The sequence below is a fragment of the Megalobrama amblycephala genome, linkage group LG22 (assembly GCF_018812025.1).
Source record: "Megalobrama amblycephala isolate DHTTF-2021 linkage group LG22, ASM1881202v1, whole genome shotgun sequence".
In the NCBI taxonomy this organism is placed as follows: domain Eukaryota; kingdom Metazoa; phylum Chordata; class Actinopteri; order Cypriniformes; family Xenocyprididae; genus Megalobrama; species Megalobrama amblycephala.
Genome location: NC_063065.1, coordinates 15384097 through 15528275, shown reverse-complemented (window position 1 = coordinate 15528275; position 144179 = coordinate 15384097). Strand labels below are relative to the sequence as shown.

At 37.7% G+C, this 144179-nt stretch overlaps 3 protein-coding genes across 4 annotated transcripts in view; 2 read left to right on the top strand and 1 right to left on the bottom strand.

Annotated features, from left to right (window-relative positions):
- Positions 1–50746, top strand: part of bcl2a (BCL2 apoptosis regulator a) — a 62468-nt gene extending 11722 nt beyond the window's left edge. The window contains exon 2 of one of the 2 annotated variants that reach the window (XM_048175542.1): positions 45436–50746. In XM_048175542.1, coding sequence (XP_048031499.1) covers positions 45436–45567 — 132 coding nt within the window. In that variant the 3' untranslated portion in view covers positions 45568–50746. Of the gene's footprint in view, positions 1–3; positions 10462–45435 lie in introns of those variants that run through there. The other variant, XM_048175543.1, reaches the window with a different exon arrangement.
- A 15618-nt stretch (positions 50747–66364) lies between these two features.
- Positions 66365–68957, bottom strand: LOC125257521. The gene is made up of 2 exons (XM_048173899.1): positions 68131–68957; positions 66365–66691 (listed from the first exon to the last, which is right to left on the bottom strand). The coding sequence occupies exons 1-2, from the start codon at positions 68950–68952 to the stop codon at positions 66365–66367; spliced, it is 1149 nt and encodes a 382-aa protein (XP_048029856.1). The 5' UTR covers positions 68953–68957.
- Positions 68958–71530: 2573 nt separating this feature from the next.
- Positions 71531–115086, top strand: LOC125257714. The gene is made up of 5 exons (XM_048174368.1): positions 71531–71541; positions 78220–78380; positions 80217–80288; positions 80818–80850; positions 114578–115086. The coding sequence occupies exons 1-5, from the start codon at positions 71531–71533 to the stop codon at positions 114958–114960; spliced, it is 660 nt and encodes a 219-aa protein (XP_048030325.1). The 3' UTR covers positions 114961–115086.
- Positions 115087–144179: the final 29093 nt, after the last annotated feature.

The following is a 144179-nucleotide window of genomic DNA, read 5'->3' as shown; positions in this document are numbered from 1 at the left end:
CAGACCTTTTTACTTTGCACCTGGGCACTGTGGAATATAGAAACAAAGACAAAGGAGGAGGGCAACACATGCTCATGGATGTTTGCCAGCATATATGGTCCTAATTCCTGGGTTAGGGCATCTGTCTAGTGGACTCAGTGGCCCCTCACCCCCAATGCATTAGATGAATGGCCGGATCATTATCTCCTCAGAGATCTGTATACCCCAAAATGCAGAAACACTGTAGGAGAGCTCACTTGCTAATGTACATCAACAAATACTCACTGTTTGGTGTGCGAATTGCACTGATCAAGCTCATTGATTAGTGAAAATGTCATTGTGAGTTTACTTGCAGTACTGCAGTCAGGACCTGTGGTGCCTCCTCTGGCTATCAGATCGAGGGTAAAAATTGTCACTTGCTTGTTTACAAGAAGCTTTCTTCCTTCTGTAGATTTGGAATACTCTACCGGGCACACAAATCGGATTTATTTTTCAGAGGAAAACAACTCGTTCCCCTCTCGATCGCAACTGATTCAACCTCCCACACAAAAGTTGTCAGCTATGACAGTTGGCTCATAGAAGCCCTTTGCAGTAAATCCACATCTGTGTGTCTGCCCCCTGAAAGAAGCCATACACTCTCACAAACATGTGACATACGCTGTGCAATAAAACACAGACAAAGGATCAAGAATGATTAACAAAATGGACTGCTCGCAATGAGTTGTAGATGCTGCAAACACAGATTGAAATCTTATTGATGAGACAGGTTTGTTTACCACAGAGCTTTTGCTGCTGGGGTCTTAAGAGTGTATGTATGCAGGTTAGAGTTTTGTTAATGGAATTATAACAAGCTCAGAGTATGTTAAGGGTTTCTTTCTTTCATTCATTCTGTCATGCCTCTGGTGATTTCAGTTTTCTGTAGTTTGTTTTTCGAGTTGACTTTAGAGGGTATCCATCGTTAAACCAAAGCCTTTATTTATTTATCCATTTTGTTAGATTCACCCTCTCCTCAGGCTGCAGTTTTGAAGAATTCACCCTGATCTTCCTCACTGAACTGCAGGAGTTTTTTTAGCTCAGGGACTTGATGTTGGACTAAAGACTTTGTTGGGGCACTCTTTTGTCTCTGTGCTTGTTTGGCATAAGCGTGGCTCAGCATGTCCAACAATGCACTGCTCTTGTCTCCTCTTTTGTCTGGAGGGAACAAAATTCTTGGTGGCTTTTAAGCTGTTCAGGGTTGAAGCCAAGTATTTCCCCCTCTTGGTACCTCGGGGTCAGCCCTGTCCGTCGCTTGCCATCTGCTTCTCGGTTTGCTTCAGGCATTGCAGGCCCTGTTGATCTCCTCCTTATTCCCCAAAAACCATTCCTACAACTCATCCAGCACGAGCCATCATAAGTTTCAACATGCTTTTCTTGTACAGTATGTGTCCTCACTTAACTGCTCTCCCAGGGCATTAAAATGAGAATGGCAGATCTCTCACCTATGTACTAGGGGTGGGACAATAAATTGATTCATCTCGATTTGTGGATTGATTCCGATGAGATGAGATTTTCAGAATACGTTGCGATTCTCTCTTGAATCGATTCTGAGCTTAGTTTTTAACAGCAGATGGCACTCTAGGCGCTCTAGTTTTTAACCGCACACTCAAATGCTCACGAAGAGGAGCGTACGCGTGTTCGGCTATGTACTTGCAACTCAAACACCCTTGTAATTCGCTTCAACCTTTTCGAACTTTATGAATGATTATTTTAAAGAAGGTTCAAGTGGTGCGTCTAAGGAATTGGAAGCAAGCAGAGTACGGCTGCTTCTAAAAACACGCAGTGCCATCTGCTGTTAAAAACTAAGCTCTGAGTCAATCCAAGAGAGAATCGCTATGCATTCGGAAAATCTCAGGATCGATCCAGAATCATTTCTCGATACACGATGCAACGATTTATTGTCCCAGCCCAGTGTAACACTTGTTTTTCTCTCCTGACAATTAAAATGTCATAATTGGATCTTCCAGTGAAAAGTGAAAAGAAACTTCTCAACGTCACAATGTGGAAGAAAGTATCTGCTGCTTCTTTAGTTTTATTGTGACTTTTTTCACACAAATGTCCTCTTATTTCTGGTTTACAGAATTGGGAGACATTCACACAATGCATTTCCAAGGAACCCCTGCTGAATGCTAATAAGATGTTATTTCAAGATAGCCCAAAGTTTGAGCAGTGCTGTTTCCAGATATGGCAGAATCAAAGCTAAGATAACTCAAACAGTAATTATGTATTTTAGGTTCATCTGACGCAGCTTGAATTATTCATGTAAATTGGGAAAGAGGCAGTCTTTGCCTGTTAACGTTATACACAGCCTGCCTTTAAGTTTAAGACTCTCATTAAGGCATGTTGATCTAGATCTAGCTTGTTAAATGCAGAGAATTCTTTGTCCAGTGAGACTTTATCCCCTGAGTTTGACTTTCTGTGGATCTGGTTTGAAAACCCCTTTCCTATTTCATTCAGCAGAATGGAAGTGAGGTCCCCATGTAGTGTTATTGCTTGAACATGTGACTGTGAGCTGCAGCTCTGAAAGGCATTAGCGCTGCCTCTCTCCACACTTGTCAGCAGAGAACCTGTGCTCATTCATTTTTGATAGGGCGGGTAACCTCAACACTAAATGTTCTTCCCTCACAACACACCCTAACATAGATTCATTACAGTCCAGTCAGATGTCAGGCAAGAGATGAGGCATCCTCTCTAGTCGTGCAATGACAAAACAGACTTGCTGGGAAAAAATATGCAGAAATTTACACATATAAAGACTTGTTTCCTAAGATTATTGTTCTACTGGCCTGCATGATTTATCTTGCCAGCGGCTAGATAATATTTATTGCTGATATCTAAAATCAAACAAACAAATACCATTTTTCACAGCAAAAATGGATATGCAATTAAAAGAGTTGTTGCACTGTTTCTAGTAGTGAATCATTCTGAGGTCTGAAATCATGCTGATTTTGATGCTCAAGAAACATTTCATTAATGTTGAAAGATTTTTTTTCAGGATGCTTTGATGGATACAGAATTCAAAAGAACATCATTTGAAGAACAGAAATGTAAATCTTTGTTATAAATGTCTGTAGTGTCACTTTTGATCAATTTAATGTGCCTTGTTGAATAAAAGTATGAAAAATCTAATTGACCCCAAACATTTAAATGGTACTTTTGACATCTCTACTATCAGCATAATTCTATTACAGTGGAGAAAATTACACTGAGAGTACTCAATGGTAATTTAATACACTGTAGTGAATAACAACACTGATACATCCTCTTTGCATTCATACTCTTTTTACTGTCCCATCTGTTCCATTGAGCCTGGTCATCCTGCTGCTGGGGGAATTCCCTTGCTGACAGAGTGATGTTTACTAGAATTAGGGATAGAACCAATACAAAAAGACATCAGTTTTCCACTTTGTCTTGCACACAACATCAGTCCAGCCATTCAAAAACTGTACTGTTAGTGGCAAAGATCAGAACAGGAAGTGTGAGATACAACCTAATGGCTTGGATGAGGATGGGGTGTGTGTGGGTTAGTTATGAGGAAGCCAAAAGCACATTCCCAGCAGGCTGAACACAGCTGGGGAGCTGAATGCTTGAACAGCAGAGCTTCGAGAGCCAACCAGCCATCAGACGCATGTTGTAATTCCAGCCTTGTGATTTCCCTGCATGTTGACCACATGTGGCTACATTTCAATATGAGTTACATCACTGTAACGATTACTGGAATTGATTCCAAAGTCTGCATGTGTTTATTGTCAGCAACAGTGCAAAAATGAATCTACAAGTTTAAAATTATCTTTCTGTGGCCAAGGTGGGGAAGAAGACCCAAGAAGTCATTCTAAAACAAGTAGCAAGAACATCGAAATCTGACTCTTCAGAGTTCTGAGATGAGAAAGAATGCCTTACTTTTTTACTCAAACTATTCTCAGGTGGAAGTATCAGAAGGGCTTTCAAAGTGTGTTCAGGTCTTGCTGAATTAATGAAGCAAGCCTTCTGGTGCGTTCGAGTTATGAGTTGAGCCCTGAGTTTCTGATGTAGGATCTATATTAATAGTAGATTTGTTCAAATGAATTAGTTCTTCATTCACAATGACACCATCTAAGTCAAAACACCATTGTGTTATACAATTACAATTTACTGCACCTTCATAAATGAAATAAAAACAAAAACCAATGCAAAAACCCCAGATGCTCATTCTTTATGCATCATTATGCATCACAAATCTGGTTGAATTTTATGTAGAAAAGGTTGCTTCAACCAAAGTGATTTGAAAGCACCTGATAAAGTCATAATTATGACTTTAAATACAAACTTTCCAGGAAGAGTTGAATGCACCAGTAGTTTAGTGTGGCCAGATAAGGATTTGAAATGTAATGTTAGAGGCAGAGAGTTTGGTTTTGGGGCGGAGGAAGATTCTAGCTTCTCTCACGGGTTGGGTCGGTCCTTTGATGATGGCAGATGGGGACTGAAGCACCTTTCTGATGGCGTAGATGAAAGCGAGGAGATCTGTCACTTTCCAGTGTAATGGGGTGTAGTGGGAAGTCATGTAGAAAACTCTCACACTCTCTATACAGACTCTCACGTGGCTCACATACTTTTCTCACGTTTTGTCCAAATGGGAACATGTGCACATATGTATCTCAAACACACTGAGATTCATTGCACTTTGAATGTAGCATACTTAACCTGTAACTTTAAAACCATTCCACTAGGGTTGAATGCATTGAATCTACACAAGCCTTAGGTTTTAAGTATGCCAAACATGTAGGTGAATGCTGCTGAGCTCAAATGTGCCAGATTTATTGGCACCAGTGTGTTTTGAGAGGGTGTTCGGCACACAGTCAATACTGAAGCAATTTTCCCCATTTTCTCACTGATGGGAGAAATTAGATGTCTAGACATGGTTCATGGCTGCAATAATCAACTTGCGCAAACAGTGCAGGAAATCCACCAAGCAGCTACATCTTGTCACCCTCTGCTGAAACTGAATGGTTCTCATGCTTGTGCAATTTCTGAAATTTTTAAGGGGTTTATTAAAATCTGCTTTAAGAAAAAGAAGAAAAGACAAGCATGCTGTTGGTTGCTAGGTAACATAACAGCATCGACTACAACGTTTATGGTCGATTTATTTACAGCAGTTGAGGACTTCTTTGGTTCTTCCACTGTTAGCCCGAAGGCACAACTTCAATTTATACTTCAGTGATTTGACTGGTTCAGTGGTGAGTCTAAACAGTGTTATTGTTTTAAATACTGTGTGAAAAAGAAGAGGATGTGCGTCACAATATGGAAGAAATGATAATTAAATAACCATCTGATCATGGACCAAAAGAAATAGACAAGCATCGATTAAGTTTTCGTGCACTATATTCAAAGTCATCTGAAGCCATTCCTTAGCTTAATGTGAGGGACAGAAGAATATTTACATCGTTAAATTAAAGTTCACGGAAACTCGTCTTCCCTCCGCTGTGGCTGTCAATCATTCAAACAGTGTGTCGCATTCGGTTACAACAGTCAGCACGGTAAAACTTTCTCCGATATGATATATTCCCATTATAATACTTGATCTGTAGATAAAGAGCTGTGGATTTGCTTAAAATGTCTTCATCTTGCTGGAGATTATTGCTGTTTCTAAATGAGATCGTACTCGCTACCGGGTGTCTGTCATGTCAATACATGTTTATTACATTATTAATACATGTCGCTTTATTTCAGAGCATTCACCACAGAAAAAATAGACTTGTGCAGAAACGATCGCTGCACTGCTGCATACGCATGGAACGCATTGCCGGACATGTTAACATGGGCATGGAAAACATGTCCCAAAGCTTGCCTACTCTTCTAAACACTCAAAAGTGTGCACTTTTTCTTCACAAAAACAGTACATACTTTTAGGGCATAGTATAAGTAGGCGAATTGGGACGCAGCATGTGTGAACCTGCCGTTAATGCTCCAGTGGGTCTGTACCCAACATTATTGCCTATGATTGGATTATTTGAAACATTCATATTCTATATAGAGTTTTCTTCTTCTCTAAAACATTGTTAATGCTTTGTTAAAGACAACATGGTAAAACATCATATCAAAGAGCCGTCTGGAAGACCACGCAAATACACAGAAGTAAAGTCATTCACACACATACACCAACAGCGCTCCAATGGAAGAATGGGGGTTGGCACCAGGGACAGAGGTGGCAGATGGGTGATTTAGCATGCAGGCAGCCTGCAGGGGGACCCTCCATCTCCCCTTCTTCTGCATGCTGATCAGGAGGAGGAGCAGGAGGGCAAAGACTTGGGAACAGAGGGAGACGCATAGCAACACACTCAAAGGCTCGACTGCCCCATATGACTGTTTGTCTACCAGCTCCTTTCTTCCTTCAGTCTTCTCGGAGGCTCGCGCTGTTGTTTGCTTTCTCACACAGCTGTTTGATATTTAGGGGTGAGACCCTGCGGGCCCGATCTGTCGCGGCGCTGTGTGGTTTTCTTACTCTTGGGTTTCTTTAGAGACAGTTACAAAGTGTTAACAGAGATAGCTAATTGATGACTGAAGTTCAGTGTTTCTTGCCTTGTTTATATGCCTATGACTAATGATCTGGTGTCCTGTAAACAGTGATGTCCTGCAGGCTGACTAGACAAAAGAACGATGCTCGCTCATTAACTAGGGATCCATGACGAGACACGAGGCTTCTAAAGCTGGCACTCGTGTGATCCCGAAAGAGGAAACCACAGAGCGCAGACTCTGCCATGAAAATTTTGACCTCTGTCATGTGGCTTCCATTTTCAGACAGGATTCACACACCCGCCTGACCGATGCTGTATTTCCTTCCATTCAGCTCAATAGTGGGATCGTTGTCGCCGAATGTGGGACTTTTGCCAGCTGATTCAGTTTGGCCTCTGTCACGTTCTAAAGCACAATGCCCTGGACGTATCCGAGACCCACTCCAGTTCCTGTTCTGAATAGGTCTCGTATGATGTAATGCATGCAGCAGGGCTGATGTGTCAGTGGTGGGAAAGGAAGTCACTTGGGCTAATGTAATTATTAACGGTATGCTATTTTAAAGTGACACTTCGTTAAAGTTAACCTGAATGGAACACTTGTCCTGTTTAAGGATGGAAAGCTTTTCCATTTTATCATTAACCACAACAAGTTGTTGTGATCAAAGTTTTACCCTTTTTTCCGTTCGAAATCTTTGAGGTGCTCATCACTCATTATGAAAGCAAGAGCGAACTCCCACAGCGTCTGTTCGGCAATTTCAGTGTACATTTCTATGGTTTCAAAACTCGATTTTTAGCCAAATGAAAAAAGGACCAAAATACTGTTTTGACGCGAATGCAAATGAATGCAAAAGTACAAAATCCCCCTTTCTGCAGCGCTCTCTCTGTTCTGTTTACCTAGTAGCTGAACATTGAGAGATTGAAAGTCCCCTTTTGGTATTCCCCTGCAAAAGGAGAACAAAATCAGATATCCAAACTAACTGTCAGGGTCTCAGCGGGGCACATTTGAGCACTAAAAACAGTAAATGAACGACTTCAGTCACGTTCAGTTTAACCTGCTTTTGTGTTGGATGCTTTTATTTTTAAAATATCCACGGAATGATCATGTTTTGACTGATAAAAGCAGTAACATGCTGGAAACAAAGTTTCATTTGTTTTAAATATTGGGTTTTAAATGATCTAATAAATGTTAAATTAACAACACAGCTTCACCAAAAACCAGACATTAAAGAGTGTTAAATTATGACTCTTAGATACGCGAGTAATGTTTTCTCAGATCTTAGGAGTGTGGAAAAATTGCCTGTATAAATACGTCTCCGCTTGTTAAGGAAAATAGTTTGTTCCGTACCTTTATCTTTGATGTGGTCACCAGGCTTTTTGTGTTGGCGTAAAAACATCTTTATCAAGGATTGCACTAACCATCTCTATCCGCACAACACCCAGAAACAGGGACTTTGTGTCAGAAAGTGTAAGTAAACACCTCCTTGTTCGGTTTGGTCTGAGAACTTTCTTGCTAATTAGGCTTTCTGGCACCTGCATATCTCCAGAGAGAATTGTATCAAAGTTAGGGTGACACAATTTTGTCAATGTTTTGATACGGTCCACAGGTGGGCCATGGTGGCCTGATTCCAACAGGGTCAGAACAGTGTCAATGTAGTGACCTTAAAGTGCCCCTATTATAGATTTCTAAAAAAAATGACCTTTTACGCAGTGTGTAATGTAGCTGTACGTGAATGTAAACAGTCTGCAAAGTTGTAAAGCTGAAAGTGCATCATAAATAAAGTTATTGTCTCTCAAAAGAGTCGACTCCAAACCGCTTAAACGAGTCGTTTGTAATTCGAATCACATTTTTGCGAAGTTCACACGTCACAAGTTAAAACATTTGCATAATGACCGCCTACGTTCTGTGTGGACATCCTGCGAAAACTTGAACCCCTCTCAAACGCTGTAGCTTGTTCGTGTGGATAACATGTCGACAAGACGCTGTGCTCTGCGCTGTGAAAGGAAATTCGGTTTATTTTCACTGCCAAAGGATGAGGCTGTACAGAATCAGTGGTTAAAGAAGGGGCAGTACCTATTTGGACCAACTTGCTTCTCAGAATCACAACTTGTTAGTATGATTAATTATTAATGTATATATTTTATACCAAGTGTTCAAAATACATAGTTTTGTGTTTTAGCTATATTGTTTATGTCTCTGGCTAACTCACGTTATTACTGTCTTGCTGAAATACTTCAGCTGAGGGACACTATTATCTAAAAATGTGTCCATTATTGCAGATTGTCTTTCGTTCTTTGAGTAATGATAAAGGATGGAGAAAGATTTGTTTTATAAACTTTAATGTTACGTCAGTCATTCACGTTAGTGCTCAGCTAATGTTAGCGCTGTTATTGATACTGTTAATAATACAGTTCCCACATGTGCACCACAATAAATTAGAAATATACACATCGGTCTGTTGATGGACAATCACTTGTTAATGCTGATGGTGAGGGATTACAGTTGCAACATCTCATAATGTACGTCAAACTGAGTAGCGTATCACTGAGAAAAGTCCTGCTCAAGTCGTCCATGCAATGGAGGTTTGGGTTGAATAACTAGTTCTTCCAATATTTCATCATCGGACTCGCGCTTGGATTGATATGGTAAAATCAACGCCATCGTTTCTGTCTTTACAGTGTGTACATCCGCTGAGCTTTAGGAAGCCCCCTTAGCTGTAAGCGGTAGATTAATCAGAACAGACTGGGCTGTCTGGCCAATCAGAGCAGAGCAGGCTTGCGGAAAGGAGGGATTTAGAGAGACTAATTTATCCGCCGAGTCGTTTAAGAATCATTGAAAATGTGGTAATATATATTATGAGAAAATAAAAGTGTTTTTTGACCTTTGATGCATATAAACCTGTTGTCGGAGACCTCCTAAACAGAATTAGGAATCTTTCAAATAGCATAATAGGGGCACTTTAAAAGTGACTTTAACTTGTTTTAAAGTTGTGCAGTCTAAACGTCTCTCCTTCTAAGGAGGATTTTTAAGCTCCTCTGCCCCTAAAATGTTCCCCTACGTGATTTCCACAATAACAAAGCCAGATTGTCTTACACCCACATCAATGCATTCCTTTCATTCCTGTCTTGGAGGCCAGGCTAAGATCAGCTGATAGAGAAAAAGAGAGGTTGTTGAACCTTTCCAACAGAGGACTAGGGGAAAAAGGGGTGGGAGGCGTCCGCGTGGGTGGTAGATCTGTGTTGGAGGGGGTGTGGGTGTCGAGGGAAGCGGGTGGCAGAGGAAGAGAGAGCTGATTAGAGAGCAAGTGGGGTAGAAGAAAGGGGGAGACGGAAAAGCACTTCCAGAAGGCCTCCAGCCCATGAGCTAATGCTGTAAAAATCTTTCCTTTTTTCTGCTGTTTGCAGGACTGAGGTTGGGGGCGGGCTTTGCATCTGAACCTCCCACGGTCATCACCCACACTGTCTCTGTGGGCAGATATTTGACTTTCTCTGGTGTATTGCTTCTCGTTCTTTAACGGTATTTCTTTTTTACTGACTCTGTCTATCCCAGAAGAACATTTTATTGGTTAATAAGGCTGCTCTGTCATAGCATAAGAATTTTTCTGCTCCGACAATGTTTTCACTAGCAATGAACTCAAATATTATGCAATTTTTGAATTTGCATGATTTAATATTTTTATATTTCACATTTTAAAAGGTTAATTTTTATATGTTATCATTTTATATTTATTTTAAATATATTTACATTTTCATTAGATTTAAAGTTTTCTTTACAAAGAAATTTTGCAATAGCTAGAATTTTTTTTACTGTAAATAATGGCATATGTTACCCACCAAAATTTTGGGGTATTTTTTTTTTCTTTTTAAAGAAATTAATACTTTATTCGGCAAGGACGCATTAAATTTTATCAAAAAGTGACAGTAAAGACTGTTTCAACATTGATAAGAATAAAAAATGTTTCTTAAGAACCAAATCAGCATATTTCTGAAGGATCATGTCATGTGACACTGTAGACTGGAGTAATGATACTGAAAATTCAGCTTTGCCAGCGCAGAAACATTTTAAAATATATTAAAATAAAAAAATTAAACAAATTGTAATAATATTTCACAATGTGTTGTTGATCAAATTAAAGCAGCCTCGGTTAGCATAAGAGACTTTCAGAAACATTACAAAAACTTACCAACCCTTAATTTTTGAATGGTAGTGTACACTTATTTTAGTAGTACCATTGTCTCCCTAACTTCTTTTGAATAAAAGGAATAAAATTGGATATAAATAAGTCAATTTCTGGCTAACTAGAGGTATAAAAGCATTGGGATGGCATAGCTCAGATAATTCAATCCTGGAAGAATTTGATGAGAAATGTTTGAGATCATATTGAAATCTAACTTATGCAGATGTCGGACATGAGTGCAGTTTGTGGACTCTAGAGTAGACACATAAGATTACTGAGGTCTTTTTTACGAGAACAATCTGAAAAACAGGAGACCTAAGCAGAAGTCTCCATTTGTCTACATTTAACCTCATTGCAGTCTATAAAAAAACATCTCGTTTAAATTGAGATCCTTTGTATTTTCTTGCCTATGAAAAGTTTCTGTATTTTTCTCTTTTCACTCAGTGGCTTTTTTGGCCTCTTACAGAGATTATGTCTGTGGAAGAGTCAGACGGTCTCCCTTTTTCCTGTACGCTCCTTTCTGGAAGTGTGTCGGAAAGCTCAGATGAAAGAATGTAACCCTGCCGGGGTTGGTGGTTGGAGGGGGGGGAAGTTTCCCTTCGACTACAGCAGAGGCCTGCACTCTCTCTGAACTTTCTCTCTATTTTCATGCCACTGTCCTTTGTGACGTTGGGCATCGATTTTTATTCCTGTGCCCACAGTTTTTATCACATTCATTTTGTCTCTCACTCTGGTTCCTGTACAAACAATGATTACCGCCGCTGTTGCTGAGCAGAATTCAAATTATACCCATGCGCTAATGCACCAACCAGATGCAAACACATGGCAGACTTGTTAAGGTCTTCATATCTTCCAGTTGAAGCTAAATGGCCTCAGCTTACACGCTTTGCTTAGCTGCCTGTCTACTCGTCAGATCATATCAAAACCCATTCGTATAATCCCCTTTTCCAGAGAACAGGAGGCTGAATTGCATTGGTTAATAAGAGTTCATGGAGGTCATTGCACTTATATAAATCTGTAGGAAATGAAAATGGCACAGTGAAAACATTTTAAGCTGTCTAGGACACAAATTATGTAATGCTCTTGGAGAATCTGTGTGCATGAAGGATTCTGCACACATTTGTTTGCATCATGACATCTGCACAAAAAAGCTGTTTTTGATGAACTGCTCACTAGAGATGGCGCAATACCACAATTTTGGCTTCAGTATGGTACCCCAATCTAATACTGTAGTATCAATATTAAATCGATACCATATAGGGTCTAAATTTTGGTGCGACTATTGCGCATAATTTCTCGTAGGTTAATTACTGCAAATGTTTATTAGCAAATTATTCAACACAGATTCACATCAAATCAGTAATTTGAGAACTTTTTTAGTGAGAAGTAATTTCAACAATACTGTGTCTCCAACCTTTTATCTCTCAAAATGAGCAAGTTGCTTGCATCAAAAGACATCTCGTCTGCAATATATAAGCGAGCGACGCAATGCGATACAACACGTTTGCCTGCGTTTCGGGACGGCTGATGGAAATCACTTGCCCACATCTTTTTAAACCTAGTTTTGGGCGTGTTGAGTGAGATTCAAATGCATTATCCATTTTGTATGTTGTCACATTTGCCGGTTTCGCGTCAGTTTGGGTAGCACACTGCCACCAAGTGGTCAACCTCAGAACAGCAGCATAAGTACTAGGGCTGGACGATTATGGCCTAAAATCAAAACCTCGATTAATTGAACATTTTACCTTGATTACGATTAATGAACAATTATTTATTTATTTATTTTTTTTTTTGCCCTATAGTTCAAGGTTTGTACTGTAAATATGACTATTAAAGGTGGGATATTTTTTCCTATTGAAAGAGCGATCTGACACAGCTCACTTTCAGCAGTTATTTTATCTATGGTTTGTAACATTTCTTACATATTTCTGCTCGTTGTAAATCAGATAAAGATAAATTAGTACAGTAGGCTACCAGTACGAGTGATTGTGTATGAATTAATCATACGTCTCTCTTTTAATTGTGAAGCTGTGGGTTGCAAATAGTTCCTTCAAAAGTAGAAAAACATATGCTATAATAACTTTTGAGTTTCTAAGCTACTTTTGTCATAAATCACTGGACAGCGCTAACAACTAGTTTCTGTGTTCCTCTCAGTGCGCGCGATCTTCACACATTGCGCAGCTACTGTTTGTATGAGTGTTCGTGCCACAAAGCAGCTGTGCGAGCGCGTTAGCTCGATATAATAATACACATCTGATCGTCTAATCGCTTGAATGTCCAAAGCATAAAACATACAACTGACAAAGTTTAGTGAAGACGCAAGTCTCACCGCTCGCGCGCCATCACTATGTGTTGAACTGGCCGGTTGAACCTCCGTGTTTTGCTTTTTTGCCACTGACTGGACGGGACGGAGTCATGTGGCTACATACGCTGTACTATGTTTTTAAGTCGGAAGTATTAACAGTATTAAAAAAACGAAATAACCAACATGGGAAAATTACGTCAGTTAGAGGTTCTGAATTTCGGTTTCGATTACTTTTCGATTAATCGTCCAGCCCTAATAAGTACCAAAATGAGCAAAATCATGATATCATACCGTTTGAAATGACATATATATATCAGTATTTTCCCAGTACCGGTATACAGCACAACCCTACTGCTCACATGAACTCTCAAAAATAAGGGTTCTTTATTGACCTCTATGATTCCATGAAGAACCATCCAAGAAACATCCATTGAACTTTTTCCTTGTGCAAAAAAATTTTCTTTAGATTATTTATTATGTTCTTCACACAGAAAAACATGTTTGTTTTTTTTTTTGTTTTTTTTTTAAGAACTTTTCAATGAAATTCTCTTTTGAGAACCAAAAATCGTTCTTCTATAGCATTGCTGCAAAAACACCTATTTGGAACCGTTATTTTTAAGAATGTATGATGTAATCAGCAGGGATTTTGAGAACAAGGATGTGTAACTGGAGCAGAAAGTGTTAACATTTTTTAAATGCATGACCGAAGATTCATTTGTGATACAAAAATAACACAAGTCTTTCAAAAAAATGTCCCTCTGCACTGAGGCCACAGAGGGACGTTTCCCTCATTTGCACAGACTGACTCATACAGATGTGTGGGGCCGAACCATGGGCGCTAGAATAGGTCCTGTTTGAAGCATTGCTTAAATGAGGACAGAAAAAAAAGAAAAAAACGTATGTTTTCACGAGCCATTGTTTTGTTCTGTGCGGTCGTACGGTATGTGCACACAGGTATCCGAATTACTCACTGCTGTCAACTGTCAATGTGAAACACCTATTCTGATGGTAAAATTCTTATGTTTGATCAATTTCCCCTTGCTGGGTGTTACTTGCATATTTAAATATGAAGCGATGCATTCAGAGGCTGGTTTGCTGATATCAAAAAGCAGAAGTGCAGACAGTGCTCTGCCTCTGGAAATGCAGATGCTGCAGAAATACAAAGATGTGAGTTTGATGTCATCACGGAGTGATGGTCATCAAGAGAGCACATGATTTGTTTCAGTCCTGAAACCACTTTTTTTTTCTTTTTTTTTTTTTGTTCCTGTTGGATGAAGTTTTAATTGATTGTAGTTGAGGGGGAAAATATGTATAACTATTGTAGCTGAATACATTCTCACTTGGAAATGTATTGTTTTATCATTGTGGCTGGGACATGCACTTCTTTTTGATCCATGCATTTCTTTATGATCCAAAGCATGGGTTTTTAGTATGCTTTTTATATAGATGTCGGACATGAGTGCCGTTCATGGCATTGAGATCTCTTCTGAAACTCTAGAGTAGTCAGATGAGATTACTGGGGTCTTTTTTTTAGGAGAACATTCTGAGAAACAAGCCTAAATTAAATCTGTTCATCATATAAAGTGATTGAGTCTCTTCAGAAAATTTGGACTAAACCGCTCAATTCAAATGGATTAGTTTTATGATCTCTTTATGAACTTTTTGAAGCTCTCAGATCTCATCAAAAAGATCTTCATTTGTGTTCCATGAAGGTGAGTATTTAATGACAGAATTTTCATTTATGGGTGAACTACCCCTTAAAATTAAATATAAAAATCTTATTTCAGTTAACGTTTATTTCTCTTGATCTTTGAAATCCAATTTTTAAAAAATCCTCTGCGAAAGTTTTGTTGCTGTGTTGACGAGGTATACTGCATTGGCTCTCTTGTTTTATGAAACCAAAGGGATAGTTCACCCAAAAATGAAAATTATCCCATGATTTACTCACCCCCAAGCCATCCTAGGTGTATATGATCTTCTTTCAGGCGAACACAATCAGAGATACATTTCAAAATATCCCGGCTCCTCCAAGTTTTATAATGGTAGTGAACGTAGGGCGTGTTTTGAAGCCCGAAAAAAATGCATCCATCGATCATAAAAAAAGATCCATGGGTTCTTCTGCAATGGGTTTGTAACAAAAATATCTGTATTTAAAACTATATTAAGTAAAATAACTAGCTTCCGGCAGATGGCCGTACGCATTGTTTTTGCAGCGGAAGAATGACCTCTGAACCAACGCAATGACGAACATGAAAGCACAGAGGATAGAGCAAAACAAAACATTGGTCACAAATTAGAAGTCTAAAATGATAAATTTTAAGAGAAATATCTGAGGATTTCGATATAAGAGAAGAGAAATTTGAGTTTGTTGCCCAGCCCTATTTGTTTGAACTAAGCTTAAGTACTCCTACGCCTGATTTGGCGTAAGTCAACTTGCTGGTGGAAGCTAGTTATTTTACTTTATAAAGTTTTAAATATGGATATTTTTTATACAAAAACTCATGGATTATATTTATGATGGATGGATGCATTTATTTTGGGCTTCAAAACAGCCCCTAGGTTCACTACCATTAATAAAGCTTGGTAGAGCCAGGATATTGTTATATATATCTCCGATTGTGTTTGTCTGAAAGAAGATAGTCATATACACCTAGAATGGCTTGAGGGTGAGTAAATCATTGGATAATTTTCATTTTTGGATGAACTATTCTTTTAAAGCGGTTAAAATAGAAATAGGTTCCTTGATCTCATTATATATTCTGGGTGTATTGCGCTGCATTATATTAAGCAGAATGAATCAGTAAAGTCATATGTGGCATGTATCTAAATATACATGCTCTGTACTCTATAGATATGCATGTCAGGCAACTTTTGCTTTCATTCTTTTTTTGGGTTTAGCGGTTCAGCATCCCTTTTATCTGGCATTTAATTAGAACTGTAGGCTTTTGTACGAAGAAAAGCCTTTCCAAGTACTAGCTGAGGTCGGCTTCCTGCCCAAGTCAGCTGATTCGAGATGTGTCTCTTTAAACCTTCGATCACTTTTCTTTTAAGCCACAGTGAAGCAGTTCTTGAGAAGCTCAAATATAAACCTAATTCGTTCAACAGGAAATCATTACCTCAGCTGTGAAATTCAGTTTTGCCCAATGACTAAGACAACATGCGTTTTGCATCAGAGGTCCGATTGTTGTTTATTGAACGGTCATTTGAATGAAACGACTCTCCATTGATGAAGTTTGAGCATGCAGAAGTAAGAATGCCTGTGTCAGCTTAGTGAAAACGGAATTTGGGAAGTTAGGGGTGGGGGTGTGCACGAGGGGGTGTGTGCACAAGCGCAAACACACAGATGACATCATGCACAGATTAAAAAAAAAAAATGGAACTTGACAGAGTGAAGTTTAACTGAGAGATGTAATGATTTCAAATGCAAATTTGTGTTTGTGTGTTTAGTGTTTTTTTTTTTTTTTTTTTTTTTTTTTTTGGGCAGGCACGTGTGAGTTCCTTGGTATGTGATAAAGTCCTCCATTGTTATAGTGTTAAACCAACCCCTGATGATCTTCTTTAGAAATGATTACGCCATACCACCAGTTTTATCACATTGATGGTTTATTGTAGAGCTACTCTCCTGTCATATGCACGCATGTTGCCAAAGCTGAAATGTATTTTTAGCTATAAAAATTACTCTTATGCAGTTTTTTCTCTTTCTTTTCTTTGCTTTAGAGAGAGCTAGAATCACTTAGATCTTTTGTGTTTGGTTTGTTTAAATGTAACATTTCCAAGTCAAATCAGAAATTAGACCTGTCAGTACAGAAATTTGCATTATTTTATCATAGGAATTCCAAAACCAAGCTTTTTATGACCTTGTCAGGTTATAATTGTCCTCAAATCTAAATTAAACTGACATATAGTGGAAAGGAAAGTGTAAAAGGTCTTGAAATGTCAATTTGCACTTGGTCTTTTTGGTGAAAATATTTTAAACAGCCCTGACATGAGTCCTTGACTCTAAGAATACCGGTTGTGGTGAGACATTCTAAGAACTAGGCTGAGGTTTCCAGTGGTACAACATTCAGTAGATTAAAAAGAAATCAAAAGCAAACTCGGAGAGCGTGTTATCATAGAGGAGCAAAGGAGAAGCTAGTGTAAAATCAACCTCAGACTCTAAAAACAAACCTTAAAGAAAAGGCATGTGCATTTGTTAATTTGAAAATCTTATTGAAAACTCAACAATGCAACTGGTATTATCAATAGCCAAGATAAAGTGTTTTGAATATCTGTTGAAAGCTTAGGTTCCTCTTGAGTTTGGTTGTAAACTTTCAGGTGTGTTGTGCGGTGTGCGCTTGGAAATGTAGAGCATTCATCTTTGGGACTACACTCTGAGCAGAGAATGGGTGCTTCTGTGTGCCCACATGTGACCTTGTTTCTCTCCGCTTAGAATTATGCACAGGGCTGTATTATTAAGCTCTACAGTGTTGCAATAATTGTGTCGCAATGGCAGGTCCGCAGGGACATAGATGCTGACGCCTCACAGCTTTCTTTAGAGTAGTAAGCATTGTTTACATAAATAATGCAGCCTGACTAGCAGAAATATCACATTCTTTCTTCAGTCTTCACAGCTTTCTTATCAGTTGTAAGAAAACTTTGTCACAATATTTGTGTGCTAAACTCTCCAGTCTTTCCATTGTGATTTGATACATTCTCTTTTTCTTCCACAGAACTTTAAGTATAAGCCCACACAGAATCTGCACCTTTAGAATTCCACAGAAATTCCGCAGGTTCTCTCGAATTGGAACGCCCGTAATTCAGAAGTTCTACTCAATTCCCGCCCCTTGCATGTTCGTTTATTAAATAATTTAGCTAATTTCATTGTTACTTCTAAGAATCTGCTCTTAGCACTGATTTAACATGTTCAAAATATGTTCCACAGATATTTTCCTCAAAATCAATGAAGAAAATGTCTGCAGATTCCGTCTGGGCCAACAGGTCAAAAACTCTTAGGTCTAAGAAAACACACAGGAAGTGTCAGGTAATAGGAGTATTGCAGAGTCTCCCTGCACAGATCCACCTGTAATCATTAGTGCATGAGTAACAACGTTCATTTATCTTTCCATTGGCTTGTTTTTCCATGCTTTTTGTAGGCTGTCAGTTAGTCTGGGGACTTAAACATGGGGAACCACCTAAAAACATCCTGACAATACTGCAATTACCACTGTGTGATATAAACTTTCCAACACCTCACTCTTTCATAAATGCCGAAAAACACAACAGAAACCTGCAGCAACTCATTTGTAGCATTTATGGAGATGAAAGAGTGCTGAATGCAGGTTGACATGAAAAGGCAAACTCTCAGTGGTGCTGGGGAAAACTGTATGTATCTACATATTTATATATTTCAGGTCTTTTCTAGTGAACTCTTACCCCACTGAGACAAAACAGCTCTTAGATGCTTGCCATTGCACAAGAATCATTATACTGATTCACTGGAATAGACTGGAAAAGACATGATAAATTGCACTCCAGATCACATGAATGGTGGAAAACGGCGAACGCCAGTGATAACTGGTGCACATGGTGCTGACCCACACAGCAAGTGGCTGGAATCTAATGAGCTCTTTCTGAAGACATGGCTCACATGGAATTGTTTTGATCTGTGCCTATGTGTGGGCCTGTGCCTTATTCTACCCATGATATCTTTAATGTGGAACCAAAAGGAATGGCGCATGAGATCAGTGTATTGGTTATTAACCATGAAGCCATTAGACAGTTTGACTTGTGTTGAAGACACTTTGATTTGGAAGTTTTTCAAATGGAAATTGTTTTTCAGATTGTTGAATATGTTAGACCGTTTGCGGATATATAGTTAATAGCTTACGATGTAGTTTTAGACTTCAGAGGATTCAGAGGTCAGAGCCCCACCCAATCCCAACATGGCCACATTTGCTATTTCAGCAGCTGCAAGAGCATCTCAACAAAGAGGCCCAGAAAAAGACTCCTTGTGCTCTTTCGGGTGAAAAGCACCTAATCGAATCCCCCTAAGCAAAGCCTGAAGATTCCCTTCAGAGTACGATTTTGAAGTAGGACCAATAGCGCTTTGTAAAACAGTTGTTCTCTTGCTTCTCTTCACCATAGATTATCCTTAGGGCTTGTGATACTTGGCAATTTGCTCAACCCACAACAACACTTTGCAACCATGGTGCAATGGCTCACTCCCTTTAGAAATATGCTAGAATTTTTGCTGTTCTTTTTCAAACCTCAGTTCGTTTGGATTTGGTCTACTTTGCCACTATTTGGCACAATTATGTATATTTATATTTTATGTATATTAAATATATTATTTTTAATTTTATATTTTTATAAATTGTATATGTATTTGTTTTTATTTATGCATTTTTAGATTTTATGTTTTATAGACCATTTAATTGTTAAATATATGTTTAATTAACAATTAATTTAGCCTATATTTAATAAATTATTACTTGAATAAATGTACTGATGTTTAATGGGTCATTGACAAATGAGGTTTTTAAAAGTGTAAAAAAACATAATGGAGATATAATTAATTTTAAAGTTTTATTAAGTGTTAAAAATGAGATTAAGTGGTTTTTATAATCAATTAACACTGTTTTTGTCATTTTTTTTGTTTTACAAGATAGACAAAATTTGTCACCAAAAAAGTCATTCGGTTTAAACAAAATTTCAGTTTTACCGAATGACACTTTTGGTTATACCGAATGACGATATTTTCAAACAATGCTAACAGTCTGATATCTAGCTAGCTAGCTAACAAAAGGACAATCAAATTTTATATTTAGTACAAGTTTTTAAAATATTACATTTTCCATGTTTTATAGCGGTTGTACCGAATGACCTGATGTTTCAGGACATGCGTACGAGCAAGTGAAAACGTGAATTTTTCAAATAGTTAGGAGAGAGTTAGTTACTTTGCTTCATGACCATGTGGTCCTTTGTAGACATCTGAATGATGTCACATCCTGTCACATGATAATGACCGCATGACTTAATCCAAAACGGTCACTTTATATTGGTTTCTCCGAATGACATAAATGAAATTCATTTTTTCGGACATTCTTTCTTATAACAAAGCAATGACTTCTACACATAATTTTAATACCATTTTGTTGATATATGATGTTATAAAATCATGGCAGAATGAAAAATATATACATTTATTACATTTTAAGATATTTTAATCACAAATTAAATGGCTGTATTGGCCTTTGTAAGGTTAAACCGAATGACCTTTTGACACTTCAAAATCTTTAAAATACCTTTATATGTAGCAAAATATAATTAATATCTTTTGGATTCAATAAAAAAGAGACCTAATTTTACTCCCTTACATACTTTGGATGTCATATCTTTGTTTTTTATTATAATTAAGGCCTTTGGACAAAAAAAAAAAGACCCGTCACGTCATTGACCCATATACCAGTTATTAATAAATTTAAAATATATAATTTATTATATATTTATTAATTGAACAAAATGTTATTTAGTTCAATTATTAAATAAAATAAAATTAATAAAAGAATTAATTCAATTTAAATAAAAAATTTATTTGATGTATTAATTAACTAATTAATTAATAACTAAATGTATTGTTTATATGTAACTAATGTAATATTTCTAATATTTATTAACTTTTTTCCTAATTATATTTAATGTTTAATGTATGTTTATAAAGATTAATTCTTTGGCACAATGATATGAAAATGATATGAATGTGGAGGGCTGGACTTGACCTGAAATTCGAGGTCAGTGGCGTCACTCCAATTAGCCATTACATGACAGTTTCAGTTATCAGGCAGTTTGTGACCTTGCTGGTGAGTTGATCAAAAAGCTGCATAAATTGGAATAGTTAGACTGTCTAATTTTCTCCCATCACCCCAAGACAAGCCTACATGCACAAATGGCTCTTGCACAAAGACCTTTTTCCTACCAGAAGTGTAGGAATAGGTTGGAATTTCATTAAACAAGAAAGAATGAGCGCAGACATGGTGACTTATCCGTGATCCTGCGGGGGGAGGGATGTGTTTGACAGGGTGCGTGGTGTCTATCGTGGGAAGCAGCGCCGCAAGCTCTTTGATGCCTCAATGTACAAGATCTGTAAGGGGGCCAATCCTATTCTCCGTCCTTGCAGCACCTAAGCCAAGTTCGCCCCCTCTCTCTTCCCACAGTCGTCTAGAGCATCACATTCTCTCCCACCACACACTCCTCTCCAAAAACACACACTGCGAATGCCATTCTTGAGGTGTCCCGCTGTTTTCCACAAACCCAGGAATGGAGCCATAGTTCGCCAATGCTGTAAATACTCTGTTGCTGTTGGATTCCTTTTTGATGGCATGTCAGAATTCAACTGAGGCCATTTGTTGGATTATGTACCCGGTTGAAATGTAAGATGTGAAACGAGAAACATAAGCAGAGGATAAGACAAACAAAAATCAGCGGAGCAGCATACATCAATCACCAGGCGACTGTTGGTGTCACATAAGTTGGGATACACAAATTGGATCTGGGAGGAGTGCTTTTTCCCTTTGTACATAGATGATTTAGACTACCAAAAAGATATCAACTTTGAGAATGATTGAACTTGAGCATGGATTGCACAACAGTAGACTGGGAAAACAACATGAAATATACACACATTACATTATTTTCCTGAAAAACAGCACCAGCTCTGCGGGTCTGTTCCAGGATTGTGTGTCATGTACACCAGCTGCTGCTGTTTTTCTGTGTGTGTTCTTGTCCGTTTGGTTGGTACGAGAGAGAGAGAGGTCAATCATGGGCAACAGGCCACTGTGAAGTGATCAGTGTGTGTGTGTGTGTGTGTGTGTTTACGGTCAGCTTGTTTTTCCAGTAATACACTCTCTGAACCCCTCGTCCACCCTCCATTTCTGGGTAGTCTACAAAAGCTATCATGATCATCATTACACTGAATCATCAGTTTGGACGCTGAATACATTGTACCATAATCTGCGAATGATGGATGACCTAATAAATATATCCTTGGCAGTGAGGACTTTCAAAAGTTTCAAACAAACAACTTAATAAATCTGCTTCTTCTGTTAGCAAACCTTGTTACACTCTTCTAACTTCTTCCAGAGGCAAACATATTAGAGTCATATAGCAATTAATGATGATGGAAAAGCTTAAAGGGGACCTATAATGCCCCTTTTACAAGATGTAATATAAGTCTCTGGTGTCCCCAGAATGTACTCACATACCTTTTCAGAAGAGGGCGGAGCTTTAACAGCTCGCTCTTCGTTTGCTCAACAACAACAAAGCTGGGGGAATCTCAGGCAGCCAAAATGACGATTGTCAGTAACTGTGTTCAGCCTTACATTGTTCAAACAAGAGTGGGACACTGATTGAGAGACTCAGGAAGAAGTTGATTCAACTCGTCGACTAGCATGTGCCGTCATGTTAATCTTTTGTGCAAATCCAGTGTTGAATTGACCCTCGTTTGTGAAGCAGTCTGGCGTAAAATGACAGCATGGCAACAACACTCTACTGAACCAACTTTTCCTCTTCTCTAAAGCAGCCCAACATGGCATCACCCCCTTTGTTGCGTGTTCCCAGGGGCAGGGTTTATGTAAATTTGGGGGTTTGTGATGTCACCAACCCTGAAAGAAGCTCGTTGTAGTCCCTACCAGCTGTTTGTTGTAGTCCTTAAAATCGATTTCTGTGAAAGAAAATATCTCCCTTTGCATTGAAAGTTTAGCGTTGTAACTTTGCAGATGTTGTTTATGTGCAAACAGCAACATTACACACTAACTAAAGTTAAAAAAGTGAAATCATAATCAAGGACCCATTCAAGTCAGTATTCAAGATTTATAAAATCAGGCAATTTAGGTGTTTCTAATAAAATAAATGAAAAAAAGAAGGTACTCTAATTTATCTAATTATTAATTATTAATAAATTCCCTCATATCCTATAAAGACACTATTATATTACAATATTACAGTATTTACAAGCACTTACACAAAATTCAACAGATCATTAGTCAATGTATATTCAAATAGATAGAATGTGAAAGAAGAAATGTGACTTTTACATTTTACACAACTAAATCAATAGTCTGAACAGACTTTTATTGGGCAATCCCTTCTTGTCTTTGATAAAAATGAACATGTTTAGACTGTACATAAAAATATTAAGAGCAATTGCTAAGGCCTTGAGGCAATGTCTCAGTCATCACCCGTAATGTGTGATGCATTTAAGCACATATATGATTTGACGTTAGATATTTATTAACGCATACGCAAGCCCTTAGCTCCACACACAGGGTACCCACCTGATCATTACGTGCCTAGACTATTAAGCTGACGTTTGCTAATGGCACACTAATGTAATTGGCCCTTTGCCTTGAGCAGGTTGATCCAGCCAGGTCTCACTGTTTAGTACCTAGTTCTTTCTGGAAATTATGATCTGGTGAGCTTGCCTGTTTTTCTCTTCCTCGTGTGCCTGTCTGGATACTCTCATCCTCTGTGATATATAAAGAATTCCTAACTAGCTCCACCCATCCAGGCAGTACTCCACAGAGCTAACACCAAGCGAGATGACTATGAAAAATATGTCAAGCTCAGAGTGGCATTTTGAGGCTTCTCATGTTCGGAAGCATCCTAAATTCAGGAAGTGTATACTCTGTTTACAGGAAGCTTGGCCCTGAGGTGGTCAACTTAGACACATTTGATGTATTGTATGTAACACCATCTTAATCCCTGGCTAGATAAATATTTAATGCCCTGGTTTTAGCAATAAGGGAGGATGTATTTACAACAGCCATGGAGCTATTAAATTATGCATAATCGGCACTGATAAACATCAGTTTTTGTTACATGAATGGGCCATCATCTCATTTCATGGTCCAAAACAGCAGGAAATTTCAAGCTGCTTCAAGACAAATATCAATCATTTTAACTAAGCCAAGTTAGCATTCAGAGAGGGATTGAACTAGACTCTTAGAACCTAGCTAGAAATACAAATGACTTCATTTGTAGTTATGCACACATAACCTTGCGAATATGCCTCTTGAGTCCGTTCTTAAAGCTTCCTATTAGATGCTGTTGCTGCAGTGGAACTGCTCTCTAGACTGCCAGTTAATGAATCCTGTTGGTAAGGGTAACAGGATAATGGAAACTTAGAAAAAAGAAGAATCAATAAATTGCACAAAGCAGGATATTGAATAATTGAATCGTTCAATCATGTTATAAAGGCCTCAGTACAAAAGACTGAATGGGTATTCAATTTCAAAGGGTCCATTATGGCTGTGTTAGGAAGTGAGCACTGCTGATCCCTCACCCATTCATACAACTAACAACCAAATATGCTTATAGAGAAGTAACCAGTAAGTTGGACTAGGCATAGATGGCTTGTGAAATTTTAGTTTTGATTGTTTTTTGCAGATATTCTAGAAATTGTTCAGTGAATGCATACGTTCTCAACCCTTTCTCAGTCTGTCTCCCTTAGGTTTAAGGAACCCAAGTTAGGCTCCACTGCTGCTGGGAATGAAACCAGCGAGGCGTAGGCTCACGAAACTCCAAAATTCCCCTTCTGACTTTACAGTGACGTTGAGCCTCAGCTATTTGACCAGCCATTGTGTGTGTCTGCTTTCTGACAGCATACTGAAAATATTTCTGTCCCGTTAAGTTTCTTTTGCCCTTTCTTTCCAACTCTTTCTGCCTTGGGGGAGGGATTGAGTTCTCATGGGTTTGGAACCTGAGAGGTGCCGGTAACTCCAATGTGGTGTAAAGCCAAGACAGAATCTGCGGTTCAGACTTCAAACAAGACTCTGTGCTATTGTGTCTATCAATCCCTTTCCCCATCTAACCAGGCAACCCTCCCTTCTGTGTTCCCATTGCACCGAAAGATGACACCAAATACTCCTCCTTTTCAAAGCCCAGCTGTATGCGACTGACATAAGAGGTAGTGAGAGAAAAAGGCTGATGAAGAGAGGCTCGTGGATATTGCACTGCATAAACTCCATACAGCGAGAGACAGGCGGCAAGACAAAGCGAGGAGGAGATGTGTTGTTAGGGGATTCTTCATTGATTTGTTTGTGAGGTAAAATTCGAAAGATCGGGTAGCTAGAGAAGAAATATGATTCATGCATCTGACAATTTTTCGCCTCCATCAGCTGCACCCGACAGATGAGGGCGAGCATTGGCTAGCTTCATTAGGACGAGCAGACGGTTCAGAACTGCGCTTCGGCTGTCAGTGTTTAACACCTCGCCCAGATGAGCACCGTCAGCCCGTCTGCTCGCTTGCAGGGTGATGCTGGAACGTAGCGCTGGTGAGGAGTAGTTTGAATGTTCTCCCCGTTCTGCTGCATCTGTCAGCATATCGCTGCCTGCTCAGGGATTTCACCTCATGCAAATGAGAGCCCGTCCATCGCATGACTCAGAGTCTCCACTTGAACCCCCACACCCAAACACACACAAATAAACCTCTACTGAAAGCACTGACTCGCACACTTCAAACCACCGGCGTACACGCTTATGTAAACTCCAGTGCCGCTTGTATGATGCCATGCTTTGCTAGTTACAGTTAAACTCATCACATGGCTGGTAAAAAAAAAAAAAAATGGGGGAAAGGACTTTACCATTTGAGATTTCCCCTACGATTTCTTATAAATTATGTATGAGTGATGGATTAGGAAGTCATTTTGAGTTACCATTATTGTTGTTTCTGTCTGATTGTATGTAATTAACAGGCATTAACTTTTTTAAAAGTCATTTTATTGATTGCCGTTTTTTGCTTTTTTTTCTGGAGAAACTGTATATAATGCTTTCTGGGTGGGGCTGCACAATATGGCCAGAGAAAATCATATTGCAATAAATAAATATTTTTAATTAATTAAGAGCAATTAGTGCTGTCAAATGTTAATCGCGATTAATCGCATCCAAAATAAAAGTTTGTGTTTACATAATACGTATATTTATGGATATATTTATATATAAATACAAACTCTTTATTTTTGGAGTTTGATTGACAAGCGATCTAACCAATCATAACGCCATTTTGTCCGACAAAGCAGTCAGGAGTTAGAAGATTAACCTCGGTGGACTTGAACTTGAAAAATGATGTGTACTTACTGACGTCTTTCCGCGTTTGAAACAACATTCCTTCTCATGTTTATTCATGTTTATTTGATGCTATAAATTAAAGACATTAAAGAGCCACAAAACAGTTTTTAATGTTTGAATTTCTTAAAAAATTACACATTTTGGAAGCTGGGACTTTGTTTAATATCATAAGTAACCTGTTCTGTCTTGTCTGTCGATGTGTTGTCAGTGTCCTCTTTGCTCCGCGATGTATTTTTCACTCTTTTTGGCGTGACAGTGCCAAGGCTTGTAGAACAAAGCAACAGTAACTAAGGGGGGCGGGTCTTTGGGAAGGCTCAATTAATCAATAATCAATATGATAGCAATATGATTTTGTGTGGCCACATTGTTTATCATATTTCAGTTCAAACTGCAATTGCACATAAATACATAAATATGTGTTTATTTATTTGTTTATTATTTTTTGTAATTACAGTATGAACTTTGATATGATAAAAATGTAATTTCTTATAGTGCTGCTGCTTAGATATTTAAGCAAAAAGAACAAATGCACTTTTGAACTGCTGCACAGTTGTACTTTGAGCTGCAATATTATATACAACATGGTCAGAGAAAATCATAATGCTATTAATTAATATAAAGAAATATGTATCTAATTATTAATTTATTTTTATTATTTTTGTGCAGTTGAAGTTTAAACTGCTGCATTAAACTGATGCAGCTTAGATATCCTTGGAAAAATAACTTTAATTGTCATTTTTCAATTTTGTTATTTTCACCAGTGCATGTCTTTATTTCTTCACTTTCACCACATTTACATATTAAACACTAGACTTCTATTTTGGCAGAAAACCGAAGGAAGGCCTTTAAGTTTATGTTCAGCTCACAACAGTCTTTAAATGCTTCACTCTCAAGCACAGCACATATACTTATTTAATTTAACTATTCATATCGCAATTTTGATTTTATTATGATTATTTGTGCAGCTCTTCTTCCAGGTTTATGCTTAACGCGATATACATGTTCCTGGATCAACATCATTGTTTGTCCAGCCAGGAACAACATTCCTGTCAACCATGCAGTCAAATTTTAGATGTCTGGGTTAGGGTTAAGCATAGGGCTTGTTTAATAGGAATATTGTTCCAGGACCAACCACAGCTGTTGATCCAGGAGGAACATGTTCTACTTGACCAAATCATGGTATGCTTTGGGTTTACCATGTATTTGTACTGATTTCCACAAGCTCATGGATGCAACCCTATTCTGACTCCCACCACATTAACTAATAATGGCTTGATCAGATCGTTAATCCAAACGGATTTACCAAATGGATGGGATTTAATTAATTTGCATAGGATTCTGATTACTTCTAGGCAGGAAAAAGAATTCATCAGGGAATTTTCAGCCTTGGGTCAGCACAATAACCCAGACTGCACGTCTCTATAAACACAACTCTGTTATTCTTTATCACCTATTCTCTCTTTTTCATTTGAAACAAAACATTATAGATGTGATTCTCCTCATTTCTTTGTGTTCTTTCATGCATGATCCTCCAGTAGTCATATCATTTCCCTGTTGGAGTCTGTATTGGTTTTCCTGTTGATTTGTTTGTACATCAAAAAGCCATATCTCTATCACGACCTACCCAGCACCCTCCTATTTGATGTAGTACCTGCTTCTTTGTGTTTACAAAACACTTGGAAATCCCCCTCCGTAACTGCCGGGTGTCATAGTGTTTTCTCAGTGGTGAGGGTAAAAGTTTTAATCATAAGCTAAACATGTTTGCTTTCCAGTGTTTATGTATCATACCCGGCCGGCTTTCTCAAAACTTCAACCTTACATCACCTGCTGGTTTTTCCGTATCGTCATAGATGACATTTGATCGATGTTCTAGTCCGCTGGAGTCTGTGAATAGCCCTGCTGTGCAATATTTGAGTTTCTTTATGTGTCTGGAAGGAGTAAGACATTATACTGATATCGACGAGAGAAGAAATGTAATATGTTTTACACTGTGAAGCAGCTGACCTCAACCTCCTATGGAATCATCTGTTATGATTGCCAACTGGCAACACTACGTTAAAGAAGGAAATGACCCACTGTTGAGTTTGGGTGGGTGTAAGGAGGAGGAGGCTATGGAGTGGGTGAGGAAAGGGGCACACCTGTCACATGTTGGCAACGTTTGGTGCCCATCCTAATCGGTGGTCTGTTTCCACATCCCCCGACGCCCACTACCCCGCATGTTTTTCAACTGAATATGGAAACACTGACTTTTTGTTGCTGAAAAATGTTTTAACATTTTCTTTCTGCATGAGTAAGGTGTTTTGCAATAGAATAAAAGACTGTGGGGAACCCTCCCTTTTTTTCTGTGTTGGCCACCCACTGTAGGACAATGCCTGAGCTAACTCAATTCTTTGGGTTTTCTTTTCATTGATGAGTTTTGCTTGAAAATTAAAGGGGACCTATTATGCAAAATTCACTTTTATAAGGTGTTTGAACAAAGGTGTGTGTAAACAACCAGTCTATAATGGTAAAAATCCACCCACTCCTTTTTTATAATCCCCATAAATCATAAACAGTCTCTCCAAATGCGTGGTTCCAGATTTCCCCCTACTCTTACGTAAATAAATTAGCCCTGCCCATGACTGGTGACGATCTGCCCTATCAGCATAGATATCGCCCTGAGTGAGCTGCAGCAGTCCTCCATTTCTGTTTACTCACTGTAGAAGCTGGCGATGCACAATGTCTGCGCCAAAAAAACATGTTCTGTTATTGGATGTATCAATGAACATAAGAGTCTCCATAGACTCCCTGCATCTGAGCCACTGAGGACACCGCAGTTGAATTTAATTTATGAAGGAAATGTGCCAAGAAAGTCAATAAAGTGGTATATATTTGCGCAAATCTTTTATGCCGGACTGCTTCATAAACGAGGGTCAGTTCAACACTGGATTTGAACAAAAGATTAACATGCTAGTCGATGAGTTGAATCAACTCCACAGCAACAACATAAATTTATTCACTAACCATTCAGAAACATCTAGATGCATTCTAAAAGTTGAGTCTTTCCATCAGTGTTCGACTCCGGTTTGAACAATGTAAGGCTGAATACCTTTACTGACAATCGTCATTTTGGCTGCGTGAGACTCTCCAGCTCTGTTGTTGTTGTGCAACCGAAGCGCAAGCTGTCAAAGCTCTGCCCTCTTCTGGAAAGAATGCTGTGAGCAGCTGCTCATTTGCATTTAAAGGGACACACACAAAAACAACATGTTTTTGCTCAAATTTGACAAGCTATAATAAATGATCTGTGGGGTATTTAAGGCTGAAACTTCACAGACACATTCTGGGGACACCAGAGACTTATATTACATCTTTGTAAAAAGGGGCATAATAGGTCCCCTTTAATATCACTTTTTTTGGCCTTTTTGCCACTTTTATTTGTAGGAATAGAAGGCACAGTGGAGGTGAAATTGAAGGTAGAATGAGGAAGTGTTACATGTACATTTAGATATATGCATTTAGTGATTTACAATAGAGGAAACAATATCCATAGTATTCAATGCCAGGTGTGTAAGTGCCTTGGTCTTAGGTTGCAAGCAAGATTCAAACTCTCATGGCTCACATGAGCACTACTACTCAATTTTGATGCATACTTGCACAAAGCACAAAGTTCATAGCTCTAACATGTAATATGTTAATGAAATGCTATGTTTGTCAGATTTATCCTAGCATGTAAAACAGTCATGTTTTTGCATATGTTGAGTAATTTCAGAAACATGATCGTTGATGTGTAAGCACATGATGTGCGGTCTTTACAATTTTTTTCCATGAGTGAAATACTGTTCTCATTGAAAACTTCTGTAAAACCGACTGCTAATTGTTCACATTCTCATTCTCTCTTTGCTTTTGTCCCAAAATTTTACAACATGTTTGGCTACATAGAACATACAATAACTTTTTTTTTTTTTTTTTTTTTTTACAATTGAACTGTTTATATTGTAGTCGTTTATATCAGACCAGGTCATAGTCTCAGAAACAGCCTTTAGGTGCAACATTACACCAAAATTAAAGCTGCAGTCTGCGATTTTTGGCCCTCTAGCGGTTAATAAACAGAACTGCACGCATCTTGCGGAAGAACATTGTAGCCGGAGCTACTTTCCAGTGGTGTAGTCCTAAAAAAAATAAGTGGTGATACTCTGCGGCAGGTCCTACCAGTCCGGTCTGAAGTAGTCCAAATATAAACACTTATTATAAGTATACCATAATGATTCAGGGTAAGACAAAAACGAGGTTTGGAAAATGGGTTCATGTTGTACATTCTCATTATATAATTTTTGTAAATTTTGAACACAAAAAAAGTTACGGACAGCAGCTTTAAAATAAAATAGATCTGAGTGCACATTTTCTCACTTGCAGAGTGACATCTGTGTCATTGATCTGTATGGTTTACAATCTGTACTGTTGCCCAATTTTCTTGATGTGGCACAATTACAATCATGTCTGACTTCTATTCTCTCATAAGAGAATTTTTTTTTCTTTTTTTCTCATGAAGCATGAGAGTGGATGAATTAGCAGGCTTTAGATATGAAAACAGCCTGGGAAAATGAAGATCACCCAGTTCACACAAGAGTGGCTGTTTATGATAGGAGAATGCCAGAAAACACCACACAGCTAAATAAGGCAAGGGAAACAAACCCTTCTGAGGGATCACAGATGACTTGCGTTTGCTAGATGCTACATTACACTTTTATCTGAAGAGATAAGAAATGATATACGGCAACTGGACCTTACTGAGCGTCACTCCTAGAATCACGTTAATATAATGCGTCAGATCATTCATCATTGTAATTTAGCAATCATTAATCTTTCAAATTCATTGTTGGATTAAATCTGTAGTAGAGCTGGGTAATTTTGCCTTACCATTCATATTACAATAGATATATTTGTGGGGCTATCAGTGGACTGCTTCAGCTTTATGTCATTTTTACATATAAAAGTGACACAAAAACATGCAGTAAAACAGTGGTTCTCAAAGTGTGGGGCACGCCCCCGTGGGGGGGGACACAGGTACTGCTGGGGGGCGCGGGAGATCAGCAGAAAAAAAAAAAAGAAAACAGCCATCGCAACAGCGTTCAAGTGCGTGAATAGCGATTGGTGCTCTATAAACACTTTATAAACAGCACCGAACACCAGTTCCACTGAATCGTTCTTCATAGAAGTTGTTCACCATAGAAAAGCACCTCTTTAGCTGAACATGCCGAACATGCTATTGTGAACATCCCGCTCCTTGCCGTGTTGCAGCGAGAAGACGTAGGCTACAAGAAGCTGAGCTTGTGAGGTGCTGTCAAAAGAGCTCACTGCAGCCACTGATTATATATTGTTCATCTAAAACAAATTGCTAATACGGTAATACAAGATCTTGTTCAAACTCTTATCTGTAGTTTGCAGAGACTTTCTAAGACATTTCTTTAGTGATAATGTACGATATCAAATTAAGTACAGCACTGTACCACTTAAACAGAACACGGCCCCCCAATTTTCCACCTAACCTGAGCTAAAAAGAGACATGGAGTCTATCTAATTAGTTACGATAGGGCTGTTTTTAGACAGTAATATGCAGTCATTAGGAGAACAGAGAGTAGGTGAGTATCACCACTCGACACAGTTGGGTTGGACCAGAAGTGACTGCAGGGGCCCCTGTGGTCCTATTCAGCGGTCCAGTCCTCAGGGTGCCACATCACACAGACAGAATCAGACAGAGAATTAGAGAACGCAGAACCACTAGCTTATGTGTGTGTAGACCAGAGGCTTCACTTTGATGTGGAAGCCATGAGGCCTGTGATCTGAATCCCAGCGTACCAAACTCTTCATAAACCCCCGCTGGACCTGAAGAGTACTGGGAAAAAAGAGGAAATGTTTTGTCCTGGATAAGCAGTTTGAAACGGATAGAGTGTATTCACTTGTGTTTTGTCGCAACGGAACAGGTTTTCATCAACATTTGGAAAGCATCTGTGCTGGGAGGAACTTGCAACCAATTTTTTTCCACCAACGAATGCAAAAAGTAGATCTGTACTTACTGAAAATCAATAAAGGCAGCACTTTTACATCTCCTGGCGAGTGTATTTATGAACAGCACCTAACCAGAATATCTGTGAAGTGAATAACAGATGTGCATGTGTTTGAGTAAAGAGATAGTTCAGTTAGATATGAAAAAATCTGTTTTTATTTACTCAACCACATGTTGTTCCAAACTTGTGACTTCTGTGGAACACAAATGTGGATTTTTAGCATTTGTACACTATTTTCATTTACAAGGAAAGCTTCAAAACACATACAAGTGGTCCATATAATTTTTAGAGCTATATTCCGAGTCATATTATAGCTGTTTTAGACCAGAATCTAGATCATTATTCACACACAAAAAAACTAACTTTATATCCACTCTAACTTTTCATTGGCACATTCATGAGAGAAGTAGCAATATCCAGTTGATCATAGAACACAAATGTGGATTTTTAATATTTGTACACGCTTTTCATTTACAATGAAAGCTTCAAAACATACAAGTGGTCCATATATTTTTTTAGATATATCACTGGTGAGTCATATTATAGCTGTTTTAGACCAGAATTTAGATCATAATTCACACAAAAAAAAATAAAAATAAAATCTTTATATAACTTTTCATTGTCACATTCATGAGAGAAGTAGCGATATCCAATTGCTCAAAGAATTGTTCTTTTAAGTCAAATCTTTTCAATTAATCATTTGAATTAGTTTGATTCATTCTTAGTTTCAACTCGGTCTCCTTTCATTCTAATTGCATGCAAAGAGGAACCAGTACAGTTCTTAAATTCTCCATTTGTGTTCCAGAGAAGAACTAAAGTTATACGGGTTTGAAATGACATGAGGGTGTGTAAATAATGACATAATTTTCAGTTTTGGGTGAACTAATCCTGAGCACATTACGTTGCACTGTTATTGCAACACATTTTCTTTGAAATAACCATAGTTGTCTACATTTTATACATTTATCAGGTGTATTTATTATTATACATCAGTACCAGGGATTTTTATACCCGACTTTGTCTGTCTGTTTGCTTTGCCATTGTTCTACCAAAAATACATACAATACAAAAATCAATATTCTCTTTTCGGTTTGCAATAGATTTAACCAGATAAGATTTAAAAAGTGAATGATGAAACCTGCTCCAGGCACTGTATATGAAATAATTTGATAGCAAATGTCTGGTAGAGAGAGAATATGTAAACGAGAGAGAGAGGGAGAAAGATGCATGAAAGAGGGGGGCATGAATAATGCTGTTAAATATAGGAGGCCCAGAGCCTGGAGACATAGCCTTGTCTCTTTCAGTGCAATGTCAGTTTAATGGAGAGCTTTACCTTTTTTCGGATGCATCAGATTTCAAGGTCAAGGTGCAATCCTCTTCGGCTCCACATTAGCACTGTTTCCCAGACCTTATGGCTTTGACCTGCTGTGCACTGGAGGATGGCCACACACTGGCATCTGGGCTTCGGTCAGGGTCAGATGCCATTTCAGCACTGACCGCCGTGTCTAATAAGGAACTGAGATGGCAGAGAGTCCCAGCAGCATCTTATCTGTGTATCCACTAGGTTTCGTGGTAATAAGGTTTCCTCCCCTTACTGCTAAGCCCTGCGATTTCAGCTGCTCATGGCTTCTTGATCCTGTTATACTATTGAATACGAAACAGCCACTCTCTGTTCAGGAGGGATGAGATGCTCTTTGGGTGTTGCTGTTGATCATAACCATGGTCTCATTTATAATGAATATAAAGATGTGTGGGTCTGTTCACCATCTGCGGCAGACGGCAGGTTCATCCCTCTAGTTATGCAGGATTTGTTTTTCTAGTCTGATGATTTATTAAGTCGGTGCTGTTCTGATTGAAAAGTCTGACAAACATGGCTGATTCACATTCACGGGTCAGTTCCTCTGTGCGTGTTTAATATGCATTTAAATTAAAAGAATTCCTGTTGTGTTTCCTGTGTGCGCATGTATGTGTGAGCGAAAAAGGCTAAAATACTCTTCGCTGCTAAAATATGCTGCTGAAAAATCAGCTCTGCTATAACAGAAGGAAATGACATTTTAAAATATATTTAAATAGAAAACAGCTATTTTAAATAGACCCTTTTCACATTTCTGTGTTTCTCAGAAGTGGAAGTCGCCATAGTTGTGTTACTGTTTACTGTTACTGTAACATTACTGTTTTTGCTGTAGCTTTGAGTAAATAAATGTTGCCTTTGTGAGCAGCAATAAAACCTTCCAACCCCAAATCTTTTGAATGGTTACGTAAAGAAAATATTTTAAAATTTTTAAAAAGATTTCTCAACCTAAAAGCCACAAAACTCCAATTTCACCCTATTTGACCCCTGCTGAAGATTAATATCTGCTAAAATTACTATTAAAATGTTTACAGTTTATTCCACAAAAGTTTTATTATTTAATTATATAATTCAGTTTTAAACTGAATATATGAAAATCGAGTTTTCTGAAGGTTCCAAAACAAAATCACCTTGCAACCATGTCTTAAAACACCTGGTCATAACACCAAATTTGGCACAAACCAAGTCAAAACCCATATCTATAGGAAAAAAATTATACATATATTCAACTTTTTGTTATGATTCCACAATTGTTTGATTAACTTCAGATCTGTCAATCAGTGCAAGTAAGATTGTTTTGTTTCCATCAGCACGAGTTGGAAAATCACATTTCATTGCTTCAGACTCATGCAATCGAAAATTCGCTATGAATATTAAGTTGGAATGCTGTGCTTTAAAATTATACGAAACTTGTGCTTAGAGGAAGCGCCAGTCGCCAAGAAGCGAGCGGAGAAGAATTGCATTTTTCATGGTCAAAGGAAAGGTATTTCTTTCAGAAAACGTACAAATAAAGATACTTTTAGATGTTTAATTGCTATTTGGAGCATTAGGATCGCTAGACAAGGGCGTCTCAGGTTACGTCTGTAACCCTGGTTCCCATGAAAGGGAACTCATTTTTTGTGAAAACCTCAATTTCGACCAAAATTGACATTTTTCACTTGATTTGTCTGTAGCTCGAAATTAGCCCATACGCATTGCACTCCGACTCATTTTGCCAGCACGAGTCACATATAATTAAAAACATAATAGACATAGGTCTACTCTTTATGATTTATGTCTTGAATACAAAGCAGATATGTGTAATTTCAGTTGTCATGCTGCTGTCCATGGAAACTTGCTGTAGGTATCCCTCTTATGATCTCATTTGTCCGGTGGTTTATGGCATTACCAGCACCACAGCCACAGACACTTGTGTCACTGAATGATGGATGAGGAAGGAAACATCAGTGAAAAGGCTCCATTTGAAAATTCATGAGATCAGATGTTTATTGTGATCACAGAAGTCATAGCAAAGTTCCTTAGCAATAAGACACTTGGCGTGCACATAACTCTTTTTATGTGCATGCATTCTTTCTTAAAAGGAGAAGTAATGTAACTCTATCTCTTCCTTCTTCAAGGTGAAGAGGGTCAGCTGTTTCTGCATTAGCTCATTTTCTTGGCTTCATGCTCAATCTGAGGATGTGATGACACCGCCGCACTTGACGCGGAACTTAGTCCTGAGCAACTGGTGATTGCCTTACAAGGCTGTAAACGCTGCCCATTTGCAAACCTCCATTCATGCATTCAGCTAGGAAGTCTTGACACTTCTTTCCCAGTGAAAAATTTAGGAGCACACTAGAAAACTTTAGGGACGCAAAGAAAATCAATCAAATAATGTTGTTTCCTTAATAAAGGGATATGAGGAGATATTTACAAGCAAAATTATTTAATTTATTAGAATACAAAAAGTGCACTAGGTTTTTAAAAAATATTTAGCTTCAAGTTGTATTTGCCAATACTAGTAAAATCTATATATTGAATAATATGTGTTAAATGTTCTTAGTCTTTCCTTCCTTTGGCATGCCAGACAAAAGCTAAAAGAGTTTACGTTGAATGCAAGATACAGTTTACTGTGTAACCGAACTACCAACAATAACAAGGAAAAAATTGTATGCATAATTTGGGCCTTTTAATTATAAACAAGCTGAAATACAAAAATACACTTATTTCGAAATTTCTGTTTTACTAATGCCGTTGTGGTGAGAAATCGAATCCCCCCGGAATTGGGTCTCCTTTAGGACCCCAAATGATCACATTGGTTCAACGGACTTTTAATGGGTAGTATTTTTAGCGCCTGATTATAATTCCTGCAAAATCACGTTATTATTTATATATTCTTACTAGTATATAACTGAAGCTATAGGTTGTGAAATCAGCATTTCTCGTTCTTAATTAGTCAAGATGTCACGATAACAACTTTTGATCATTCATTACCGCCTGTCCTAAGGGGACCTGATTCCTGGGGGATTTCTCGATTTCTTGATTTCTCATGACACCGCCTACTCATTCAAAAAGATCAGGGATTTAAAATGCGCACTCTTACAACCATCTACAAAATATTGCAATATAAACACCATAAAGTAAACATAGTCATAATTCATCAACAGTAGATTATAAGCAATCTATTGGAATAAATGCACTGATTGTAAACTGCTAGAATACGCAACAGTGCTGCGTTGCTACTTTGAAACATGCAGAACTCATATTTATTTAATTTTAATCAAAGGCTTTCAAAGTTTAATAATGACATTAGACTGTATTGCGATTCCTGTTTTTCCGTCTGCAAATATAAAACTTCTTAAAATGATAATTATAATATTTGTTATACCATTTAAGACATTTAAGATTTGTATGAGCTTAAATTTCATAAAACTGATGACCTGCAGGGACTTTTTTTATTTGCACACATGCTCCTAAATACATTTTACAGTTCGCACACATCTTTTTAGTTGCAAAACGAATGAAATGCTCGCACTGTTGAGTCCTGCCAGGCCTCTTTGTCCATGTTTTTATCTCATTAACCGACTTTCATTTCCATCCTTAAAATGCAACACGCTACTCCAAACCTCCTCCACCACAGGAAGTCCTGCAGTGTTCAGTTAGACCGTTGGCACCCAACGCTTAGTGCCTTTCCGATGGCATTAGGGGCCACTAAGGTGCTTTGGTTTAAACGGAGTGCCAAGACACTGTTGCGTCTGACCGACACTCCACAGGAAGCACAGAAATAGAGATGGAGGAAGAGGCGGACTCAGAGAAAATACTGCATTTCACAGCCCGTTTGTAGCTGTGAGCCGTTGGACATCGTTTGTGCATTTGCTGCACTTTGATCGTATGATTACCGAGTTAGAACACAACAGCGATAATCACTTCGCATCTGCTCGCGTCTGCCTGTACCTGTGTGTATAAGGGGCTGCTTTTTGGAGGCCATTAACAAAGGCCTTAGGCAAACAGAAAGAGTCTGTTCAAACACAGGGCGGAAGCTCCCCTAATGAGGATGTTTACCAATGCGGGAGAAAAAACGAGAGCAAACAGGGATGTGGACACGTGGCCGTCGACACCTCCCAGCTTGGTCCTGTCACCTCCACTGCTGATGGGGCAGCCGGGGCTCTCGTTTATGCCCTCATCACATCGGCAGCAGCCAGACATGCCCGCGATGACATCTCATCCCAAGCAGGCTGCCTGGGTTTGACATCTCCACTGGCACTAATTCCTGTGGCTCTTATTAGGATGTATTGTGAGCTCATTTTGTGCTATTGTTACAGCCCTCTTTTAGTCATATCTGTCACCTCCATCCCTCCCTCCTTCTTTTCCTCTCGTCGTTGCTCTGTGCCAGGTGCTCTTATAGCCTGCACAGACAGACAGACAGAAACAGAAAAAAAGAGAGAGAGGCAGATAAGATAGATAGATAAATACAAAGAGAGAGCAGCGGAAATGTCTTGAGAGATAGTGAGGAGCTTTTCTCCTGATAATAAGGCTGGCTGCCATTGTTAGTGGTACAAACAAATGTTGAGCCGGGTTTTTGTGTCATGGTTAAACATACTTAACTCGCTACAAAAGTGGAATAAACCGTGACCTCAGTGCAGCAAGGGAAAAAAGTCACTTCTCCTCCAGCCATTAGATTGATCATTTTTGGAATGGGATTCGTAATTTGCTCAGATTGCTTGTTGTTAGAGGATGTGCACACCTGCAGTTCCGTACCTCCCTTGTAGAAGCAGATGGCATCAGGTTTGATTGCTTGGTCCAAACCCAAGTTTGATTCCACCTTTCTCCTCCTCCTCATGTCTCTTCCCATTGTATTGTTTGACTGTTGTTTGGTTATGTTGTACTAGGGATGTGCAAATATATCAATATATTAAAAATCGATTATACATACATTATTTTAGTGGGCACTGTGATGCTTTTCAGGATTATTTCATAAATAGTCATATCAAAAGAACATTTATTTGAATTTTTTTTTTGTTATATTATACTTTACTGTGTTTTCTGTCACTTTTGATCAATTTAAAGGTATTAAATTCTTGACAAAAATCTTAATAATGGTAGTGTGGAAAGCATTGTTCATTTCACTTTAAAGGGGACCTGTAATGCCCCTTTTACAAGATTATAAATCTCTGGTGTCCCCAGAATGTGTCTGTGAAGTTTCAGCTCAAAATACCCCATAGATCATTTATTATAGCTTGTCAAATTTGCCCCTATTTGGATGTGAGAAAAAACACGCCATTTTTTTATTGTATACTGTGTCCGTTTAAATGCAAATGAGCTGTTGCTCCCGGCCACTTTCCAGAAGAGAGGTGAGCTTTAACTAGAGATGCACCGATCGATCGGCGAGGGATCAGAATCGGCCGATTTCCCTCATGATCGGTGATCGATTAGTCTAACTTTTACCGATTCCGAGCTGATCCGTTTTGTTACCAGTGGCATAGGCAATAACGTCAGCTGCGCATTCTCACTCTCTTCTCTGTCATGGTGAAGTGACGCACACCCGCGCGGGCACCTCCTCTCTCTCACTTGTCTTATTCACTCCGGTTAAATAGTGCTTGTATTGCACATAATTTTAGTCATTCCTGCAGGTTTCGCACTCACACCGAAAGCGCACGCACCACTGATCTATGTAGGTGAAGTAAACAAGCCACGCTCAGTCTCAAACAGAGACAGAAGTCAAACAGAGTCACAAGTACCAAATCGAGTAGCATACTGCGCTTAAACTGTCAAATACATACAAAAGTATGTCAAAACCAGCGGCACAGGCAATCTTGGTGAGTATTCAGAAACACAGTCAGTTTTGAATTGTTAAATAGCTAAGAAAGTGAACCCATGTTGTGTGTAACAGTATTGGGTCCGTTGAACACCGTTCATAAACTCTTAAAGGGACAGCAGTAATATTCCTGCTGCTGTCTGTCATGTTAATCAAGAACAAAAGGCAAAGAAAATCAATTTCAGCTCTTGACTGAATACGTTTTATAACTTTAATGGTAAGAATTTATCTGTATTAACATTTACAATAAAGACTACAGAAATTAAGATTACAATAAAGACTACAGAATTAATTTCTGTAGTATTTCTTACCTGAATAGAAACCCAGTTAACCTGAAAAACTTAGTTGCATATCGGTCAAGAAAATTGCAATCGGTGCACCTCTAGCTTTAAACAGCTCGCACTTCGGTTGCTCAACAACAAAGCTGGAGTATCTCACGCAGCCAAAACGGTCAGCTGGTGAACGTGATTTCACCAAGTACAACATGTTCCTGGATCAACATCTTTGTTGATCCAGGAACAACATTACAATCAACCAATGAGATTTGAGGGACAAGTTTACAATTAAAGGTGCTAAAGAGGATCTTTTCGTCGACTGAGAATCCAAAGACTGTTAGTGAGTTTTTGAAATGAGCGCATGCGTAAGAACAACCCCCCTCCTCCACAACTCATTTCGAGGGAACGCCTCCCAAAACTCGTGCACTAGTATTGGAACACGAGTGTTTGCCACCGGTGTGTCGTGTTAGTGGATTCATTATGTCGAACTCACCGCAGGTAACTCGTAATCTGCACTTGTTACTCCTGTCTCCTGACAAAAACATTGCATGTGGCGCCTGTAGAGTGTAGAAAGTTACTGTCTCACACAAGGAACGTCATGGCAGTGATTGACAAGCCAGAGGGCCAATCGATCATCGCGTAAACGATTGGCTGATGTTTTTAAGGCCCTACCTCATGCACAGATGATGTATATTAATATTATTCCTTTCAGTGCACCTAATAAATAGTCTTTTATCAGTTAGTAAAGACAGTTTCAAGTAATATTGCAAAAATGTATAAAACAAAACATCCTCTTTAGCACCTTTAATGTCAAGTTTAGGCTTATAAGCAGGGTTAGGTGCTTCTATATCAGTGTTATTCACCTATCATTTCCCTCTGATTTTAGGGATGTTATCGGTAGGGTTAAGTTTAGAGGTAGGGATAGGGTTAGGACAACATTTTCGGGCAGGAATGTTGTTCCAGGATCAACAAAATATGTTGACCCAGGAACATGTCTTACTTGGCAAAATCACGGTGACCGTGTTCAGCCTTACATTGTTCAAACCGGAGTCAGACACTGAAGGAGAGACTCAGGAAGAAGTTACAACTTTCAGAATGCATCTGGACGTTTCTGAATAGTTACTGGATAAATTTATGTACTTGCTGTGGAGTTGATTCAACTCATCAACTAGCATGTGCCGTCATGTTAATCTTTTGTGCAAAACCAGCGTTTAATTGACCCTTGTTTGTGAAGCAGTCCGGCATAAAATGATGGCATGGCAACAACACTCTACTACAACAACTGTTCCTCTTCTCTAAAGCAGCCCATCATGGCCTCATCCCCTTTGTTGCGTGTAGTCCCTACCAGCTGTTTGTTGTAGTCCTTAAACAGAGAATTCTTTAAAAGAAAATATCTCCCTTTGCATTGAACTTCGAGCGTCGTAACTTTGCAGACGTTGTTTATGCTCAAGCAGCAACATTACACACTAACTAAAATTAAATTGGACAACTTCGTTTCATAACTCAAATCAATGGACTTTTACACAGTTAGTGCTTTGTGTTGCATCAGCAAATTTTAACTTTAAAGGCCTGAGAAAGCTGCTCACCATGTCTTTCTCTCTCCCTGTATACCTGTCAAGTCACGGCCAGTTTTATCTGATGTTTCTGGATTCAAATGCTCGGTGTGTCAGCAGGTGCTGGAAATTCACATAGGCTGTGTTGCACTGCTTTCTCTCTCTCACTTTTCGACTGTAGTTCTCTTGCCCATGAAACACAGAATAATGTAATTCAAACAGTTGGGCATAGGGCGGCCCCCTCGCTGGGCAGACTGGGCCCAAGCAGCGCCTGCAGGATGATCACGCACCGCTGTCAGCCACAATAAAACCACTGCTTTACTTATTGAGTAGGGAACTGCGTGCTGCATGGGGATCTGGAGATCAAGAATGAGAAGAGATATACACACTCACGTTTCAGCTGAGAATGTGAATCAAAAGGAATTTTACTATTCCGGCTCCGATTCCTCTTAACGATTCCGGTTTCTTAACAGTTCCATTAATGATTTTTTTCTTTCAGTGTTTTTGAGAAGAAATATTTGGAAATAGGCATGCAATTCTTATTGTATTGATTGCACTCAGCAGTCTGTTGCCAAATGATTTCAGACTTCAATGGACCAGATATGTAACAAAACTTGACTAATCTGATGAACTAAAAAGAACCAGCCAAGAGCAATTCGTCTAGAATCATACTACACAGGACAAGCTATAGGTGTTTAATTCACTAATATGATCATCTCATAAGAGTCATTTGTTTGGGAATCAGGCTACATCGGTCAAGCTATATGTATTTAGCCCTGTTTACACCTGGTATTAAGATGTGTTTTGGTCGATCGGATCACAAGTAGAAGAAGAAGACACATTACCTGTTTTAATCTCTTTTGTCCACTTTCAACCACTTCTGTTCTGATTTCTTCAAGGGGAGGCTGTATGTATGGGTTTTTTCCAATCTTTCAATCTAATGAACAAAATAAGCTTGCACAATTTACATATGAAGAGCCATGCCGAACACTGAGTGTGTGTTAGAAATCATGAGCGTCTACACTATGAAAGCAATCCGGTCGAATGCGTTTTTGACTACCTCTGTAAGTGGTCAAAATGAAAGTGGACAAGCTCAAAACGTTTTAGATTCCGTTTACACCTGTATTTAGCGACATCCACTTGTGATCCAAAATGCATCTTAATACCGGGTGTAAACAGGGCCTTTGATTCACTAAAGCCCTGTTTAAACCTGGTAATAAGATGCGTTTTGGTCGATCAGATCACAAGTGGACGAGAGAGACACATACCCATCTACATCTGGTGTTTTAATCTGTCTCTTTTGTACACTTTCGACCACTTCTGTCCTGATTTCATCGAGGGGAGGGTTTATGGGCGGGTAAATGTATGGGCTTCTTCAGAAGTTTTGATTCAATAGGTGAAAAAAAAACGCACACAATTTGCATATGAATGTGACCGGAGACTACGGGAAAACATACAGAAAGCATCAGCTTTCGGCACCGATAGCCTAGGGTTAGTGCGCCGACATATGGCGCAAATGCATTCACAGCGACCCCTAGTTCGATCCTGCCCCCTTCTCTCTGCCCAATGTTTTCCTGTCTGCTCTTTACTGTCCTCTCCAAATGAAGGCACAAAAAGCTCATAAATGTAACTTAAAAAAAAAGAAAAGAAAGCATCAGCTTTCTTTTCTGCTCTGACAGCCGTGAGACCGCGCTGAACACAGTGAGTGCATGTTAGAAAACAGAAATGTTTAGAGAACATTGTGCTTAGTACATTTTTCGTCTTCAAACCAAACTGATGGCTTCAGCCGGCAAAGTTTAAATCCCATCTGGCTAGCGCACTTCCCATAATGTTTATTGTGTCAGTAGGCGGTCTTTAGCGGCTATTTGAACACTTTCGACCACATGAGCATCTACACCATGAACTCAATCCGGTCAAATGCGTTTTCGACTACCTCTGGAAGTGGTTGAAAGTGGACAAGCTCAAAACGTGTTACACCCAGTTTGCACCTGTATTTAGTGTCATCCACCTGTGATCCGATCAACTAAACCGCATCTTAATACCAGGTGTAAACAGATCCTAAAACAAACTGGTTCATGAAGAGTCATTTGCTTGAGAATCAGAACACACAGTATGTTTGAGTAGGATTCAGTGAACAGTAGTGGGGTAAACTCGATCAGTGTTTTAGTTATTTTTGTAATGAACAGTTGACTTTGTTTTGTTTTTTTTGAAGAAACTCGGTTCCCAACCGTAGTTTTAGCACACATTTTCTCGCTCACATTCCTCACAAACACACGCAGAGGTTTTCAAACAGGAGTGCATGGGTGGATGCTGCTGGGGGTCTTGTGATTAAAAACACCAACTGACACACTCACACCTACATACACGTAAATGCAAACACACATTCACACTTTCACAAACACCTACTTGTTTACACAGGGGGCCAATAGCTCACGCAGCTTTGCCAACAGCCTGAAGATCGAGAGAAATCGATGGTATCATTTGATTGCATCAGCAATGTTTTGTCGCATTCATGACCTGCGGCTTTGAATTCTCCTGGAAGTTTCTTTCGAAAGGGGCTGTCCCTCATTTTATCTGTACACTATTCATTTACACTGTCTGCTCTGGGGGAAAGAACCTAATTATTTCCCTACAAATGGCCCTGTAAACAGGAGGGGGATGAACTCTGTCATTTCCTTGTGCCAAATGCAGATAAGTATTTATGTTTGAATGTTGGATTTCAGCTATCCAAATGCGTGAAAGACGCTTTATAGTTAGTCTGCAGCGAGTCTGGCTGGAGAAGGAAACAGCAGACACGGCTGTGCGTAGGAGTGATGAGACAGTGGAAGCCCTGGCACAGAGACCCTGTCTTATACACTCTTCTTCCTTTATTTCCCCATTTCCTCCTCCTCTTCCTCTGTGAGTGGGCTCACAGGGAGCCGGGCTCAATGTTATGGATTTGAGCTGTCTTCTTTGTGCCTGCCCCCTCTTTCTCTCTATCTTCCAATGGGTTTCTCTCTCTGGGCTGGACGGTGTCCCGGAGGAATTTGGCTACACAGATGTGGAGTGTCTGTTGAAGAGGAGGGTTGTGCTCATTTTAAACCCCCCTGCGAAAACACATCATTTCCCTATACATGGCAATTAGACACGTTACACATTACAGACCTTCTATCAGACACTGAATGTGGGACTTATTGTGGTGTGCTTTAGATTTGTTGCCACTTTGTCTTTTGCCAGAATTAGGTCTGGAACTAATGATTAATTTGCTAACTGATAATCCAATGATTACCCAGTAATTTTATTTAAATATATACACAAGCATAAACAAAACATCTATTGTTTATGTATACATTTCATTTACAATATTTTAATATCTTACTGTTGGCATATATTTGAAAGTTGGGGTCAGTAAGATGCACTTTTTTTAGTTTAATTCAGGATGCATTAAATTGAAAAGTGACCATTTACATGGTCAACCGTTTTCAACTGTGATACTGACAAAACAAATTATTCTTGAACACCAAATCAGCATATTAGAATGATTTCTAACGGATCATGTTGTACTGAAGACTGTTTTTACTGTATTATTTGATCAAATAAATGCAGCCTAATGGTTAGAAAGTCAGACTTGTAACCCGAAGGTCGTGGGTTCAAGTCTCAGTACCGGCAGGAAATGTAGGTGGGGGGAGTGAATGAACAGCACTCGCTTCCACTCTCATTACCCACAACTGAAGTGCCCTTCAGCAAGGCACCTAACCCCCAATCACTCCCTGGGCACAGCAACAAAAAATGGCTGCCCATTGCTACGGGTGTGTGCACTTGGATGGGTGAAATGCAGAGCACACATTGCAAGTATGGCCACACGTTACGTCACTTTCACTTTCACTATCTAGTTGATCTTGGGTAAACCTTTGGAACTTCCTGTTTGAACGTTGTTGCTTAGAATATGGTGAATTAGGATAATCATGGTAATGTTGGGTTACCGGAGGCTAACCTTGGCAAACATGATCAAAGAAAATTTCAGAAGCCAAATATGCAACAGTGTCCCAGATTACCCAGGTATATAGGAGATTGGTTGCCAGTGTCACCAGTTAATTATACAGTTTGGCATTCATTCCTCCAAAATATTATACTGCGAAATGCTGCAGTTGACCAATCAGAATCAAATATTCTAGAGTCAATTGTTCCCAATCTTTTCAGTCTAGCTGCTGGCATTTATTGTCCTTGTCCATTTTTGCATTTTCCATATTACAGCGGAGCAGTGGAGAATGTGACTTCTAATTGAAAATGTTTATAATCATTTCAGCCCTATGTCTGTTCCTAATGTTCTGCTTTCTTTCCTCTTTTTCTCTCAGGATGCCTTTGTGGAGTTGTACGGTCAGCAGAGAGACTCTATGTTCCACCCATTGTCGTACCTAACGAAAGTGCTTGGATTGGCGGCGCTGGGCTTGGCAGGAGTGACCATCGCCTTTTTTGCTCAGAAGTGACAGCCCTGTGGGTCTCTCCGCCAATCTATCTCACTTTCTCTGCCTGTCTCTCCTCTTCAGCTTATCAAAGCATCTCTCAGCGCCACACTGCCCTGCTAAACCCGGCACCAGTGCCCTTCAAAGGCCGCCGCTGATCCGATGCCCCTCCAGCCACGGGAGCTACAGCACTCACGCTCTTTCACCCTCTCTGGAGTGAAGAAAACACAAAGAAAAAGAATACAGAATGAGGACTCGCAGGAACGCTCCCACACTTTAACTATGATGCTCGTCACTGCCATGTACAGTTGCGCTCACACAGAGATCGACACACAAAACACGTGCACACACAAGCACATGCTCACATACTTCACATGGACTCAAAAAATACACAAAAAAAGAACGTTTTATCTTTAAAGTTTGTTTCTTATGTATGAAACAAGCACAAAGAGATTTTTAAACTTAAGATTGTGCTTTTTTGACATTTTGATATCAGGTTTTTTGGCATTTTGTAGCATGAATCAAAAAAAGAGAGAGGAAAATAAGAAAGTTTGCCGGCGTGAATGTAAATAACTTCTCCACTATTTGCATGTGTGGAGAAAAAGACTCTTTCAGCTACTTTATTGCATGATGGCATTTTGAACTCGACCACCCACCCCTACTTTGGTGATTCGTTTTTTTGTTTTTGTTTATTTCTGTCTCTCACTCCATTGGATGGACCTCTTGAGATCTCCCGTCAAACCAACAGATGTTGAGCATTCCTCATTAAAAAGTTCCTCTTTGATTTGCTCAATGTCTTACTGTTTGGTGAGCACAAAGAACATGCCTACAACCAAACCGATGCGGCTATCATGATGTAATCTCACCCAGCATGGGTCACGGAGTTAACCCAAATCGCCCCTCTTGAATGTAAAGACTGGAAGTTTGACTTCTGTAGGGTTTCCCAATGTATATTTTTATTCATATGTATTTTTTTTTTCTCTTTATTTTTTGTTTGTTTCGGTTTGACTGGTGCAAAATGTGTTAAAAGAGAATTTTTCATGGTAATTTCCATTTTCGAGGGTATTGTGTATGTGTAAAGTCTGTGTTCATGTAGTGTAAGTGTGCGTGTACATCTGTAAATAGATTGGTTGAGAGAGCTGGACTTGGCTGTGTTCTGGTGGAGAACGCGGGCGATCCGCCAGTTGTGTCCAGCTCAGCCAGGTGTGTATGTGCGTCTACAGATGAAACAGGCAGGTGGCAGCTGGGAACAGAAGTTCATTCAGGCTGGCATGATAGGCATGCAGGCCAGCAGGGCTTTGAAAAGACTCTGTACACAACAGACTATGTAATTCACGGCCCAGATGTATCACTTTTCCCTTTTCCCTCGCCACCCCCGAATGTTATCTTTCTGGCACGATAGATTACAGACACCTTGTGAGCTGTAGATTTTTGGATGCCCCAACAACCAAAGAAATCCAATCCGTCTTCTGTAACTTCCGCACCAGAGAGAATCTCATCTAGTGCTATCCCACAGCTTCCACAGCGTGTTCCACTGGGAGGGTTGATTTCTCATTCACAGGAAGATACTAAGACACCAGCTTGTCCTAATGTCTTTTTCCCCTCAGATGTCCATTAAGATGTCACTGGTGTAGATTTAGCGCTCTCTGTCTCTGTGTCAGGGCACAAGCCCACTGAGACCAAATAAAGACTATGGCCAACGATATTTTAATATCTTGTGTATTAGCAAATTTTGTTTTGAAAATCTGTAATTTACTAAATTGCAATTCAAAGAAATTCATCAAATAATTGCGTTAGTTTCAAACAATGCTGTCAAGCCAACATTCAAAGTTTGTCCCAACAAATGTTCCTTTGTTAAAAATTAAACTCACTAAAATTACAAAAAATTTATTCAGATTACTTACAATTCTTACTAAAATTCAAATTCAGAAATTACATTTAAAAATGTTCTCAATTAAATTCCAAATAATACAGTCTACAGACTTTAGTCAGAATTGGAGAGCATATTTAATGTGGCGTGAACGAAAAAGAGGCTGTGAAGGATGAACGTAAATGGTTATATAACTAATTTAAGTTTTGTTTTTTTTTTGTCTTTTTTTGTGGAAATTTATGGAAAGACATTTCAGTATTTTGTTGGCTAAACAACCCTCAAGCCCAAAGTATAGTTCACTTTTTACGTGTACGCGAGGGTCAGCGTACAGTGCGCGTTACACAAATTTTGTCATCGGAAGAGAACCGCCAGATTTTGTAACCGCGCGTACTTGGACGCTCAGGTCGCACATGCGCATTTCATTTTTTGTAGCAATTAGTTTATCCACAAGGTGGCAACCGTGCACTGGGGCGTTGATTCACAAGGTAGTCAAAGAAAACCTGCATAAGCAGAACAGACCGGAACGCATGCAAGCTACAGCGACAATGGAGGCCTACATAGATGAGAGATTGTGCGAAGAGGTTAGAAAGTACCCTCTTTTGTACAGCTCTAGCATGAAAGAATACAAAGTTGTTTACTGCGCATGCGTCGAACGTCTGTATATGCATACGAGTCGAATGAAGTATACTTTCCGAGGCTGTGCGAACACTAGCGTACGCGTAAAAACCCAAAGTATACCCAGGGCTTTAGTATACAAGAGTATGACAAAAACAAACTGTACTTCTTTCCCTCACAGTCTCATTTTCATTCAAGTCAATACTCTAACTAAGGATCCATGTCAGGATCGACTTTATCTAGTCTATCAACACAGCTCTCTCGAGTGTGTAGCGGTACAGATTAAACATTCGCTATCTAATAGTGTACTATATTGCTGCACCCTTTATCGGGTGGTGCAGGACTTGTATCAGAATATGTTAAAGCGAGTTTTTAGGACTCACACTGTAAGATCATTTTACTTTAGCTGCTAAAGATCTAGCAATGTAAGACAACAGGGTGTGGAGTTGAGCTTCTCCCTGTTGCTGCACCATATGAAGCTGCTCGTGGATGAACCAGCGTATAACTGCCACTGCTGGAGCGGAACTTGTCCATCCACTCCTTAAGTCTCACTTTCCCTCTGGTTAGGAGAAGCTGAGAAGTCTATTACAATTAGACTCTAGATGCACCTATTTGAGTCTAAGAAGAGGCCTTGTGTATTTGATTAAATAGCATCAATCTGTGATTTCTATTCACAAGCGATTTTCAAATACAGTTGTGTCAAATTCCTCTGCACCTTTTAAGAAGCAATGGCTCTTCAACTTCAAGTGTAATCAAGCAGTGATTGTTTGTCGGGGATTTTTTTTGACATTTGACTTTGACAAAAAAGAGACTAAGATGAAAAGAAAGGTGAAGGATGCAGGAAATTCACAGTCTAGTTGGTAAATGTGTGAATCATAAGGTTCTTATGTAGCATCTGTGTATACATCAAAATCATTTGCATTGTAAGGGGCCATACACACAGAACATATGTTTTTTTTGCATTTAAAAAGGCGAGATGCAGGGCAATGGAATGAAAAAAAACCCCACAAGCTCTGAAAATTTTACCTTGAGTGAAGTTTTTATATCACCATATCATGTGCGAGACGCTGCAAAAGGTGTGAGACGTACGCGCAAGCGTCAAACACGTTCGTCTAGTGCACAATGGAAAAGCATTGCAGTGGAAATCAAAAACATATTCTCTGTGAATGGCCCCTAAACCATGTCCTAACCATGATGAAGCAAAATCCCACTCCATATAGCTGCATATTAAAGCTGAAGTGTGTCATTTCTGCATCACTAGACTGAATTGACTGTTTTTAAACAGGTTTCCCAAACACTCCGCCCGGAGACAAATCATCAGCCCCGCCCCAAAACGCACCTCATTGGCTGAACCAGGGTTGCTGTTGTCGGGCAGGTTAGGATGTTCAAACAGATCAATATTTTGAAAACACCACAAAGCTGCAGAGCTTTCAGTTTTTAGGGAACTCAACCTTTAACCGTCGTACTAACAAGTTTTAACATAAAAATGACACATTTCAGGTTTAAACATGAAATATGTTCTGATTGGATGTTATTATGTCTTATTACGCAGAATTTTCCCTTTCTCTGTGGAGAGACAACTGAAATGATGCTTGGAAACTTTACATTTGGTTAGGACACCGTGTGTGAGAGAGGGCTTAGGTGAAACTTGGTTCATCTCCCGGGTGAATATTATATTTTATTTAAAATAATCTGTATCTCTTTCTTTTTATAATGTAAATGATTTTTTACCCCTTTACAGAAAAAAAATCAGAATTCTGAATGTAAAAATAGGATCAGCTCTGATCAGCTAAAGCACTCGCTTTTAAGGTTAGTCAGAGTTGTGTGGCTTGTACTTCTGCAAAAATCTCCATCTGTCAGTTCATTCCTCATTCTTTCATAAATTCTTTCATTCTCGTCATACAGATGGAAAGAGGATGGGCTTTTGTTTCTGCTCACGTCCTGTATGATAAATATGGAAGTGAGATTTAAACTGCAGCGCAAGGGGTTTTCCCTCTTTCCATCTGGATGATGGTGTTCCGGTGATCTGTTAAGAGTAAAATTTCAATTACAGTCTCCATGGTTCCACTGGTTTGGTGTTTAACTATGTTATTTACATTTTGCATGAGAGCATTCTTTCATCTTCAGCTATACAGCTTCATTTTGCTCGAGTTTCGGTGCGATTTTCACATTGTGTTCAATATAAATGACTCATTTCGCGTGTCTATTCTGAAATAAACCCCCACGCCCCATCAGATCAAATGGAAAAGATTATAAAAATGTATTTTTTTCCTTTGGCAGCTACTATAGTGCATTCATTTTACAATACCACTTTCCTTTGAGGAAAAAAGAAATCGATTTCTTGCTCTTTGCTTTCTTTCTTTTTTAATGACTTTGCTGCCATACCTTCCCTCATATATCACATAACCATTAAAATGTAGCAAAATATCTGGAGGATTTTAATATAGAGACTGGAGTTTATATTTGATTTCCAAATTCTCATTTTTCCACCATTATCCTGTTTGTCTTTCTGTGTTGTACATTGTGTCTTGTATGCCCTCAGCATGTAGCATTCAGAAGCAATTGTTCAAGATTTTTCTTTCTTTCTTTTTTGTTTGTTTAATTTATCCTCATTCCACTTGTGAGTTTTAAATGTGTCAATATCATTTTGTGTACGTATCCATGTCATAAGCTAACAGTTATGTGTCCTAATTAAATAAACCTTGCCTTATCATCTGAGAAGAGCTGTCACGGTTTGCATCACTGAGTCGGAAACTCCAATATGCCGCACTGGATTCTGTCACGTTTTGCTGTACTCCAAATTGAAGGCAGCTAGGGAATCGTTTTAACAGGCCAGCTGTATATCAGGAGTGTTTAAAGCAAGAACAGGAGAAGGTTGGCAACGGTGTCTCAAGGGAGACGAGGATTTAACCAATCAAAATGGGCCATGTGTACATCCTTCTGTTTAACCTGGGGGTCTTTCTTGAGACATTGTAGTTTTACATATGCTCAGCATAAAGGAATACACATGTAAAACAGTCATTTGCAAATTGCGCTGTCCCTACAAAAATATACCGAAATGGTATCAGGCAGTAACAGGGCACAAATAGAATCTGGAGAATTGCTTAGCATTTTCTGTATTGATTTTGAGAAAAAAAAAAAAAATCTGTGGACTTTAAGGCACACTAAGTAAATTTTCGCCGCTAGAGGTCGCTTATTCAAAACAAAGGCGTACCTTGATGACAAGAACTTTTTATTATGCCACAGTTGCTGCTTCCACTTCTTCCGGTCAAGCAAATGTGGGGTAAATCAGCGCTGTTTTATCATATTAGATAGATTTGTGTGTTGAAAGTGTGTGTTCACTCGGCGGCTACTATGTTGACACTTGTTGCACACTGCAGTAGATCGATATTAGGCATGGTAAAACATGGTACTCGCTGTAAATCAAGAAAACAATAAGGCTTATTTCTCTGGATTTAAACATTCTTGCAAACATTTGGGATAATATAAGTACACAAGTCAACAAAATATATAACACTGTTCTAGCAGTTTTTGGATATATCCACATATCTTACATATTGTGCCTTTAAGCCTTTAAACATGGTAAAAGATGTTAAACAGTGCTTTTAGTCTTTTAGCTGAAAAGCATAATCAGAAAATAAATAATACAAGGGTATAACCATCATGATAGTATCTGATGACTCTTATTAGCTGATGATTTTATTGGATTAAAAAAAAAAAAAAAATACAGCGCAACCAGTGCAGCATGATTAAAAAACAAAACAAATGACTCTTATGAGCCGGATCTTTTTAGTGAATCAGACATACAGCACGGCCAGTGTAGGTGATTCATGAACAAATAACTCTTATGAGCCAGTTCTTTTAGTCAATCAAAAAAAAAAACAGTTTGTCCCAAATGATGCACTATAAACTATGCATTTATGCAGTATGTACTCAAACTGATGTGTATGCAATTTTTAAGGTTATTTTGTCATTCAACATTGGAGTCTGATGATTGTTCCTCCCCCTCTAATTAAAGCTGCAACAGTTGAGTGCATGAAGTGTCCAACATTCCACACTTCCTTTTTTTTAAGTGCATCATCCGTGTATTTAAAATGCACTTTTTCTCTTTGGAATTTTCAGTGTGTACACTCTTCTAGCACTACTTGTACTACAAAACGGCATAGAATAGTGCATATTTATGCGTATTGGGATGCTCCAACAACATAACCAATGTAGTCTGATTCACGAAACAAAAGACTCTTATAAGCCGGTTCTTTAAATGAATAGTTCAAAAAGAAGAGTCACCTGTTTGAATCCATCTGAAACACTGCCCTGCATATTGTAATTTACAGCATTAGCAGAAGAGAGAATTTCTTTCATGTATAAGCAAGATGGGCATTAAATCTGAAAAAAAAAAAAAAGCATCTCAATCAAATAAAAAATGTAATCAAATATAATCAAATCAGGAAATGCCCAACCTCCAGGCAGGTTTTCCATGTAAGCATCAAGACTACATTTTTTAAAACTGTTTGTCAAAATTTTGTTTCAGAAACATTTCAAATCAGCAAGAACCCTTGACAACAATGCTATAATAAATTTTGCCTCTTTAGCTCAAATGACAAAAAATATTTTTCCGAATGCACATCCGCATTCTAGAAACTCAAAAAGATGATTGACTCTTTTAACTGAAAGGCAGCCATATTTGCTAAAGGCTATATTTTAGTGGTAAAATAATGCTTTTGTGGCTTGATTGCATGTATCGTTGCAAAATGTTCTATATTATTTCCAAGCTCTAATCGGCTAAATGCAAGGATAAGGCATGAAGATATTAAGATATTATAAACATTAAATTCATGATTTGCGGCAAAGCTGCTTTGAAACAATGCGTATTGTGAAAAGCATCCTGAAAAAAAGCACCTTTTTTTTTTAAGATTTATTTTTGCCAGGGTGTTTTGCCTTTATTATGATAGGACAGTGATTGGACAGGAAGCGAAGTGGGAGACGGGATCGGGAAAGGACCACAAGCCGGGACTCGAACTCGGGTCGCCCAAAGCGCATTGGCGCTACATGTCGGCGTGCTGCCCATGAGGCCATCGGCGCACACCCTGAATAAATTTGACTTCACTTCACTTAGGGTACATTTACACGACAGCAAAACGGAAATATTTTTCCTTTGCGTTTTCCGTGTATAGGTGATGACGTTGTCAAAACGATCCCTGTTCACACGGATCCGTGAAAACAACTAAAAATGCTGTATTATGCTGCCAGGCCAGTAGTTGGCGATGTTACTTTGTAAAGAAATACTACGCGCCTATAGACTTAACATGTAATACACTGTTTTCACAAATTACGATAACGGTATCGTATTCGAAAACCGTTTGCATTTTCAGGACCCTAAAATGCCATTTCTGTGCAAATGAACACCCAAAACGCATAAAAAGTTTTCCGTTTTTAGTTGAAAACGGTGTTGTGTAAATGCCCGCTCAGTGTCAGGGCCTACAAGAAGTCCGTCTCCTACTTAAAGTGTCTTTTGTAACCTACTGTAGGTGTTCTGAACCATCCGTCAGGTTTTGAACCTCAAACGCAAGGACACACGTGCATACACTCTAAAACAGCACCACCGTATGATTCTCAAGGGTTCGTGTTACAGTGCAAGGGCTGCCTGGGAAAAAGAACACACACCAAGAACGAGAAAGAAAGGAAAGCTTTATGGATCCGTCAGCCACAAGAGGCCACCATTGATGTGCGGTTCAAATGCTAACCTTTACTGTAGGCCAGGGGGATTCGATTGATGAAGAAACCTTGATGACAATGATGATGCAGATGATGAATGTTACGATTACTCCACAGACAAAGACAATGAGCACCATGAGCTGTAATCCGGGACTTATTTTGCGTGTTGCGTGCCGCGGGGAGTAAACATAACGCTGTTTCCTTTGAGATTTCGTTCATGTGATATTAGATTAACCTCCTACAGCATCTAAAGCCCCACAGTCACATCTCCACCCTCACAAAACTACAAGACGGCAGAGAGAAAGAGAGCCGAGCCTCCGAGGGACGCACCCGGGGGGAGAGGAAGGTTAAATTAACTTGAGCCCAGAGTTCTTTGTGCAAAAACTACTCTCTCAGCAGATGAAATATTCCACATATGTGGAAGAAGGAGAATTTTAAATGATATCAGTTTTAGTTGGTAGTGCTTGTACATGCTCAGAGTTCTCATAATTGCTAGCAATTGAGGATGTTCTTGTAACTTCTGGGGGATATGAACCTGATGATGACGGCAAAATTTACACCAGCTTCAGATTTCTAAGCGCAGAATGATGGAAAGCATGAAACGTCCAAGATCAAAGCAAACGCACTGCGTCCAAAGGGATGCGTTTTAACATCTGAGGCTAAAGTAACGGAACTAAATCTTTAATATTGTAAGTGCGTAACAATGGTTGCCTATAGATTTATCTATTTTTGTTTTTAATAGGAGACTACACATTGTTTTGTCCTAGCTCACTTTGTGTGAGATAAGGCAGCATAAGAAAAAAATCAGTAGAAAAATGGAAAAGGTGCTGTTAATTTTCTGCCAGGACATTGTCTGTTAAATTCAAAGTTCAGTCATGAAACTCTAGATGGTCCTTAATTCAATCTGCTTGAGCTTGCTGCTCAACCTTCAAATATTTGAAATATCACTTCCGGTACAGGAGTTTTGTATGTGCTTTGTTAAATATAGAGCTGTTTTACTCAAGATGCCTTCAAAGGATGGAGCAAAGATGAGCATAACTGATGTCCATCACATATGAAGATTGACATCTAAAAGTTTTTTTAATTTTTTCTTCTTCTCACTAACATTTAGATATTTAAATTGAATAAAACACCAACAATAAAAAGAACTAGCCAGCTGATTATCTTAAAAGTCCATAGATATCACCATCGGTTCGTACTGCCATTAACACTTTCTCTGACAAGCAGATGCAATGAGACCTGTTTTCTCATGAGACTTTCGGCATAAAGCCTATTTACAGACATAATCCTAAACACGACACAATGCAATGCATAGTGCATACAGGTAAAATATCTATATGGAAAATTCCTTCATATTAACACAGTACATTAAGTCTTTTTGTAGGTAAATAAATAATAATAAAAAGAAATTGGTAGATCTTTACAAAATTGCTAAATATTTTATTCAAAAGGTAATTAAGTTAGTTATTCAGTAATGCAGTCAGTAATGCATTTTCATTATATGGACATTAGCATAATTGACATTTTAATAACTCCTGTGTTCCACATGATAAAAGTCAGATGAGTTCAGAGTGCTTTCCCTTTTATGCAAATGATTTGAGAAAAGTACAACTTGATTGGACTGACTAAATTTAGACATGTAAATGGCTGATTTCTGCCACTTAATTTTGATTTTCAAAGATATTTTATTTTGTATCCGTTGGGTATTATACTTCTTTAATAATCTAATTTTACCAAACAGACAATGTGTTTTAGATGAATTATTTAGTGCTTCACTTGGCCAAAACCAATATTCAAAATAATATTTTTGAATAATGTTCGAATTAAAGAACTCCAATCCTCTGCCTTCCTTTTTTTATTTGGTCTGGCTTCTCTCATTTCTCCGATCCCTGACACACATCACTCACCGCTTTCTATCCTCCACTGGCTCTGCCAATCTGAGCTTTGGACTGAAAACCTTGACATGAAAGTTTAGTCTCTCAAACAGAATTTTTATACGCCGCAACACACATCTCATAAATCTCTTATTTGGAACCAGACTGGTTAGTAATTAGGCCTCTTTACCAAGGAGGCATATTCAACCAATCAGAAGTGTTTGTATTCATGTAAGTTTATTATTGGTGTTTATGCAAATCCCGAGGTTGCTATGGCGTTGCTAAGGTGTTGGCTACTGGCGAAGGTCAATAAGAGTCCATATTCTGGTCAAAGAAATGTTATTTAAGAACTATGAAATAAGGAAATTGTATGTTAAAATCAGGTTTGATTGTTTAAGTGCTTTTCAGACTCGTTTGCATTGCTTTAATTGAATTAATCAGTGAATTTTTTCGCAGGTTAAATCCAGTCATTTCGATAGAAATTCACGATTTAGAATTTCAGTGATGCGAAATATTTCCCCACGCAAATTTCGCAATGGGTTCAACTGAAAGCTGCTTGGTTTGAAAGTGACTTCTGTGTGAGCTGTGCTTCATATACAGTATCACTAAACTATTGACAATGGACAATAGACCTTTAATAGACCTTAAAGGGTTACTTCAGGATTTAGCATTAAGCTTTGTATTAGTAGAATACCACTAGTATTTTCGAGATGAGAGATTTATGCATTTTTATTCTGTAAAAAAGCCTCCGATGACGCAAAAATCGTCATTTTGCATCATCGGAGGCTTTTTTGGCCAAAGGCTTAAAACTACAGCCAGTAATAGCAGGTAGTTCCGCATTTTTTCACCACGCCCATAACATATGTGCTTTTGAGGTTACTCAAGGACATAGATCAAAGATTTTATCAAAAGTGGGTGTCAATTATATTTTTAAGCTTACAGTAATTAACTTTATTTTGTCTGCACTACATCAGTTGTTCATCTCGCAAATTTATCGGTCTCTGCAGTCATCTCAACCAATACAGCAACAGGCTTTTGTGGTAACGTTAGCATAAATAGATAAATAGACTAACTCAGTTTTACAGAACAGTGGCTTTCCTTTGATAACAGTCAACTTATATGCAACTTATATGTAATTGTCTATCTAACGTTACTTTGCTAAGTTTGCAGTTTTACTGCTACCTACAACACTACATATAGGCTACTGTGTTATCAGTCTAGTATCAGCGAGTCTTACCTAGGCGAATACGCTTAGTACCAGATGCCCAGGCTGTTCGTCCTCTGGGAAAGTGAATATCGATGGTATCGCGGTGTCCTTCAGAATGGTTCTCTTCATTGCAAGGATATTTGGTTCGTAGTCCTCGTGCTTGAAATGGAGACATATTCTGCATATTCTGCGTTTTTTTAGGTTTTCTATAACGGTGTCATCTCCAAACTTCGGGTGTTTTTACATCGCTCCAAATCTTTAACTTAATCGGAAAATGATGGAAACTTACTTGTCCTTTCCTGGTTTTGGGTGTACATCAAGGTACAAAGCAATTTAGCACCATTTCGCTGTAAATGTATGAACTAACTCACGATTTATAGAATTAATATGTAACAAAGCAAGCCTAGTTTGAATTTTCCTGGTAATGCCGCCTGTAACCGATAGGCGTGGTTTGGGCGTGGCCTCGCAAGGCCAGCAAAACAAGTGCATTCTGGGAGTTGTTGTCTTTCATCCACATTAGTCAAAAATACATTTTCTGCCTTTTCTCAGTCTAGAAAGCTCCAAATTCAAAAATAATTTCACATTTCTACTACATAAATGACCAATTTTAAATACACATTCATCTTTCCAGGGGTGAAGTACCCCTTTAAAGTCGGCATGAAACGTAAGTTGCAACAGTATTTTCTTCACTATTGTGACGAATATCCGAGTGACAAGAAAAAATGTAGGGCGGGACTTCATTTTGTCAATCGGAATTGATTGGATCATTGTGGTTTGCTATTGCTGTGATCTCATGTGATTGAAAGGTTGTCCCTCCCGCCAGGAAACACCTCATCAGAGAAGAGATGTCGCTGCAAGAGGGAGGGAAATTATTTTGATTAAAGATTATGAGGGCACATGACTTTTTTAAAAAATGTTCACGGATAAATGATTTATAACAAATACTGTCAATACTTTAATGGTGACTTTAACATGGTAGCTAGAGATGGTGGTATTGGGTGGTTATTAAAGCATAAGACAAAGATGAACATGTACAATGAAAATAACTACTCCGTCTAATGTGTGTGTGTGTGTGGATAGAACAGTAGCTGTGGGCCCCTTTCTGCCACTCTGACACAATGAGCACAAGCCTGGCCGGCTGTTAGTTTTACTAGGTCACCAACAGACACATTTATCCTTGAAGTGCTCCGGGGAGAGCAAAAACAATGGCGATCCTGTCAGCGCAGAGCTGGAAAGAAACGTGCGGTGTTTGACCGGAGACCCAGAAACGGTGGACGTGTCGTGGGAATACGGAGACGCGCGCCTCACAAAATGTTTACAAAGGCTGTCGGTGCACTTCCACAAATCTGCTGCCACAGCGAAACGACCCTGGCTGAAGGATTTGTTAATATTTGGGACTCTGAATGACTGGTGTTCCTAATCAAACACACTTGAAGTGAAGAGACTCAAATTACACAGTCAGGAGAGAAAGAAACCTCTTTTCACTGACGTTGATAGTTTAGCTTTGCTCTTCAGCAAGTTTGCAATGTCTGCACTTTGTAGGCCTAAACTTTTGATCACAATAATAATAATAAAAAAAAAAAAAAACCTTAAAGGGTTAGTTGAGTTCACACAAAAATGAAAATTCTGTCATTTATTACTTACCCTCATGCCGTTCCACTCCCGTAAGACCTTTGTTAATCTTCGGAGCACAAATTAACATACTTTTGATGAAATCCTCCATAGGGAGCAATGGACACTTCCTCTCTCAAGATCCATAAAGTTACTAAAAACATATTTAAATCGGTTCATGTGAGTACAGTGGTTCAATATTAATATTATAAAGTGACGAGAATATTTTTGGAGCGCCAAAAAAACCTAAATAATGACTTATTTAGTGATGGCCGATTTTAAAACAATGCTTCAGGAAGCATCGGAGCACAGATGAATCAGTGTGTCGAATCTGCTGTTCGGAGCGCCAAAGTCACGTGATTTCACGTGATCTGAATCATGATTCAGGATGTTTCCTGAAGCAGTGTTTTGAAATCTGCCCTCACTAAATAAGTCGTTATTTTGTTTTTTGTTTTGGTGCTCCAAAAATATTCTCGTCACTTTATAATATTAATATTGAGCCACTGTACTCACATGAACTGATTAAAATATATTTTTAGTACCTTTATGGATCTTGAGAGAGGAAGTGTCTATTGGTCCCTATGGAGGCCTCACGAAGCTATCGTATTTCAACTAAAATATCTTAATTTGTGTTCTGAAGATTAACGAAGGTTTTACGGGTGTGGAACGGCATGAGGGTGAGTAATAAATGAATTTTCATTTTTGGGTGAACTAACCCTTTAAGTGACTTAAATGGCATTTAGCACTTGCCTTCATGCAACTGGCTGAAAATTGAAAGATCTAAAAATAAATATGAAAGGAACATAAAATCATAAAATAACACACATTAAAATGAATGCTATTTTAAAAAATAATACAATATAATATAGTACTAAATAAAATGTTATCATTTTATACAACTTAAATATATAACATGCCATTTTCAATAAAGCAAATTCCTATTTTTTGGACGTTCACCTACTGCCCTCTGGTGGTCAGTCATTGACACATATACACATATTATACTTCAACATTTGGTGAGAAACAAAATGAAATGGAAGCCACCTTTATATATCTATATGGAAATTAGGTCCTTTTGGTTTATAAACATATAAACTTCATTTGCTTATGTAATTATATATTTAATGCTCAAATTTAAACTCCAACAGCAGCACACCACAATCAAGGACCGTTTCTTTGTTTCCTACTGCTAACAACAATGAAACAAAGAAAGAGATAACAGCATTTTTATTTGTTCCTTTATTGGCTGAATATTTATATGAGAACACCAATGAAGAAAGCTTGAACTGTATTAATAGCAAAAACACAAGATGGTGTCAGATGAAAAGACAAGCGGCAAATAATTAAATACCAATGCTGTAACAATAAACAGAGGCTGTCAGAACCTCGTCTACATGTAAGATTTATCTTTAGAGTGGCATGGACATGTGACAGCACATCAGTCTGGCTTCATCCATCATGTTCAGACAGCCAGTACTGGAGGTCCACAGGCATCAGTACTGAGCGTGTGAAGTCTTGTGTGAAGAAGAAGAATCAGGCAGAGCTGATTAACATTCAGGTGTTGGTTCTCGCTTGCATATTTAGTGCAGCAGCTCAGAAAGAGATTTAGCAATGACCCAGTCAAGGACACAAGCGTGAATGTGTGTTTGAGTGGGTAAATGAGCACAAGCAAGAGTATTTTTGAAGACATTGATTGAGTAAGATTTCCTCCTGGATGCATTTTGCAATAATTTTTAGCTCTTGCTTTGTCAGCATTACAAAACAGCTATTCTGGAATCACTGTTTAACTGATGAAAAGAGGTCTCTTGACAATACTTACTTTCTGAATTGCTCAGTAAACTCTGATAGCTGTAGAAGACGGACTTGTGACTTGTCTGTGATATCTTCTTGTCATCTGCTAGACTCTTGTGGGAGACTCCTGTAAATCCTTGATTTATTATTATGTTTTTCACCTCGTAAACTTGTTTTGTATTGTTTATGGTGCTTAAACAGTAACTCAAATAACCATGCACTCATTACAACCGAGGTATGCAGAAGAGCATCTCTGAACACGTCGAACCTTGAAGGAGATGGGCTACAACAGCATAAGACCACACCAGGTGCCACTCCTGTCAGCTAAGAACAGGAAACTGAGGCTACAATTCACACGGCTCACCACAGTTAGACTATAGAAGATTGGAAATACATTGCCTGGTCTGATGAGTCTTGATTTCTGCTGCAACATGCAGATGGTAGGCTCAGGATTTGGTGTAAACAACATGAAAGCATGAATCCATCCTGCTTTGTATCAATGGTTCAGGCTGCTGCTGGTGGTGTAATAGTGTTGGGAATATTTTTAGGCACACTTTGGGCCCCTTTGTACCAACTGAGCAATGTTTAAATGCCACAGCCTGAGTATTGTTGCTGACCATGTCCATCCCTTTATGACCACAGTGTGCCCATCTTCTGATGGCTACTTCCAGCTGGATAACACGCCATGTCACAAAGCTCAAATCATCTCAAACTGGTTTCTTGAACATGACAATGAGTACTCAAATGGCCCCCACAGTCACCAGATCTCAATCCAATAGAGCACCTTTGGGATGTGGTGGAACGGGAGATTTGCATCAGCCAACAATGCGCAGTGGCAAATCTGCAGCAACTGCATGATGTTATCATGTCAGTATGGACCACAAGGAATGAGAAATGTTTTCAGCACCTTGTTGAATCTATGCCATGAAGATTTAAAGGGATATTTTCATTTTGGGGCGAACTTCTCTCATCATTTAGTCATCCTCAAGTTGTTCCAAACTTATGAATTTATTTCTTCTGCTGAACACGCATACACGTACTACGCGTTATAACATAGGACATGGCGTAGTACGTCGTGGCGTAGCGCAGAATGTCATTGTGTACTATGTTGCGGAAGTTCATGCTTTTTGGATGCAAGTCGAATGCATATGGCTGTCACGTCGGAAGCTCGTTATTTTACTTTATAAAGTTTGAAATAAGGATATTTGTCTTACACAAACACATTGATTCGTTTCAGAAGGCCTTTATTAACCCCCTGGAGGCACGTGGAGTACGTTTTATGATCGATGAATGCACTTTTTTGGACTTCAAACACTCATCCTCCAATCACACCAATTATAATGCTTGGACGAACCAGGATATTTTTCATATAACTCTGATTGTGTTTGGCTGAAAGAAGAAAGACATATACACCTAGGATGGCTTGAGGGTGAGTAAATTATGGGGTCATTTCCATTTTTGGGTGAACTATCCCTTTAAGGCTAAAGGGGTCCAACCTGGTACTAGCAAGGTACCTAATAAAGTAGCCGGTTAGTATAGCCGGTTAGCCAAAGCTACTCAGACATAATGAAAGATTGCAATAATACCACTAGATCATTTAAAATCCTCTCATATATAGTGCCAAACACCCCACCTATGAAACACGTCATATCCAACTTTTTAATGGATAATGAATCAGTTCTCCAAAAAGATTCGTTCAGAGACTCCTTTTGCAGGTTGTTGTGTTGTGAGTGATGTTGAATTACCATATACTAGCCTACTGCTCTTACTATTTGTGCCAGAAAGATATGGTAAAAGTAGCCTATGCGGTTCCGAATTCAGCATGAGTCTGAATTCACTCAACCGATTCGTTTAAAGAACCAAGTCATTCGACCGAAATGAATTGTCATTATTATTGCGCGCTTAGAAACCTACATTAAGAGTGTTTACGCAACACAAGCGTTTTCCCAACCAAAAGACAACAAGGCAGATAAATCTTTATGTCACTAAAACGACGTGCATGGTCAAAGTCCTTGTAAATAAATAAGCTCGAAGCTTGTGCGACAGGCAATCAGACTAAACATCCAGACTCGTTATCTCCATGGAATATGGAAGCCCGTTTCCGCCACTAAAGAAAAAAAAAAAAAAACGGCCACAAAAAAAAAAAAAAAAAGCCACTAAAAAAAAAAGATTAATTGCGACTTTTTATCTCAGAATTGCGAGTTATAAAGTCAGAATTCTGAGATATAAAGTCGCAATTGCGAGATAAAAAGTCAGAATTCTGAGATATAAACTCGCAATTGTATGGAAGCCCATTTCCGCGAAATTATGCTTTAAAACATAATTATGAGATAAAAATAAGAAAAAAATAAAAAGTCGAAATTATGACTTTAAAAGTCATAATTATGAGATAAAAAGTCGAAATTATGACTTTAAAAGTAGAACTTATGACATAACTAAATCGAAATTATGATTTGCTGACTTCCAAGCTCATTGATCTGACGCGCCCGACACGGCAAGACACAAGATGAATGCTTCCATAGAATTGTGAACAGCTAAGGAGCATTTTAATCAGTTTGATTACATTCTTGCCTTATAGCGGAACGGCACGGAATAGCTCTCGGAGCAAACACACGTTTGAAAGGATTTAAGCAAAGAACTGCATAACCCCAAGTAAGTCAGTGCAGCCTATGAACAGAATAAACTATTGCACATAAGTAAAAAATCAGAAAATTAAGATTATAATTCATGTATCCTGTGTGATGTGATATATATATATATATATATATATATATATATATATATATATATATATATAAATGGGTCAATTTCAATGCATGAACGTGGTTCTGTCATTAAAATGTATTTTTATGAGTAATGGAGTAGTCACTATATACAATCGTGAAATAAGTTTTGTTTATTGAAAAAGATTGAACAAACAGATTTCTCGTTGTGATTCCTATCGTTCGTTCAAAGTCGTGTCGCACCCACCACTAGATGGCAATAGCAGCTAACGCCGGAGTTTATGTTAATCGACGTAACCAGCAGCATTGAGACAATTTTATGCTATATATCATTGTTCTGTTCTTATAGGATTAGGATGGATGACATTTGTGACTTTTTGAAGTCGAGAAATATCACTGATGACATCATACAGCAAATGCAACAGGATAAGGTAATCATGAAACTGATAAATATGCATCACACGTGCTAAAAAAATTATGTCTAAAAATGTCATAGAGAGACTTGGAACAATATATTCTGTTAAAATGTCTCTAGTAGAACTGCTCTGTCTGGTTTCTTTCATGATATACTGAGTACTGAATCATATGTTTCTGGGTCAAAAAAACACAAAAAAAAACTGCCTCTATAACTCAGTACATGCTATAAACCCCTGGGGTTATAACAGCCTTTTGACTGTACATTATTCCAGTTATACCTTACATTAGAGTCAAGTCACCTTTATTTCTATAGTGCTTAATACAACACATATAGGCTTGGTTTCACAGACAGGAGTAAGACTAAGCCTGGATTAGGCCTTAGTTCAATTAAAACATTTGCTGGTGCATCTTGAGACAAAACAATGGAACTGACATTTTAAGATATGCAAGACAGCGCAAGTTGCTTTTAGTTAAAACCCTAACACATGCATTTTAGTCTGGGATTAGCTAAGCCTTGTCTGTGAAATCGGGGGATTGTTTCAAAGTAGCTTTACAGTAAGAAAATAATGGTCTTATAAAAATAATAAATGGTGTCATTGTTCAGCTGAAGTCAGATCAGTTCCATTCAATAACTCTGTAAGATCAATTATAAAATAAGTTAAATTAAGTTATAAAGCAGATCTTCTGCAGAAAACAGTAATGTCCAGCTCAGTTCTGATCTCAATAATGTCAGTTTAGTCAAATGAATAATATTTCTGAATTATACCTCACAGGGTCACTGTCATCAGAGAATGTTAAACTTATATTTAAAGTATTTTAAAAGATTTTATAATCTTTTTGCAGATTGATTGCAGTGTCATACAGATTATGACAGATGACCAGCTGAAGGAATATCTGCCTTCCTATGGTGACCGACTGGCTATTCGTGGATACTGCAGGCTAAAAGAACAAGATCCCAGTGGCAGAAAATCTAAACTTTTTGATCGACTGAGAACCAGGCTAGCAAGAAACAAAGGTGACACTGACAATGTATGTGAAAAAAAAAAATGGTCAAAAGAGTATGCGAAAAATTGAGATGGGATGGATGCATTTTCGAGAAGGGAAGTTTACTCAGGTCCGAACAAAAAAAGGTGGGGGTACACGGAAAATTAGCGTGTCAAAGGACTGTAGAAAAAAGGACCTACTTGAAAAGGCTACTGAGTTGTTTTTTCCTGATGAGAAATCTTCCATGGGAAGCTTCACAGATTTTGTGGTCGATGTAACAGACTCAGCAGCGAAACAATTCAGGAGCAAACAATAGATGAACAGCACTTCAATTACAGTTGGAGAACTTTATGAGCAAGTGTGATTGAGATTGATGACCAGGCCGCCAGAGGTGGGCAATTTGGAGGATAGTGGAACTGTAACAATCTCCACAGGACTCATCTCTGGGCTGGAAGACACTGAGCTTGATGACACCTTACCTCTTTTAGAGGAACCATATTCTGTACCTTCTCCAATTGATAACTCACTGGAGTCCTTTGTTCAGAGTGAAAGAGTGAAGAAAATTCTTGTTGTTCATCGCGGTCAGGCCCTTCGACAGCTTATCGCACATTTTTGTGACAAAAGTGTCTTGACAGATGACATATCAATGAAAGTCATTCTTCCCAATGGACGGCTGGAAAATGCTGTTGATGAAGGGGGAGTTTTGAGGGATGTGCTTTCAGAGTTTTGGAATGACTTTTATGAGCAATGCACATTGGGAAACAGCTTTAAGGTCCCATATCTACGACATGACTTTGGTCAACAACAGTGGGAAAGCATTGGACGAATCCTTGCATTTGGTTGGCAAAAAGAGAAGTACCTGCCTGTAAAAATAGCACCTGTAATGTTGGAACAGGCAGCCCATGGATGTGTTTCAACAAGTCTTGTGGACTGCTTTCTCAAGTATGTTACAGAATCAGACAGAATGATCCTAGAATCATGCCGTTCAGATTTCGAAGATGTGGACAAAGAAGAGCTGTTTGAGGTCATGGATCATCATAACTGCAGAAGAGTCCCAACAGCTGATAATATCGAGCAGCTCTTGGAGGAGATGGCACATCAGAAACTAATTCAAGAACCTGCATTTGTGATAGAGCAGTGGCATTATGTGCTTGCACCTATGAAAACTGAGTTCCTGGACATCGCAGCTGCCTATGATGAACTACAACCGACATCAAGAAAGGTCATGAAATCAATAGCCTACCCTGCTACGATGAACGTACAACAAAAACACACTGGCAGGTATCTAAGTACATTTCTCAGAGAAGCAGATAAACAACACCTGTCCCTCTTCCTTCGGTTTTGCACCGGGTCAGATTTGTTCCTGGGAAAGAACATCACCATTAGCTTCACACAGTTGGAAGGCTTTCAGAGACGACCCATTGCACACACATGTGGCTGTTACCTGGAGCTGCCTGTGAATTATGATAACTACCCAGAGTTTCGCCATGAAATGAACAAAGTGTTAGAGAGCAACATATGGGTCATGGATATAGTCTAGTAGAAAGTCTAGTACAGACTTACTATTAGGAAGGTTAAGCTTCAACAACACAATTGAGGTCACAGCAGGCTTTATTTTTTTTATTTCTTTTTCAAGATATGTTGTACATGTTCATATTTCCAAAGTTCCTGTTAATACTCTCTCTGAGGCACAAGGTTTAAAAGGCCCAGTTACAACTTTACAACAAGTTTACAAAATAATCTGTCATATATATTCGTAGATAAATTTTATTTTGATGCACTTTATTATATAACACTTTCCTTTTGGTTTTCTAGTATTCTCATCATCACTGTTCTGTCATGACTATAACACATATTGTACAATTTATTTTTTATTTTTTCTTCTGATATGTTGGAATGTGTTATTTTGGGACAATTAAAGCATTCCCTGTTTAAAACATAACCTGTTTGTCTTCACTACTGACCCTTAGAATACAAATGTCAAATGTTAGGTCTGCAGCAACACATATTTTTTTTAGTCCAACTCACTGTTAATTAGCTCCCTAAGAGTTATGTACAAGTCCACTTCTGCAAACACATCGTTCATAAGGTTCAAATCATGCTCTGACATAAGATCAACACATATGTTAAAAATGTCTTCTTCGCATGGAAAGTCCTTGAAAACACACTCTTCTAAACAGACTTGAACCTTCTCCAGACACACTGGATGCAGGTGGTCTGTGGCTCCATATAGATGAGACACAGCATACATGATGGAAGGTCGGCCATGCGGTGATCGTGAGTTGTGGACTGGCCTTATTCTGTGGTTGTTCCAAGCGAAGACAATGTCATCAAGCTCTTCCTGTAAGGAAACATGTTTTAAAACATGATTAGAAAGCTGTTTGTGTGTAGCAGGAGAACCACACAGAGCGTGAATCATGGAACCAGGTAATCAAATCACAGAAACTGCAATGAAGAGTAATTTAAGGTATATTACATATTTGGTATGCATAATACATTATAAATGATTTATAACATTAAATATACACAAAATGAGTGAGGACAATAATGAATATTAGATGAGCCAAGTTACAATTCCATGTTTTAATTAAAGGGATACTTCACCCAAAAATTCTGTCATTATGTACTCACCCTCATGTGGTTCCACACCTGTACAAGTTTCATTGCTCTGTTGAACACAAAAGGTGATATTTAAAAAATAAAATAAATGTTGGTAACCAGATAGTTGACGGTAGCTATTGACTTCCTTAATCAACTGTCTGATTACCAGCATTGTTTAAAATATCTTCTTTTATTCAACAGAATAAAGAAACTCATACAGGTTTAGAACAACATAAGGGTGAGTAAATGACAGAATTTTTTTTTTATTTTGACATCTGGTGGTGGACACTTGGAAGAGACAATATAAACAAAACAACTATAGTGAGTTTTGGAGCCCCGCACATGGTATGCAAGGGGAATATCGTGCACACGATTTACTAATTTAATTTAGTAAATCGAGGGGTCCCACTTTATATTAAGTGGCCTTAACTACTAAGTATTTACATCAAAAAATAAGTAAAATGTACTTATTGTGTTCATATTGTATTGAAAAACACTTTTGCTGCTGTTGAGGTGGGATACAGGTAAGGTTAGGGAAAGCTTTGGTGGTATGGGTAGGTTTAAGGGTTGGGGTAAGGGTTAAGGGATGGGTCAACAGTGTAATTATAAATGTAATTACAGAAATTAATTACAGATGTAATTACATGCAGGTGTTTTTAAAATATAAGTACAATGTAGAAAACGTGTGTACACAATAAGTGCATTGTATCAAATGATTAATTTAAATGTAAGTACATAGTAGTTAAGGCCACTTAATATAAAGTGGGTCCAATTGAGGGAACGAATTACTAGGCCTATTTTTTTCCTGCATGTCATGTCCGGGGCTCCGTATTTTGACCCTTAACACCAGGTCTGCGCTAAAGTTAATTACATGTAATAAAATATCATGTTTTTTGTGTGAGTTGTGAAGACCTGTGTAGACAAAATTACAGAGCTTTTCTTCAATTCTTCAACCAAATTGTTGGTTTAAACCACATATGCCTATGGTATTCCCTTTTATATTAAGAATACTTTTGTAACGTTAAAGCTTAGCCAGATCATTTTGAATACGTCACGAAAAATTTAGGCATTATTAAGCCTATCTACAGAACTTCACATAAAGTTGCTAACTATCTCTTCAATATAAAATAAATAATATATAGGCAAGCAAGGCAATTGAGATTAACGAGATAAACTCACCTGAATTTTGTTAAGGAAACAGAACTGTACCAAAGATTTGTCCAAAAAAGTGTCTGCGAAGTGCCCGTCTTCTCTCAGCTTGTCAAAGAGGTCGATCCAAAATTGGACACATTCACTTCGCAAAGTGAGCCACCATCTTTCGATGCGCTGGTTTCCAGAGCTTGGGCCAAAAGTAACACGATCTGTTTCAGGTCGATCCTCAGAAAAAGTCAAAAATCTTTGCATCTCAGCCACGTGAACATTTTCTGTTCCTAAATCTAGCCTTACTCTAGCAGGACAACCTCCAGCGTTAATTACGGCATCCATGAAGTATCCAGCAATAAGTCTTGGATCACTGTTGGTCTTGTATGCCTCAAGCCACATCATGCTCCTGGAAAATCCATCTATACATCCGCTTATTCCAATTCCAAACGGCTTCAGTTTATCATAGCCATCTATATGCCAGACAAAGTTAGGACCACGGTTATGATACACACGCCGCCTCAGTCGATTTCTTGACCTCAAATCAACCCCTTCACCATCTAAAAGCCGCAGCAGAACTCGCACCGTTTCCCTGTCAGTTATAATGCCATTCAGCCAGCATTTCTGGTGCATCCATCTATAGCCATGACATTGGCCAGATGTTTGAAGTTGCTGTTCAATGAAAGCTGCCACCTCTGCCACGTCTGTTTTGTTCTTTCTCCGCCAAAGCTTATTCTTGCTCAAAATCCTCTCAAGACTGCGTTTGCTCAGAGCTATTCCATGCCGTTCCGCTAACACGGCAAGAATTTCATCATTAGTATAACCACGATCAAAATACTGTTTAATGTGTTCGCAATTCATCCTGTCGTGCGCGTCACGTAAGCGTTTAGTCAATAGGCTAAGTCATAACTTCGATTTAGTTATGTCGTAATTTCGATTTTTAAAGTCATAATTTCGATTTAGTTATGTCATAATTTCTACTTTTAAAGTCATAATTTCGATTTTTTAATCTCATAATTTCGACATAGTATGTCGAAATTTCGACTTGGTATGACATAATTTCGACTTTTTATCTCATAATTATGACTTTTAAAGTCATAATTTCGACCTTTTATCTCATAATTATTACTTTTAAAGTCATAATTTCGACTTACTAAGTCATAATTTCGACTTTTTATTTTTTTCTTATGTGGCGGAAATGGGCTTCCATAGAAACGTTATTTCTCACAGTTCTTACTTTGCTTGCGTTTCCTTTCATTGCGACTGACCATCAGGATTACTGCTTTGTTATTATTATACATTAAATAGAGGACATCATAAAGGATTATTTTTAGCGCCAATTTACCAATAAAGAAATATTGATTTTACTGGAGGAGACACATAAAGATTAGTCTCCGGACATATGCATTATGCAGGAATATGCATATAGAATGTTTCCACGGTAACCTTGTACACAGCGTTTCAAGGAGAAAAAACAGCTTTTACTGCCATCTAGTGGGCTTAATACTAAAACAACCAATACCTATCATGTTTCATTAACTTTGCAACTCAAGGGTAGAATCTGCAAATTACAGGCGAGGTATTTGGACAATAAAAGTTGTTTTTAACAGAATGGATACACTAATGAATTTTGCACAATAATAACAATATAATAATAATCATAATAAGAAGAAGAATCAGCTGTGGCGGAGGCGCAATAAATCAGACAAAGCTGAAGTGGCACATTTTATACACCAACAGCTTCAGACTTCACGGCAGCACGGCTATCGTTGGATGCACTGTTACAAACAGAGATACTGACCATCAGTTAATTGCGAGAAAAAAAGTCAGAATTCTGACTTTTTATCACGCAATTGCGACTTTATATCTCAGAATTCTGACTTTTTATCACGCAATTGCGACTTTTTATCTCAGAATTCTGACTTTATAACTCGCAATTGCGACTTTATATCTCAGAATTCTGACTTTATAACTCGCAATTGCGACTTTATATCTCAGAATTCTGACTTTTTAACTCGCAATTGCGACTTTATATCTCAGAATTCTGACTTTATAACTCGCAATTGCGACTTTATATCTCAGAATTCTGACTTTATAACTCGCAATTGCGACTTTATATCTCAGAATTCTGACTTTATAACTCGCAATTGCGACTTTATATCTCAGAATTCTGACTTTATATCACGCAATTGCGACTTTTTATCTCAGAATTCTGACTTTATATCACGCAATTGCGACTTTATATCTCAGAATTCTGACTTTTTATCACGCAATTGCGACTTTTTATCTCAGAATTCTGACTTTATAACTCGCAATTGCGACTTTATATCTCAGAATTCTGATTTTATAACTCGCAATTGCGACTTTATATCTCAGAATTCTGACTTTATATCACGCAATTGCGACTTTATATCTCAGAATTCTGACTTTTTTATCACGCAATTGCGACTTTATATCTCAGAATTCTGACTTTTTATCACGCAATTGCGACTTTATATCTCAGAATTCTGACTTTATAACTCGCAATTGCGACTTTATATCTCAGAATTCTGACTTTATATCACGCAATTGCGACTTTTTATCTCAGAATTCTGACTTTATAACTCGCAATTGCGACTTTATATCTCAGAATTCTGACTTTATAACTCGCAATTGTGAGTTAAAAAGTCAGAATTCTGAGATAAAAAGTCGCAATTCATTTTTTTTTTTAGTAGCTTTTTATTATTATTATTATTATTTTTTTTTAGTGGAGTTTTTTTTTTTTTATTTTTTTTTTTAGTGGCGGAAACGGGCTTCCATACAATTGCGACTTTATATCTCAGAATTCTGACTTTATAACTCGCAATTGCGACTTTATATCTCAGAATTCTGACTTTTTATCACGCAATTGCGACTTTATATCTCAGAATTCTGACTTTATAACTCGCAATTGCGACTTTATATCTCAGAATTTTGACTTTTTATCACGCAATTGCGACTTTATATCTCAGAATTCTGACTTTTTATCACGCAATTGCGACTTTATATCTCAGAATTCTGACTTTATAACTCGCAATTGCGACTTTATATCTCAGAATTCTGACTTTATAACTCGCAATTGCGACTTTATATCTCAGAATTCTGACTTTATAACTCGCAATTGCGACTTTATATCTCAGAATTCTGACTTTTTATCACGCAATTGCGACTTTATATCTCAGAATTCTTACTTTATAACTCGCAATTGCGACTTTATATCTCAGAATTCTGACTTTTTATCACGCAATTGCGACTTTATATCTCAGAATTCTGACTTTATAACTCGCAATTGTGAGATATAAACTCGCAATTGCGAGTTAAAAAGTCAGAATTCTGAGATTAAAAAGTCGCAATTCATCTTTTTTTTTTTAGTGGCTTTTTTTTTTTTTTTTTTTTAGTGGCGGAAACGGGCTTCCATACCATGGATGATAGGTACTGTATAAAATTAAACAATAAATCGAATATAGGCCTACAATTAAAACACGGTACGGATACAAACAAACAAAAATACCTAAAAAATAATCATCATGGAAAAAAACAACAAAAAAAACAACTACATGGTCTAATGAAGGTCTACATATTCTGCAACGATTTAGAACGGGTCTCGAGCCTGTCCATTATATTGCATTTACTCGCGTCTGACCAGCAGATGTCCTCGGTGTTTCGAGCGATTCGAAATAGTGAATCATTTTAGAATTCTGATTCGAATCTTAGTTTCTCCCAATCACTATTGCTGAATTCAGAACCACATAGCCTACTAACTCGTACTACCTTTATCATATCTTTCTATGGCAGAAATAGTAAGAGTAGTATGCTAATATGCGGTTTCGAATTCAGCATACGTGGGTAGGCTACAAGCAATTCGGTATACTGATTTAATAAGTCGACCCCGTCTTTTGATTCCCAATGCTTAGGAATCGAAAATTGATTTTTCTGGGACTTTTTCGACTTTCAGCTCCACCAATTCGGGGGGAAAACAGTTTATGATCTGATCAGGTTGAGGTGACTGCAAACCAAAAGCTTAGGTCATTACAAACCCTCAACAGTAAAAAGTACTATATGGATGCCCGTCTGTATGGTGGTTAAATAAAACTGCATGGAAAAGCATTTAGGCCTACATTCAAGAACGTTGACAAGTGTAATTGCAATGTTCAGTCAGTAGATGACACTGTTGCATCTCTTCTGGTTCATCAATCGAAGCAGACATTCAATGTTGAGAGAAACTGCAAAGTTGGCATCATGAAATAACAATGAGCACTACTTTAATTAATAAAGGTTCTTTATTTGCATCTATGGTACCATGAAGAAGATTTAACATCAACTGAACCTTTCCATACCATTGTTTATAGCAACTTTTCACTGAAAGTTTCTTTGGGGAACCGAAAATTTTTTTCTTTTATGGCATCGCTGTGAAAACCTCCTTTTGGAACCATTATTTTTAAGAGTGCAGTTGAATGTTAATTTCCACATATACATTTATAATAAGTTATTAACTTTACACCTAGAATAATAAATAGGTGTAGTAATAATAACAATTTTGTAGTAATAATAATAACAACAAAAATGGTTGTTCATTGTTGGTTCATAATACCTATGCATTAACTAATGTTAACAAATTAAACCTTTTTGTAAAGTCAAAGTGTTACCACATTGGGTAAAAAGACATCGCCTTAAAGAGAATATCAATATCTCATTTTTGCAGAGTTGATTAATTATACAAATTGTTCACTGTCACTTTTAACTGTGTTCCAGAATAACTGCTAAATTATCCAAAGTATTATTATGCAAAACAAAAGGCTGATTCAGCCCTCTCTGTTCACAGAGGTTGAAAAATTGGCAGTATAGGCCTACAGTGTAATTGACAAAGAAAGAAAAAATGTTGTGATCTCTTTCAGAACATTGAGAAATAGAAACTTTGGGAACATCATTTACAGAGCAATGAAAATCTCGAATTACTGAGATGCATGTCTGAATATTAAACACAGCTTTTGTGCTATGCTGCTGTCTAATGGAAAGACGAGGCAATTGACCTATCAGAGAGAAATAGGAGCTCATTATTCGTTTTTATGAAGCTTTCTTTAGTATCTGGGCTTGATTTTATGATCTGTTTAATAAAATTCTGATTAATGGCACATATCAGTTTGGCAGAACATGCTGTCTGGCTTAATGACAAGATTTACACAGCCGAGTTGAGCTCACCGCTCTGATTGGTGCTTCTCATCAACAAGAACTTGGGTTACAAAAACAAACAGACACAAAAACACCAACACGCTATAGCCAATTAAATCAGTAATGACATTTTCAGGGTTATCTGTCAGCTTTTCTGAGAAACTACTGAAACTAAAGCTCGTTGGCTTCTTATCTCAGTGGTGGCCTTGGATGTGTCAAATGTTCTCTCTTTTTAAAGATCGCTCAATCATGTGAAGACCCAGATCTCCAGCTGTGGCATGTTAATAGGGACCCCATTGTGTCTGCTGATCAGTAGGACACAAATTTAATGTGACTGCCCTAAATGAAGAAAAAAATCAGGTTGCCAGCCCCGTCTTTCCAGTATGGCACAATCCTGATTATCCTCTGGTTTTGGGGTTGGGAAGAGAGGCTTATAAATTAGCATTCACAATTATAAACCATAATAGCAGCTATCACTCGCTGTTCTACATAATTTTGGTCGATATGGGCCATGGAAATTTTTAGCTAGTGTAATAATCCAAAACCTCCAGGAAAAGTAAAAGGAATGATTGTAAAGCCCTTTGATAATATTTTTGCTGGTAATAGGATTTTTTTTTTCTTTTTCAATATTAACAAATTTGCATAATGACAGTCATTTTTTGATGTCAGTCAGTTATGTTTTGTTCTTTTACAAGATGTTAATGACAGTTGGTTTTGTTCCATTACGAGATTTCAATGATTGTTGGTTTTGGTCTGTTATGAGATTAATGATTCTTGGATTTATTTGGTTACAAAATTTCAATGACAGTCACTTTTGTTTCGTTATGAGATTTCAATGGTTGGTTTTGTTCAGTTATGAGATCTCAATGATGGTAGGTTTTCAGTGTCAGTCGGTTTTGTTCTGTTATGAGATTTCAAAGACGGTCGGTTTTGTTTTGTTACAAGATTTCAACGATTGTTGGTTTTGTTCTGTTACAAGATTTCAATGATGGTTTTATTCAGTTACGAGATTTTGGTGATGCTAGGTTTTTTAGAGTCAGTCGGTTTTGCACGTTAAATCTCGAACCTCTGAGGAATCACCTGTTGTATTAGTATGCTGAACAGAGTCTGCTCGCAAAAGAGAATACGAGTCATGAACTCGTAAAAAGATAATCAACACTGGCTTTTTGGAGATGGCGAGAACTGAGGGGTTTGAAATGTTGTAAAATTGACACGGAGACATTTTACTCAACAGGAGAGTAAGGTATTTTATTGAACAGATAATAGCCATAGCTTTCTAACCGAGTTCATTGTAAACCATTAGGGTCATTTCATTAAGGGTTGTTGTAGAGCTGTGCTGGAATTTATTTTCATGAAGTACGTTATTGTGTCTATTAATAAGTATAACGTCTTCAGCTCACCTTGAGATCTTTTCCATCTAAAAAAAATAAACAAATGTCCTTTCGTTTATTAGTAATAATAACAACAATATAGTATTGATTGAAAAAGTTAAAAATAAACAAATTCCTTTCAATTTAATATAAATAAAAATGGTTAAATAAATAATGTTAATGTAGTCAATAATTTACAAAACATATTGTGTTTGAACAAACCATGTATATTGTTGCATCTGAACTTATATTTATTGTAGTTGTATTTTCCTTTTGTCTTGCATAGTTTTGTTTATGATTTCTTGCTGGGTTTATAAAACAAAACAAAACAAAACAAAACAAGAGCATAATTATGAAACTGGGTGCAGCACAATAATTATTTCATCTCAATGATCTTGTTTTCATAATTGTTGGAAGCTGGAATTGGAATTGAAATTAAAATTAGATTTGTGCAACTCTAAAATACGGTCTCAAGTCAACAATAGTGATGTGAAGAATTTTCTCATCACTTTTAAAAGTATATTATAGCATATTGTAAAGTGTTGTTGTACATGCAATAAACATAAGCTTGCTGTAATATGTTGATGGTCAGTCTTTTTAATAAATAGCCAGTTATAATTTACATATTCACATGGTCAAGAGGAAAATATCTTGCAATGAGATCACAGAGTCCCGAGTTCAACGCTCAGCTGATTAGACTTTACATTAAAGCAGCGGGGGCGAATTTGATTGCATTTATTTTGTGATTTACAGACTTGATAATCTTGACCTGTTCAGTATGGAGCTATTATTGTAACATCTATCCACCCACCATGTTAGGCTTCTGGCTGCTGATGAGACTCATGGGCAAACAAACCGCAGTAGAAGTAGGATAGAGCATCAAGGATGGAATAGTTACCCATTTTTAAGGTTGTGACTCTCCAGTTGAGAACCACAATCTAAAGATACAGATGACACTGGAACCTGTTTGGCTTCTGGTAAGTTAAACTTTTCCTCAGATGAATATTGTGCAATGTCCCCGAAATATTTTCAGCATCAAAGTTGATCTGTGATCTTTGTCTCTGGCCTGCGTGGGAAAATACCACAGTCGATACTGGCAAATAACAAGTCAAAGGGATGTTTTAGATAAAGGACTGGAATCTCATCCAGACTGAACAGTGCTTCATTTAAGGCCAAACCATTATTGAACAGTCTATTGAATGAATCACTTTGTCTGAGTGCCTGTGAGAGAATCAAAGGAAAGGGATCTATGTGAGGCCTGTGTTGTGAAATGGAATCATGGAAAACTCAAAACTACTACTTTATAATGGAGTTTATTGCCTGCAGGCTGCTGTGACAGGCTAACAGCAACATTCAGTTGTGATATACTGTCCAACACATAAGGTTTGCCAGAAAACATGAGAGATTAGGTACTGTATTCCTATATAGTTCTTTATTTTCATAAAATATCTCTTAATATGTTGTGTACAATATTAAACTCACAATTTTTAAAACTTTGAATAAAGGGTGAATTTTAAATCATTTTAAATTTCACTACTTTAGTTTGAGCATGTCGACATTTTTGCCATGTCCCAGCTTACTTAAAGAGATGGTTTACCCAAAAATGAAAAAATTGTCATAATTTAATGTACCCACCCACTCAAGAAGATATAAGAACGTTGGGATCTGCATATATATATATATATATATATATATATATATATATATATATATATATATATATATATATATATATATATTGTCTTTTTTCACTTGCATTTTTAAATCTATCTCATTGTCATTGAAAAGGCAAAGAACAGACTTGTGGGATCAGTGCTTTCTGCTTAGCTTGCAGTAATGGCTTGAATTTGATGTGCTACATTAGACAACGGGATTGCACAGCTCCCCTAGGGTTTGGTCCGTGGACACGAAGAGAATACAAAAGAACCTCGCTTTTTCTTCTCCTTGTGTTTTTCTGGAGGTCTTCTCTGGGTCCCTTAGATACAGACCTCAGAATAACGCTCCCAAAGTGAGGTGCTGCTTGTTGGCAGCACTTTCATGTGTTCTGACTCTCAAGTTCACGTTGAATTTCATTCATATTGCATATTGAAACTGAACTTTTTGTGATAAACCTTTGTAAGTGCACCACAAAACTTTCTTATATGAGCCCCAGGGTGTGCTTCTTGCTCCAGGTAACAAGTCCACTTACAAAACCAGAGACAAAGAGGAAGAAAAATCGTTTGTCTGCATGTATTCATGTGTGCAAGAACATACTTAATGAATAATTCAAACTGCCCTGTATTGTCCATTAAGTGTGTTTGTCCCTTTCCAATACGAGCATTAATATTTAATGTGTTTGTGTGGGTATGTCTGTATACCCTGATGATGAGGGCAAGCTGAGTCTTGTTGTATCTACATTTTGAGATGTGTTGTGACGCCCAGGCTGTTTATTTTAGTATGGGAAGGCTTAACTGAGTTGGCTGTTTGCATTAACAGTAACAGACAGTTTTGGGCCTGGGAGAGCGAGGCCATGGACCACAGCTCGGATTTGAAGAGTTATTTGCGTTGATGTATCCTCCACTTCACACCGCGTGCTACCCTGAGGTTTATACATCGCCTCAGGTATATCAAACACATATTAGATCTGTTCCTCTTTTAACACCTCCAGGTTTAGCCTCTGCGTCATCCAGATCTCTTTGACTTCAAGTCTCATTCTTTCCTTACTTGCCCTGTTCAGTACTGTCAACTTGAAGCAAATGTCTTACTCTTTTGAAGTTTCTTTTCTTTCGTGTGGTATATAAAAAAACAGTACCTATAGAAAGTCATCATACCCAGTAAAAATCTTTCCCTTTTGCCACATTACACCATGGAAAATCAAATAAATTAAGTCTAACTTTTTATTTGAGCTGTATACACATTATAACCATCTTCATCAAAGTAAAGATAACATTTTAAAACATTCTGGAGGATTATTACAAATTAATTAGTGAAATACCTGGTTTGGTTAGAGCAGGGGTGTCTAACCCTGCTCCTGGAAAGCTACCATCCTGCAGATTTCAGCTCCAACCCCAATCAAACACACCTGAACCAGCTAATCAAGGTGTTCAGGGTTGCTTGATCATTACAGACAGGTGTGTTGGAGCAGGGTTGGAACTGAAATCTGCAGGATGGTAGCTCTCCAGGAGCAGGGTGCAACCAATCAACTTCCAAATCAAACACCAGGCTAATTCCCCCTTCTGACATCAATTGTAGTGGTTTTGATTACTTTAGAATAAATCCAGCTGTTTCTTGAAGATTCCGCTGTTAGTAGTCACCTTGAATTGCACTAGTAGAAAAAAATGCATTGAATTAACTGTGCTTGTATTTCAATGATTGAATATTGAATTGAATATTTCAATTCAAAACATTTCACAAACATTTTCATTGTTAATAATGCAATAATCCATATTCAACTTTCAGATTTTGCTTCCAGAATATTCATTCTGTTTAAAATACAACCTATAATATTCAGCAGGCACTTTTTGGTCCATTTTATTTGGTGTCCACAAATTCGGTGGTTCAAATTTCAACATTTCACATCCGGGAACTGCAGGAAAAGCAGTAGTACCGAGCTTAATCTCCATCTGCTGTTAGTCGACCTCACCAGCAGGTGGTGCAAGCGGTGCAAGTGCGTGTTGACGAAAAGCAGAGCAACAGATAGAGCTAGTCATTCATTTCATTCATTAAAACGGATTTACATTAATGGAGCAAGTGGTAAGTGCATGTGTGAGTAATGACAAAATCACTTTATGACAAGTTATTTCACTCGGCGGCCATCTTTGAAACGCCTCTCGGGCATTCAAGTGCAGCTCCTATCTCTTTGAATGGGGAAATATCAAATTCTCCAAAGCTGTTTGCCAAGCTTTCGATTAAATTTCATATTTGAAATCACCAATGACAACAACAACTGTCTCATAAATTTTGTTTCTAAATGCTCAAATCATGTCAAAATACGGTATTATTCAGGCTGGATCAAGCTTATGCGCATGCGCAGACCTAAATGCGCGTCTCTTGTGCCTCATTTCAGAGGCACGTGTCTGACTGTTTCTATAGGAACCAGAGCTTCTAACGGCCGCTGCAGTGACTTTACCAATCGGCGATTGGCTCTTATTTAGAAGACGGGACTTATTCCGCCATATTGCGCGTTGCACTTTCTCCCATTCAAAACAATAGAGGGTATGCGTGTGACGTCACTGTCGACCGTTATGACTGCGGTTACGCCCGCTGAGTGGCAAAAGACTGAGCAGCAGCATTGGTTTTCAGCGTGAATGCCGCGAAAAACACACAAAACACATCCAAAACGGGAAAGAGCTTTGACGAATATGACGAAATATATAACATTGATATAAGTGATTACTCGCGATTTAAATCGACCTATATTGTAGTTATATAAAGCGTTCACAGGCAGATTTGCTTTATGTGTTTCCCCGGCATTGAAATCAGGCACATATAAATGTCAGGAAATACGATTCCTGGCTGCATGTCAATATCCATGGATTAGGTTTCTTTGACATGTCATAAGGAACACTTTTGACCCCAACCTTTAGTGTAATCGTTTGTTTTACTCGCGTTTTCACAGTTTCCCCTATTAAATCCAGTCACGCAGCAGGTTCTTTTGCCACTCAGTCCAGCTGAGGGAGTGCATTCGGCGGGAAAGTGACGTCTATGCATACCCTCTATACGAGTGACGCGTCTTGTGTTATTCTACAGTCTTTGGTAATGATAACTTAATGAGCTGGTACCACAGACTATGATAACAGAACATATATGTATGAAGGCCTATCACTCAAGAAAAATGAGCAGAGCTCTGTGTGGTATCGCATTTTAGACCAAAAGAAATGGAAGTGAGCGCTGACACCCTGGCAAGTCAGTATCTTTACCTTGATGATCAATAAAGTGGCTGCCATAACTCCGAAATAGCATATCGCCAGAGGCTTTCCCGCTGTTCCGGCCTGATCCCTCATGCTTTAAATATTCCTTCTCTCCATTCCCACCTGCTGCTATCTCTTGTTCCCTGCTCACTTTCTTCTACAAGGACAGATAGGACACGTCTCGTTCTCCCTGATAGAGCGAGGACACTGTTCCTTTCATACAAAGTTTGGTCTACAGTGTTTCACCTCAAACCAAACACAAAAACCTCAAAACAATGCAGTAATATCAATGGGAAACACATTGGTTGTGGAAACTTTTAAAAACATTCAAGCTATGATTTTTTTTTTTTTTTTTTCATATTTATTGGCTGAACTATGATAGCACAGAATCGTCCGAAGACCCCCACTAACTAACCGACTGATATGGATATCTATACAGCCGCCTGCAGTTTTCTGGCCATGGCATGCAACTCTAGAGAGCATTTTCTTTCCAAAGCACGTACAGTACACATACACAACATCTATATTGATGAAAGCTGAGATCAGTGCAGGATATGAAATAGCATGATCAGTGTCGGATCTGCCTCTGCTATGTTTTACTTTTTAAACAGAAAAGTTTGTGATACTTACTTTAAATAAGAAGTAATCTAATTTTACTATTTTTAAATCTATTCCACAGACTTTATCCCTCAAATCAATGCGGAAAACTTAAAGATTCCATCTGGGCATACTTGTACAGTAGGACATACAGGTAAAAATGTTTCTTGCGTGTTATGATTTCTTTATTTCTATGATTTCTAATTTATAATGCCATGATGTGGTTTCTATAAAGAGTAGCTTTGAACATTTTAATAAACAATGTACACCACCATTCAAAAGTGTACGATTGGTAAGATTTTTTATATTGTTTGTGAAATATTGTGAAATATTATTACAATTTAAAATTTTACATTTGAATAAAATGTTTATTTCTGTGTTGGCGAAGCTGAATTTTGAGCATCATTACTCCAGTCTTCAGTGTCACATGATCCTTCAGAAATCATTCTAATATGATTTGCTGCTCAAGAAACATTTCTTACTATTGATGTTGAAAACCTGACCCCAAATATTTGAATGGTAGTGTACAAAAAAAATTGAATGATGAAACAGTGAGTTGTCTTGTGAAATATTTAGCTTTTATTTTTCACCCATGTTCCCATTTTCAAGGCCCAAGTGTCACACAAACAACTCAAGCAAACTGTCATTGACTTGAGTTGTCTTGTATTTTTTGTCTTTCACAGTCGCTGCATCCTGGCAGCAGCAGAGATATGCAGGTATTCTTCTGCATCACAGTTCAGTGCTAATTAGTGCTGCTTGCTACTAATTAAAATATCATAGAGACTATACTCTTTTGACCCTGACCAGTAAGCAACCAATCAGAATACCATAACAAGTGCATAGCAACACCCTAAATAGCTGTCAGAACACCTTAAAGGTCCCGTTTTTCATGGTTTTTTGAAGCTTTGATTGTGTTTATAGTGTGCAATATAACATGTGTTCATGTTTCGCGTGTAAAAAAACACAGTATTTTTCACATAATTTACTTATCTGTATACCACTGTTTCCACTGTCATAAAAACGGGCTGATGACTTCCTTGTTCTATGAAGTCCCTCCTTCAGAAATACGTAACGAGTTCTGATTGTGCCAGCGGTTCCTGTGTTGTGATTCGACAGCAGCTTAGCGAACCTTGCCCGGAAAGGTCACGCCTCTTACCATAACGTGGAGATGCATGCGCTCAGTGTTATTGTAAACATGTCTTTCATTTTACCCTATCAATTTGAGCCGGAATCAGACCCGGTGATTGGACTGCGGGATGAAAATAACAGCGTTTCGACAACATGGCGACAAACACACTCTACAAACGCAACTCTTGTGTATTCCTGTGGGCGGAGGTTACTCAAAAAACTGTTTTAGTGACGTCATTAAAGAAGGAAGTAGAGGGATGTAGTCCAAACTGGCCGTTCGATGTAGGCGACTTCTGTTAAATAAAATATCTCGCTTGGCATTGAACTTTGAGCTTTAAAATTTTACAGATTTTATTTATACTCTAACAACAACATTACACACTAACTAAAGTTTGAAACATGGGATCACGAAGAACGGGACCTTTAAATGGATAGTTCACCTAAAAATGAAAATTCTGTCATTAATTACTCACCCTCATGCCACACCTGTAAGACCTTCATTCATCTTCAGAACACAAATTAAGATATTTTTTAATGAAATCAGACACATACATCGTGCTGCTCAAGTGAACAGTGTCGGTCAATACTGAACCGGTGTTCAGAAGCGTAGGAGAATGACACAGAAGCCCAGATAGCAAGCAATGATCGAAACAATGTTAAATCAATGTTAATGTGTCAATGTTAACCACATTGAATCAATATCACTTTTGCACCCGCAATTAATGTTGAAAAAATGTTGAAATTTCAACAAAAGATCAACAGTAATGGCATTGAATCAATGTTTGCACTCTCAGAAAATGAAACAACTTCAACTGACTTAAAGCCACACAGCCTGAAATCAACTGAAAATAAAGGAAGACAATAAATCTCTCAAGGTCTCAGCAGAAGTTCTACTTGAGAATTAACAGAGGTTTAGATGTTGATGTTTTATTGAAGATGTTTGTTCACCATTTTGGTGGTCAGTGTTTCCTTTAGTTGGAAACTTTTGTTGCAAAGAAACCAGAAACGATGATGATTAAGTGATATAGTTTTCACCCTGTTTTTGTTCTGTTTTTTGCGCACAAAAAGTATTCTTGTCGCTTCATAAAATTAAGATTGAACCACTGCAGTCACATGGACTATTTTAACAATGTCTTTAGTACCTTTCTGGATCTTGAAAGTGGTGGCTAAATTGTTGTCTATGGAGGAGTCAGAGAGCTCTCAGATTTCATTAAAATATCTTAATTTGTGTTTCGAAGATGAACGAAGGTCTTACGGGTTATGAACAATGTGATGACAGAATTTTAATTTCTGGGTGAACTAGAATTAAATATTGAATTTATATTGGCATAGTTGAACAACAAGAGTTCAGTACATGGAAAAGACATACACTGAGTTTCAAACTCCATTGTTTCCTCCTTCTTATATAAATCTCATTTGTTTAAAAGACCTCCAAAGAACAGGCGAATCTCAACATAACACCGACTGTTACGTAACAGTCGGGTGTACGCCCCCAATATTTTCATATGCCAGCTCATGTTCAAGGCATTACACAAGGGCAGCCAGTATTAACGTCTGGATCTGTGCACAGCTGAATCGTCAGACTAGGTAAGCAAGCAAGAACAATATGGCAGATGAAGCAATAATAACTGACATGATCCATGATATCATTATATTTTTAGTGATATTTGTAAATTGTCTTTCTAAATGTTTCGTTAGCATGTTGCTAATGTACTGTTAAATGTGGTTAAAGTTACCATCGTTTATTGCTGTATTTACGGAGACAAGAGAGCCGTCGCTATTTTCATTTTTAAACACTTGCAGTCTGTATAATTCATAAACACAACTTCATTCTTTATAAATCTCTCCAACAGTGTGTAATGTTAGCTTTAGCCACGCAGCATAGCCTCAAACTCATTCAGAATCAAATGTAATACATCCAAATAAATACTATACTTACATGATCCGATGTATGCAAGCAGCATGCATGACGAACATCTTGTAAAGATCCATTTTGAGGGTTATATTAGCTGTGTAAACTGTGTTTATGCTGTTCAAGGCAAGCGCGAGCTCCGGGGGAGGGGGAGCACGAGAATTAAAGGGGCCGCAACCTATATATCTGTGCATAGTTAATGATGCCCCAAAATAGGCATTTAAAAAAATTAATTAAAAAAAAAATCTATAGGGTATTTTGAGCTGAAACTTCCCCACATTCAGGGGACACCTTAGACTTATATTACATCTTTTAAAAAGAAGTTCTAGGGCACCTTTAAGCAACTGCAAAGCAGTGTCCATTGTATTCAGAAAAAGTACAAATCTAGTTGTTCGACAAGTTTCAACTTTAATCCATGGTTATAATGTATAAAAATCACAGCTAGATCCAGAAATTAATAAGTGATTAACAGCTGGAGCAAAATTAATTATCTCTATGGCTATTCCTTTGTCCTCTGGCTTTGCTTCAGACTTTCAGTTCAGGAGGCCTCAATTCTGGCCAAACTGCCTTTCATCTCTCCGGGGTTCAATATCCCACAAATCCATTCTTTCTGTTCTGTTCTGTTCATTATGAGTCTGTCTGTATCATCTCCGATTGACTTCCTCCCAAAAAATCCTGAATCGCTGAACTGAATTCACAGACCTAAACTCATCTCCTATCCAGACGCTGTGCCGCACTGACCCCGTAGTGGACTGTCGGATTTAGATGGAAAGCCTTATCGCGAATGCCGCACACCTGCTAAACCCGAGTCTCATCCCAATCATCTAACTCGCATTGCGACATTCCTTTGCTTTCCAGCAGATTTATTAATCTCTCTCTGGTGAAAACTGTTGTTATCAGCTTTGCAGCAAAACAGTAACACTCTCCAAGTCACGGTGGCAGTATTTGCATGGACTCCCCTGTGTACGTCTATCCTTCCACTTCCTGGCTCTGTAAAATTCCGAGCGAGTGAAAAATGGGAATGGATGGGGTCATTGGCCGTGCATCATAGAACAGTTGCTTTTATTTTTCACTGGCTGAGCGTTCTCATCTGTAGATAGCAAACAATGGAATGTGCAGAAACCTCTCTGGTGAACAATAGGTCAGTTAGGACAGCTGATTAATCCCAGAACAGAAATCCAGTGCTCAGGGTCATCCTGGGTCTCATATGATGAATGTGACCTCCGTTCGGTGTGATAGTGTGCAGAAGAAGGGTGATCTATAATGCCTGCTGGACCACTAAGCCAAAAGGGAGAGACTGGACAGATGGATGGAAACCTGCATGCAGTACTTTCAAAGTCCTGTAGGGTGCACTGTTTCACTTGTGGCTGTGTATCTCAGAAAACAATCAAACGGTGAGAATGGTTGCAAGTTGTGGTGGTGATCCGAAAGCAAGAGGACAAACAATCTGGTGATTGAATGCAGGCAAATCTTAAATAGATTCATACACTTGCTCTGCTGAATAATTCAAGCACCTGATTTCTTCCCAAACGTGTGATTTGAGTGAAACGCCTGTACGTATGTGAAATGACAAAGTGTAGTTCCTTAGTGGTAGTGGTATTGTGTACGTGTGTGAGTGAGTGTGTGTGTAGATTGTCCCAGTGCAGTGGTCATGTCAGCACCCATTAAAACATCCATTCATCTCTATCAGCTCTCACCTACCGTTCTTTGCCTGCCACTTTGTCAACTCAGCGTACATGTGTGATTGTGTGGAACTAAACTGAATTAAGCTGGATATTTACTTTAAAAGAATGTTCCGGGTTCAATATTTAAACTCAACAAGTCAGTTTTAACAAGAAAAAAAGTTTTTTTTTTCTTTGTTCAAAAAAAATTGTGGTTGGAGAGACATTCTTAACAATTTTTGTCGACATGGAAGTTTATAGAAGTATATGATCATTATCGATTTATGACAAATAATCATTTGTTTTTTGTGTTTTGAAATTGGCCCATCACTATATATTGTTGAAAAGTCTTTATTTTGTTTTTTTGGCGCACAAAAAGTATTCTTGTCACTTTATAATATTAAGATAGAACCACTGAACTCACATGAACTGTTTTAAATATGTTTTTAGTACCTTTATGGACCTTGAGAGTTTGAATGGCTTTGCTCTCAATGCAGGCCTCACTGAGCCATTGTATTTCATCAAAAAATATCTTAATTTGTGTTCGGAAGATGAACGAAGGTCTTACGGCTGTAGAACGACATGAGGGTGAGTAATAAATTACATTATTTTCATTTTTGGTTGAACTAACCCTTTAAAATCTATTGGTAACGACAGAACTTGCGACCATAGTTCGCTTTGGGAAACGCACCCTGACGGATTCAGTGAGTTCACTGACTAAACCAGTGGTCTTCACTATTTTTTTCATGAGAGCCACTTTTACCGCAAAGTATCAAAAGTTACATCCAGTACGTGAAAAAATACTAATTTATAGTAAATACTACAGTGTTTTTGAACCATACTATAGTAAATTGTAGTATACTGTAGTATTTACACTTTGTTAATGAATGCTACTGCATACTGTAGTATTAACTATTGCGACAATTAACTGACAAATACTGTAATAAATACTGTAGTACACTTTAGTTTTTACTACAGTTAGCTGTAGTGTATTGTGGTATAACCCTATAGATGTAGAAAACTATTGGGTAAAGTACTATATTACTATAGTTGTTATATTACCACAACAGTTACCACAACAAATTAATTCAAGTACTTTACTATAGAATGGTTCAAAAACATTATAGTATTTACTGTAAATTACTATAGTATTTTTTCATGTGTTAGCTTATCTGCTTATCAATCTGTCATCCCTGAGCAATGTAATAATTACAAAAGGCAGAAAAAATTCTTCGTTCTTTATCATTTACCAGTCAAATTTGTAATTGAGACAAGATGATTTCCTTAAATTACAAAAAAGCAGGATTACCTTAAAGGATTAGTTCACTTTCAAATTAAAATGTCATGATAATTTACTCACCCCCATGTCATCCAAGATGTCCATGTCCTTCTCTCTTCAATCGAAAAGAAATTAAGGTTTTTGATGAAAACATTCCTGGATTTTTCTCCATATAGTGGACTTTAATTAGAATTCCGTCAGTGTAGACGCTGCTAAGTGTATTACTGTCCTCCACAGGTTAAAGTGAACTAACTGTTATATACTTGCACTAGCATATTGTATATGACAATTTAGTTCAAACTTTGACCTGAGGAGGGCAGTAATACACTTAGCAGGGTCTACACTGCTGGAATTCTAAAAGAGAAGAAGAGGAAGAGAGCTAGTTCAAGATGAGCATTTATGGTTAAAATGTATATAATTTTATTTTATTTTTTTAGAAAATGAGCAATGGTTTCTCGAGATAAGACCCTTATTTCTCGTCTGGGGCCGTTTGGAGGCCATTGAAGTCCACTATATGGAGAAAAATCCTGGAATATTTTCATCAAAAACCTTAATTTCTTTTCAACTGAAGAAAGAAAGACATGAACATCTTGGATGACATGGGAGTGAGTAAATTATCAAGAAATTTTAATTTGAAAGTGAACTAATCCTTTAATGCTGGGATGAGCAAAAGATTTGTAGCTTGTTATTGCAATTGTGAGGCATGCAAGATGTTCATTGGTGAGGCGGTTTCTCTGTTTCCTCTTTATAGTGTTTATGGTTGATAATTTTTCGGATTTTATAGACTATTTTAAGTCGTAAAGTGAGCGGGATATATTAAAATGTAGCGTATGGATTCGGCAGTTATATATTTGTGGACAGCCGGTCTCTCGGAGGATGTGTGGAGCCTTCCTAGCTCTACAGCGCCCCACAAATTTCCAACGTAAATCTGTGGTGAAAAATGGAACTGCAGCGCGCTCTCATAGAGAGCCATTGGGGCAGATTTCTGGCTGCCCCGCTCATTTTCACGTTAGGTCATATCACAGTATTATTTACTGCCATGCGAGCCACGCAATAACACTGGACTAAACTATTCATCAGATTCACACCAGTAACTCTTGGGTTTATGAGTCTTACTGAATGCTTCATCAAAAGAACCGAGTCATTTGTCAGTGAATAGAGCTACACTTATCATGCTGTCTCTTTATTTTGGTGTGCTTTTCGCGAGTACAGTTCAACAGAAAGATGCACTTTCTTGCCATTATTTTGCGGTAAGCTGTGTTTTTTTACATTATCACATTCATTTCAGACTACAGACTTTTTTTTTCACCGTAGATTCAGAAGCTCAGCCCAGTCTCAAAAGGTCAAGAAACTGGCATAATCGCAATAGAAGCTATACTTGGCAACGTTTACATATCTTTAACCCATCACATGAGTCATGTTAACACGTATTACATTCAAGTGTTTGGCAGTCAGTGTGTGTTTGGTCAAACAATGTTCGTTGCCTGCTGAATAAGCTTAACTTGTATTGAACCTGTATGTTATACAGTTTTGAGAATATTTGAGAAATGTTTTCGTTACTAATTATCTAGAGTTTTCCCACCTGCATGCTCACATACAGACAATCGCTCTGCATGTGTCTCTATTTTTGTCTCTTTCAGTAAGATGGTGTTTTTATTCGTTCTCTCTGTTTTGAGAAGGCTTTGCAAGCATAAATTGAAAGCTGCAGAGATGTGTGTGGGACAACAAAAGAGATAATGAGGTTTTGTGAAAGTTACAATAAAAGAAGAAACTCAGAACCTTTCCAACACCCCACACTTACTCCTTGACATAGTTTATATAAGACTAGACTGCTTTATTTTTGTAAATGTTCTATTATCACTTCCCGATTGATTTTGGGTAATTGTCAGGAAAGTTTTTACACTGTTTTGTTAACTGCAGTCAAACCCCTGAAGGGCGGAACAGAGATAGGACCAATTACAGAGCTGCCTGGCCTTGAAGTAATCAAAATTATTATATGAAAACAGCTCATTCCCCCGTGTATTATTCTGTGTGTGTGTTTACCGAGGAAAGTGGGTCATGTTGTGTTAGAGAATGGGATGTAATAAATTGCTTTTAGGAGTTTAGTGGCATGAGATCATGAAGTTCAACTCCACATCTTTCCATGTTTGTGGAATGTGTTGCTGGAGGTAAATCAAACTGTGTAAAAGGACAGCAGGCTCATATTCACTTCCTGCTTTAAAGTCATTAAACTTATTTTTTGATTGTGTATTGAAGCATAGTTTGGATATAAATTGCATGCTACATTTTTGAGGTTTTCACTGTTTATAATTAATATTGAATCTACCAAGACATGTTCTTGCTGCATTATATATGATTTGTTAGACTTTTTATTTAAGTGTTGCTTGCATTGCTGAAGGTGCTTCACACACATTCTTGTAATCGCATTGTTTGTTTTGGTGGTGTGATGTGTGCATTAATTCATTTGCAATGCGAATCAGGTGCATTTATGCAGAATAACCAATTCAGAGATTCTCAAGGCCACTTCAGAGCAAATTATCATTGCATTAACACAGATTGCTCTGTTACTGTTACTACATCACAGTCAACATGAGTTTCTATAGGCAGCCAGCAGGCCAGTTCTGATACCAAAAACATTTCAATCAGCATCTGTCTGTATCCTTGAGGAAGTTTGTGCGTCTTCTCATGGAAGAACATGAAGTGTCTTTCTTTAAGACCCTTGTTTCTGCAGGCAGCTTAATGTCTAGAAAATAGTTCAAATTACATGCTTTTAAAGGTGAATAAGCGATTTCTGAGAAATGCTGTTGAAAGTGAACCATGTACCACAATACACTTGTAGCCAATCAGGAGTGGGGACGCATATGCTCATGATGGGGGAGAAGAGAGAGTGAGCAAGAGGGAGGTTTGAAGAAAGACTGTAGAAAGAGAGATGCCTGAGAGACATTAAAAAAAGAAGAAGAGAAGGTCAGAAGAATATCACTGGAAAAAGAAAGGGTTACGATCAGGCAAGAACTTTAGGACCTGTACATGGAAAAGACATACAGTGAGTCTCAAATTCCATTGTTTCCTCCTCCTTATATAAATCTCATTCGTTTAAAAGACCTCCGAAGAACAGGCGAATCTCAACATAACACCGACTGTTACGTAACAGTCGGGGTGTACACCCCCAATATTTGCATATGCCAACCCATGATCGAGGCATTACACAAGGGCAGCCAGTATTAACGTTTGGATGTGCACAGCTGAATCATCAGACTAGGTAAGCAAGCAAGGACAATAGTGAAAAATGGCAGATGGAGCAATAATAACTGACATGATCCATGATATCATGATATTTTTAGTGATATTTATAAACTGTCTTTCTAAATGTTTCGTTAGCATGTTGCTAATGTACTGTTAAATGTGGTTAAAGTTACCATTGTTTCTTACTGTATTCACGGAGACAAGAGCCGTCGCTATTTTCATTTTTAAACACTTGCAGTCTGTATAATGCATAAACACAACTTCATTCTTTATAAATCTCTCCAACAGTGTGTAATGTTAGCTTTAGCCACGCAGCACAGCCTCAAACTCATTCAGAATCAAATGTAAACATCCAAATAAATACAATACTCACATAATCCGATGCATGCATACAGTATGCATGACGAACACTTTGTAAAGATCCATTTTGAGGGTAATATTAGCTGTGTAAACTTTGTTTATGCACTGTTTAAGGCAAGCACAAGCTCTGGGGGTGGAGAGCACAAGCATTTAAAGGGGCGGCAACATGAATCGGTGCATTTCTAATTATGCCCCAAAATAGGCAGTTAAAAAAATTCATTCAAAAAAATCTATGGGGTATTTTGAGCTGAAACTTCACAGACACATTCAGGGGACACCTTAGACTTATATTACATCTTGTAAAAAAACGTTCGATGGCACCTTTAATATTAGAAAAGCTTTGCAGCACTGTAGAGACCTCAGCGGGAAGGCCTGAAAACAGATGCAGAGGTTGTGTTGTTTCTGCTCCATATGTGAGTAACATTGGTTTTGCTATACACAGAACCAAGATATGCTGTTGTGCTGCTGCCGACAAACAAGGAACTCTTGCTTGTATATACTCTTGTGTACTGTATGTTCATTTTTTATTCTTCCTTGTTGTTCTTTCGTCATCTTGATCTTCTTCTTCTTTCGTCATCTTCGTCAACAGTGTTTCTCAGAAATTGCTTACTGCGCCTTTAAATCATTAGTGTGTTGGAGGGAGTCAAATAAAGCATGAATAGAGAAAACGGTAGCAGTGCTTTGGATTTCTTTTGGATTTTAACTTAAATATTCTTGGCAGACAGTCATATTAACATCTGTCTGCTTCTCTGTCAAAACAGCCTAAATACAGAACGTACACTGTTCAATATTGGCAGAGCCTGTCTGCACTACAAGATGTCGTTTAAAGTCTGTTTACCCACATTAGCGCAAAGCATTGCCATTTAGTGGGTTCTCTACTCAAATTATCTACAAATTAAGTGTGCTGGCTGTAAAATATTCATAGTAAACTATCTGTTTTGGTGCCGTGGTGCTCTGTGATCTTAATATGGCAGTCAAAAGAATTATAAATTAGCCAGAATTAAATGTTGAGATAATTGTCTTGCTAATATTGCCTAAATTGCTGAAGCTTTCTGCTTGCAGCTATTATTGCTGTACTGTATTTAGGCTTAAACATTACCTAAGCATAATTGTCCTTTTCTCAGGCTCTTCCTAAAGCAGATGAGCATCAGTGGGGGAAATGTGCAGATGCTGGCTGCTTCTGACGAGCCGTCATGTGAAAATCTGTGTCTACCCATTTAGGAAGCCATGCTGTCACTCAAACTCAGGTTTTGAGGTGGAGTCTACCACAAATAACAAGCATGACATCCAAAGCAGATATGTTGCAAAAACTATGGCTTACACCGGTGAGCTGTTTTTAATGAGTTGTACGTATCTTCTTCAGGATGTTCATCCCAGAGGAGACATCTCACTGTCAGAAATGCTTTCACATTGATGTGTCTGACTCGCAAACACACTCTTTCTTTCATGCTTTTCTCTCTCAAAGTCACAAAGCAGTGTACAGTGCTGTTTCTACACAGATGGATGACGTCATTTCAGATTGTGTACTTTTTATCTTGTTTGCTTTAATGTTTATGAGTGATGTTGAAAATGAGACTTTTGGGGGCTCCTGCACTAGCAGAGCAAGTGCCATTGAGAATAAGAATGCTAACAGATAGCTTTCAGGTATTATAGACCTCCACGGCTAAATCTGCAGCGATTATTCTTGCATGACAGCGTTTTAAGGCAGGGAAACAGAGTATTAGTCCTGAAGACGGCAGGAGAGCTGAGACAAATTAAAATCATCTGCTGATTAGAGAAATACGGCATCCACTTCCTCTTCGACAAATGGAAATCAAAGTGCTCATTACTCACATGCTGTTAGGCTCCGTTTTAAAAAGCTCATTTTTTAAAAGAGGACAGTAATTTCAGGAAATTATGTCGTGCTTTGTGGTGCCTCAGCAGTTTTTTTTTCTTTTTGGAAATTCTGCTTGTTCTGAAAACAAGCAGATATAAGGTTGAGTGATAAAACCTGTAGTTTTTTCTCTCTTCTCCGCTATTGATTTCTGAATAATGAGCTGCCTAAAACTGGCCAGATGCTCCGAGCTCAGCGTTTAGCCGATCCATTAAAGCTCTGCTGGCACAGATCTTCTTCTAGGGTGGAGGGGTTTGTCTCTTGAAAATGATCTCTACGTGTTTGGCCCATTCTTTTCCTTCCTCTCCAATTATACAATGCTGTAAGTTACATTCAAAATACCTATATTTACTGTGTGGGGATCTGTCATTAGTGGCTTTTTATACAGGGATCTTCTAATCGAGAAGGTCCAGTGAGACTTGATCTGCAGGTTATCAGTTTCCAAAGCTGCAAAAAGAGATAAAACCACAATCAGAATCACAGCTAATGCCCTGACTAGTGTTTGGGGGGGGCTAGAAGGGATTGAAATCCCTTAATTCTATTCATAGCCCCCCTAGTTATCTCCATAATCAGGCTGAGAGAGTGGAGGCTATGCAACCGCACTTCAAAATGTCATTTAAATGTTTTATATTAGGTCAACATCTTCATGACGTAAAGAAATATATCAACAGTAATAACTACAGTTTAAAGTGTCCCTATTATGCCTTTTTGGATATTACCTTTCATGTTTCAACAATTAAAGTTAGAACAATAAAGATTGAAGTGATTCTGAACTGCCTGAAAGAGTCGTCAGCAATTCCAGTCTTAAGCCCCATTTACACTATTCATTTTTAAATGAACACGATCCTCGTCTACACTGGCATTTCAGAAACAATCTCTGTCTACGCTACCAAAGTCCCTTTAAAACAAGTCATTTCACTCGGCGGCCATCTTTGAAACGCCTCTCGGGCATCCTGGGCATCATGCAATCTCTTTGAATGGGGAAACATCAAATTCTCCAAAACTGTTTGCCAACCTTACGATTAAATTTCATATTTGAAATCACCAATGAAATCTAACAACAACTGGCTCATAAATTTAGTTTCTAAACGCTCGAATCATGACAAAAAAACAATTTTTCAGGCTGGATCAAGCTAATGCGCATGTGCAGACCTAAATGCGCGTCTCTTCGGAGGCTATAGAAACCGGTGATTCTAACGGCCGCTGAAGTGACGCGATGACTTTATCAGTCGGCGATTGGCTCTTATTTAGAAGGCGGGACTTATTCCGCCATATTGCGCGTTACACTTTCTCCCATTCAAAACAATACGAATGACAGTCTTGTGTTATAGAGGGTATGCATCGACGTCACTTTCCCGCCGGAACGCGCTCCCTCAGCTGGACTGAGTGGCAAAAGAACCTGCTGCGTGACTGGATTTAATAGGAGAAACTGCGAAAACGCGAGTAAAACAAACGATTACTCTAAAGGTTGGGCTCGAAAATGTTCCTTATGACACGTCAAATAAACCTAATCCATGGATACTGACATGCAGCCAGGAGTCGTGTTTCCTGACATTTATATATGCCTGATTTCGACGGCGGGGAAATACATAAAGCAAATCTGCCTGTGAATATTTTATATAACTACAATATAGGTAGGTTTAAATCCAATAATCACTTATATCAATGTTATATCGTCATATTGTCCAGCCCTAAAACATATATAGTTTTATAGTATAGTTTTTGTCAGTGTTGTTTATTTAAAAACACCCAATTATGCAGAATATAAGATGGAAAATATTTAATTGATGAGTTGTCAACATAATATATAACAATACAATATATACGGTATGATTTTACCTCAAAATCCAACAATTTGACACAAAATTTTAACTGCAAATACATGTTTCTCTGCTGGAGTCCAGCTGTTTCTGTGAACTTCAGTGATCCATTTGCTTTTTTTTTCTGTAGCTTTCGGCAGTCTTTAAAATATACCTCAGGTTATGTGTCAAAGCTATTTGTACAGTCAATCACAAAGCTCTTTCCCGTTTTGGAAGTGTTTTGAGTGTTTTTCGCGACATTCATGCTGAAAACCAATGCTGCCATTCAGTCTTTTGCCACTCAGTGGGCGTGACCGCAGTCCTAACGGTCGACGGTGACGTCACGTGCATACCCTCTATTCTATCCGCTTGTTAAGTCGTGACGTAAGGAACGCCGTTTCCGGGTCCAAGCCTCAACTCGTTTCACTTGAGAATGCCATCGACGGCCGTTTATGAGCGCTATTTGTTCATATTAAACATCAATCATTTTAAAAAGTTAAACATTTTAAATACTTACAGTCTACACAACAGTCTCCGTGCTCCGAATTTTGGTATGGAGATAAAGGTTATAATTATATTTTTTTGTAGTATTACACCACATCGTGTATGTATATTAGCACCATTTGTTGTTTTTCTTGTGGTATGAGATAGAGCGTTAGGACCCGGAAGCGCTGTCACGTGACGTCACGATATACACGATAAACGGCCGTCGATGGCATTCTCAAGTGAAACGAGTCGAGGCTTGGACCCGGAAACGGCGTTCCTTACATCACAACTTAACAAGCGGATAGTCTTTGACGCTACACAGCCGAAAATGCATTGTTTACATGGTTGTCAAGGATACGCAGAACGAACGTGGGCAGCTACACCATCGTTTTCAAAAGTCTCCATTTTGGTCCATTTATACTGAAATGCATCCCCGGTGTTTTCAAACTGAAACAGGGCCTGCAGTGTTTTCGAAAGTCTGTTTTCGAGGTTCGAAAACTACGACATAGTGTAAATGACAGGCGTAACCGTAGAAAAACATATGCGTTTTAAAACGAAAACGCACTAGTGTAAACGGGGCCTTACTTCCTGCTTGAACATGCGTAGATTTGTAACAAATTTGCATAATGTCCGCCTATGATCTTCATTGGCTGCCCGTGAACAACATCTACTATGACCCGCCCTCAAAAACTGTAGTTGTAGCTGAGGCCTGGAAGAGTTTGGTTCGTGTTGTTGATATGTCGAGAAAACGCTGTTTTCTGTGCTACGAAAGCAAATCCAATTTGCATGCACTTCATAAGGATGAGGCACGAATTGTTGCGATAAAATTGACGTCATCTTTAATTTTCATATTGTTGTGCGCTGAGGAAGCCTCCAGAGCTGAAATTCAGATATGATAATGGATGTTTGATTTCCGACATGTGCTGTAAGCGGTAGACCAATCACAACAGACTGGGCCGTCTGACCAATCACAACAGAGTAGGCTCATAGAAAGGAGGGGTTTAGAGAGACCGAATCTTGTATCGAACAGATTCAGACTCTGTAAGAAAAGAGGTGATGCTGCAATGTATATTATGAGAAAATTGAGAAAGTGTTTTTTGACCTTGAATGCATGTACATCTATTGTAGGAGACCTCCAAAACAACATAAGGAATTTTTATAATAGCATAATAGAGGCACTTAAAAAAAAACATTACTGGCTAATATGCTCTCCGCCATAGTACAATCAGCAGTGGGTTATTTTTTAGGGGTATGGTTTAGTGTGGTGAAAGAATCTCACTTACCATAGTTCTCCATTTTTGTTTAGAGAAAATTAAGAGAAATTTGACGTAATTGGCTGTTTTTATAAGAAAAACATGGCTAAAAGCGTAGCTGTTTGCACTTCAAATAAAGCCACAAGATCCAGAACTTTATTAAATTTAATAAAATCAGCTATAAGAAGATTAGTTCAGCAGCAAAAAGCTGATTATATTGCAGATGAATAAATATTCCAGTTTAGTACATAGTTATGTGAGGGTAGTTTAAGGAGCAAAATAACTCAGAAGAACATGATAAAATATGACGTCACTGACTGTGAATAAGTATCTTTGTTTTACCGTTTGTACAACTGCTGCAATGCAGACCCCTCATAAGCGTTACTGAGAGGTATGTGGTGTATTAAAGTTAAAGAGATTTTGGTTTTTGGGCTTTCCTGTGGGTTATCTAGGGTTTCTTTTACTGTATGTTCTAGATTGTATTTGAGATTTGCACTCTTAATTAGTCTGTGTGAAAAGGCAGATTAGGACAATGTGATTTGAACACTCATAAAGCCCCTGAATTTTGATCATCTTAATTTTTCATTGTGTTGGTCACCATTTTATGTTCTTTTAATTGATTGTTGAAAGTATTTTAATATATTTCATAATATATTTTAGTATATATTAAAATTAATATTATATAAATGTGCCTATATGAGATGTTCACAAATGAAGTTTTTGCCTTTTTAAAAGTCCCGTTCTTCGTGATCCCATGTTTCAAACTTTAGTTAGTGTGTAATGTTGTTGTTAGAGTATAAATAAAATCTGTAAAATTTTAAAGCTCAAAGTTCAATGCCAAGCGAGATATTTTATTTAACAGAAGTCGCCTACATCGAACGGCCAGTTTGGACTACATCCCTCTACTTCCTTCTTTAATGACGTCACTAAAACAGTTTTTTGACTAACCTCCGCCCACAGGAATACACAAGAGTTGCGTTTGTAGAGTGTGTTTGTCGCCATGTTGTCGAAACGCTGTTATTTTCATCCCGCAGTCCAATCACCGGGTCTGATTCCGGCTCAAATTGATAGGGTAAAATTAAAGACATGTTTACAATAACACTGAGCGCGTGCATCTCCACGTTATGGTAAGAGGCGTGACCTTTCCGGGCAAGGTGCGCTAAGCTGCTGTCGAATCACAACACAGGAACCGCTGGCACAATCAGAACTCGTTACGTATTTCTGAAGGAGGGACTTCATAGAACAAGGAAGTCATCAGCCCGTTTTTATGACAGTGGAAACAGCGGTATACAGATAAGTAAATTATGTGAAAAATACTGTTTTTTTACACGCGAAACATGAACTCATGTTATATTGCACACTATAAACACAATCAAAGCTTAAAAAAAACACGAAAAACGGGACCTTTAAAATCCTTTGTCTTTGTTGTCAGTGGCAAATGATTTTGAAGGTCACTTTGACAGTCTGTAGTAAAGCATTTACCACCAAAAGTCCTTCAGTCTGTTCTCAGTGGTGCAATTCCATCTCTGTTACACAAACGTCATGTACAGCACAAGCTGGCAGACGACAACATTCGGTGTGACTTGAAGCTCTTTGAAAGATTTGTGTCTTTTTAAGAGGCACGCTGAGCTGGTTAATGAGCTTTAAAAAAGAGAATGTGCTTTTAAACGATCTGTGCGATTCAAGTTGCCTCCATGAACTCATCTTCTTTTTTTTTTCTGTGCACCTGTCTATAGTCTTCTGCCTCATAAGGGAGGAGGAAAATATGCAATACCTTTGTGAAGTTATCATACACATAGTATGAGATGTCACAGATCGTTCACAGGCCATCTGATGCATATTGCACATACAAATGACAAAAAAACAGCAAGCTCCAATCTGATTGGCTTAAAAAGTATGTGTTAAGAAATTACCAGGCTACTACACAAAATTTTAAAATGGCAAAGTTTTTAATTTTAGTATATTGACTTAGTTGCCCACCCAGGATGGCACAACTCTTCCTCCATTCCTACATTGTGCAATAGGTAATAAGAGTTTCAACAGGCAAAAGTGATTATGGAAGGAGAAATTTTAGTTATGGTTCCTTATTATATCGCCTGCCAATTACTGGGATATCTCTGCAGCTTTTAACAGTGTGTGTTTGTGTTGATGTGGCATCAGACAGGTGTCATCCTCTTCATCAGGGAGATGCCTCAGAGCTGAGCAATGGAGACGCCTGCTTATGCGCTGTGGATAAGAAAAGCACAGGATAACAAGCTCCCTGAAGCCCTATTATTTGGGCTGATATTAGAAGCATTTGTGTATGTGTGTGGAGTTTGTGTTCCCTTGTGTGTGTGTGTGTTTGTGCCTGTGCGATGCATGTGAAATCTGTGTTTGTCGCTGTCAAATCAGATGAGCTCCGTTTTTATTTGATGAATAAACCATCTATCTGTGCACATCCTTTCACGGCTGTTAAAGTCAGGTAATGATCACACATTTCTGTTCTCCCCAGTTTACGCTCTATAAATCACAATGGCAATATGTTTTTGATTAGAACTCAAAATAAGAATATAACAGACCTCTACTTAAAGGGATTTTTCATCTAAAAATTAAAATTCTGTCATTATTTACTCACCCTCATGTTGATCCAAACCTGTATGACTTACCTTCTTCTGTGGAGCACAAAAGGATAAATACTGATTATGATGACTACTGAAGTTTCCTTTAAATGGTTTGTTTTTGACCAGAATTAGCTGCAAAGTAGACCAAGGAGACAAAAAAAGTCTTGTATAGCACGACTTGACTGGAAAAACGTCTGGTCCAGATTGCAGTTTATTCTCACAAAGAACCACCTATTTAGAGAGGAATAAACTGCCTGATCGACTTTTAAAGTGACCAATTACAGGTTTATCTGAAATAGTTGATGTACAACCAGTCAGTGTGTAAATAAATAAATACACGACAATTATGTACTAAAAACGGAGAAGTTTCTCCTTTGTGTTTTTCACATATAGACAACAACGTTGTCAAATGATCCCCGTTCACACGGATCCACGAAAACAGCTAAAAACTCTGTATTATGCTGCCAGGCCAGTAGATGGCGATGTTACTTTGTAAAGAAACTATGTGTCTATAGACTGAACAGGTATTACACATGCACAGGACATCACCGTTTTCACAAATGTGCATTTTTGTAGTTTACACGGAGACGATAAACGTATTGTTCTCAAAAAATTACACTTTGCAATAGGGCTGGGCGATATATCGCATGCGATTGTCACGCGCATTTCGTCAGTAAAGCCGGTTCCCTGATTACAGCAGAATCGCCATCACCTGCTTTCAAATGGAGCGGCATTTAATAGACAGAGCCGTAGATCACTGACAAGCTACGCAATATCGCGTTCATGATCACAGATGAATCGCCTTCGATAATGAACGCGATATTGCGTAGCTTGTCAGTGATCTACGGCTCTGTCTATTAAATGGCGCTCCACTTGAAAGCAGGTGATGGCGATTCCGCTGTAATCAGGGAACCGGCTTTACTGACGAAATGCGCGTGACAATCGCATGCGATATATCGCCCAGCCCTACTTTGCAACACGTTTTCAAAAGTTTGCATTTTTTTAGGACCCCAAAACGCCATTGTCTTGTAAATGAGCGGCCAAAACACATAGAAAGTTTTCTGTTTTTATTTGAAAATTGTGTCGTTGAAACGGCCTCTAAAGTTCAAAAGTTTGGGGTTTTTAGAGGAAATTATTACTTTTACTCAGCAAGGATGCATTAAACTGATTAAAAGTGACAGTAAAGACATTTATAATGTTAATTAAAAATAAGATCAATTTTAACTAGGGATGCACTGAAATAAAAATTCTGGGCCGAAACCAAAAATTCTGGATGCACCAAAAATGACTTTTTAAAAAATAATTATTCATTTTTTATTTTAATTTTTTTTGTATAATTGTATTAAAATTACACTTTTTAAACAAAGTCAATAATTTTATTGAATCTGAATAAAAAAAAAAAAAATACAAGCCAATAAAATAAAATAACCACACTTTTATTTAAAATAACACACCAAAATTGGACAGAAAATATATTAAAATAATATTAAATATCAATATATTATTCTTCGTTCAGTTCTATGCAACAGAATCGGATTTAACAGATTTATTTTTTTTGACAAATTATCCAAATAATGCCATTTATGCCATCCCTAATTTTAACTGGTTGCCATTCTATTCTAGCCTGACTTCGTCATACTCATATTCTAGGCAGAATGTGAGTCTGATACTGCTCCATTGCACTTGAATTATGGGGCGTGTCTTAACCGAACCAGTAAAAAAAAAAACTCTGCACTCAATTGGATAGACCTACAACCAATCAGAGCAACGCAGTAAGTGACGTATGTTGAACTTGTACTTAAACTTCTGCCGAATTCCGTTGGAAGGACGGCAAACACATCTTTCCCATCGACAAATGCCTTGATTGCGGTTCTTTGTTCGTCTTTTAAAATTAATGCACTGTCGATTTCTTTTATTACAGACGTGATAGCGGAATCTAAACATCTTACTTCTCCAGCTGCAGTCATCGTTGGTGAAAACCAATTCAACCCAAGCGCTCTTTGATGACGTGGGTGGTTACGTAACCGCAGATAGCCTGTCCATCATCGATTAAAGCCCGCCCTGGCAATTTGATTGGCTCGGCCTTCTGGGAGCCGAGCATAATTACTCCACAATGGATCGAGTCCAGACCGAACTTCCCGTCCAAAAAATGTTGTGGGCGGGGTTCGGGCTGGCACCCAGGCTAATTCTATTCCATACCCTGGATTATATATGTGTGTCGCCCTATATATAGATTATATCCTACATGAACTGAATATTGCTGAGGGATGTTCTGTTAGGATTTTTTGCTGGGATCCTTTGTACTGATTTGACCTTACAAACATAAGATAGATGGTTTTAGTCACAATGGAGGTCTGTGTTCTTCCAATATGCAGTTTCTAGCCTTCATAAGAGTAATTTAATGTGGCCCATTTTGGAATTGAATCTCTCACTGCTCATCCTTTGGATGATTTGGTCATCCTTGGAAATCAATACATTTAAAAAACAAAAACAAATCAAATTTTGCAACACTGGTTGAACATGTTTAATACAAAACATGTTTGAGAAACAGCCTTTCCTTTCCTTCCCGTGCACGAGTTTGCCAGATCCTGTACAGATAACTCCTGTTCCAATGACAGTTTTTGGACACTCATCGTGATATCACTGAGGACCTCTTGCTGCCCCTGCAGTGCACCTACATGTTCTTTCTGTTTGAACACAGGTTCCTGATCCCTAGAGAAAGAAGAGAAAGGTCAACTGCTCACTTGTAACCTATGTTTCCTGTACTCATGCAGTGTTTGTACAACTACACTCAGAAGCTTTTGACCTTTCTGTTTGATGGAATGACTTTGATGTAGGACTCTGAGAATGTTTTCCACCACACCCTTCATCTTTCAGCATGTTTGTCCTACAAAATTCTTTGTGTGTTTTTAATTTAAGAACTGTATTGTTATGCAAAAGAACACAACAAAATACCTCAGTTAAGTGTGTTCATTAATTATACATGCACGCTAACTCTAGGATTTTAACCAGGGCTCCGCAGACAGTTTAGAAGATACATAAAACCCATCGATTTTTTTTTTTTCCCCCTAAATTCTAAATTATGACATTTTCGAACTATTTTCTAACTAATATATTAGCTGGCCAGATAAAATAACCTTTCCCCCCCATTTTTTCATATTTATTGATCTCCCGGGAGAATGGACGGGCACTGCTTTTAAAGGAAATAAGTTATGTAATGTAGTAATGTTAATACTGAGAGTCTGGGTGGAGGTTTCCTGCTCTGTAAAGGCTGAAAAACCATCCCTGCTGAAAAAAGCCCTCTTAAACCAGCCTATGCTTGGGTTTTCTGGTCTTAAGTGGTCACCCAGGCTGGTCTGTTGGCTGGTTTTAGTGAGGTTTTGGGCTCTTTTCCACATGTTAGGCTGGGAAACCAGTGGGCCGTCCTAAATACCAGCTTGGCAAGGATAGGAGAACATCTTAAATCCACTAAGACCAGCTGTGTTTTTTTTTTCTTTTTTCCAGCAGGCTGCTCTAAAAAATATTGTTTATAGACGTGTTTTTCGGATTGAAGGCAAGACAACCTGAGATCACAGCAATAGCTAACCACAACCATCCAATCAATTCCCCGTAATCAAGTCCCACCCCACATTTTTTCTTGTTGGAGAAGCCATTTCAATGTACACCACAATAGGGAAGAAAAGACTATCACTGCTTCCATTTCACGCTGACTTTAAACCACCAGATTACTGAAAACTAATGAACTAGAGAATTCTTCAAGCGTCTGCGGCATTTTTAAGAGTATAAAGAGGTGTTTGTGGTAAGAAGTAAATCAAACTGAGTACTAATTGTTGACTATTGTATCTGGTGATTTGGTCACCATGCTGGCAAAAGACCTTCAAATGTCTTAAAGCACACTTTCTGACATTATGTAAAGTACTTGTAGCCTAAGGGAGCATAACCAGGGCCAGGGCCATTTAGCAATAAAGAGGATTAGACAGTGAAGAAAAATGGATTAGGATTAGAAATATTTCTTGTCATATTTTGTTTTGAAGGGAAGAAATTACAGTGATTATAACAGTGTTCATTTAAATCCTCCCTCAAACAAGAATGAAGAGGTGACCTTCAGATAAAGTTACTTAGTTTGCAGGAAACTCTGTACAACGTATCATTTAGACGTTTCATGAACTGTCTCTGACGAGAGTGGGAGGCACTTTAAGATAAAAGTAAATGTGATGTCAGTGAGGGGAACGTATATCCCTGAAACAAATACTCCAGCAGGTCTATTAATACCTTTTTATATTTGTTTTCATCACATCCGCAGAGTCGCCCTCTTACTTTCTGCGGTTCAGCCAGGCTATCACTAAATTATGATGCAGAAAATGAAGCCCTTGACATTTGCCAAAAAGCCTTTCATGAAATTTCAAGCGGATGACCTCTGTGATCGTTGTCACGGGTCTGAGAGTCAGCTTAAATCTTTAAAGAGTTGGGTATCTGCTTTGCTGCTAATCATAGAGGCTTGTGTGGAAGTCCTTCTAATCTTTGTCTTCCATCTTTCTCCTTTTTTTTTCTGTTTGCACCCCCTTTCTCAGAGATTTAGTGTCAACCCTAGTGTCATAGCTACATTATTTAATGATCTTCTTTCTTTATTGCAGTTCTTCCTTTTGGCTGTAAAAGTGCCACCGCTGTAATTTCAGGCACTTGAGGACAAAGACCCCTCCTGAAATAATTTTAGACAGATGCTCCTCATATGTTTCAAGATTTTTGATGGTTCAACTCAAAGGTGTGTGATTGATATCTAGTTACACTGGCCAGTGTCTTAAATATCGCACAATCAAACTATATCCCAGGGAGAAAGTACAAGGATTTAGTACAAAATGGACTGAATTCTGGGTATAAATGGGGATTTTTCTTAATATAATACATTTTCTGCCCAGTTTTTTACTTTAATATTCTCAATCTGGCAACCACACATGCTCTTTCTGTGCTGCAAAAAAACGCTGATGACCTGACAATACCGACAAACGTGTATGTTGGACTTTAGATTTGCTGCTACTAAATCTGAATTTATAATAAATCCAAACATCATTCCTGAGTCCTGACCATGTTGTTTGCGATCATGGTTGGTGAATAAATGTGGTCCATGCAATCTCTGTGCTACAATATAAAATAAAAACTTAACTAAATTTTGAAATTATTTTTAAATTAATTCTTTGTTAAGTAGTGTTAAAATTACTCTTATCAATACAATAACTGTAATCAATAATTTTTTTTTGTATTGATTCCCACAGTTTAAATGATATATATATATATATATATATATATATATATATATATATATATACACTGTATATGTGTATGTATGTATGTGTGTGTGTGTATATATATATATATATATATATATATATATACATATATATATATATATATATATATACACATACATATATATATATATATATATATATATATATATATATATATATATATATATATATATATATATATATATATGTTAGACTAATTGGATGGTAACCATTTAATTGTCATGAAAACATTCAAAATGCATCTAAAGTGTAATTTAATTTGTGTATGGAAGGCTATATATATATATATATATATATATATATATATATATATATATATATATATATATATAATATATATATATATATATATATATATATATATATATATATATATATATATATATATATATATATATATATATATATATATATATATATATATATATATATATATATATATATATATAGATAGATATTCACAGTGCACAGCATAAATGAATACACCCCCTCTGAACAAATACAAAAGATGTATTTTCTTTATGATCACTAATACAATTCATGGAAAGATGGCAAAACTAAAATGTATTAAACATATACATAATAAAAACAGAAATATATGTCGTTAATAAGTTAATTAGCCAATTTTGTTTAAATTATGGATTGCAGAATTGAGTACACTCTAGATTTAATTCAACAAATGTATAATATTCTAGTACTTAGTATGCCCTCCATAATTTTGAATATACTGCACTGACCCTTCATGACAAATTGTCACATCTGTCCTGTTTAACTCCTGGATGATGAGCTTCTTAAATGCCCTGATCTTTAATGGGGAGTGTTGCTCAAGGCGCTCAAGAGTGTTAAGATTGAGTGCAATACATGTCCACAGAAGGTTTTTCACCTGAATGCATATCCTCATTCTCATGTTGAAAAAATGCCCAACAATGCAGGGAATGAGGAAAGGGTAACATCTTCTGTTTCAAATTTGTGTATTAAATTACACAGTGGTGTGTGAATTCATGACAGCATTGATAAAGCACAACTCCCTCACACCTTCAGCACTCATACATCCCTATATAAGAGCTTTACTACCACTGAACTTTACTGTGGGAACCAGGCACTTCTCACTGTACTCCTCCTTTAGCAACACCATAACATATTGGATGCTGTTAGATCTAAAATGATTGATTTGGTCTCATGAGACCAGAGTATTGATTCCCAGAATCCATATTTTGTAAATATGGGCTTTGGAAATGGCTAACTGACTTTATTGTGCTTTGGCTACAGTAGGTAGTTCCAGTGAGAACAACAACCATGCATGTCATTTGTGCAGGCTGCATCTTACTCTGTGAGATAAACAGTCACTCTTCTCATAGCTTTTGGTGGCTCTGAGACACTCTTGGTATTTACGCTTGGTATTTCTCCTGCTCTTTGTCTAGCAAAAAAATCCCTCATCACTAAATGAAAGCTTAAAATGAAGGCCTGATTATTTCAGGGGCCCTGTCAAAAGTCCATTGTTTTTGAATTTCTGTGTTACTTTTGCTATATTTTCACACTTAAAACAATGATTTGGTAATCCTCTCGTATCACTGTCCTCTTTTGTACTAAGAAATAAGTCTCTGACAGTTCTCTCCCAAGTGGTTCCTTTGTTGTCAGCATTAAGTCTGAGAATAATTCAGTGGACTATATAACACTTTTAATTGTCAAGAAATTACTTCTCTTTAAATGTTTTGTTTCAACATACTTACCTGTTGATCAAACATTGCCTTAAACTTGCACCAGAAAATTTTTATTTCGTTTTATTTAGTAACTTTTAGGAGGGTGTACTCATTTTTGCTACACAACATTTTATCACCTTGATAAGAAAATCTTATTTTCCTGAATAATTTTGACATGCTTCTTTGGTAATTGGTTAAGCAGACTTGCTGGAACATTATTATCTCTAAAGAACCCTAACATGCCTTCTTAGCAATTGAGTAATTGCTGACTTTCAGAAGTTTCAGAGGGGATATACTCATTTATGCTGTGCACTGTGCAATATATATATATATATATATATATATATATATATTCATAACTTTTTTGTGAGATTCACCTATAATCTGCTGAGAGTATGGAAGGCCCTTTGTTAGGAAGGCTTCACCAGTGCAGTTATGTTTTATTTGTCACTGAACATCATTGACAATGTTTGGCAGTCCCATTAACACTTCATGAGTTTTCTGTGTGATCTATTGTTAACATGATATCTGTATAGGTTCCATCCTTGCATTGGACTGAGGCTTGATTTAATGCTCCATAACAGTCGATACGGCCCAGTAACAACCCAGAGATACCAGAGACAGTAAAAATGATTGCTTTTAGTAGAACTATAGAAATCAATAGCACATAGAGAGCTGAGACTCCTGAGACTTCTCCGAACTTCTCCGGGTGAATAAGTGGGTTTGCAGCCGACAGTGGCATGTTTTTAAAATTGTGTTCGAAACTTATTTTTCTACAGATGAGTCATTAGCTTTACATAAGTTGACTCTTTGATGTACTGGACTGTGGGTTTGCAGTAAGGACAGAGCAAAACTGCCAGTATTTATCACTGAAAGTAAACTAAAGGTGACCTAAAGGTACTGGAGAACTATCAGTGATCAAATTTAGAACAGTAATGACCTTGAATGGAGCTCGTGGTAAAGCGTAGACATGCACACGCTCCCTTTTTGCCTCCCCAGGGGAACGCTGCAGGGTGACTGTGCTCTTCCTCATTAACTTTGGTGTGTGCCGATCATGCATTTAATGTTCCTGTCTCAGCCCACTGCACTCCTCTGTGGTTTAATGAGAAACCAAATGCCAGAGAGGAAGCAGTGTTTTAGTATTTCATCAGAATCAGGACAAAAACTGCTTAAATGTTCTTTCCTTTGTACGGACATTAGGATAGAGTAAGAATCTGTTCGTGTTGTCTAGGAAACCACCATGTCTGGATTTGTGAAGAGGGAAAAGACTCATTCTGGCATAAGACCCAGTATTACAGATCTGGTACTGGAGAATATGAATGTGTGAAAAACAAGAAACAGTATCTTTTTTTTTTTTTCAGGACCATTTTGAAGAAATAAATGCGCATTTTTATTCAGTGTCATTCAGTCAAATGTATTTAAAGGGTTAGTTCACCCAAAAATGAAATTTCTTTCATTAATTACTCACCCTCATCTTGTCCCAAACCCGTAAGACCTTCGTTCATCTTCGGAACACAAATTAAGATATTTTAGATGAAATCCGAGGGTTGAGAAACAAATTATGTGAATTCATCCTGTTATCCTCGCTATCCAAAACATAAACATAATATTACAACTTATATTTCCATTATTTATACAGACAGTGAAGTGAAAGCACAGGCGAACTTTAAACCGAGTTGTATGCTAGTACGAATGAGTAACTCGCGTAGTAAATACGTTGTTGTCATAACAAAATGCTGTTATGCAATACCCTAACAGATTATAGGATTGATTCAGAGAAATGAATATGAAAGCATGAATAACACTGTTGAATGTCATATTTCATTTTGATAAACAATCTTGGGGAAAGTCACTTTTAAAAGTAATGCATTACAATATTGCGTTACGCCCTAAAAATTTTACTTTTTGTTAAAAGCAATGTATTACATTACTTTTGCGTTACATTACTTTTGCGTTATTTTTTTCTGACCTGGGCTGGCTCGGCTTGCTTGTTTGTTTGTTAATAACAACAAAAAAGTTCTATTTTTGGCAAATGTTAAGGCCCTTTCATACCAAAAGTGAAATGAATAAGCTTCAGGCTGAAAGAAATGAATGCATATTTATGCCTGTACAGTAGAGGGCGCAGCTCAAACAAACCTTTCAGCTGTGCTGCCATTCTGGATTAAAGAAGAATAGGATACAGGAGAAGGAAATTCAACACTCTTATAAATCTAAAGTAATTTTTGCATATTAGTATGGTTGATTTAGATCATTGAAGGTCAGCAGCAAAGACATTGGTTAATAAAGTGAGATTAAATACATAAAGTATGTTTGTGTAATTTAATATAGTTAATTTTTACATGTTTGTGTAAAATTCTGAGATTGCATTTCACTGTTTTTATTCATTTTGAGGTATAATGAATGTTTTCGTGCAAGTGAGATGAATAAATGCCTGCTAACATTTAGTCTAGAACTACAATAACGATCATGTCGCACACAACACCTCTGCACTGTATATCTCTTAACATGCAGGAGAGCTGTCAGTCAATAAATGTGAAAAAGTAACTTGCGTTACTTATTTGAAAAAGTAACTTTGTTGTAAATTGAAAAAGTAATGCGTTACTTTACTAGTTACATGAAAAAGTAATCTGATTACATAACTCAAGTTACTTGTAATGCATTACCCCCAACACTGTTGATAAATATTTTAGGTTTTATACTGTACATGTTAAGTAATGTTTGTTTCATTTTGACGTACATTTGTATCATGTCGCATCTAAATGTTTACATTATATGCCATTTCACTCAAAATAAACTGGACTAAAATGAGTTCTTTGCAACCTGTATTACTTTTAGTAGTTTTAAACTGTTCCAGAAGCAACAACCACAGCAGCATTTATACAATGCAACAGTTTCTCAGGCTTGCTCTGGACAGCCTCATTTGTCTTTTTGCTTATCTCAGCAATATGGAACATCCTGAGTTCCTTGTCAGGTGAGAAAATCTATGTTCAGCCTAAACCAGGCCAAATCGCCCCTCAGGACATCTTCACTCTGGTGGACTATATTGAGGCTGAAATTACCCTTGAAGATTAAAGCTCTTCTCTATATCTCTGTGCCAGGTTACCACGGGTCTACAGCAAAAAAACTCAATTACTAACATCTTCCTATATTTCTCTGCATCACTACTCAGTATCAGAGAACAAAAACATCTGGGCTGCATGTCAAGCGTGCAATTAAGCAATTACATTTCCAAATCGAATTACACAGGGGAATGATTCATAAAATGACCAATTGCCCATGTACAATCACATTAATGCGATAACACTTTTTACTGCCGCAATTAAATTCGGTCATGGAGGCCGCTTTCAAAACCGCCCTCGGAGCATATCACAGCTAAATTTGAACCGCTTTTAGCTGAAACGTCTTCGTTAGAGCAAGACGGGCTCTCACTCTTGTTAAAAAGATCTATGGTCCCCTCACAGGAAGACATGACTTTCTTTTTCCTTGACGTACCACCTTGAAAACTGTAATGAATTGCTATTGAGTTATATTTTTGCATGAAGGTGAGTTGGCAGCAGATGATTCAATGATGTATACATAGGATTTTATTTGTGGCTTTCGTTTATGAAAGAATGCAGTCTCTTTGCCATGTGTTCCTGTCTAATTGAGCTGCTGTATTTATTTGTCCTCATAAGTTGAAAAAAGACATGGTTTGGCCATCACAGCAGACGCCCACTACAAGGTCACTGCAACAAAATAGTCCACTATAGTTCTCAAAGAAAGAAAACTTTAACAATACCAACTCCAAAACCAATTTAGTTTGAAACTAAAGTTAGTTTGAAAATCTTCTTTGGTCAGAAAATTTCTTGTCATGTCTGTGGGTCAAAAGAGATCTCAGTCATGGTGGCTAACTACTAAGACAGACAAACACATTTCAGATATTTCTCCTTCTGCCCACTTATAGCTTCAAGTGTCTTTCAAGAGCATTTGATGCATGCTGATCTCCATGGGAACAGACAGGAAGTGGAACTACTGTGAAAACCTATAGCTCTTTAAGTTGAGTGTGAGACAAAATCATCAAAGCAACTGCTTTTTCTCCAATCTTGAATATTATTTTATTTCAAGAACATTTGATTTTATTTATTTTAAACATTTTATTTCAAAGTTATATATATATATATGTACAGTACAGTCCAAAAGTTTGGAACCACTAAGATTTTTAATGTTTTTAAAAGAAGTTTCGTCTGCTCACCAAGGCTACATTTATTTAATTAAAAATACAGTAAAAAACAGTAATATTGTGAAATATTATTACAATTTAAAATAAATGTTTTCTATTTGAATATATTTGACAAAGTAATTTATTCCTGTGATGGCAAAGCTGAATTTTTAGCATCATTACTCCAGTCTTCAGTGTCACATGATCCTTCAGAAATCATTCTAATATGCTGATCTGCTGCTCAAGAAACATTTAATGTACATTTTGTGTACAATATTTTTTTTTCAGGATTATTTGATGAATAGAAAGTTCAAAAGAACAGTGTTTATCTGAAATCTAATCTTTTGTAACATTATAAATGTCTTTACTGCCACTTTTGATTGATTTAATGCATCCTTGCTGAATAAAAGTATTCATTTCTTTCATTTCTTTTCAAAAAAATAAAAATACAAATTCTTACTGACCCCAAACTTTTGAACGGTAGTGTATAATGCTACAGAAGCTTTGTATTTCAGATAAATGCTGTTCTTTTTGAACTTTCATCAAGGAATCCTGAAAAAAAAAGTACACAACTGTTTTCAACATTGAAAATAATCATAAATGTTTATTGAGCAGCAAATCAGCATATTAGAATGATTTCTGAAGGATCATGTGACACTGAAGACTGGAGTAATGATGCTGAAAATTCAGCTTTGCATCACAGGAATAAATTACTTTGTCAAATATATTTAAATAGTACACAGTTATTTTAAATTGTAATAATATTTCACAATATTACTGTTTTTACTGTATTTTTAATTAAATAAATGTAGCCTTGGTGAGCAGACGAAACTTCTTTTAAAAACATTAAAAATCTTAGTGGTTCCAAACTTTTGGACTGTACTGTACATATATATATATATATATATATATATATATATATATATATATATATATATATATATATATATATATATATATATATATATATATATATATATATATATATATATATATATTAATAATAATAATAACAATAACATTTAATTTAATTATAATTTAAATATTTTTTTTAAAACTATTGCTATTATCTCATAATAATTTTTATTTTATTTTATTTATACATTGCATTTGTAGCTGTAATTGCATTTGAGATGATAAACTGTCAAGTAAAATGTTTGAGTAATAAAGTGCAACTGATATGAATATACATTTCAATACTTTTTAAACATCAACAGATGACAGACAGATATGCTCTTTCCATGTTGCCAGTGCAGTTGTTGCACACTGAGTGTTTTATTTTATTTTTTTAATGGTGACCGATACTGCATACTGCATTTAATGATTGATGGTTATCACATCAAGGGTTCTTAGAAATAATGCCAAATAACTTGCTTATTCCATTAATGCCCCATTCGGCTCAGCGCGTGTCCTGCTGCCTGCTGGGAAAATCCCACTGATCGATAATCCATCGAGATGGAGTTTTGTTTGGAAAATTACAGTGAAAGATTTTTTTTTGTTTTGTCAGTGTTGCACTGCACTATCATTTGGAGAAAGACCACGTACAGTGTTAAAGAGAATGGACAGCAGCAGATATGTCATGCGAAATAACTTTCATTGTACGTGATGTGTTTTATGTCGACTTGGGTTGCATGTCAATATCTCATGAATGTTAAAATGAAGCGCTCTGCAGCCTGTAATCTATGACTCCCTGAACTGGGCAGCCTGTGTTTACATGCTGTAATTGCATTTGGTTCTTGCAGATTTTCAAAGCATAAATATTTCCCACCAGAGCATTAAAGAAAAGCATGTGCTTTAGCTTCGGCCTAATTAAAATCATACAGTGTGCTCACTTGCTCTCTGTTTATTATGAGCGAGATGGCTGGTGAGCGTGGCGTGCTGTCGGTTTATAAAGGCTCCTGTTATTCCTGTTGAATTAATTCTCAGAGCTCTGAAGGCTGATCAATACCTCCTGAATGACTGCAGATCTCTCTCTGACTGTGGCATTTAAAGGCAATCACCACATCCTGGCTGGCCCCAAATGGAAGAGGGCGATTCTGCACCTCTTTTTATGCTTTTTCTTTGTCTCTTATCAGAATGCACCTTTGTATTGATTCTGCTATTATGCGCAAGGTATATGTGAAAAGATTAATAATGAGTATGGACTGAGCCGAAATGCTCCAAACCACTAAGTCTTTACTGTCACTTGATCCATTTAGTGCATCCTTGCTGAGAAAAGGATACATTTTTTCTTTTAAAAACCCTGGCCCCAAACTTTTGCACGGTAGTATAGATCAATAAATAGATTAGGTGACAGCAGATAATGGGACATTTGGTTCTCTCATACAACGTCCCAGGACATGTCAGTCCACAGTTTTGGTTATTGCCAGCTTACTAAAAGAAACTTGGATGCTTTCGAGTCGTCTAAGTACCTGCAGGGATTGTGATGTTCAGCTTAATGTTCTTTTGTTGTACAGCCCTGTGCCTCTTTCCTGCCGTGTGCTATTGTTGCTTCACAGTTTGACGACTTGCCTTTGGCAGAGCTTTGTCTGCGAGAAGCGCTTGGAGGATCTTACTTATCTCCAACACACCAATGAGAAAGAGAGGACAATATTACAGTCGTCCATCACAGCAATCCTGCGCAGTTTACCGTCCAATTTGTCTGGGAACAGCACTGAAAATCCCTGAAAGTGCTCGATTGAGCTTATCAAATGGACAGGAAGTGGGTCACAAACCAGGGGACTTTTCTAAAGTCCATTTATCTATTAGAGAAACAATTAGAGACAGAGATTCATTTTTTTTGGGGGGGGGGGTCTCAGTTCAGTTTGTCTCCGTTTGTCTCAGTCTATCAAACCCACATTCAACCATTCTAGACATGTCGACGCATCTACCTTTTCATCACACACAAACAAATTAATGAATTTTCATTGAAAATTTCACAGCATTGTGCACCCTATGGCTGTAAAAACCACCAATCTATAAATTCCAGACTAAGTGGGATAATCTTTCAGAGGTGAGAATGTGCACCTCTTTTTAATTGGTTAAATATTCGCAGAACCCACACAGTAAAATCCCCAGAGTTAAATCAACTCTAGTGTTAAAGTAACACTGAAGCAGAGTTAAAGTTTATGAGATAATTAAGCAATTAATAGGCTGTCTGAAGTCAGTTATTGTTTCTCTTTTCTTCAGTGATTCTGCTTGTTAACAGCAGGTGTTCATCACTAATGCACAATCATCACTTAATTAATTGCTTAATTATCTCATTAACTTTAACTCTGCTTTAGTGTTATTTTAACACTATTTAGAGAGGGACCATATGTACTCTGAGCAGAGTTGATTTAACTCTGGACATTTTGCTGTGCATACAGATGTAAAGGGTGACCAATAGTAATGATTTATGTTTTTTATGTCGAAATATGGAGATACTAGGTTTCAGCCAGACAGCGATGATATATAGAAGGATGGTGTTTGTAATATTTGCAATCATCTGTGATCAGAAACTTGCTTTTTATGTGCAGTCATTACTCACTGCTCATTAATTTCACATGCCATGCAGAGGCAGTTTACACCATGTTCCAAATGTTAAAAAATGTGGATGTTGGTCCTGGGTCATTTAAGTCCAAGGAGCAAATCTGTTCCAGGGTAACCTCTGCACCTTGCAAATTGTAAAAATTTGTCCTTAAAATAAGCATTTCTTGGTTCACTTATTTTGCCTTGCCTCAGCAACTTTGTTGGCTTTTAGAGGCGAGCCGATGTGCTTTGTCAGCTGGGTCGAGGCTGTATAGAGTCACGCTAGGGGCAGTGGGTTTAGTCCGAGCCCACAGGTCATGCATCTGTACCTCTGCACGGCCTGTTCTCCGGTGCCCTTGGGAAAGAATCATTACATTAAGGAGTGCAGCACTACCTCTGCTGTCAGGGTTAATCAAGTTTTAAATGTATAGTTCAACGCCTTGTGCAGCGCATATTATCGCCCTGCCACTGACTCTGAGACAATGAAGCAGAAAAAAAAAAAAATACAATTATGGTGAGTTTTCACCTGTAAATTAAAGCTGTGAAATCAAGAAAGACTATTTTCATAATAAATGTCTCTGGTCTTATGTTGCATGATTAATCAGTGTCAGTATATTATTTGAAATGAAAAACTTGTTTATTTATAGTATTTCATCAAAATGTATTTGACTCAAAGTTTATAAACTTTCTCCACCTTTGGAATTAGGCTTTACTTCTGCTGATGTCACCAAGGCTGCATGGGAAGAGAAAAATAATATTAACCAATAATATCAAATATATATATATATATATATATATATATATATTTCATAAATCATGATGGATAAATGTATCCATATTTCAGAAATTAAGACCCTTAGAAATCACTAAACCAGTTCTCTGAAATTCGGGCCAGGATAATAAATATTATAAAATATGAACCATTTTTTAATAATTACTTGCTAGAAGGTTGCAGAGAGGGGGAGGGCCTCTGTCATTACAAACAGTATTTTATTAGACAAATGCAACATGATTTATTTCATATTTATTTAATTAATTTTGTTTTATTTATTTTATTTTATTTGTCACTGTTGAGTTTATATACTTCAGTGATCAGTATATTAAAAAATACTTTTTCGTAGAGATTTTGATATACACTGCCTTTCAAGTTTAGCATCAATAAGATTTTTTTTTAAAGAAATTAATTTTCAGCAGGGACACATTAAATTAATCAAAAAAATGACATTAAGGACTTTTACATTATTACAAAAAAAATCTATATCAAATGCTCATCAAAATGTTCATCAAAAATGTATCAAGGTTTCTACAAAAATATTAAGCAGTGTTTTCAACATGAATAATAATAATAAATGTTTTTTGAGCAGCAAATCTGCATATCAGAATGATTTCTGAAGGATCTGGAGACTGGAGTAATGATGCTGAAAATTCAACTTTGCATCACAGGAATAAATTGCATTTTAAAATATACTAAATTAGAAAATAGTATAATAATATTTCACAATATTTCCTTTGTTACTGTAAGTGCACTTTTTTTTCAAAAACATTAAAAGGGTCATATGATGTTGAACATTAAAGGGGTCATATATTTCATTATTTTGTTCATTGGGTGTAATACAATAGGTAAGAACAGGTTAAAAAAATGAACATGATTTTTCACATACTGTACATTATTACAGCTCCTCTATTCCCAATCTGTCTGAAACGCGTTGATTTCTACAAAGAGTGCTCTGATTGGCCAAACACATCAAGCGTGTGTTGGAAATGTAGCGGCACTTACCATAATGAAACATGACGACAACACTACATTTCAAAGAAGCCCTGGCTTATTTCATATTGCTAATATTTATTGTGACGTAGACGTTTGAGGAAGTAATTTCTGGACATGGATCGAGGTGATTTAGGCAGTGTTCTGTTAGATGGAATAAATCTCTTTGTGTGAGACCGAGCTTTGTAATCAGCATCATATGACCTCTTTAAAAAAATCTTACCGATTCCAAAATTTTGAACGGTAGTACACGTAAAAAAGAAGTTACAAATACATTGTTTCAATCCTCATAGCCCCTAAGAAGAGCAGCTATTTTGCTGTATTTTGTATCAAGCTACAAAGCCTTCACATTCAAGGGTTTCCTTTGTCTCTCCCCAACCTTTTTTTTCAGGCCATGGTCACCATTCAAGCAACTGGGGTTGCCATGGAGACGATTGGACCTGGTTAAAAGCAGTGGTGGAAGATGACCTCATGCAAGATCTTCTGCTCTTTCAATTAGCCCTCCAGCCCTCCCCATGTCTCAGTCCTGCTCTGAGAGGGGTGGACAAGGCCTTTGTTAGAGGGAAAAGTGTGAACACAGGGCATTCAGCCTGTAAAGTGTGTGTGTGCCAGAATCCATCAATGACGAACACACATAGTGACAGCAATTACCTTTCAGTCCATTTCGACTTCCCATGCTTTCTTCACATCTCCTGGTGGATTCTTTTGCTGGGATGCTCTCATATATGCTCTGCTCTGTTCCAAATGCGAATGGATTTCAGCAGTGGCGTGTAATGCAGTCTTTTAAAAAGTGATCTGAAATAATAAACGAACAAAATTATAAACGAAAAATATCGATTTTTAGATACATTTCAATACTGAAATATCTGAAACGCTTTATTGGCTTCGGATCACGTGTATTGCGCATAATTTTACTCCTTCCCTCATTTTTTTTTGCTCACACCCAAAGTGCACGCACATAAAGCAGCCTCTCTGTTCTAAATTAACTACTTTTTTTGCTATTTATTGCACTTAAACAGTCAAATACACACAAAAAATAAATGTGCCGGTCTTGGCGAGTATTCACGTAAACACAGTTATGTTTTAAGTGAACATAAACAGTTGAGAAAGAAAATGCATGTGTAACAGTATAATGGATCCGTGTGTCAGGTCTTAAAGTGACAGCAGCCTAATATACCTGCTACCAATTTATGATGTAATCTTAAAAATATTTATATGGCAGTTTATCCCCATGGTATCAATGTCAAAATTGTGGCCAGTGGAAATGCTGAGTGGCTAGTAACTTTGGAAATCTGGCATCTGGCATCATGTATATTGGAGCTTGTTTGAGCACATTTTTGAACTGTTAGCTGAGCAACATGCTGATTTGTCAGTTGTTAAAGGGATAGTTCACCCAAAAATGAAAATTTGATGATTATCTGCTTACCCCCAGGGCATCCAAGATGTAGGTGACTTTGTTTCTTCAGTAGAACACAAATGATGATTTTTAACTCCAACCGTTGCAGTCTGTCAGTCGTATAATGCATGTCAATGGGAATTCCCATTGCATGTCAATGGGAATTTTTGGGTGAACTATCCCTTTAAAAGCTATTTGAGTGTTAAATCAGTCACTAAAAAATTCCCATGACAGCTAAAAGTGTAGCTCTCACTCAGTTTTGGAAGCTATAACGTCTGCAGGCAGAAACTGATACTCGACGGAAGAAATGAGGGAATAACTAAATCTGATGGCTTATGTTGTGCTATAAACGATTCTTGACCATATGAAAAGAGATGCGGTTTCGCTATAAATGTTGTGCAGAACTGTGGTTTCCAGCCAGATTTGTGATGCATTCATTCAAACAATAACTGGTAAAACAATGGATGCATTTAAACCACAAAAGCAGTTTCATATTTTAGTATAAATTTGGTGCTTTGAATGTGAGACGGTGTTGTGAGAGAGTCTGACAGTGCTATAAATAACATTGAGATTCATCTCAGTTTTATAGCGCACCACACGTCGATGATTGCCTGAATGTTTCTGATAAAATATCTCTTTAGAAACATACTGTGAATGGAATCCATTAAATCAGACACAAAGGCACAATCATCATTAGCCTGGACTGGATGACTGACAGACTGGAAGGCTTCATTGTCCGTGGGAAGGGAATGTCCAGAGAGGCAATGCAGGGGTGAATACAGTTTGATCTAAAGGAACAGACAGGATAAGGACATACGAACAGCAGGGTGTGATTAGACATGAACAAAAAGCCCTCTTTTAGGCGACCGGTGGCTATTTGCTTCGCTCTTATGAAGCTGACAGAAAATCGCGTGAACGTTTCTTTCATTTGTCTGGGCCCAATTTAAAAATGAAAAATACATCCAAATGTCAAAATATGATCTGTATATACATATAAATCAAGGACATTAAATTGATCAAATGTGACATTTATAATGTTACAAAATACAAATTTCAAATAAATGCTCTTCTTTTGAAGTTTATATCCATCAAAAAAATGCTGAAAAAACATTAATATCACAGTTTCCACAAAATATTAAGCAGCACAACTGTTTTCCACATTGATAATAATAATAAATATAGCTGCAAGCAGCATTTACGGGGCCAAGCACAAAAACGGCACAATAAGCCAGCCAACATGGCTGTGAGCATCAGACCAACTGCAACTGTGAGCAATTAAAGACCTATTAAGATCATTTTAGGCAAAAGAGCTAAAAAATGAGTATTTACTGGTTCATCACTTTTGACCAGTAGATGGCGCTATGACCAAATTAATGTGGTATGGTCAGAGTGAGGTGACAATTGCAAAGTTTGGTGTCAATATGTTAAAGCATTGCAGAGATACAACTTCAAGAGTTGTTTTTGCATCATGCCTCAAATTCGTTGCTCGAGTTTTCGTATACGAAAACTGTTTGACGTATCGACTTGAAATCCATAACTTTTTGTCGGCATGGTCTGAAGATGATACGGTTCAATTTTGGTGAAAATCGGAGCAACAGTATAGGAGGAGTTCGAAAAAGTAGGTTTTTAAAGAAAAACAATATGGCGGAAAGGAACTTCAGCCAACTATGGCAAATTTGATATATATGTTTTTAGAATGACCCAAGGAATATAGTCAAACGTTATTAGCATTTTTGTAAATTCTGTTATAACTTTAACCACAAGGTGGCACTGTGCCAAAACGTTTTGAGTATGGTCACGGCATGGTGCCAAAGATGCATACCGAGTTTCGTAACGATACGCTTATACGTTCGTAAAATAGCGTTTTAGCACAAAATTAAAAATGGCCGATATGGGAAAATTGGATATCATTCGACTCGGCATGATGCCCCGAATCCAACGAGACCAAATTTCTAGACAAACCTATCAGAAGTTATAAGCAAAAATAGCCATTTTTTTGTATCTCCGGACCAGTAGGTGGCGCTGCACCGAAACGCTGCATGTTGCCTCAGGTCATGTTTGTGATGACATGTACCAAGTTTGGTCTGAATACAATAAAGCGTTGCAGAGATACAGCCTGATGTCTATTTTCGCAAGCGCTACGTAAAATTTGTTTGCGTGTTTTTCGAAAACGGTTTGAAAAATCAACTTGAGTTCCATAACTTTTTTTCGACGGTCTGAAGATGATCTGGTTCATATTTTGTGAAAATCGGAGTAACGGCCTAGGAGGAGTTCGAAAAAGTACGGAAAAATTTTCATGACGGAAAATGACGTCATAGGGTGCAATCGATTCGGCTTGACCCAAGGAATCAGAGGAAAAAGAATTTTGTTTCTAACCCTTATGGTTCAAAAGTTATTAGCATAAACATAAGTCAAATTTGGACAGCTGGTGGCGCTAGAGGGATTGAGTTAGAGACTCCAAATTTGCTATGGACACAGCAGTTCAGACTGTCCTCTAACTGTGTGCCAAATTTCACAACTTTTTACCATACGGTTCTATGGGCTGCCATAGACTCAAGAGCGGAAGAAGAAGAAGAAGAATCAAAAATAAAACCTTTGGTGCTTGGCCCCTAATAAATGTTTCTTGGCAGCAAATTAACATATTCGAATTTCACAGCATATTAAAATTTCAATTTTTTTAACAATATGACTAATATTAAAATTGATTATTAATATTTTCACAATTTTACTATATTTTTCATCAAATAAATGCAGCCTTGATGAGCATAAAAGACATTAAATAACTACAGTTAGAAATGTTTGAAAGTTATTTTAAAAATTGAATGTATGCTTGAAATGAAATGACGTTTGAAATGAAAGCTTGGAAATTAAATTGAGCATGTATTCACTTTGACTCTTTTTGTGCTGAAGATATATTTCCCAGAGTCATGTTCCAGTACTTTGCTCAGTGGATGAACCGATGGGAAATGTTCCAGTGAGAGAAAATGTAGATGTCTGTCCTCTGTGTTATCTACAAATGAAAAATTTAATGAGCAGATTATGGACTTTCAACTTCGTAAGTGTGGATTATAAGAGACGCCCTCTTGAATAGCAGGGAACATAATTACAGAGAACAATTACATTTCTAATGACAGTCAAACTGAATAAAAAGAGGAAGTGGCACATAGATCTCTTTAAATCTCAGTTTTAATCTTCCTCTAACTCCTCCGTGGAGCTTGATATGGTGAAAGTTGAGTTTTGGGGAAGTCAATGGCACATTTCATATTTTTTACTGTACATTATGCAGGTAGATTATAAGTGGTGGTACATTTGAATGAGATTTTCATGTTGTAACAAAATTCGACTGATCTGTCTGGATGTTTAGATCCTAGTTGGATGTTTTCTTTCCACTAGTCAGAAAGAAGACCTATTATGAGAGCAAAAGTTTTGCCTGTAGTGTCTTCCCTTAAGGCCCCGATAAACTTCAAGCAAAATCAAAGAACTGGCAAACAAATCAGGTCAAAAGTTTGTTTGGAGTTCATTTCGGGAGGTTGAAACAGCTTGCCAAAGCAAACTTTCCACAACAGTTCACTCCGGCTGGTAAACACCTTCAAACTACCATTGGTCCATGGCGATTATGTAATAGTTAGGTGTGCGCTGAGGCTCCACCTTCTTTGATGTGAAAATGTTCTCCAGTTCATTTCTTCTGTTCAGTCAGTCCAGGTCAGACGTCCGCGAGTAAAAACATGAACACACTGGAGAGCTGCTTTATAGTGGAAACTGATGTTGTCATTCTAGACATTGACACTGTTTTTCATGCGCTTTGCTTTAAAGTTTGCTTTAAAGTGCTTTGCTTTAAACTATTCATAGTTTTCAGTCATGTGACTGGCACTGAGACCGGGTGGGCAAAACATCCTGCATTACAGGTCCATCTCAAAAGACAAAAAACAAAAATATGTGAATAAAATACAAGTTTTGAGCACCCGTGATCCATATCCAGCACCTGCTGCAGTATTTCAATCACTAAAAAGACTAGACTCTAAGACTCTTAATGTGAAAAACACTTAAAAGTACCATAATGTACTAAAACAGTGGTGTTAATACACCAAATTCAGCACACACCTCACCGACAATGAACACCACACACAGACAGGATGAGCCCAGAAAATGAATGCAATGTGTTTTAATGTTTTCTTATTTTCTAGTCTATTGAAAAACACTTAACAAGAAACTGTGTTCCGTTTATATTCTGGGTTCATCTGCTTGCTTGTACATAGTATGCATCATCAACAAGGTGCACACTGAACTTGGACCCACAATATTACATCTTACTTCATTAGTACTTTGTACAAACCAGGTAAAACTCACTGGCGGGCAATGGAGGAAAGCCTTGTTTTGCCCTCCAGGTGCACGTTCCTGTAAGTGTGTGACGTCATGTAAAAATTATGAATTGTATAAAAGTGCTATATAAATAAACTTGATGTGTCTGGAGTGCTGCATTGCAGAGCTGGTGAAAAAATATCCACGTTGTTATGATCTCTTAAAAGATTAGTTCACTCCAGAATTAAAATTTTCTGATAATTTACTTACCTCCATGTTATACAAGATGTTCATATCTTTCTTTCTTCAGTCAAAAAAAAATTAAGGTTTTTGAGAAAAATATTCCAGGGTTTTTCTCCATATAGTGGACTTTAATGGGGACCAACAGGTTGAAGGTCCAAATTGCAGTTTCAGTGCAGCTTCAAAGGGCTCTACACGATCCCAGATGAGGAATAAGGGTCTTACCGAAACGATCAGTAATTTTCTAAAAAAAAAAAAAAAAAAAATTATATACTTTTTAAATACAAATGCTCATCTTGCACTAGCTCTGCAATGCGCGTCCACACCGTAACGCATTATGTAATCAGGTCACGCGGAAGGAAACTTTTAGGTTTCAAAACATTTAAGACAACCATTTTAAACAATAAACTGACACAAAGACATTTTAATATGTGTCATCCAACATACAACAACTTTTCTTCATCACGTCCATACCGGCGTGATGAATACGATCCTCAATTGGACATGACCACAACGCTGCCCTGAAGTATCAGCAGAGATCGAGTCAACTAGATCATCCACTGTGAAGGCCTCATCGACACGACAGCCAGTAGCACAGTTCCTCAACAGACCGTCCATACCGGCGTGATGAATACGATCCTCAACTGGATGGAACTGAAATAAATACTTTGATTGTTGCGATCCTATCAGACTTATGATAGCAACCTGATTCGTAACAAAGCACTGTTCGCCAGAGGAGGACTGGCCCCCCGACTAAGCCTGGTTTCTCCTAAGGTTTTTTTCTCCATTTTAACACCTATTTGCCACTTGTTTGCCACCTGATGTCACCTGTTGGAGTTTGGGTTCCTTGCCGCTGTCGCCTTTGGCTTGCTTAGTTGGGGACACTTGACATTTGACTTGACATTTGATATTCAACAGTATTCTTGACATTTATTCAACAGTGCTTTGATCTACATTGACACTATTCTTTAAGAGCTGCTGTGCAGCAAAAATTATGTACCAGTTATCAATGTGAAGCTGCTTTGACACAATCTGCATTGTAAAAAGCGCTATATAAATAAAGGTGACTTGACTTGACTTGACTCTACACCTCTGTTTCCATTGTAATATGAATGTGTGCTTCAGTGAAAATGTAAATAATGGCGTCTATATTGCTGTATCAAATTGAGCCCGAATCAGACCCAGATGAAGAGGGTAAAGCAGAACCTCTGCAATCACGGCATTTAAAGAACATTTGTGAATGGTATTTCATTTAGTATTTGTGTCAAAGTGTTTAGATGCTGTCACTGCTGTTTGTTAGCTTTCAATATACAGTTTTATCCTGATTAAAGCTTTACTGTAGCCGAATACATGACATTTATAGCATGAACAACTGTTCATGAACAACTTACAATGGGCTCTATTATCTTTTGACGCATTGCGTCGCTCCGCTTGCGTCCGGTGTACACAACTCTTCCTCTTTCATTATGCTGCGCCACATGGCCTCTCCCACTTTGTTGCGTGTTCCCGGGGGCGTGTTTTGCAGGGTTTATGATGGCACCAACCCGGGAAGAAGCCCATTGTAGTCCAAACCGGTCGTTTTTGTAGGCATTAAACTGCCATAACTTTAAAGGTGCCGAAGAACATGTTTTCAAAAGATGTAATATAAGTCTAAGGTGTCCCCTGAATGTGTCTGTGAAGTTTCAGCTCAAAATACCCCATAGTTTTTTTTTTTATTAATTTTTTTAACTGCCTATCATTATAAATGCGCCGATTCAGGGTACGCGGCCCCTTTAAATCTCGTGCTCCCCGCCCCCGGAGCTCGCGCTTGCCTTAAACACCATAAACAAACTTCACACAGCTAATATAACCCTCAAAATGGATCTTTACAAAGTGTTCGTCATGCAACGTGTCTAATCGCGTAAGTATAGTATTTATTTGGATGTTTACATTTGATTCTGAATGAGTTTGATAGTGCTCCGTGGCTAAAGCTAACATTACACACTGTTGGAGAGATTTATAAAGAATGAAGTGCAAGTGTTTGCAAGTGTTTAAAAAATGAAAATAACGACAGTCTTGTCTCCGTGAATACAGTAAGAAATGATGGTAACTTTAACCACATTTAACAGTACATTAGCAACATGCTAACGAAACATTTAGAAAGACAATTTACAAATATCACTAAAAATATCATGATATCATGGATCATGTCAGTTATTATTGCTCCATCTGCCATTTTTCGCTGTTGTCCTTGCTTGCTTACCTAGTCTGTTGATTCAGCTGTGCACAGATCCAGACGTTAATACTGGCTGCCCTTGTGTAATGCATTGAACATGGGCTGGTATATGCAAATATTGGGGCGTTCACCCCGACTGTTACGTAACAGTCGGTGTTATGTTGAGATTCGCCTGTTCCTCGGAGGTCGTTTAAACAAATGAGATTTATATAAGGAGGAAACAATGGAGTTTGAGACTCACTGTATGTCATTTCCATGTACTGAACTCTTGTTATTCAACTATGCCGAGGTAAATTCAATTTTTGAACTTTCAGCGCTGTAACTTTGCAGATACTGTTTATGCTCAAGCAGCAACGTTACACACTAACTAAAGTTAAAAAAGTGAAATCGCATAGAACCACCCCTTTAAACCCATTGGTCCCTGTTGAAGTCAACTATATGGAGAAAAATCCTGGAATGTTTTTCCTTTATTCAAAACATATTCATCTAAATGCTGCTTCCGACAGTGTATGGCGTCAGGATGTTCACTAACAGTTTATCGCTGGTCACGTATTTCAAACTTCTTATTACCCCTAAGCGAAGAACGAAAAAAAAAAAAAAAAACTATTGTGAATTGTGGCCTTTATGGTGCTTTTTGTCCTTTTTAGCACTTGACAGCCATTGGTCCTCATCACTTTCATTGTATAATCAAGGGCACCACAGACATTCTGCTAAAGTTCTCCTTTTGTATTTCACAGAAGAAAGAAAGTAATATGGGTTTGAAATGGACACAATTTAAATTTTGGGGTGAACTATCTCATTAACTGCTCATAAGTTCAATGCATTCTTCCAGGCCTTGCAAATGGGAAATTTTTGTCTTATTTCACTCTCATTTTCTGCTTAATTTCCTCTTCCATCCTGTGGGCTGCCGTCTTTCTCTCTCTCTGTCCTTCACCCCCTAGATTCATGGCTTTTCACTCTGTCAAAAGTATGTTGAAGACAGGTCACCCGGAAGATCTTTGCTCACTTTAATCTCTCTCTCCAACTCTCAGAGTGGAGGTGACGCATGAGCTGCGTTTGGTCTGAAAGGAGGAAGCTGTGTTGTTCTACCCTTCTGTCAGTCTGTCCCCTTTCCTGTCTGCCTCTTTGCTCCGGGCTGTCATGTCAGACGCCAGAGCCATGAAGGGAGCGGTGGAGAGATGGACGGGAGAGACAATGAGGGTGGCACCTGCGGGCACCTGCCTGCTTGTGATGCCTCGGCCTTACCTCGCCACTTTCACTCGACAGGGCCAGATGGGGCGTCCTGCCAGACTGAGGCTCTGAGCGCAGTCGCCCGCTCTAAACAGGATGATGTTAGCTGGTTCGATTCTCCACACCAAGGGCAAGCATAACAATGTCAAATGAATCATTGAACTTTTAAACTGCAATTCATTGACTTTAAGATTTTCAGCACATTAACGCTCTTCCTCTTTTGTATTTATTCTCACATTCACAAGAGCACTGAAGGCAAAAGAGAAAAGATATATATATATTTTTTCATCGGAATATTTTGGACCTCTTGCCTCATCAGACAAAATGCCCCTGATTACATTTTTATTTGCAGCGGCTTGTCTGTTCCTATTTTGATTTTAGGAGAGTGACTCAAATTTTCTATTTTTCTGCAGGCAGCACTACAACAACGTCTGGCCTCCAAAAAGTCCTTAACTTAGAAATTGGATTCAGTGATGTGTATAATTCAGAACCCTGGCCCTGACAAACAGCCATGGATTGACGTTGGTTTATTTTAACCTTCTCTGTATTTTAGGCCAGGGTGGATGGCTGTGTATCACACAGAAGAGCCATAAAGCCTGTGGACTTCCGGAAATTGGGTCTGACTGCAGGCAGGGTCAGTAATCACACTAGCCAATGAAACCGCTCAGACACTCAGGCTAAATTATTTTCGTCACTCACTGCAGTGTAAAAGCCGTACTGAAGAAAAGACTGAGATGGAGAAAGAGAATGAGAGAGAGCGAGGTGAGTAATAAAATTGCATCTCGTTCGTTCACTCCACCAGCTCATAATGCACAGCCAAATTGCTCTCAATTGCTAAACAGGGATTTGAAGTGCAGTGTTCTGAATGTCGATTGATTGCCTGAAATTAAGGGCGTTTTTACACTAGATCTTTCAGTGCAAAGTCCATCTGACATCAGATTATGGGTCACTTTGTTGTTTCCCTTGCTCCTGGGTCCAATTGAAAAGACAAAACACGAGTTTGCCATATCTGCCAAAATAGGTCACTTGAGAAATCTTACTTTTTTTTTTAATTGTCTCTATGACAAACAAATTATTTCACTTTTATTTTAATTTATTTATTTATTTTTAAATATGACAATATAGAGTTGAAGTTCAGTAGAGTCACTAGCAGCAGCATCATATGAATTTGCACCCGTGACAAAAACGTCAAGACATTGTTATTGTTCCTTATATATTCATTTTAGTTGGTAATGCAAAGAATTTTTATGTTGTTGTTAACTTGAGGAATAATAAAAAATATTTCAATAACATTTCACTGATAAAAGTTTGCTCAGAGGTTTGTATGTCTTTGCTTTAAAGGGTTTGTTCACCCAAAAATGATTCGTTCATGTCGTTCCACACCCGTAAGACCTTCGGTCATCTTCGGAACACAAATTAAGATATTTTTGATGAAATCCAATGGCTCAGTGAGGCCTCCATTGACTGCAACATAATAAACACTAACATAATTCCCAGAAAGCTACTAAAGACGTATTTAAAACAGTTCATGTGACTACAGTGGTTCAACCTTAATGTTATGAAGCGACTAGAATACTTTTTGTGCACCAAAAAACAAAATAACGACTTTATTCAACAATATCTAGTGATGAGCGATTTCAAAACACTGCTTCATGAGGTTTCAGATCAGTGGTTCGGAGCGTGTATCAAACTGCCAAAGTCACATGATTTCAGTAAACAAGGCTTTTTTACATCATAAGTATTTCGTAATTTCAGTGGTTCACCACTGGGGGCGTGACTTAAAGCTTCAAATCTTCATGAAGCTGTGTTTTGAAATCGCCCATCACTATATATTGTTGTATAAAGTCGTTATTTTGTTTTTTTGGCGCACAAAAAGTATTCTTGTCACTTCATAACATTAAGGTTGAACCACTGTAGTCACATGAATTGTTTTAAATATGTCTTTAGTACCTTTCTGGGCATTGAAAGTGTTGTCTTGCTGGCAATGCAGGCCTCACTGAGACATCGGATTTCATCAAAAATATCTTAATTTGTGGATGAACAAAGGTCTTACGGGTGTGGAACATGAGGGTGAGTAATTAATGACAGAATTTTCATTTTTGGCTGAACTAACCCTTTGACCCAAAACTAATGTTGTTACAATTTGACTTAAACTAAGCAATGATGCAGTTGAAATAAAGATATGTTGGCAACTTGTAACTTTTTTCACGATATACATTATTGTTTAAAAGTTTGAGGTCAGAAAGATTTTTTTTTTAGTGTTACAGCAGGGATCTTTAAAATGTTACAAAAGATTTTTATTTCAAATAAATGCTCTTATTTCTGAATCCTGGAAAAAAGTATCAGTTTGGCAGCATATACTAATTTTTACTGACATGGTGTTTGTTAACTTTGGACCATGAACTGCACATAAACTGGTGGAATTCATGGTCGCAGCTTTTCATGTTTATGGTGCAATATAATGTGAAATTATACCTACTGGAGCAGCATGATTGAACTGAAGTAAAGCATTTGAACCAAGTGCAAAAACAATCAATGGCTGGATAGTCAACTGCACTCAGGACGGAAAATACATGTACACCACTTACTCTGCCTCAGCTTGCCTCATTCACCTTACAGTCTTGGCTCCTCGGGACTAATAGCATGGTTTTCTGTTTGCGTCATTGCCTGCAGTTTCAACGTTTCAAAACCTCAAGCCACTGTTCTCCCATCAGGGGGTAGTTCTAGATGTAGATGAAGGGCCAGAACAATGCACTGCTCCTAATGAAAGCCTTTCCAAGTCCTCTTTATGATCCCTCTCATATTCTTCTCCTCTGATCAGGTGCTCTTTGTCCAGCAGAACAGAGAGAAAATCAACTCAATCTTCACTGCAGTAGTGTGGTGGGAAGAAAAGATTGTGCTACAGGGTGGCTCTCCGGTCAGCTAACACCCTAAGAAATGACCACTGATTCTCATTATCACTGTCTTTATGAATTCAAAAATAGAATATAGCAGGTGTGCCCTGTATCTAAGAAGACATCACACAGAGACCCGCTCGATATGGTACCTGTCTGCTCATCTTAAGGACGCCGTGGGAAATTCACGATCAAAATCCACGATGCCAACATGTTGTGACAGGATGAAAGCCTGACCTGCAATGAAAGCAACAAGACCAGGGTTTATTTGTAGGAGAAAGAGAGACAAACATAGAGCATCATTTTGTCTTGGACATTTTGTTTTGAATGCGCTTTTCTAAACACTTTCTTATTCATTTGTATGCTAGTCAGTGGCAGCTTTTTCCCAAGCTGTTGATGACTCAATGAATAATGGATTCCAAAAGCTCAATAAAACATTCGGCTGAGTTTGGACCAGGTGCATTTTAGTGCATACAGGTCTGAGCCAATGTCACCCAGTCAAAGCTCATTCACTTAAACAGCCTGAGATCCAAGAGTAAATATGGCATTGATCTAAATGTCAGGCCTGTGAAATATTGCAAAACTAAATCTCCCTGATTAAAATGTCTAATGAAAAACACTGAAATCTTTGCAATCTGTGCAATGCAAATATCTATCTATCTATCTATCTATCTATCTATCTATCTATCTATCTATCTATCTATCTATCTATCTATCTATCTATCTATCTATCTATCTATCTCACTGAAAAAATATTTTTGCTGCTTGTTCAAATTGCTTAATTAAAGTGAGCTATACAATTATACAACTATACAATTGCTATACATTTTGTCCTAACTTAATTTGATTGTGTTCAATACACAAAATGTACAAAATCAAATCATGTAAATCCAACAAACTTTCTGTCTATCTATCTACACTAAACAAAATTATAAACGCAACACTTTTGTTTTTGCCCCCATTTTTCATGAGCTGAACTCAAAGATCTAAGACTTTTTCTACGTACACAAAAGGTCTATTTCTCTCAAATATTGTTCACAAAACTGTCTAAATCTATGTTAGTGAGCACTTCTCCATTGCCGAGATAATCCATCCACCTCACAGGTGTGGCATATCAAGATGCTGATTATTGTCAGCATGGTTATTGCACAGGTGTGCCTTAGGCTGGCCACAATAAAAGGCCACTCTAAAATGTGGGGTTTTATCACACAGCACAATGCCACAGATGTCGCAAGTTTTGAGGGAGCGTGCAATTGGCATGCCGACTGCAGGAATGTCCACCAGAGCTGTTGCCCGTGAATTGAATGTTCATTTCTCTACCATAAGCCATCTCCAAAGGCGTTTCAGAGAATTTGGCAGTACATCCAACCGTCCTCACAACCGCAGACCACGTGTAACCACACCAGCCCAGGACCTCCACATCCAGCATCTTCACCTCCAAGATCGTCTGAAACCAGCCACCCGGACAGCTGCTGCAACAATCGCTTTGCATAACCAAAGAATTTCTTCACAAACTGTCAGAAACCGTCTCAGGGAAGCTCATCTGCATGCTCGTCGTCCTCATTGGGGTTTCGACCTGAATGCAGTTCGTCGTCGTAATCGACTTGAGTGGACAAATGCTCACATTCGATGGTGTCTGGCACTTTGGGGAGGTGTTCTCTTCACAGATGAATCCCAGATTTCACTGTACAGGGCAGATGGCAGACAGCATGTATGGTGTTGTGTGGGTGAGCGGTTTGCTGATGTCACCATTGTGGATCAAGTGGCCCATGGTGGCGGTGGGGTTATGGTATGGGCACGCGTATGTTATGGACAATGAACACAGGCACATTTAATTGATGGCATTTTTAATGCATAGAGATACTGTGACGAGATCCTGAGGCCCATTGTTGTGCCATTCATCCACGACCATCACCTCATGTTACAGCATGATAATGCACAGCCCCATGTTGCAAGGATCTGTACACAATTCCTGGAAGCTGAAAACATCCCAGTTCTTGCATGGCCAGCATACTCACCAGACATGTCACCCATTGAGCATGTTTGGAATGCTCTGGATTGGCGTATACGACAGCGTGTTCCAGTTCCTGCCAATATCCAGCAACTACGCACAGCCATTGAAGAAGATTGGACCAACATTGCACAGGCCACAATCAACAACCTGATCATCTCTATGCGAAGGAGATGTGTTGCACTGCGTGAGGTGGTTTGAAATATTTTTAAACTGTTCTGTGGTCAGACGAATCAAAATTTGAAGTTCTTTTTGGAAAACTGGGACATAGGACAAGAGGACAAGGACAACCCAAGTTGTTATCAGCGCTCAGTTCAGAAGCCTGCATCTCTGATGGTATGGGGTTGCATGAGTGCGTGTGGCATAGGCAGCTTACACATCTGGAAAGGCACCATCAATGCTGAAAGGTATATCCAAGTTCTAGAACAACATATGTTCCCATCCAGACGTCGTCTCTTTCAGGGAAGACCTTGCATTTTCCAACATGACAATGCCAGACCACATACTGCATCAATTACAACATCACGACTGCATAGAAGAAGGATCCGGGTACAGAAATGGCCAGCCTGCAGTCCAGATCTTTCACTCATAGAAAACATTTGCCGCATCATAAAGAGGAAGATGCGACAAAGAAGACCTAAGACAGTTGAGCAACTAGAAGCCTGTATTAGACAAGAATGGGACAACATTCCTATTCCTAAACTTGAGCAACTTGTCTCCTCAGTCCCCAGACGTTTGCAGACTGTTATAAAAAGAAGAGGGGATGCCACACAGTGGTAAACATGGCCTTGTCCCAACTTTTTTGAGATGTGTTGATGCCATGAAATTTAAAATCAACTTATTTTTCCCTTAAAATTATAAATTTTCTCAGTTTAAACATTTGATATGTTGTATTCTGAATAAAATATTGAAATTTGAAACTTCCACATCATTGCATTCTGTTTTTATTCACAATTTGTACAGTGTCCCAACTTTTTTGGAATCGGGTTTGTAACATAATATCTACATCCATGTATTGACTAATCAGCAGAACTGAACTGAAACTGGAACTATCCATTTTATGATTACTATTCTGCTTTATTTTACAGTGTCAGACATGTTTGCATGAAGTAAAATGTGTCATTGTGTGTGAATATTCATATCCATGCATGTGAATTAATGCATGTTTGCACTTGCCTTCATGTGTGTTTTGGAGGTCAGGAAACGGAAGGGTCAAGCAACACTTCTCAGCTTCCTTTGGGAGATCTGCTTCTCCACTAGGCTGCCTGCAGACTTTTCCCTTCCTTCTCAGAAACTGATTTAAGTGGGCCCCTGGGGACCTCACCTCGCCATATATCCAATACACTGTTTGGATTTACTTAACAGTATCCTCATGTTGCAAATGTGGAATGAACTAAAATCAATGGAAACATCATCACAGGAGAGCTACCGTTCTGTTTTCTTCCATCTGTTGACCTTGTGTTGCTCAGAGCACCATTGATTTTTCCGAAGAACAATGTGAGAATGTGTACAAGAGCTTTCATAACATAGCGTTTCGGTTCTTGTTTATTTCTGAAGCCATTAACATAGAGACTGATCATTAAAAACAGACATAAAATGTGATTCCTTTCTCAGCCTGTTCATTTGTACATACAGCAAATGTAAATTGGATGGCGGCGGTATCTAATTTAAACGAGCTTTGTTGGTTCACGGTTTATGCGTACTGTTGGACACCATTAGAGCTAATGTTTTCATAATTACTGAGCATTAAAAACTGGAAATCAGGCTGCATTTCAGTACCAGCTGCCTTAACAGAACTAGGCAGTAGATTATAGGCCCAAAGCGCTCTGAATATTTACCAGCAGCACTGGCTGTCATATCCTTGCTTTTTCAAAATTTGCATTTAGTTTCATACTCCTCTGTGTGCTTGTGGTTTGGTTTTCTCTCAGGTGGTGTGAAGTTCATGTTTTATTCATCTCCGAGTCCCAACAGAGTGTCTTTTGGCGTTCTTCTGCCACCCCACTCCGTGTACTGTGTCCCTTTTTTGACAGACATTTCCCACTGAGGTGAGAGCACACAAAATTATTGTGTTTTGGATCTGTCTTCTGCGAAACAAACAGCATAGGGAGAATGTAAATAAGACTTTATTTATCTCATCAATATCGCTCTTGTTCCTCCACCCACCACTCAAGCGTACAAGCATCAGTACCCGCTTGCATTTCTTTCCTAACATCCTGGTCTTCCTATACTTCCTGGCGGCTTAATATATTGAACAAATTATTTTTTTTTCTGATTCATAATAAAAAAAGCAGTAGGGATGCAATGCACTATTGCATTAGGATTTGTGTTATGATGGACTTCTTGAGGTTAATGGTGTGTGAAAGAGAGCGAGACAGTACATTTGTTCCTCCTGCAGGGTCTATTTGAATGTACACTTCTTCTTTGACTAATATGTACAGTAAGAGGATGTTTTTTCAACTATGAGCATTTTGGCGTTTGAATATTAATAAGAAATGAAACTCCCTTAAACACTTAGGGTGCATTCACACTTGCTCGTTTGGTCCGGACCGAAAAAAAAAAGATTGGCAATATTATCACCAAATCAGAAGATACCGAACCTAAAGGCATAGGGATATATTCACAACCTGATTGGTCAGATTTTATGACGTCTTGCGTCAACATCTTGCCTATTTTGAGAAGGAACTTACCAAACATCCAAAACAGTGCTGTGTGCTGAGATAAATGCACTTGTTGTGTGCGTAGCCTGCATATGATGGTATTTTGGCCAGCTGGGAACTCGTACAAAGCTTATAAAATGTGAAAACAGCGGCATCCCTCCGTCACAAACGATCTGCTGCGTGGAGACGCACGTTTGATGCCTGTGATGAGCAAACTTGCGACTATGATGAGAAAAACCAATATGCGTTAGGTGTTTGTTTCACTGTAAAAAAAGAATTGTTGGTTTAACTTAAAAAAGTAAGTTACCTGATTGCCTTAATTTTTAGTTCAATGAAATTAAAATATTGAGTTAATACAATGAAGACGATTGGTTTAATCAATAGAGACTCAAAATATTATGTTATCTGAACTACATTAATTATTGAAGTTGATTTGACAAAAGAAAAAATGTTGTCATAACATAACAGTCATAACAGTGTAGTTATTTAATATTGCCCAATAGTGGATATTAATGCATAAATGGGGAATTTTCAGATATTTATTTTTTATTTTTTGTTAAACATCATGAACAGATGTCATTTTAAATCACCACCTTAAATGTGGTGGAAAATACATTTTATATTTTAAATATTTTTGGAGTAAAATGAGCATCTCCGTTGTCTTGCTAAGGCTATAATTTAATTTTTTTTTTTAATTTCTTGAATTTTATATATCCTTAATATACACATTTTTATATTTTCACACCCTTTGCATAGTTTGACATTGACAGCTTGATTGAAATTATATAAAATATTCTATTGTTATTCAGTGATATGTACATACATTTATTCATACATTACAGTCAGTGAGATTTTTTTTTCTTTGTATTACAATATAATTTTTCTTTGTATTACAATATATTTTTTATCGTTATTTAAATTTTCATACTTATAGTTTATAATTATACTATGTTATTATTGATTTGACTTATATAATGGACATTTTATAATTCATATATATATATATATATATATATATATATATATATATATATATATATATATATATATATATATATATATATTTTTTTTTTTTATGTCTTTTTGTTTTATACCCATTTTACATTTCACGTTACATTTCAAGCGACCTTGAGGAAATGCGCTATACAGTAAAATATTGCATATGTTTATTCGAGTTTCAAGATGAGTAGATGCTATTTTTGCTATCAGCACATTACAACCTGTGCTGGTATCAAGCAAGGTTACACAAACAGCAAGTTGATAATAAGGCATTAGGGGATTCAGATTCTATAATGATAATTAACAAAATAATCTGTCTTCATTTGCTAATCCTCTAATTGAGTTGCACTGCTGGCTACTGAGCTGCATAGATGATTTTCCATTAGCTAGATGCCTATAAATATTCATTCTTTGAATAAGATGCCAGATTCACAGGATATGGGCAAATACACACCCAGAGCTGCACAAAGGAATTATACACAGGCATTAGATGAATTAAAAATGATTCAAAGACACTAATTGATGTTGATTTGGCTAATTGGACAGTAATATTCTTTTTGGTTGTACGCCATGCACAGTGGTGCATTATGTATTGAATGAACTTGGATTCATTTCCTGGTAATCAGGTTCTTTTTAAAACATTGACACAAGCAACCTGATGTTTTCCTCTCTGTGTCTGAGGCCTACCAGGCGTCATCTATTGCCAGCTGTCTAGCCTGGTTCTTTCGAATAATATGACTTGTACACTTTTTTGTAAGTTGCTGAGAGACAGATAGTCAATGAGAGAGACAGAGACAAGATGAATGAGTGTCTGAAGCCTACAGACAGCAGAGCCTCAAGACGGCTCTCATGCAATCATGTGGGAAGAGCTGTACAAACAGATCTAAATTTCTGACAGATAGATTGACAGTCTGTATCAGCGCAGCCAAACAAACATGCTTCTCAGCATCTGTTATATGTTGGTGTCTTCATCTGGAAACCCATAACTGGGAATCAATCTGCTTTGATCCATCTCTACTGTAGATTCCAGCAGCTTGAGTTTTTTTTTTTTTTTTTTGGTTCGCTGGCAGTTTTTGGGGCATTTTTCAAATCCAGTGCCAATGTAACAGACTGTTGACAGGAAAAGGGTGACGTCTTTCTTAAAGGGATAGTTCACCCAAAAATGAAAATTTGATGTTTATCTGCTTACCCCCAGGGCATCCAAGATGTAGGTGACTTTGTTTCTTCAGTAGAACACAAATGATGATTTTTAACTCCAACCGTTGCTGTCTGTCAGTCGTATAATGCATGTCAATGGCAACACTATCTATAAGAGTAAAAAAAAAATGCACAGACAAATTCAAATTTAACCCTGCGGCTCGTGACGACACATTGATGTCCTAAGACACAAAATGATCGGTTTGTGCGAGAAACCAAACAGTACTTTTAACATTTTTTACCTCTAATACACCACTATGTCCAACTGCATTGCATATCCGGCTAGTGAGGTCTGAATGCGCTCTGACAACGGAAGTGATATCTCGCACTCGTTGAAATATAAGCGCGAAAGATCACTTCCGTCATCAGAATGTGTTTCCTGACCTTACTAACCGGATGCTGAATGCAGTTGGACATAGTGGTGTTTTAGAGGTTAAAAATGATATAAATTCTGTTCGGTTTCTCGCACAAACCGATCATTTCGTGTCTTAGGACATCAATGTGTCGTCACGAGCCGCAGGGTTTCATTTTGGATTTGTCTGTGCATGTTTTTTGACTCTTATAGATGGTGTTGCCATTGACACGCATTATTTGACTGACAGACAGCAACGGTTGGAGTTAAAAATCATCATTTGTGTTCTATTGAAGAAACAAAGTCACCTACATCTTGAATGCCCTGGGGGGTAAGCAGATAAACATCAAATTTTCATTTTTGGGTGAACTATCACTTTAAGCCAGAAATGTACTGGTGATTTGGTAAACTCCAGTAATCTCCAGTGTCCTGCCACTTAAGTTCTTAGGACAAATACAGTAAAAAACAGTTTACTAATCTTTTACCATATGCATGTCATTGGGATTTGATATACAAATGGTGGATGAGCCTTCATCTGGACAATATTTAATTTATAATTCATCTCAGTGTGACCAGAACTCACGTTTCTGACCCAGTTGGACTTATATGATTGAGAAGATTGAGGGGCACAAAGTTTCACTGTCTGTGTATATGTGTGTATATTAATGTATGTATGTGTATATATAGGATTATTTTTCCAGGATATTTGTCAATATGTTTAATAATATTATATATTTTTACTGTTAAACATTACATTATTACAATTAATTAAATACATAATATATTCAATTATTATAACGTTATATAAATTGGGGGGAAATAATTCAATTTAATTTATGTAGATTACATTAATTAATAATAATAGTAATAGTAATAATAATTATATATTTGGCAAACCTCATATATTTGTAAAAATATTATATTATTACAAGTAATTAAATTCATGATATATTATACCTATTATGCTATATATCAAGATAAATCAAAGTTTTATATATACATTTTCAAATGTTATATATCATGTTATATATAAATTTGTATTTAAAAAAAAATTTAAATTCAATTTATGTTGTTTACATTTAATAATAATAATAATAATAATAATATAATATTTGGCAATATTTGTAAAAATATATTATTACAAGTAATGAAAATCATGATATATTTTACCTATTATTAATATAAATCAAAGATGTATATATGAATTTTCAAATAGGATATATATATATCCTATATATATCCAAGAAAAGAACACATACATATATACAAAGATTAATTAAAATTCACTGGTCCTAGGACAAGGTTTTTTAATGGGCGAGTCCTCTCCACTGGGCCAAATGAGTTGTCCAAAAATAAATAAATAAATAAAACATCATATTGTAATGGTCATGTTCTGTTTTGGTTTCCTTTTTTATTGTTCCGATTGCCTCAGTTCCTGTCCTGGTTTGTTATTATACTTTCTAATTGAGTTGCACCTGATTCTTGTTCTGTTAATGACCTTCCCTGTGTATTTAAGTACTAAAGCCGAGTTCAGACTACACGATTTTAGCCCCGATTTTGGCTCGCCGACAGGTTTTGAGAAATCACCGACAAATGCCCGAAATCACAGGCAAATCGGTGCTCGTTCACACGAGTGACAATCACGCAGTGTGAATGAGCAAAGACGCGATCTGAGAGAATCGCAGACGAGTCGCCGACGCCCGTGAGATATTTGGCATGCTAAATATCTGGACCTGTCGGCGATTCAAAATCCTGCTGTGTGAAAAGTGTTCTAACTGAAAACTACATCGGCGATGACCGACAGCCAATGAGAGCAAGATACAGAGCAGTGGGGAGTTCGGGGAGGAGTTATAGACCACAACATCAGCAAGCATGGCTTCATTCACATAAACATTACAATTCTATCAAACGGAAACAAAACACAAACATTTGCTTGACCATCCGTAACAGCAGCACATTGAAAAGTTATGTATTTATCTCCAACTCTCGTTGCAGAACACACAATCCACAGTCTCCCCAACCATTTCCTCCTCCATATTTTTCTTTTCTTTTTCTTATATTCGCTGCAAATCAGCGCACAGGCAACTCGTATTGCAAGCTTCTTGCGGGCTACCGTTTTTAATAATAATAATAATAACTCCGGTCCTGCACGCGTGATATCGCGTTGTTTCCTTGTCACATCTCGCGTGTGTTTGGTTGTGAAACGTAGTTTGCGTGCCAGACAGAGTTGTCGGCGATTCTTCCTATTGTAAAGTCACGCAGTGTGAAACCTTCTGTCGCCGATCCATCGTGCAGTGTGAACACAGCAGCGACTGAATGCTGGCCAAGATAGTCATGCAGTGTGAAAAGAACAGTGACCCGACTACTTTGAAAATCATGCAGTCTGAACTCGGCTTAAGTTCTGTCTGTTCATTGTTCAGTGTTTTTAACATTGAAAACAGTGTTTTCACCTACATGTGTGTGTTTTGGATTGTAAATGAAGACCTTTGAATTATTTTTTTTTCAATGCGATTGCTTGCTGATCGGCATACGTGACACACATAGCCAATATTGTTAATATTTTGTTATTTTCAAGAGGTCTGCAGCAGCTGAGAAACTGCCATTGAGATAAATAGGAATACTAAGGCTGGCGTTAGTGAGCCTTCTTTATCATTGGACCTATGACAACATACCCAGTGGTCTGCGTTGATGACAGCCCTGTATGTCAGAGAGCCTCAGTCAATAACCTTCAGACCCAGAGCAATGACACAAAACCCAGCAGACAAATGTGAGGTATTGTATGCAACTGTGCCTTCAGTTGGCCACCCTCTGATGGCTTTGGGCTCATCGATTATCCAGCAGCGATGGAGTGAGTAATCGAGGATACACAAACACACACGGGCCTGAGAGCTCTGATAGAGTCAGCAATATAAATGCAGAAAAAGAACATATTTATCATTTACTGTTCTTAAAGGCTCTGAAGAATACGAGTTCTGCATTAAAGCTCTTATCCTAACATGTTTGAAAATGGAGATTGCGAGGTTGTACTATGATGGGGGATAATGACTGTGATTAAGTCATAGCGTTTATTCTCTTCTCTAATGTATTTGCAGATTGTGGTGTTTACTTAGAAATCGTCGTATAAACAGTGAGATGGGGCCCAAAAGCAGCTATTGACAAAAGGAGCTTTCTGTGGTTTTATTTCTTGCATTTCCAAACCTCACATTAATGTCACCCTTTCAGGGTAAAATGGGCTTCTTTTAATCCTTTTTAAGCTGTACGACTCAAACACAATGGAATCATGTAGCCAATGCGAAAGGTATAAAAAAAAAGCCAAATGTTCTTGGCAAGTGCTGTAATGGCTGACAGGTCTGAATATGTCATATTTTTAGGATGCCTACAAGAACATTTCTTATTATAGGTGAATGGAGGTGGACATGCAGTCTCTCTGTGATCCAGAAGACCTTTCATAAGACATGCTTAAGAAATTGCAGACTGGTTCTTTGGCAGTGTTGATCTTCTATTAGTTCTGCTTCAGCTGGTTGAGCCCAGGCAAAAAGCATCTAAATTAGAAATGGCAACAAGCAGAAATGCGAAACTGATCTGTGAGGGTTTTGTTTTATTACTCAAGCCCATGTGCACTGTAGCTAAATGAGGTTAAATCTGTTTTCATTTGTTTGTTTGTCTGTTTTAAATGAATCAAAAACCAACAGCATGACCATTATTGTCTGATTCCCAAAGGAATCACTCTATAGAGCAACCTCTATTTAGTGAATCAAAAACATTATTGTCCAATTCTTGAATTAATCATTTTTATGAGCCGGATCTTTTTAGTGAATCGAAAAGCATACAGCGCAGCCGCTATTGTACAATTCCCTATCAAATGCCTTTTATGAGCTGTTCTTTTTGGTGAACCAAAAACACACAGCGTTGACCATTATTGTCAGATTCCCTAATGAATGACTGTCGTTAGCTAGTTTGTGTTATTGAATCAAAAACATACAGTGTGACCTGAGTTAGATTCCTAAATGGGTGACTCTTACAAACCAATTCTTTTAATTGTATCAGAAACATATAGCACAACCAGTGTAGTCCGATTCCTGAATGAATGACTCTTGCGTGACCAGTATAGTTTGATTCTTGAACAAATTAAGTGGTTCTTTTAGGTTAGAACACCAGCTTGAGGGGCACTGATGTTATAAGTCACTCCATAAACAGCTCAGAAAAGTGATTCTGAGAAAAATCACTGTTTTGCAGATGCCACGGTTTGATATTTTGTATATTTAATGACATCCACATATTAAAGCTTGTTTACAATAGACCAACATTATTTAGTTTGAGGGAAATTTAGTGAACATGACATTTAAATTGTAGTTATTTTTCTCTTTTTGTGTGTTTTATTCCTTTAATTTCATTCAAAAGCACCATCAGTATCAATTTATGTAGAGTGAAATGCATTTATGTAAAAAGAAAGTGCTGTGTAAAATAAATGAGCTGTGGTGATTGTCTGTGGCAGTACGGCTGTGCTCTCTTCTGTATCTTAAGTACAGGAAACATAGGGGTGAGTGAATCTGAACTGATTTTCTGACCCCTATTCTATTGCAATTGATCACTTTGACCATTGTAGCCAACCTCATATTTCATTTTTCCCTCGAGGCACTTTCCTGTTCAGAGAAGGAAGACCAGCAGGGTCTGTCCCCTTCACCCAGCCATTCATTTTCCTCTTACTCTTGAAGAATAGCTAACTATACTGAAGAAGTAGTGATCCTATTAGTCTCATCCTCAGATGTCACACCTATGGACCTTTTGCTGAATGACTGATGCATAATTCACACAAAATGGGAAACACTTCAGGAGTTTTGAAGTCATCATCTGATTGACTGAATTCAAAGCTGTCGTAAGGCCAAACCCCCTCATGGAAGAAGAAAACCGTTGTATTTACAACTGTGACAATGAGCGCCTATAAAGAGTGCCTAAAGACTGGATTTTCAAAATATGTGAAGTTCGCAACGTCTATTATCATAGGGACATCAACTTGACATTTCACACCTCTAAACATGATGCTGAACAAAACAAACTGTGACTGGTTGCTTTATATGTCAGTCAGATGTCATGTTACACTTTGTCCGGGGTTAAAGGATGCAACATGAAATTAGAGAGTGGAAGCAGCGGATATTTTGAGGGTTCAACATAAACCAAAAATACAACAATCAAACAAATAAAAAGGGAAATTTACTTTGGGAGCTGAACTGGCCAAAATAACAAACAAAACTTTCTTATTTTAAAACCTCTTACTTTGACCCTAACCAAAATAAAATAAAATAAAAGTACAGTACAGTATAACCTAATTCCCAAGCCAAAAAAAGAGATCAAAAGGTTTACAATAAACAATAATGGCATCAAACTCCTTACTTTCCCAAACCCTCAAAATGTACAATGATATACAAACTATTTACAAGCCCAAGCAAACAGACTTAAAAGGGGAATCCAAATCAGTGTCAGTAAACATGCAATAGGTTCAAAATACCAAACAGTTTCCTACTTACAATTTCTAGTTCACTTTCAGAGAACAAACAATGATCACCCTAGTGATGGGCACTTTCGAATGACTGCTTCATGAAGCCTCGAAAAGTGTTTCAAACTGCCAAAGTCACATGATTTCAGTAAACATGGCTTCATTATGTCATAACTGTTTTGAAACATTTAGAAATTTCAATGATTCACCACTGGGGGTGATCTCTCTGAACCCATGAATCATACGGATTCAATGAGATCGCCCCCCAGCGGTGAATCATTGAACAAGTGTCTATGTCTATTACCTGAGTATTAAGTGTCTAATAAGTGTCTATTACCTGATCTCTGATGAGTTTTATACATATGTAGATGTTTTAATGAGGTATTTGTATAATTAAAAGGAATAATAGTAGTTAATAGTCTCTGTTTAGCTGACCCATCCATGGGAAAACAACCAAAATAAGCCCAGAAAATTGATAAAAGAATACATATTATACAGACACTTAATATTTAAAGGTATTAGATGGTTCGTTAATTGCATGTGGTAGATTATAATTTCAATAAAACATTTGCAATGGGTTTGTAAAAGCTGTTTTTGTTGCATTTACATTGTTCTGACCAGCAGGCATCACCAGCGTGTGGTGTTTCAAACGCTTTGAAACAGTGAATCATTTTGCAAAGCAATTGGTTCAGTTGATTTGAAGCTTTGAAAGCTTTGTTTCTCCCATAGATCACACTACTCTTAACAGTCAAAATTTTTCTAAACACACAGCCAAAAACCAACAATTCTCTCCTCACAACAACACAATGTTCCCTTCCAAAGGAAGTGACATCAGGGCTTTTAAGGTGTGTCTGGAATCGACTGCACCAATCCAGATGGGGCTAGTAATTAGCCTGCAGGAGCCAATCAGCACCGTCCCTGGACACAAACACTTCCAAAACAAAAGAGAGAAAGAAACAACAAATCTTGGGCGGTTCTTGGCTAATGAAAGCTGTGGTGGAGTCCAGACCTTCTGCTGTCTGTCTGAAGGTCTGGCTTTGCAAGTCTATGATGCTACATTTTGTAGTAACATGAAAGCATGTCATTTTTGAGCAGTATATGTGACAAAATGCTTAGATATATTTAGCTTCAATCATTTGTAGCTGATAGGGTAGCTAGCTACGTTATCAAAAGGCTGGATTGTAGCATAACTTTGCATTATGAGAAGATTATAGCTAGAAAGATTGGCTTTGCTTCTCTTTTAGACACTTCAATGCCCTCCATTTCATATCTGTCTGTATTTTAATTTCTCTAATTATTTCTGTCAGCTCTTCTTTTTGATCTTTTCCATGTTTAGTTTTGTCTGGCTATCCAATGAGTTAATGAATTAACAATGAAAGTCTTTTCTCTGCCAGCTAAAATGAGTAATTTATAAGGGAGTCAGAGTTTGAGATGAGGGCAAGAATTACAACCCTTCATCAGACAGACTTTAGTACTGACAGCAGCAGAATATTCTTCAGTTTTTGATACAAAATACAACATTATGGTTATAGGGAAAAGCAGCTCTTTTTTCTACATTTCATTTAAGTTCTGCATGGCTCTTCTGCCTGTTCCTGTCCATCAAATCATTTTTGACTCTGACAGATGAAAGTTCAGTGAGGATTTATTCCAGCTCCTGTCTCTTTGATCTTCTCTTTTTGGTTGTCTCTTTCACTGATATGAGGTTTCACAATCAACAGAGATCTGCCACTGAGTTTTGATGGTCAGGACACACAGATACTGCCAAATCAACTTCAGGGAGGAAATAATTTTCTTCTTTTAAAAAAACTCTCTCTAATTAAATATTAACTGGTAGAACATGTACAGGTGCTGGTCATATAATTAGAATATCATCAAACCATGGTCCTTAAACCAGGTACTGGTAGCTTTGGCACTGTATGCAGGTGCCAAGTCCTGTTGGAAAATGAAATCTGCATCTCCATAAAGTTGATCAGCAGCAGGAAGCATGAAGTGCTCTAAAACTTCCTGGTATACGGCTGCATTGACCTTGGACATCAGAAAACACAGTGGACCAATACCAGCAGATGACATGGCACCCCAAACCATCACTGACTGTAGAAACTTTACACTGGACCTCAAGCAACGTAGATTGTGTGCCTCTCCTTTCTTCCTCCAGACTCTGGGACCCTGATTTCCAAAGGAAATGCAAAATTTACTTTCATCAGAAAACATAACTTTGGACCACTCAGCAGCAGTCCTTTTTGTCTTTAGACGCTTCTGACGCTGTCTGTTGTTCAAGAGTGGCTTGACACAAGGAATGCGACAGCTGAAACCCATGTCTTGCATACGTCTGTGCGTAGTGGTTCTTGAAGCACTGACTCCAGCTGCAGTCCACTCTTTGTGAATCTCCCCCACATTTTTGAATGGGTTTTGTTTCACAATCCTCTCCAGGGTGCGGTTATCCCTATTGCTTGTACACTTTTTTCTATCACATCTTTTCCTTCCCTTCGCCTCTCTATTAATGTGCTTGGACACAGAGCTCTGTGAACAGCCAGCCTCTTTTGCAATGACCTTTTGTGTCTTGCCCTCCTTGTGCAAGGTGTCAATGATCGTCTTTTGGACAGCCGTCAAGTCAGAAGTCTTCCCCATGATTGTGTAGCCTACAGAACTAGACTGAGAGACCATTTAAAGGCCTTTGCAGGTGTTTTGAGTTAATTAGCTGATTAGAGTGTGGCACCAGGTGTCTTCAATATTGAAACTTTTCACAATATTCTAATTTTCTGAGATACTGAATTTGGCATTTTACTTAGTTGTCAGTTATAATCATCAAAATTCAAAGAAATAAACATTTGAAATATATCAGTCTGTGTGTAATGAATGAATATAATATACAAGTTTCACTTTTTGAATGGAATTAGTGAAATAAATCAACTTTTTGATGATATTCTAATTATATGACCAGCACCTGTATATCTTTTGCAGTTGTTTGTTTGCCCTCCAGATGAGAAGAAAAGTTGAGAAGGAGATTGTTGATTTTTAGTCCATGGAATCACTTTAAAGCAGTAATTCTATTGTTCAACAAGCACTCTTTTGTCCCAGACAGAATCTCTTCATGCTATGTTCACACACCCTAATTTAATTCACACACACACAACCTTATTTGCTCACATATTGGAAACAAGTTAAGCTCGCCTCTCCTCTGCTGTTCCATTACGAGCAAGGAAATGATGTAATCACAGATACTGTCAGTGTCAGCAGCAAGCTGTAATAAGATCTGATGCGCTGATCTATTCTGGGTCCCGTTTCTTTTTCACGGTCTCAAGTGGGAGAGAGCAAGAGCGAGGGAGAAATTTGATTGTACAGGCTTCACTTTATGAACATTCATCATCAAGATGAGTTAGCTTATTTGAGCAGCATTTAGGTAAACTTAGCAGGGGAAGCATTTTAAGTGATGTTATCCTCCAGGTCATTGTGTTTGCCAGGGAATGTTATCAGCCATTTTCCAGCCTGCCAACCACACTTGATTTTGAACGGAAATTAAACTGATAATAATGTTTCTGATATCTGCTGTTCCCCTCTGATAATGGAAGAAATTATGTTTGCATAATTCACTTATGCATAATACATTTCACCATCAGCTCTAATTGCACTGAATGAAGAGTCAAAACGGACCGTTCCAGCAGCAATGAATAAATGAATAATCGACTCGCTAATTGGCTTTAAACAACTTAATTGAATGATGACAGTGATGGAATTTATATGATGGTGCTAACAATTAATAAATGCTTGCAAAATGAGTATCCCCATCATCAGTCAGAGAAAATTAGATTGATGGTGAACATGAAATGTCCAGCTGCACACTCATGCCTTTGAACATGTGATTGGCTGATAATGCTGTACGATGAAACCATTTCACTGACAAACAGTAGCCTCCAGACTGAATGTTCCAAAAGGGGGACATATAATGCCCCTTTTACAAGATGTAATATAAGTCTCTGGTGTCCCCAGAATGTGTCTGTTAAGATTCAGCTCAAAATACTCCACAGATCATTTATTATAGCTTGTCAAATTTGCCCCTATTTGGGTGTGAACAAAAACACAACGTTTTTGTTTGTGTCCCTTTAAATGCAAATGAGCTGCTTCTCCCGACGCCCTTTCCAGGAGAGGGCGGAGCTTTAACAGCTGTTTACCAAAGCTGGAGAATCTCACGCAGCCAAAATGACGACTGTCAGTAACAATGTTCAGCCTTACATTGTTCAAACAGGAGTCGGACACTGATGGAGTCCCCTTTAAAATCTAGTAGGTAAAATTATTAGTCACTTAAAGTCCTGTGAGGTGGTGTCCCAGTAAGCAATTTTATGTCTAAAAGACATCTAATAGCCGTCAAAACTCAGCCCTGACGTCTAGGCTAAAACGAGGCAATATCTAATAAACTATATAAAATAATATATCTAATAAATAAAAATCTAATAAACATCTAACCATAACCCAAGAGTAGACTAGTCATCAATTAGACTGCTATTGAACGACTACATATTTATAATAGACAGTGAATATGGGTCTGGGCTAAAACAAGGCTGAATTTGGGCTGTCAGTGAAAATTTAATAGACGTCTAACCGCAGCCCAAGAATAGACTAGTCATCAAATATACAGCTAATGAATGACTACATATATACAAGTGATAGACAACAAAATAATGTCTAAAGGATTCTTTTCACTTAAATATAACAGGTTCTCGTGAATGACAATCCATTCAAACAAATTAAATATAAAGGTTTTATTAAGAAAAAGAACTTGACAATACAAAATGAAAAAGAAATAATAAATACATTTTACAAATACAATACAATACAATTTGGTTGACATAAGGGAGTCATTCTCTTTTGTTTGGATGCACACTAGGGCTGGGAAATATAGTTTTTAGGAATATATGGATATATTTTTGAAAGCAATGTAGATTGAGACTATATCATTTATATCAATATAGCCTGATGAAGAATTTATTCAACCAGTTCTTAAAAAAAAAAAA

Coding starts and splice junctions, on each gene's coding strand:
- LOC125257521 (XM_048173899.1), bottom strand. CDS start 68,952: ATGAATTGCGAACACATTAAACAGTATTTTGATCGTGGTTATACTAAT. Junction 66,692..68,130: donor GTTTCCTTAACAAAATTCAG/GTGAGTTTATCT, acceptor GTTTCCTTACAG/GAAGAGCTTGATGACATTGT.
- LOC125257714 (XM_048174368.1), top strand. Junction 78,381..80,216: donor TTACATTAATGGAGCAAGTG/GTAAGTGCATGT, acceptor TCTATTCCACAG/ACTTTATCCCTCAAATCAAT. Junction 80,851..114,577: donor GCAGCAGCAGAGATATGCAG/GTATTCTTCTGC, acceptor CTTTTTTTTCAG/GCCATGGTCACCATTCAAGC.